The 144,179-nt window shown below is 38.8% G+C and overlaps 1 protein-coding gene and 2 pseudogenes across 2 annotated transcripts; all 3 read right to left on the bottom strand.

The window, feature by feature from the left end:
• Positions 1-39,822: 39,822 nt before the first annotated feature.
• Positions 39,823-87,345, bottom strand: LOC126356234 (uncharacterized). Of its 2 annotated transcripts, XM_050007090.1 has the most exons (5): positions 87,217-87,338; positions 72,282-72,384; positions 70,054-70,311; positions 50,788-50,831; positions 39,823-40,017 (listed from the first exon to the last, which is right to left on the bottom strand). In XM_050007090.1, the coding sequence occupies exons 1-5, from the start codon at positions 87,317-87,319 to the stop codon at positions 39,989-39,991; spliced, it is 537 nt and encodes a 178-aa protein (XP_049863047.1). In that variant the 5' UTR covers positions 87,320-87,338; the 3' UTR covers positions 39,823-39,988. The 2 variants fall into 2 exon arrangements, with proteins under 2 accessions (XP_049863047.1, XP_049863140.1); XM_050007183.1 differs by lacking the exon at positions 50,788-50,831 and having other exon boundaries at positions 87,217-87,345.
• A 3,370-nt stretch (positions 87,346-90,715) lies between these two features.
• Positions 90,716-90,833, bottom strand: LOC126289310 (5S ribosomal RNA; annotated as a pseudogene).
• Positions 90,834-141,566: 50,733 nt separating this feature from the next.
• On the bottom strand, positions 141,567-141,684 carry LOC126290439 (5S ribosomal RNA; annotated as a pseudogene).
• Between the last annotated feature and the right edge of the window lie 2,495 nt (positions 141,685-144,179).

Consider the following 144,179-nt stretch of genomic DNA (forward strand, 5'->3'; position numbering starts at 1 on the left):
CAAGGTCACACACACAGATATTTCCTCTCTCTTGTTCGTTTTCTGTTTGCTATTCTGGTAATGAATACATGAGAGCTGACTAGGCTCTCTAGAGTTGACAAGTCTACCGCCTGTGGTGGCCATTCGCATAACGAAGACTCTGTAGCCAGCAGCACCTGAGTAGTGGGACAAAACGGGCATGAGCACAGTTTGGTGGTGCAGGTTGCCTACATTCAGGGGAAGTATGCATTCAGGGGAGAAGCTGTGGTTCTCTTTTGATTGGCATGTCCTTAACCTATTGTTCTGCTAAGAGGATTATGAACCCTGGTAATATTGCTTCATTTTCATTGACAGGTCCTTAACCTATTGTTCCCCCAACCCTCCACCTTCTCCTCCCAATCCCTCAGGAAACCACCAATCTTCCCCCTACCTTCGCTGATATGGGTATACTTTCAGGACTGAGTTATTTGAATAGCCCCTTTTAACTCTATTAATTTAATTGACTATGTAATTAAATTGATAAATTAATTAACCCCTCCACCTCTGATAAACCCCCAATCCTCCCCTCCCCTATCTGGAAATTGGCAGGAAAAGAACTCAGTCCATGCTGTAGAGGAAGGATTTCATGACAGGAAATTCAGTTATGTAGCAGAATGTATATTGCTTATTTATTAAAAAAATCAGTTTGTATGGGTTGGATCTCTCTTGCCCATCATTCTCTGTTGTTTGGGATGATGCAGGCCTTGTAAATTACACCGAAAAGAAGTAATTGAATCGGTCGTTTTTTATTACACTGACCGTGCAAGGAATACTGTCATGAAGCAATCATCACATAAAATTACACCTTTCGATCGCAAAGCACGGATCATCCATAATCCCACACCCAGTGCTGGCTCACACCACCCATGAAGACTGCCTGTAGTCGGGGTGGACTGGGGGCCCTGCAAAGTGACGTGTCTACCAGTGGCCGCACCACGTGCAGGTGTCCAAAAGGTGTCCGCTTGGGCCCTACAACTGAGAGACCAGATGTCACACTAATCCCTGAACAATAGCAATTCAGAAATTGCTGTCGAAACAATGCTCTCTCTCTCTCTTTCTCATCCTGTTGCGTTCCACTGCTGGGTCTACACATACCGTCAGTCACAGTCAGACTGACCCACAAACAAAGCAGCATTTATCCAGTAAAACCCTGTGGGATTCCGACACACACAATAACTCCCTCCAGGCCATATGCCTGTCTGAGAATGGTTCTAGAAATACAGCTGAAGTCAATAAATACTTAAATTCTGGTCATATATGGTGATGCAGGGGATACAAGGCGAATGAGATAGTTCACCACTCCCAGTCGCAGTCAGTCTGTGGAAGAAGAAGAACTATGAGGCATCACCAGAAGACAAGATCCTCATCTGCCTCTCAGTCACAGAAGAAACATAAAATTAAGTACTCATTACATGTTGTTGCCACTATTACTGCATGTAGCGGTTCCTCCTCCTCTTATGTGTCAAGTTCCCTTTCTTTGTTCAACTCTATTTCATTGTTTGTGGATTCTTATTGTTTCTCCTTCTTCTTTGTTCAGTGACCTCTGGGATGTCTCGACCAGCAGCAGCCACAATCGTCTCACTGGGACTTGCAGCGAACTCTGGCCTGACAGGATCACCACCAGTAGTGGCCCAGCAAGTCCCTGACTCTCAGAACAACTGTGCTGGGGACCCTCCACACAGTGTGGATCAGTGTTGGTGTCCAACATATGCACCGCCGGCTGCTGTGGCCGAGCAGTTCTAGGCGCTTCAGTCTATAACCGCGCGACTGCTACAGCCGCAGGTTCGAATCCTGCCTCAGTCATGGATGTGTGTGACGTCCTTAGGTTAGTTAGGTTTACATAGTTCTAAGTTCTAGGCAACTAATGACCTCAGATGTTAAGTCCCGTAGTGCTCAGAGCCATTTGAACCATCTGACCATATGCACTACCCCAAAACATCTTATGTTACTGCAAGGACAAAGTGTTGATGTGGTGGATGTGAAGCTGCTGATTCCTCCCAGTGCTCTAATGTTTTTCACTTCAACTTACAATTTGACAGCTAGTGGTTCAAAGCGCTTAAGTATTGGCATAGAAGCATCAGTGGACAGTGACTGTTGTGTTGTGTTAGAGATTGAAAATGCATCGAGAAGTACTAATGTTCAGTTTACGTATCTGGAATGGGATGAACTGTATCGTGCAGAACATTACATCAACCAACAGATGACCTCTGAGTATTCGATCTCTGGACATTTACCGTGCAGTTCCGACGCTTTCTGTAACATCATTGTATGATGGCATGACACTCATGGTAAGATCTGGAGACCAACCTATTTATCTACAATGCTGCACCATTACAAACTTGTTCGATCTACGGATGGTGCTATCCCTTGTGCCAGAAAAACTGGACTATGGGCTGCTGTGTGTTCAAACTGTGTACAGAGACATCGTCAGCTGTCACTGTACATAGTGTGTGCATGCAGATGGTATAGAACACTGCATAACTGCAGCATCAAAAGAAGAAGCTAAATAACCACCCAGCAGTTTGAAATAAATACATGCAGAATTCACTGCATACAAAAAACAGTTATTGGGGAAATACAGCAAAAAATCAATAAGTAGTTTTTGTTGTTGATGATGTAAGGTCAGCCTATGTATCATTGCTGAAATGTAAATAAAATAGATGTAATCGCATATCTTTGTTGTTTTTCTTATTTAACTACCCCATCATTATATTATGCAAGATGTAGCCATTGTAGCTCATTCAGTAAGATGATTGCGCTATAGTGGCTACATATACCATTGTAGCTCACCAGTAAGATGATTGCGCTATAGTTGCTACATATATTATTATTATTATTATTATTATTATTATTATTATTATTATTATTATTATTATTATTACACGCTTCATTTTTCTATAAAATCCCATTGCACACCAAAACCTGACATATCGATATCGTTTCCAGGTGGGTGATGCATCAAGACTTTGTTGTTGGTGACTAGTCCTCTGAAGATGCAAAAGAAGACCTGAAGGAGAAGCAGAATGGAATACTCCTTCCTGATAATATACGAATAACAATTGTAAGTCAGTCCAATTGTGGCAAGACAAATGTCCTCATGACGCTGCTAACAAACGTAGACTCAGTCCGAACTGTTTGTGTATTCTCAAAAACACTGTTTCATTCCATGTATCAGTTATTACAGGGGATGCTGCTTGGTGTAAAAGGCGTTACATACATGAAATTCAGTGAAAGCAGCGATATTCCTCCACATGAAAATATAAAGCCAACACTGTGTTCATATTTGACGACGTTGTTTTGGAAAACCATGACGAAATTCGAAAATATATCTCTGTCGGTCGTCATATGGGTGCTGATGTATTTTATCTATGTTGTTGTTGTCTTCAGTCCTGAGACTGGTTTGATGCAGCTCTCCATGCTACTCTATCCTGTGCAAGCTGCTTCATCTCCCAGTACCTACTGCAACCTACATCCTTCTGAATCTGCTTAGTGTACTCATCTCTCGGTCTCCCTCTACGATTTTTACCCTCCACGCTGCCCTCCAATGCTAAATTTGTGATCCCTTGATGCCTCAAAACATGTCCTACCAACCGATCCCTTCTTCTAGTCAAGTTGTGCCACAAACTTCTCTTCTCCCCAATCCTATTCAATACCTCCTCATTAGTTACGTGATCTATCCACCTTATCTTCAGTATTCTTCTGTAGCACCACATTTCGAAAGCTTCTATTCTCTTCTTGTCCAAACTAGTTATCGTCCATGTTTCACTTCCATACATGGCTACACTCCAAACAAATACTTTCAGAAACGACTTCCTGATACATAAGTCTATATTCGATGTTAACAAATTTCTCTTCTTCAGAAACGCTTTCCTTGCCATTGCCAGTCTACATTTTATATCCTCTCTACTTCGACCATCATCAGTTATTTTACTTCCTAAATAGCAAAACTCCTTTACTACTTTAAGTGTCTCATTTCCTAATCTAATTCCCTCAGCATCACCCGATTTAATTTGACTACATTCCATTATCCTCGTTTTGCTTTTGTTAATGTTCATCTTATATCCTCCTTTCAAGACACTGTCCATTCCGTTCAACTGCTCTTCCAAGTCCTTTGCCGTCTCTGACAGAATTACAATGTCATCGGCGAACCTCAAAGTTTTTACTTCGTCTCCATGAATTTTAATACCTACTCCAAATTTTTCTTTTGTTTCCTTTACTGCTTGCTCAATATACAGATTGAATAACATTGGGGAGAGGCTACAACCCTGTCTCACTCCTTTCCCAACCACTGCTTCCCTTTCATGCCCCTCGACTCTTATTACTGCCATCTGGTTTCTGTACAAATTATAAATAGCCTTTCGCTCCCTGTATTTTACCCCTGCCACCTTTAGAATTTGAAGGAGAGTATTCCAGTCAACATTGTCAAAAGCTTTCTCTAAGTCTACAAATGCTAGAAACGTAGGTTTGCCTTTTCTTAATCTTTCTTCTAAGATAAGTCGTAAGGTCAGTATTGCCTCACGTGTTCCAACATTTCGACGGAATCCAAACTGATCCTCCCCGAGGTCCGCATCTACCAGTTTTTCCATTCGTCTGTAAAGAATTCGCGTTAGTATTTTGCAGCCGTGGCTTATTAAACTGATAGTTCGGTAATTTTCACATCTGTCAGCACCTGCTTTCTTTGGGATTGGAATTATTATATTCTTCTTGAAGTCTGAGGGTATTTCGCCTGTCTCATACATCTTGCTCACCAGCTGGTAGAGTTTTGTCATGACTGGCTCTCCCAAGGCCGTCAGTAGTTCTAATGGAATGTTGTCTACTCCGGGGGCCTTGTTTCGACTCAGGTCTTTCAGTGCTCTGTCAAACTCTTCACGCAGTATCGTATCTCCCATTTCGTCTTCATCTACATCCTCTTCTATTTCCATAATATTGTCCTCAAGTACATCGCCCTTGTATAAACCTTCTATATACTCCTTCCACCTTTCTGCCTTCCCTTCTTTGCTTAGAACTGGGCTGCCATCTGAGCTCTTGATATTCATACACGTGGTTCTCTTCTCTCCAAAGGTCTCTTTAATTTTCCTGTAGGCAGTATCTATCTTACCCCTAGTGAGATAAGCTTCTACATCCTTACATTTGTCCTCTAGCCATCCCTGTTTAGCCATTTTGCACTTCCCGTCGATCTCATTTTTGAGACGTTTGTATTCCTTTTTGCCTGCTTCATTTACTGCATTTTTATATTTTCTCCTTTCATCAATTAAATTCAATATTTCTTCTGTTACCCAAGGATTTCTAGCAGCCCTCGTCTTTGTACCTACTTTATCCTCTGCTGCCTTCACTACTACATCCCTCAGAGCTACCCATTCTTCTTCTACTGTATTTCTTTCCCCTATTCCTGTCAATTGTTCCCTTATGCTCTCCCTGAAACTCTGTGCAACCTCTGGTTCTTTCAGTTTATCCAGGTCCCATCTCCTTAATTTCCCACCTTTTTGCAGATTCTTCAGTTTTAATCTACAGGTCATAACCAATAGATTGTGGTCAGAGTCCACATCTGCCCCTGGAAATGTCTTACAACTTAAAACCTGGTTCCTAAATCTCTGTCTTACCATTATATAATCTATCTGATACCTTTTAGTATCTCCAGGGTTCTTCCACGTATACAACCTTCTTTCATGATTCTTAAACCAAGTGTTAGTTATGATTAAGTTGTGCTCTGTGCAAAATTCTACTAGGCGGCTTCCTCTTTCATTTCTTAGCCCCAATCCATATTCACCTACTATGTTTCCTTCTCTCCCTTTTCCTACACTCGAATTACAGTCACCCATTACTATTAAATTTTCGTCTCCCTTCACTATCTGAATAATTTCTTTTATTTCATCGTACATTTCTTCAATTTCTTCATCATCTGCAGAGCTAGTTGGCATATAAACTTGTACTACTGTAGTAGGTGTGGGCTTCGTATCTATCTTGGCCACAATAATGCGTTCACTATGCTGTTTGTAGTAGCTTACCCGCATTCCTATTTTCCTATTCATTATTAAACCTACTCCTGCATTACCCCTATTTGATTTTGTGTTTATAACCCTGTATTCACCTGACCAGAAGTCTTGTTCCTCCTGCCACCGAACTTCACTAATTCCCACTATATCTAACTCTAACCTATCCATTTCCCTTTTTAAATTTTCTAACCTACCTGCCCGATTAAGGGATCTGACATTCCACGCTCCGATCCGTAGAACGCCAGTTTTCTTTCTCCTGATAACGACATCCTCCTGAGTAGTCCCCGCCCGGAGATCCGAATGGGGGACTATTTCACCTCCGGAATATTTTACCCAAGAGGATGTCATCATCATTTAATCATACAGTAAAGCTGCATGTCCTCGGGAAAAATTACGGCTGTAGTTTCCCGTTGCTTTCAGCCGTTCGCAGTACCAGCACAGCAAGGCCGTTTTGGTTAATGTTGCAAGGCCAGATCAGTCAATCATCCAGACTGTTGCCCCTGCAACTACTGAAAAGGCTGCTGCCCCTCTTCAGGAACCACATGTTTGTCTGGCCTCTCAACAGATACCCCTCCGTTGTGGTTGCACCTACGGTACGGCCATCTGTATCGCTGAGGCACGCAAGCCTCCCCACCAACGGCAAGGTCCATGGTTATCTAAGTCAAACATATTCCAGAATCCCGAAAGAGTTGGTTAGGGATAATGCAAACCTCATTATAGCCTTCAAACAAGACAAGCTGAATTTAAAACACAGTTAGTAACCACATGTAGGAACTGACATGTCGTTCAATGGTTTTGTAAAGACATATGCCGATAGCTGAAAGCATTCACAGTATGGGTTTTTCATTATTCAAAATGCAAATGGCTCTGAGCACTATGGGATTTAACATCTGAGGTCATCAGTCCCCTAGAATTTAGAACTACTTAAACCTAACTAACCTAAGGACATCACACACATCCACGCCTGAGGCACGATTCGAATCTGCGACCGTAGCAGCAGCGCGGTTCCGGACTGAAGCGCCTAGAACCGCTCGGCCACAGAGGCCAGCCTTTCTCATTGTTGATAAAACTAGAAAACTGAATGGTGGTAGGTACAGACGGAACTTCGAAGAGTTTCTGTATATATAGCCCGGTAAGAGAGGTGAGTACAATAGAACAGTATACGCTGCACCATTGACAAATTCGAGCGCATGTCTAGCTTTCAACCAGAGAGAATGGGTGTACGTAGATAGAACGTTCGTTTGTACATGGATGTGAAAATTGAGCTATCGTGAACAGAGCTGAAAGTACGCTCAGGGAGCTAGAAACGTATTACCAGACTCTTCTGAGAATGATCAACGCATTAAATGAGGTAGTTAATGAAATCGATAAAAAAAGTAACCTACTTACCTGAAAACGTCGAAGCTATTGAGGGAAAAATAGATGTAGAGGCCCTTGTTGGTGAGAAGGTGGAGCAGTCACATAATAAGAGGAATAAGAGCGGATGTATAAAGCCTTACGCTGCAGAGGTGTCTGATTAGTATACACCGAGATGTCAACGAAGCAGAAAGCCATTGAGGCGGAGAAAGCCGTTCGAGAGAAATTACGGTTGCTAAGGTTAGAGACCTTTAAGCTGGTTTTTGAATCTCTCAGGCAGCACTCAGCAAAACAAAAGCACACGATAACGATGATGTGCCATTAACGAATTCATTATCCGTCATGCCCCTGGCTAGATAGATAGGACATTCGGCGTCAGCAGAGGAAGACCGTACATGCTGGGTACATAGCCTATAAATTTAACTGATGACACAATACAGATTGGTGACAGGCGGTTTGAGAGCATGCCTGGCTTACTGAATCTTATTTTCCTAAGATCCACGAAAAAAACCATAAATTATTCAGTTAATGATGGGGAAATGTACCGTGAAATGCTGCATTTGACTGACATACATAAGATCGCAAAAAGTCAGAGCAACAAGACATATAAAACCATTATAAAACCAATACTTGATGGTGGGAACAACACCAACAAGGTGCAGCAGCTGCGATGGTACTGACATGAGCGTAAAGCAGTGAACAATTTGATCCCGCAGTGTGCATATTATGACGACCTGACGAGCTAATAGATCGACTACATCTGCTGATGGCATTACCTGCTGCAGATAATACAGCTCATTCGAATGAGGTTGTTTCAGTAATCTCTGACGCTAGAGAGAGATGTATCATAAAAAAAAGTCAGTAGTTCGAGAATTGCACGAACCAGCATGCAAAACATACCCTCATAGACCTGTTATGATTAAAGGTTTGGATGACTTATGGTAGGCTGACCTTGTAGATATGAGGGAATATTCACATGAGAATAATGGATTCAAATATATTTTAAAGGTCATTGATACATACTCTAAATTTGCCTGGACATTACCTGTTAAAATAAAAATGGGGAGAAATGTCGCAGATGTGTTTGAACGTTTGCTGCAGACAGGAACGAATCGATGCCCGGACAACTTCCAAAACGATCACGATGGAGAGTTTGACAATAGGTATTCCGAGACCGTGATGCAGCGGTATGAAATACATCACTACTCAACATTCATGCACCAGAAGCGAGTATCGTGGAACGTCTAAACAAAACAATAAAAAGTCAAATGTGGATGCCTTTTAATCTTCACATCTCTTACAAATGGATAAATATCGTCCCAGAAATAATTTCTCATTATAATCGAGCCAAACATAGCTCAATAAAACTGAGACTAATCGACGCTCGTGATAATGGGCTCATGGATACGGTGTACTGTCACATTAAAATGCTGGATCTACATAAACAGAAGTTTAATGTAGGTGGTTTGGTACGTATCTCAAAAGACAAGACGGAAATTGACAAAGCATGTCTATCAAACTGGTCAAAAGTGATAGTTACAGTTTCCAAGGTGCAGAGAACTGATCCCAGATCATAGTAAAGATGAAGAAATTGCGCGTTGGTTCCACACCGAGAAAACGTAGGAAAGCTCTGAACCGTTTGTGTTTCTCATAGAGCGTGTCATAAGTCCTGTAGCACAAACCAGCGGGATTGGTGCTGATGATTTGTTATATAACAGAGTGCATAGAGCACAACCGCCACAGTAGTGTAACATGCATGATAGGAGACGCATTAGGGGACGTGGTGGTATTATAGACAAACTAGCAGTGGAATTACACATTCCGTGACGTAACTACTGTGGACCTGGAACAAAGCTTCAAAAACGCTTGGCACTAGGTAATAAGGGGATCAATCAGTTCGACAAAGCGTGTATGGAACACGGCATTGCATACGCTGCAAATAAAGATCTCCCAAGTTGTCACGTTGCAGACAGGATTTTAGCTGATAAGACTAAGGCGATACGCAGAAGAAAGGATATTCGTACAAGCCATCGCGTTGCAGCATTTATAGTTGATAAAACCATGCGTGATAAAATTAAGTTGAGCTTAGGGGCGTTGAATTTCAAGCGAGCTATGAATGCTAGACGTCGTGTACTGAATAAGAAGAAGAAGACGAAGATGAAAAAGAACGGGTGTTTGATGAACTATATCCTGACAGCGATGTATGCAGCTAAAAGTGCCCTGAAGCAGATGTGTGTTGGAATAAGAAGAGGATCCGTTAAAGCACCTCGAGTTCTACCATCACCCAAGACATCAGGTGGTTTTCTTCAATTCCTCATCCCAGCCAGTTCAGCTCTCTCAGTGGCTGATGGTACTGCGGATATTACTGGAACAGTCAAGAACGTGCAAAACTCCCAAGAACAACTAGAAGCAGCAAGAAAGTATAACCGCATGACGGAAGCAGCAGCCATCGGAAAAGGACGATACCTGAAAGCAAAGAGGGAAGGACTTTGTCTATTCATAAATAAATAAAAAGCCCATTAACAGTCCTACCAGACCGACTGCTCACAAACACGGATCTTCTTAAGCTTTTTAGAAAAAAACTCAACATTCCAAGATTCTGTGGTGTGTTTATGTGGAATACATTACCGAAGACAATGCGGAAAACTGGTGAATGTTGCTGGAGGCCCCAGCACCCACTAGGTGTCATATGTTATGAAAAATGCAAATACCGTCTACTATTTGGACTCATTTGATGACATCCCACCGTCAGAAGAATTACACTCGCAAAAGACGTGTGTTCTACAATTTTCGGAGCTATCAGGACTTTAATACACACCTCTGCAGACATCTATGCATCTTGTTCCTCTTGACATTTACAAAGAAGAAGAAGAAGAAGAATATATAAGCTACAGCTTTAAACATTCCTTCATCAGTTGAGGTTCAGATGCAGTGTCGTACACTTTGACTTTGAAAGAACCATCACCTGTTTTACTTCCCACCAATTGATTTGAGCATTGATGAATATAGTATTGTATTGATTGGACTGGAGACGTACAACAGCATCCTAAATACCACTGAGGCTAACAACAAATTGCATCTGGATATTAATGGTGAAAAAGACATTGTGGAAATAAAACCTGGTGCATACGATATTGATGATTTAAACGAAGTCTTAAAACAGTCTGCAGAAGGTATTGAGCTACGTTCAAACATCAGTACACTTAAATCTGAAGTAAGGACTGTGAATACAACGATTGACTTTAACAAGAAAGGTTCAGTAGGACGCCTTCTGGTTTGTACAAAAGGACAGGTTTTGAAGAAGGATCCTAGTAAATTTTACAAGTCAGATCAGACTGTGGACATACTGCCTGTCAGCACAACCCGAGTCGAATGTAACTTTGCGACGAACTCCTATCTCAACGACAGTCTGATTAAAACTACACTCCTGGAAATGGAAAAAAGAACACATTGACACCGGTGTGTCAGACCCACCATCCTTGCTCCGGACACTGCGAGAGGGCTGTACAAGCAATGATCACACGCACGGCACAGCGGACACACCAGGAACCGCGGTGTTGGCCGTCGAATGGCGTTAGCTGCGCAGCATTTGTGCACCGCCGCCGTCAGTGTCAGCCAGTTTGCCGTGGCATACGGAGCTCCATCGCAGTCTTTAACACTGGTAGCATGCCGCGACAGCGTGGACGTGAACCGTATGTGCAGTTGACGGACTTTGAGCGAGGGCGTATAGTGGGCATGCGGGAGGCCGGGTGGACGTACCGCCGAATTGCTCAACACGTGGGGCGTGAGGTCTCCACAGTACATCGATGTTGTCGCCAGTGGTCGGCGGAAGGTGCACGTGCCCGTCGACCTGGGACCGCACCGCAGCGACGCACGGATGCACGCCAAGACCGTAGGATCCTACGCAGTGCCGTAGGGGACCGCACCGCCACTTCCCAGCAAATTAGAGACACTGTTGCTCCTGGGGTATCGGCGAGGACCATTCGCAACCGTCTCCATGAAGCTGGGCTAGGGTCCCGCACATCGTTAGGCTGTCTTCCGCTCACGCCCCAACATCGTGCAGCCCGCCTCCAGTGGTGTCGCGACAGGCGTGAATGGAGGGACGAATGGAGACGTGTCGTCTTCAGCGATGAGAGTCGCTTCTGCCTTGGTGCCAATGATGGTCGTATGCGTGTTTGGCGCCGTGCAGGTGAGCGCCACAATCAGGACTGCATACGACCGAGGCACACAGGGCCAACACCCGGCATCATGGTGTGGGGAGCGATCTCCTACACTGGCCGTACACATCTGGTGATCGTCGAGTGGACACTGAATAGTGCACGGTACATCCAAACCGTCATCGAACCCATCGTTCTACCATTCCTAGACCGGCAAGGGAACTTGCTGTTCCAACAGGACAATGCACGTCCGCATGTATCCCGCGCCACCCAACGTGCTCTAGAAAGTGTAAGTCAACTACCCTGGCCAGCAAGATCTCCGGATCTGTCCCCCATTGAGCATGTTTGGGACTGGATGAAGCGTCGTCTCACGCGGTCTGCACGTCCAGCACGAACGCTGGTCCAACTGAGGCGCCAGGTGGAAATGGCATGGCAAGCCGTTCCACAGGACTACATTCAGCATCTCTACGATCGTCTCCATGGGAGAATGGCAGCCTGCTTTGCTGCAAAAGGTGGATATACACTGTACTAGTGCCGACATTGTGCATGCTCTGTTGCCTGTGTCTATGTGCCTGTGGTTCTGTCAGTGTGATCATGTGATGTATCTGACTCCAGGAATGTGTCAATAAAGTTTCCCCTTCCTGGGACAATGAATTCACGGTGTTCTTATTTCAATTTTCAGGAGTGTATTTACAGGTTCTTCTCCTCAGTTGCTACAGGATATAAGATTGTTGAGACTCTCACCAATGCAATATACCTTCCAGTGGCAGTTCAGACTTCGGACTATTTGGATTTGCATATTGTGGACCAAAATAATCAACTTTTTGACTTCCATGGTGAGGAAATCATTGTATGATTACATCTAAGGTGGGATGGGCGCGCAGTATAAAATCAGTGTACATAGTCCACAGCAGGTCACTTCGCTACCAAACCGCAAAGTGATGACATGTGCGAACTACAAGTTTCTTAACTCAGCTTGAAATCCTGCAATGATGTCCTCACTCAATATAATCATCCAAAAGACTATGATGAGCGAATTACTTGCCAAGAATACTTCTCGCATAAACCTTGTGCTTCAACCACAATTTAACAAAAGGGATGAAATTAGGATTGCCATACAGCGCAAAGACGCTTCCATGAAAGAGTTTCATATATTTGGAGGTATCGTTGAAGAAAACCGATGACAGCACTACAGTGGGATCCAGGCTTACGCGTAACGATTTAGCATTCCTGGTTCAAGAGATACGCTATGAACTCAGTGGGTGTGTCATCGATCGTACACGAAATCTCGGCATAACCTCAACCATTAAAACATACGCCTCTGCATCGCCAATGTACTTGAATGTTTAGAAAATGCGGGATGGTTCATAGACGATTCAGCGGATAGAACAGTTGCATACCTCTAAAAATGCTTATGGGCTACTTTCAGGATTTGAAGTAGATTTTTGCCGATTTATAAATCTACGCTAAAAACTAATGTGGAGATACTTTTTTACTACAACTAAATTCCACAGTCCAGGCAGAATTTATAGTAATTCTGATGTACTGTGCACACTTAGAATCTAATTTCCACAGCCCTAATAGCAGCTTCTTTTACAATAATAAAATTCTGATGGATTGTGAGCTATATAGATATACATGTACAATTAAAAACTAATCTGATTTGGATGGCTAGCAGCAGGTGAAAAAACTTAAAAACCATTCTATTTACAAGGAAAACAACCAATTATTTAAAAAAATCTATTTAATTGGACAGATAATAAATCTATTCACCAAGTGGCAGCAGTACACGCACATAAAAGACTGTTGTGATTGGTAAGCTTTCGGAGCCAGTGGCTCCTTCTTCAGGCAGAAGAGTTGATGTTGAAGGAAGAAGCGTGAAGGACTGGAGAGGCCTAGGGAAAGGGATACGTTTTGGGAAAGTCTCCCAGAACTGCGGGTAGGGGAAGACTTACTGTACGGGATGAGAAGCATTCTATTTACAAGACGCACATGGTGTATAGATATATATTTACAGGGTACTCATACATTATGTATGAATAAATAAATATGGAAGTGTGTTTTTTCTGTTTATGGTTTTTTTAATGAACAAAAATATATTTTTAACGCTTTTTAACTTTTTTCACTCATGTGGCCTTGAAATATGTCTGCTTGTGTCTGTATATGTATGGATGGATATGTGTGTGTGTGTGTGTGTGTGTGTGTGTGTGTGTGTGTGTGTGTGTGTGTGTGTGCGAGTATATACCTATCCTTTTTTCCCCCTAAGGTAAGTCTTTCCGCTCCCAGGAGTGGAATGGCTCCTTACCCTCTCCCTTAAAACCCACATCCTTTCATCTTTCCTTCTCCTTCCCTCTTTTCTGACGAAGCAACCGCCGGTTGCGAAAGCTCGTAATTTTGTGTGTGTGTTTGTGTGTTATTTTATTATGCCTATCTACCGGCGCTTTCCCGCTTGGTAAGTCTTGGAATCTTTGTTTTTAATTTAATTTTACCAGTTATCATCAGAATGGGAAGAAATTACATGTGGTGTCCCACAAAGATCCATCTCAGGGCCATTGCTTTTTCTTGTGTACATTAATGATCTCTCATCAGTTATACTGCCAGAAGCAGAGTTCATTTTGATTGGAGATGACACAAGTATTGCAATAAATAGTATGTCGAATGTGGTTCTAGGAAGATCTGCTATTACATTTTCATGGATATTAATAAATTGTTTAAAGCCAACTCACTCAGATTAAACTTCAAAAAGACTTACTATATGCAATTCAGAACCTGTAAGAGGTTCCCACCCAGCATATGCATAAAGTATGAAGAAGAGCAGATAGAAGAGGTTGACAGTCTTAAATTCCTGGGATTACAACTCGATGATAAATTCAGTTGGGAGGGGCACACCACAGAACTGCAGAAACACCTTAACAAATCTGTATTTGCAATTCAAGTGTTAGCAGACATAGGCGATATAAAAATGAAAAAGCTTGCACACTTTGCCTACTTTCATTCCATAATGTCATATGGTATAATATTTTGGGGTAACTCTTCAAGTCAAACAAAAGTTTTCAGAGTCCAAAAGCATGAAATACATATTATTTGTGGAGTAAATTCACAGATGTCCTGTAGAAACCTCTTCAAAGAACTGGGTATACTAACTACTGCCTCTCAGTATATTTACTCCTTAATGATATTTGTCCTAAATATTGTATCTCTTTTTCCAACAAACAGCTCAGTTCACACATACAATACCAGGAACAAAAATGTTCTGCACAAGGACTTAAAATTACTTACTTTAGTTCAAAAATGGATCCACTACTCAGGAACACTCATTTTCAATAATTTGCCAGCAAACATAAAAAATTGAGTTACAAATAAAGATCAGTTTAAAAGGAGCCTGAAAGATTTACTAGTGGCCAACTCCTTCCACACCACTGTGAATTTCTTAATAAAAACAAATAATGTATTGTATATTCTCATACTATTACTTTGAATAGAATGAACAGTGTCTTGAAAGGAGGACATAAGATGAACATCAACAAAAGCAAAACGAGGATAATAGAATGTACTCGAATTAAGTCGGGTGATGCTGAGGAAATTAGATTAGGAAATGAGACACTTAAAGTAGTAAAGGAGTTTTGCTATTTGGGGAGCAAAATAACTGATGATGGTCAAAGTAGAGAGGATATAAAATGTAGACTGGCAATGGCAAGGAAAGCTTTTCTGAAGAAGAGAAATTTGTTATCATTGAGTATGGATTTAAGTGTCAGGAAGTCATTTCTGAAAGTATTTGTATGGAGTGTAGCCATGTATGGAAGTGAAACATGGACGATAAGTAGTTTGGACAAGAAGAGAATAGAAGCTTTCAAAATGTGGTGCTACAGAAGAATGCTGAAGATTAGATGGGTAGATCACATAACTAATGAGGAGGTATTGAATAGAATTGGGGAGAATAGGAGTTTGTGACACAACTTGACAAAAAGAAGGGGCCGGTTGGTAGGACATGTTTCGAGGCATCAAGGGATCAGAAATTTAGCATTGGAGGGCAGTGTGGAGGGTAAAATACGTAGAGGGAGACCAAGAGATAATAAATACACTAAGCAGATTCAGAAGGATGTAGGTTACAGTAAGTACTGGGAGATGAAGAAGCTTGCACAGGATAGAGTAGCATGGAGAGCTGCATCAAACCAGTCTCAGGACTGAATATCACAACAACAAGATTTCAGCTTTAAAAAAAGATGTATTATATACTCATACTGTTAATACTATTAGAATTGTTATTTCCGGTTAAAAAAAAAAAAAAAAAAATTGTGTTCCCGGACCTCCTCAACACAGATCTACGGAACAAAAAACTAATCTAATCTAATCTAAACATCATATCATGGCTGTGTTCAAAACCAACTTTTCCGGAGCTTTCTGTAAAAGTACAATGTCTCCGACTCATCTCACAGGTTTCCTGTTAAGAAGCTGAACTTCAAGATAAGATATCATCTTGAGCTTAGAATCTTTCATCCATCTCGTTATAAAGTCTTTTTGCAGATTTTCTGTTTGCCTTGATTTCATTTGATCATTTAGAGCATGGAGGATTGGTAGGTATTGCTGTCAGCCTTTCACTACTTAAGGAATAGCTTGTCTTCAATTCTTTTTGACTCATAGTGTGCAATTGTTGTGAGTTGATGGCGGCTACTGTTTCCACCTGAGAAGTTCTAAGTGGTCCCTAGTCTATTAGACATATTCTTAAAACCTTTCTCAAGCAGTGTTTTGTGGTTCCTGTAGCATGCTCCCACCAGGCTTCCCATTGAGTTGCTTATGGTATAATGAACTTCCATGATGTTCTTGTTAATCTTTATGTCTTCAAAGAAATGAGAGAACTCTTTCAGTTACATATTGTTGTTGTTGTTGTTGTTGTTGTTGTTGTTGTAGTCTGAGACTGAGACTGAGTCTGAGACTGAGTCTGAGACTGGTTTGAAGCAGCTCTCCATGCTACTCTATCCTGTGCAAGTTTCTTCATCTCCCAGTAACTATTGCGACCTACATACTTCTGAATCTGCTTAGTGTATTCATCTCTAGGTCTCCCTCTACGATTTTTACCCTCCACACTGCCCTCCAATACTAAACTTGTGATCCCTTGATTCCTCAGAACGTGTTCTACCAACCGATCCATTCTTCTAGTCAAGTTGCGCCACAAACTCATCTTCTCCCAAATTCTATTCAATATCTCCTCATTAGTTATGTGATCTACCCATCTAATCTTCAGCATTCTTCTATAGTACCACAATTCGAAAGCTTCTATTCTCTTCCTGTCCAAACTATTTATCGTCCACGTTTCACTTCCATACAAATATTTTCAGAAACGACTTCCTGACACTTAAATCATTACTTGATGTTAACAAATTTCTCTTCTTCAAGAACACTTTCCTTGCCATATCCTCTCTACTTTGACCATTATCAGTTATTTTGCTCCCCAAATAGCGAAACTCCTTTACTACTTTAAGTGTCTCATTTCCTAATCTAATTCCCTCAGCGTCAGACAACTTAATTACACTACATTCCATTATCCTAGTTGTGCTTCTGTTGATGTTCATCTTATATGCACCTTTCAAGACTGTCCATTCCATTCAACTGCTCTTCCAAGTCCTTTAGTGTCTCTGACATAATTACAATGTCGTCAGTGAATCTCAAAGTTTTTATTTCTTCTCTATGGATTTTAATACCTACTATGAATTTTTCTTTTGTTTCCTTTACTGCTTGCTCAATATACAGATTGAATAACATCAGGGATAGGCTACAACCCTGTCTCACTCCCTTCCCAACCACTGCTTCCCTTTCATGACCCTCGACTCTTATAAATGCCATCTGGTTTCTGTACAAATTGTAAATAGCTTTTCGCTCCCTGTATTTTACCCCTGCCACCTTCAGAATTTGAAAGAGAGTATTCCAGTCAACATTTTCAAAAGCTTTCTCTAAGTCTACAAATCCTAGAAATGTAGGTTTGCCTGTCCTTAATCTACTTTCTAAGATAAGTTGTAGGCCCAGAATTACCTCACTTGTTCCAACATTTCTACGGAATCCAATCTGATCTTCCCTGAGGTTGGCTTCTACCAGTTTTTCCATTCGTCTGTAAAGAAATCGTGTTAGTATTTTGCAGACGTGGCTTATGAAACTGATCGTTTGGTAATTTTCACATCTATCAACACCTCCTTTCTTTGGAATTGGAATTATTGTATTCTTCTTGAAGTCTGAGAGTATTTCACCTGTCTCATACATCTTTCTCACCAGATGGTAGAGTTCTGTAAGGACTGGCTCTCCCAAGGCTTTCAGCAGTTCTAATGGAATGTTGTCTACGCTCGGGGCCTTGTTTCAACTCAGGTCTTTCAGTACTCTGTCAAACTCTTCACACAGCATCATATCTCCCATCTCATCTTCATCTACATCCTCTTCCATTTCCATAAGATTGTCCTCAAGTACATCGCTCTTCTATACAAATGGTTCTCTTTTCACCAAAGGACTCTTTAATTTTTCTGTAGGCAGTATCAATCTTACCCCTCATGAGATAAGCCTCTACATCCTTACATTTGTCCTCTAGCCATTCCTGCTTAGCCATTTTACACTTCCTGTCAATCACATGTTTGAGATATTTGCATTCCTTTTTGCCTGCATTTTTGTATTTTCTCCTTTCATCAATTAAATTCAATATTTCTTCTGTTGCCCAAGGATTTCTACTAGCCCTCATCTTTTTACCTAATTGATCCTCTGCTGCCTTCACTACTTCATCCCTCAAAGCTAGTTCAATATTATTAGCATGAAATGTTTTTACATTATCAGAACAAATAAAATTTCATTTATTCTGTTAAAAACAAAGATATCCCAGCAATTTATATTGCTTCATATCCAAACATGGAATCACTTCATATTAGTACATTTTTGACAAAAAATCCAGTTAATTTGTTGAAATATCTCAGAAGTCTTTAACCGAGTAAGGCACTTAAAAACTGAAATGGCAGAAGTGTCACCTTTGTGATAGGGAATACTCTGTTTATGAGTGCTGACCAGCCAAACTAATATGTTTATAGTCTCAGAGCTTCTGCTGTACAGTACAGCTCCATAAGCTCTTTCTGATGCATCACAAAATACCTGAACATATGAAGCTTCTGGTGTTTAACTGTACAGTTTTAACCATCTGTCAACAAATGAGTGAGTCACAAAGTAAGAATTTTCCATCTGTAGACAGAATCTCAACCCATTGTATGCCTTTACACAATGTATCCTGAGGAAGACTCATTCCTGTGATAGATAATGATGAAAATATCCCTTGAGAGTTGTATAAACTTGCTGTCATATGCATTAACTGGCATTTTGTAGTAAGTTCATCACATAGTTTCTCAGTTATGAGATAGTGATTGAAAAAGATTGAATATGATTCCATGTCCCAATTTATGCCCTGAGATGATAGTATGTTCTGCGAGTGACTGTCCTTCCCTTTTCCATGTGCTTTTATTATATTAGAATTCATAGTTTGCCAAAGTACATTTCTTTCTTCTTAATATGAAACCAGAAGGACATCATTCAGTTTCTGTCTCTGATGTTGAAAGACAGTTGTAAGAAAGCTCAAGTGCCATCTCTGACATTGTTTCAGGAACATCCTGAAGTGAAATAAAATTGACAATATTTCAGGCAATAGTTTATGACCTGTATCCAGGGTCATTATGTGGCACTGAATCATTTTAATATGATGAAATGTCAAATAAAGTTACCCATTTCATAACTCCCAGTCTTTGCTTGCTGCCACTTGTGAGGAAGATAGAAAGTAGCAATTGTAGCTTCCTACATACTGATTATTTTTAAATTGTTCATTCTGAATGTAAAGCAAAATTTGAGATTGATACATCTCATGAAATTGAAAGTTAATAAATTTTCTTTGTCAATGTATGAACTATTTTCCTGCAGTGCGATGATTTGAGGAAATCATCACATCTCTCTTTCTTTGTACTGAAACCTCTCTTCCTCCACCTTCCATTTGGAATGTATCATGGAATTCTTGCTAAATAGTGGCATGTTTTGACAAGGGCAGTTACTCTGGTTGATGTTTTATTACCATTATTTCTAAGTCGCAGAAGGGATGCATGTCCTTGTATTGCCACAGGTGTACATGGTTCACAGTAATGTGCCAATTCAAAATACATTCAGATCTGGAATTACAGTATCAGCAAGATGTATTAGTGGTCATTTTTTATTATCTTCCAGTATTGATCTCCATCTATAAGAATCTCTAAAAGGAATCTCTACAAGGCATTGCTCTTGGAAGCAGAATGATGTAGGTTTTGGTTATCAATTCTTGTGGAACGGTTGGAGTTGGTGAGTACCTGTACATGTTCCCACTTTCAAAGCACAGCATAAGTGAGCAAATCTCTGATTTATGGACATGGTTACCCATATATTGTAATAGCTAATGGTTGGTGGGTGATGTTTCATAATTCCAAACTGTTAACTAGTTCCATGCTTATGAAGCTGCATTGACTTCCAGTATTGAGTAAATGGCCCTGCCAGTGCTCTGATCCAAAGAGTGGCAAAGACTGGTCTGCTTGTGTCTGTGTATGTGCGGATGGATATGTGTGTGTGTGCGAGTGTACACCTGTCCTTTTTCCCCCTAAGGGAAGTCTTTCCGCTCCCAGGACTGGAATGACTCCTTACCCTCTCCCTTAAAACCCACATCCTTTCGTCTTTCCCTCTCCTTCCCTCTTTCCTGAAGAAGCAACCATCGGTTGCAAAAGCTAGTAATTCTGTGTGTGTGTTCGTGTGTTTTGTTCATCGTTTTATATATATATATATATATATATTGTTATATAAATAAAATAGAAAGAAACTTCCACATGGGAAAAATATATTAAAAACAAAGATTCCAAGACTTACCAAGCGGGAAAGCGCCGGCAGACAGGCACATTAACAAAACACACAAACACACACACAGAATTACTAGCTTTCGCAACTGATGGTTGCTTCTTCAGGAAGGAGAGGGAAAGACGAAAGGATGTGGGTTTTAAGGGAGAGGGTAAGGAGTCATTCCAATCCCGGGAGCGGAAAGACTTCCCTTAGGGGAAAAAAAGGACAGGTGTACACTCGCACACACATACACACACATATCCATCCGCACATACACAGACACAAGCAGACCAATATTGTTATATATATATATTTGTACGGATGGACATGTGTGTGTGTGTGTGAGTGTATACCTATCCTTTTTTCCCCCTAAGGTAAGTCTTTCCGCTCCCGGGATTGGAATGACTCCTTACCCTCTCCCTTAAAACCCACAACCTTTCATCTTTCCCTCTCCTTTCCTCTTTCCTGACGAAGCAACTGCCGGTTGCGAAAGCTCGAATTTTGTGTGTATGTTTGTGTGTCTATCAACCTGCCAGCACTTTTGTTTGGTAAGTCACATCATCTTTGTTTTTATAGATGAGGGAAACATTCGACGTGGGAAAAATATATCTAAAAACAAAGATGATGTGACTTACCAAACAAAAGCGCTAGGAGGTCGATAGACACACAAGCAAACGCAAACATACACACAAAATTCAAGCTTTCACAACCAATGGTTGCTTCTTCAGGAAATAGGGAAGGAGAGGGAAAGACAAAAGGATGTGGGTTTTAAGGGAGAGGGTAAGGAGACATTCCAATTCGCACATGTGCGGATAAATATGTGTGTGTGTGCGAGTGTATACCTGTCCTTTTTCCCCTTAAGGTAAGTCTTTCCACTCATGGCATTTCCCCAGGGTTCTGTGTTAGACCCTCTGTTGTTCTCGGTGTATATAAACGATTTGCAAACCATCTGACAGTTGCAGAAATGGTGATGTTCACCGATGACAGTAGCATTTTTATAAAAGGGTACACCAAGGATACACTACAGAAGAGTGTATCTAGGACAATAAATGAGACAGGAAAATGGTTTAGCGATAATGCTTTCATCATAAATAGGATAAAACGATGTTGTTGAATTTCTTAATTTTATAAGTAAAGCTAGAAGAAGAGTAAAAGCTGAGTTAGGAAACTATGTTATTGCACAGGTTCCATACCCAAAATTCCTAGGTATGTGGGTGGATGAGCACTTGAAATGGGAAAAGCATCTAGAAGTATTGAGTAAAAAACTAAGTAAATATTGCTATGTGCTAAGAATGCTTCAGGAATGTTGCAACACTGAATCATTGCTGTGTGCCTATTATCCTTATATGAACTGTTTGCTTAGATATGGTGTGATGTTCTGGGGAAATACAGGTATGGCAAAACAACCTTTCAAAATTCAAAAAAGGGCTATTAGAATAATGAAAGGGGTTCCCTGTGGACTGTCATGCAGGGAAATATTTATAGAACTTAAAATAATGAATCTTCCTAGCTTATACATCTATGAATGTGTCTGCTTTCTGAAAACTCACCAGGAATTTTCAGCGTTAAATAATCAGGTTCATAACCACGAAACAAGGAACAGAGAGTATTTTTACAGAGACACCCACAAACGAGCACTCTACCAAAAATATGTAAACTACCAGCCCAAAATACATTTTAGTGCATTACCTTCTACAATAAAGAAAATTAAAGAATTTCATAAATTTGAGATATATCTTAAACAGTTTTTACTAATACATAGTTTTTATAACATTGAACAATATTTGAGTATGGAAAAGTAATAATATTTATATATACTCATATGAAATATTCATTTTTATTATCCAAGTTTTTGTAACAAATTAAATATAAAAAATTATATTGTAATTGACTACATCCATACAATGTATGTTGTTATGGACGAATAAAGAGATTGAATTGAATTGAACTGAGCACCACCAAATGTGAAAGATAAATGAGTGGTTTGGCAATATGCTACATTTTCATACAAGAAAGAATCATATTCTGGAACTGGGACTGAAGTGAGTGATGAGGGTGCTAAAGTGAACTGTACTTGATAAGTATTATCAACCCAACACAACTAATAAAATGTGACTACTTTCAGGTACCAGAGCTTCAGTAATTTGTGTAACAGTGCTCATATCCATACTGTCCAGTAGCTTTAACATATGATATGGTCTCTCTGCAAATAATATCCATGATGAAACTTGAAAATTACTTTGTCATTGATGAAATATACTACACTTGTATATTTACTGTATCATTCTCAGAATAAAGTTCAGCATTCCCTGTCCATACCTTCAAAACGCAGTGTTTTTTTTGTTCCTCGTGTTACTTAATGTCTACTCTAGAGATATTCATGGACTTTACTTCGTTCTGATATCATATTAACATTTTCTCATGAAGAAATTGTTGACTGAAAGTACCCCCCGTGCAAGTAAAACATTGGCCCTCTTTTTTGTGGTACAACTGATGTGATGTTTTTTGTTTAATAACTTACTTAATTGATGGTATAAATCTCTAACAATACAGTTAAAATGTATTTGAAATTTTCTCTCTGCCACTATCCTTTGTTTCCTTCTACATATAAAAAGACAAGCTGAAACTGGCCAAAAGAACTCCAGTCTACAGTACACTATTATTTATTTTCTGTATTATTTCATACATTTTCAGATTTACTCAGGTACAACAGTTAGTAAACATTACCACATGCATTTCAAATGCACCAAATCTGTATATTTTTCATTAGCGTAGATTTGTGAGACTTTAGACAGCACACGTACAAACACAGGTAACCAATGCTTTTCTCTGATACACTCTCAGTCCCTTGGACTATTTCTCTCAGAAAAGCCCATCAGCAACTCCACCTTCATCAGGCTAGTTTAATGGCAGAAATTCCAAGCAAAGTGACTGAAAAAGAGAGTGGTATGTTGTCTTAGAATGAAATATCAGAGAGGTTATTTGAGTGAGACCCATAAGTGTGAACCACTACCCCAAAAAGCAAATGTACATCAGATGTGTTCTACTTCAGAAACAATTTGTAACAGGAGATATGTCCATATGAATGTTCTTGCTTCAAATCGGTGTTCATATTATATCCCTGAAAATTGATCAAAACTGCTGGGTCACCCAGTGTGTTGACTCTGTTTCAACTTGTTATCCATACGCAGAATGTTTCATTTAGTGTATCAACATTGATGTCTGCTTCTGGCACTAAAAGGTAATTTTTTCTAGTTTTTAATCATTTAACATGATGTTTTGTGAGATTAAGACTTAAACTGTTAGTGGTGAACCACTTGAAGGCAAGTTCAGTTATCACCTGGTAAGACAGAGTCTGGATGCACCATTATTGCTCTTGTATAATCAGCAAACCTGACAGTTTGTAACTGCCCTCTAAATTCACTGGAAGATCATTTATGTAGGTTAAGGACAAGAGTGGTCCCAATACTAATGTTTTAGGAAGCACAAACGTTATTTTCAACTTTTCTTAAGTTATTTTTACAATAGTGACAAGGTTTGTTTTCTCTCATAAAGATAAGACTAGATCCCTACAAGAGAGATGTCAATAACGCCATAACACTTAAGCATTCCAAGTGAAATTTTGTAGTCATACAATTAAATGCTTTGGCAATCCTTTAGATGTGGACCATCCACAACAACAGTGAAACTGAGAGCCAATTAATAAGGTCCATTTAGTGAAATGAATCATGTCCATATCATCAGCTACATTCTCAAACACTTGAAAGGACAGGAACCACTGAAGCAATCTATAATTATAGGTGGTTTGCCAATCTCCAGTTTTGTAGGGAGATGTTAGTACAGCTTGTTTAACTCTGTTATGATATACATCTTGACTCACTGATTGATTAGAAGGATAACTTAAGAATGCAATGTTACCTAATAGTTTTTTCTGTTGAGTATCTGCTCTTTCAACTGCATCCCACAGGAGCAAATCAGTTGTGTCATAACCTGACAGTGTTTGCACCTTAGGTAACTGGGCTACACATGGCTCTTTTTAAAAAGAAAAAACTTGATGTAATCATGGGGTTGAGCCACGCACCTCTGCCTTCATTGCGCAGCAGCTATCTCATTGCAAATAATAACCTAAATCTATATCTGCATCTACATGCTTACTCTGCAATTCACATGCCTTTGTTGCAGTGATTGCATTCCCAACTCGCTTATCATATCAGTGACACTCTCACCCCTATTGTGGGATAATACAAAATAAGCTGACCTTCTTTGCACTTTTTTGGTGTCCTCCCACACCACACAGCAATATTCCAGCAGGGGACAGACAAGTGTAATGTAGGCTGACTATTTAGTGGGTTTGTCGGATCTTCTAAGTGTTCTGCCAACAAAGCGCAGTCTTTGTTTCACCTTACCCACAATATTATCTGTGTGATATTTCCTATTTAAGTTGCTCGTAGTTGTAATTCCTAGGTATTTAGTCAAACTGACAGCCCTTAGGTTTCTGCTATTTATCATATACCCAAAATTTATCGAATTTCTTTTAGTACCCATGTGGATTACCTCACACTTTTCTTGGTTTAGTACCAATTGCCACTTTTCGCACCACATAGAAATTCTCTTTAGGTCATTTTGTAATTGGAATTGATCATCTCATGATTTTACTAGATGGTAAATTACAGCATCATCTGCAAACAATCTCAGATTATCACCTAGATCATTTATGTAAATCAGGAACAGCAGAGGGCCTATGACACTACCTTGTGAAATGCCAGATATCACTTCTGTTCTACTCAATTATTTACCATACGTCACTACAAACTGTGACCTCTCTGAGAAGAAATCACGAATCCAGACACACAACTGAGACGATACTCCACATGCACGCAATTTGGTTAAGAGTCACTTGTGAGGAACAGTATCAAAAGCCTTCTGGAAATATAGGAATATGAAATGGACCTGAGATCCCTTGTTGCCTCGTTACTTTATGGGAATAAAGAGCTAGCCATGGTGAAAAAGAAAGATATTTTCTGGACCTGTGTTAGTTATGTATCAATAAGTCATTTTGTTCAAGGTGGTTCATAATGTTCGAGTACAATATATGCTCCAAAATCCTACTGCAAATTGAGATCAGTGATATGGGTCTGTAATTCAATGGGCTACTCCTATTTCCTTTCTCGAATATTGGTGTGACCTGTGCTACTTTCCAGTCTTTAGGAACAGACCTTTCGTCAAGTGAGTAGTTGTATATGATTGCTAAGAAAGGTGCTATTGTGTCTGCATACTCTGACAGGAACCTGATTGGTATACCATCTGGACCAGAAGACTTGTCTTTCTTAAGTGATTTTAGTTGTTTCACAACCCCTATGATATCTACTTTTATGTCACTCAAGCTAACAGCTGTTCTGGTTTCAAATTCTGTAATATTTACTTTATCTTCTTTCGTGAAGGAATTACAGGAAACTGCTGTTTATTTATTTATTTATTTGTCCATATAAATCTCTCTTTCACTACATATATTATACACAGGATATTGGACAGAAAACCTTTTTAGCTATTGGTTTTTCAAATGTCAGACATACATTTTATAAATTTTTATGACAAATTGGATCTATACAGTTAATAATTACAAATTTTTTAAATACTGTATATTTATAAATTATTTCTACAATTAAATATACAAATTAGATTTTTTCTTGCATAAGATACTGTGAGATTGAATGGTAGCAGTTTTTTAGGAGGTAGGATGTTACAGACTTTTTAAAACTTTGTAGTTCAGTAAGAGATTTTATATCTCTTGGTAATCTGTTGTAAAGTTTTCTTCCTGCATGATATACACCTTTTTGGCATAATGTGGTGTTACAATGATTAACATGTATGTCACTGTCCTACCTGGTACTGTAATCACGGACAGTTTTGTTTTGAGGAAAAAGGTTTTCTTTTCTCAGTATGCTTTTTTTGACATGTGTGACTACTTCCAGTATATAAATGCAGGGAAGGGGGAGGATCTTTAGATCTTTAAAGGAAGGTTTGCATGATTTTCTGCTTCTCACTTGTTTCATTATTCTTATAATTGCCTTTTGTTTCCTGAAATCTTTTATGGCCTGACATACATTTCCTGTGGAACACCATGACTTAGTCCACATGGTTCTGAAAGGTGTAACTGGAGTTCATTTCCTTCCATGTACTTAATTTCAGCTACCTGAGAGCAATATTCCAAATATGATTTAATCCATTGATTTGGAACACCTCTTACACTATACCATTTGATCTTCCTCAGGAGTATAGAATAATCACATCATAAACTTTTGTTAGGTCCAAGAATAAACCTGAGATGTTTCTGTGGTTGCCCACTGCATTTAAGACATGGTTTATCAGATTGAAAGTGGCAGTTTCAATTGATCTCTGTGGTCTGAAGCCATGTGGACATGCAGAAATAATATTATTCTTGTCAAAGAATGTAGTTAGTTTTGAAAGGAACACTTTTTCAATAATTTTTGAAAACCCTGACAATAGAGACACAGATCTAAAGTTACCCATATACTGATGATCACCATTTTTATATAGGGGTATTACTTTTGCCATTTTCAGTTGCTGAGGGAAGACACCACATGATAAGGATGAATTGCATATGTCCAATAGACGTGAAAGTATTTGTCTTGCTGTTATTTTTATAATATAATCTGGAATATCACCAATACCAGTTGAATACGTACTCTTCAGTGAATTAATTGTATTTAGGAGCGCTGTTGGGCTTACTGGACTGGGGAACATGGATATATTATTTATTTCAATAGATGAAAGTTCTTTCCATGTTATATTAGGTGGATTTCCAAATTTTTCCTTCACTAATATTCCAGCAACACTTGCATAGTAAGAATTGAAACTGTTTGCAACTGCCCTAGGGTCAGTGGCATTCTTGCCATCATGTGATATCACAATATTTTTGTGAGTTGTCTTCTTCCCTGTAAGATTCTGCACAGATTTCCACATGAACTTAGTTTTATTGGATGATTTCATACTATATTTGTCGTTTTCCTTAATTTTTTCCTCCTTTATGACACGTTTCAAAACTAGCTTGTATTTTTTGAAATAATTAATAAATTCTGCACTGCTGTTTGTTTTTGACTGCAGAAAAAGTTCCCACTTCCTTTTACAGGATACTCTGATGCCTGGTGTAATCCAGTTTTTGAATCTATCTGTGCTTTTGGAAATCACTTTCCTTTGTGGAAAAGCTATGTCAAAATTATGCTTCAAAATGTTCAAAAAATGATCCATCTTTTCGTTAGTATTAGAGGTATCATATACTTCTCTCCAAGATTGTTCACTGACAAGGTACTGTAAGTATTTAATATTTTTCCCACTATAAATCCTTTTATGGATAACATTTTCTGTACTGGTCGAAATGTAATTTATAGGTATGGTCAGTAATTGCGGAAGGTGGTCACTATAGCCGGTATCAAAGTTTTCTAATGTACTCTTGTCCATGTTTACACATACCTGATCAAGGAGAGTGACATTAGTTTTAGTTTTATGTGTTGGAGAGCTAACAGTAAGACAAAGACTGTAGGCTTTTATAATATTTAAAAACATTTTCCTGTGAGGGCTATGGCTCAGAAAGTCAATATTAAAATCACCACATAGTAGCACTGTTTTCCTAGTTGTCTTAAGTTTGCCTAAAGCAAGGTCCATTTTTTTTGAAAAAAAAAACTTATATTGCTAACAGGAGATCTATACACACATAAAATAATAGTGTTTTCAGACATTAATTCAACAGCTGAGATTTCAAAGTCTCTTTCACAACCAAGTTTACAAACAGATGCTATACTCTTATAATCTACATTTTCTTTTGCATATATACAAGTTCCCCCATGTTTTGATTCCATTCTACAAAAGCTGTTTGCAAGGTTAAAATGTAATATATTTAAGTACTGAAAATACTCATTTTGTAACCAATGCTCACAAAAACATAACACTGAAACATCTTTCCATTCACTATTGAGGAGTATATTTATTTCATCAACTTTGTTTGTTAATGACTGTACATTCTGGTGTACAATCTTCAGTCTATATTTGAAATTTAATTCTGCATCACATTTTTTTGTGATACAGTCTACTCCCTTAAAAAAATGTCTTTCACCCTTTTTATAAGACATCACATCTTTCTTTATGAGCAATTTGTCCAAAGTACTTTGGACTCCTTCTGTATTAGGCCTATTGTGACTCCAATTTGCTAGACGACAGATTTCTTCAACCAAAAATTGTTTCCAACTGTGATTTAAATGTAGGTCATGGCTGGTGTGCATGGACCTGTCTAACATGCTTACATTTATTAAGTTCACATACATAACTTCCCCCCCCCCTCCCCCCCCCCCCCCATGAACCATGGACCTTGCCGTTGGTGGGGAGGCTTGCGTGCCTCAGCGATACAGATGGCCATACTGTAGGTGCAACCACAACGGAGGAGTATCTGTTGAGAGGCCAGACAAACATGTGGTTCCTGAAGAGGGGCAGCAGCCTTTTCAGTAGTAGCAGAGGAAAGAGTCTGGATGATTGACTGATCTGGCCTTGTAACATTAACCAAAACGGCCTTTCTGTGCTGGTACTGCGAACGGCTGAAAGCAAGGGGAAACTACAGCCGTAATTTTCCCGAGGGCATGCAGCTTTACTGTATGATTAAATGATGATGTCCTCTTGGGTAAAATATTCTGGAGGTAAAATAGTTCCCCCATTCGGATCTCTGGGCGGGGACTACTCAAGAGGACGTCGTTATCAGGAGAAAGAAAACTGGCATTCTACAGGTCGGAGCGTGGAATGTCAGATCCCTTAATCGGGCAGGTAGGTTAGAAAATTTAAAAAGGGAAATGGATAGCTTAAAGTTAGATATAATGGGAACTAGTGAAGTTCAATGGCAGGAGGAATAAGACTTTTGGTCAAGTGAATACAAAGTTATAAATACAAAATCAAATAGGGGTAATCCAGGAGAAGGTTTAATAATGAATAAAAAAATAGGAGTGCAGGTAAGCTACTACAAACAGCATAGTGAACACATTATTGTGGCCAAGATAAACACAAAGCCCACTACTACAGTAGTACAAGTTTATATGCCAACTATCTCCGCAGATGATGAAGAAATTGATGAAATGTATGATGAGATAAAAGAAATCATTCAGCTAGAGAAGGGGGACGAAAATTTAATAGTCATGGGTGACTGGAATTTGTCAGTAGGAAAAGGGAGAGACGGAAACATAGTAGGTGATTATGGATTGGGGGGAAGAAATGAAAGGGGAAGCCGTCTGGTAGAATTTTGCACAGAGCCTAACTTAATCATAACTAATACTTGGTTCAAGAATCATAAAAGAAGGATGAATACATGGAAGAATCCTGGAGATACTAAAAGGTATCAGATAGATTACATAATGGTAAGACAGAGATTTAGGAATCAAGTTTTAAATTGTAAGACATTTCCAGGGCCAGGTGTGGACTCTGACCACAATCTGTTGGTTATGAACTGTAGATTAAAACTGAAGAAACTACAAAAAGGTGCTAAATTAAGGAGATGGGACCTGGATAGACTGAAAGAACCAGAGGTTGTAGAGAGTTTCAGGGAGAGCATAAGGGAACAATTGACAGGAATGGGAGAAAGAAATACAGTAGAAGAAGAATGGGTAGCTTTGAGGGATGAAGTAGTGAAGGCAGCAGATGATCAAGTAGGTAAAAAGATGAGGGCTAGTAGAAATCCTTGGGTAACAGAAGAAATATTGAATTTAATTGATGAAAGGAGAAAATATAAAAATGCAGTAAATGATGCAGGCAAAAACGAATAGAGACGTCTCAAAAATGAGATTGACAGGAAGTGCAAAATGGCTAAGCAGGAATGGCTAGGGGACAAATGTAAGGATGTAAAGGCTAATCTCACTAGGGATAAGATAGATACTGCCTACAGGAAAATTAAAGAGACCTTTGGAGAGAAGAGAACCACTTGTATGAATATCAAGAGCTCAGATGGAAACCCAGTTCTAAGCAAGGAAGGGAAAGAAGAAATGTGGAAGGAGTATATAGAGGCTCTGTACAAGGGCGATGTACTTGAGGACAATATTATGGAAATGGAAGAGGATGTAGATGAAGACAAAATGGGTGATAAGATACTGCGTGAAGAGTTTGACTTGGCACTGAGAGACCTGAGTCGAAACAAGGCCCCGGGAATAGACAACATTCCATTAGAACTACTGACGGCCTAGGGGGAAATACCTACGTGAATTCTTTACAGACGAATGGAAAAACTGGTAGAAGCGGACCTCGGGGAAGATCAGATTGAATTCCGTAGAAATGTTGGAACATGTGAGGCAATACTAACCTTACAACTTATCTTAGAAGAAAGAATAAGAAAAGGCAAATCTACGTTTCTAACATTTGTAGACTTAGAGAAAGCTTTTGAAAATATTGACTGGAATACTCTCTTTCAAATTCTGAAGGTGGCAGGGGTAAAATACAGGGAGCGAAAACCTATTTACAATTTGTACAGAAACCAGATGGCATTTATAAGAGTCGAGGGTCATGAAAGGAAAGCAGTGGTTGGGAAGGGAGTGAGACAGGGTTGTATCCTATCCCTGATGTTATTCAATCTGTATATTGAGCAAGCAGTAAAGGAAACAAAAGAAAAATTCATAGTAGTTATTAAAATCCATGGAGAAGAAATAAAAGCTTTGAGGTTCGCCGATGACATTGTAATTCTGTCAGAGACAGCAAAGGACTTGGAAGAGCAGTTGAACGGAATGGATAGTGTCTTGAAAGGAGGATATAAGATGAACATCAACAAAAGCAAAATGAGGATAATGAGATGTGGTGTAATTAAGATGTCTGATGCTGAGGGAATTAGATTAGGAAATGAGACACTTAAAGCAGTAAAGGTGTTTTGCTATTTAGGGAGTAAAGTAACTGATGATGGTCGAAATAGAGAGGATATAAAATGTAGACTGGCAATGGCAAGGAAATTGTTTCTGAAGAAGAGAAATTTGTTAACATCAAGTATAGATTTAAGTGTCAGGAAATTGTTTCTGAAAGTATTTGTATGGAGTGTAGCCATGTATGGAAGTGAAACATGGATGATAACTAGTTTGGACAAGAAAAGAATAGTAGCGTTTGAAATGTGGTGCTACAGAAGAATCCTGAAGATTAGATGGGTAGATCACATAACTAATGAGGAGGTATTGAATAGAATTGGGGAGAATAGGAGTTTGTGGCACAACTTGACAAAAAGAAGGGGCCGGTTGGTAGGACATGTTTTGAGGCATCAAGGGATCAGAAATTTAGCATTGGAGGGCAGTGTGGTGGGTAAAAATCGTAGAGGAAGACCAAGAGATGAATACACTAAGCAGATTCAGAAGGATGTAGGTTACAGTAAGTACTGGGAGATGAAGAAGCTTGCACAGGACAGAGTAGTATGGAGAGCTGCATCAAACTAGTCTCAGGAATGAAGACCACAACAACAGAAACTTTTTGCATACAGCATCTATCTCTTTGTTTAATCTTTCTATTGATTTATTTACACATGACCAAGGAGGAAGGTTGTATCTGTGTGGTTGATTTACAGCAGCTACATTTGTGTTGCCTAGTTTGGGTAGCACACTTTCAAGAACAGTGACAAGTTCACTACCTTTATCTCTGTCAACATCATTCACACCTGCACAAATTAGGACACAGTCTTTTGGGTTAAGGTTTTCACGTGATTTTACCACTGTTTTTGACATTTTTGCAATGCCTGCTGCTGGTTTGACAAAGGCTTGGATACTTACGTTAGTTTGTGTATCTGCTACCTTTTCTGCTATCTGAGGTCCATAATTATCAGCAAAAATCAACACTTTTTGTTCTTTTTTGACACCTGAGGCCAGTTGACTGATTTTTTAAATCACATTTCTTTGTTTAGGATACAACATGATCGAAAAATTTACAGTGCACGGCTGTTGTTGTTTGTAATTATTATCTGGACTCATATGTTCCTGATTGACATTGTTTGTGGAATCACATTTGTCATTATAACTATTTGATGCACTTACTTTATTATTTCCAGGTTTTGTACTGGTTTCCACAGTAGTTCTTCCTTTGATTACATCACTCATAGCTGACATTTCTTCCAGGTTCAGACGATGCTCTGTATCTTTGAATTTGAGCCTTATCTGGTCTACATTTACATAATTAGCTTGGAAGGCATGGAGACTCCCTCTTAGGAAGGCACCAAGCTACTTTTTATCTGCTGTTGTAAATAAATATATTTTGCATTTATTTTTAGTGGTTTTGGTTGATATGGTTTTGAGCCTCACTACAATGACCCTGTGTTCACTAATCCCTGTGTCCATCATAATGCTTCTCTATTAGATCAGGATTATTTGTTGCTAAGAGGTCAAGTGTGTTTTCACAACCATTTACAATTTGTGGAGGTCGATGAACTAATTGCTCAAAGTAATTCTCAGCCAAAGCATTTAATACAATTTTGGAAGTTGTTTCCTGTCTACCAAAGGCTTTGAACATGTATTTTTGCCAACAAATTGAGGGTAGATTGAAGTCACCACCAATTATAATTGTATGAGTGGGGTACTTATTTGTAATGACATTCAAGTTTTCTTTGAACAGTTCAGCTATTATATAATCTGAATCAGGGGGTCAGTAGAGGGAGCCAATTATTATTTTGGAATGGCTGTTGAATATAACTTCTACTCATAGTAATTCACAGGAACTATCTGGTTCAGCTTCACTACAAGATAAACTACTACCAACAGACAAAACACACCACCACTTGCTTTATTTATTCTATCCTTTTGTGAACACAGTTTGCACCTCTGTAAAAATTTTGGCACAATTTATCTCCAGCTTTAGCCAGGTTTCTGTTCCTATATCGATCTCAACTTCAGTGCTTTCTATCAGTGCTTGAAGCTCTGATACTTTTCCAACACAGCTACAACAATTTACAACAACAATGTCGACTGCTGCTGGGTAGATTCTCATTGTTTCTTTGCCCTGTACCCTTTGAGACTGGAGCCCTTTTTGATCTTTCCTGAGACTGTCTAACCCAAAAAATCGCGCAGTCCAAGCCACATAGCCCCTGCTACCCATGTAGCCACCTCCTTTGTGTAGTACACACCTGACCTATTTAGCAGAACCCAAAACCCCACCACCCTATGGCGCAAGTCAAGAAATCTGCAGCCTGCATGGTCACAGAACCATCTGAGCCTTTGATTCAAACCCTCCACTTGGCTCTGTACTGAAGGTCTGCAATCTGTCCTATCAACAGTGCTGCAGATGGTGAGTTCTGCCCTCATCTTGCTAGCAACACTGGCAGTCTTCACCAACTCAGATAGCCGCTGGAAACCAGAGAGAATCTCTTCTGATCCATAGCAACACATGTCATTAGTATTGACATTGGAGCTCCCTATGACAAGCAATCCCACCCTGCGCTTGTCCAGCCTCTCAGGAAGACTGGCCACTGCTGCAACAGGCGAGGCCACCTTTGCTGGCTCAGAATTACTTTCAGCAGCAGGCAGTACCTCAACCCTGTTACAGACGCATAAGGGTACAGCCTTGGAGCCAGCACCAACTTTCACCTTCCGCCCAGGGATTCTCGATCCTGCCACAGTTCGCCAATCACCGTCAGGGAAGTGTCGACCGGCAGGGACATCCAAATCCGAGGGTGCAGTGGCATCAGAGATCCCAGGCAACTTTACAGGTTTCAGAGGCACCAAAGTGCTGACCTCAGGTTTCCCAATGTCACTGTGGCCCAGGGCAACAGCCTGAAGCCTGTCGACCATGGCCAACACAGCTTCCAGCTGTTTACAGATGGTGGCCAGTTCCCCCTGAATCCGTACACAACAGACTTAAGTAATTACAGGGAGGTAGGACATTAAGAAGATGCTAGCTGGATAAATTTAAAGACCTAGTAGTTTGTCAAAGTTCTGGGAGATATGGCAACAATGAAATGAAATAGGAGAAACAAATAGGATAGAAGATGAAAGAGTAGCTCTGAAAGATAACATAGTGAAGGCAACAGGTAAAAGGCAAGGTATAGCAGAAATACTTGGTTAACACAGGATGTATTGCTTTTAATTGGTGAAAGGAGGAAATATAAAAATACAGCAAGTAAAGCAGGCAAAAGGGAATATTGATGTCTAAAAAGTGAGATTGATAAAAGTGCAAAAACGCTAAGTAAATAGGGCCAGAGTGCAAATATAAGGCTGTGGAAGCATGCATAACTATAGGAAAGATAGATTCTACCTATAGGATACTTAAACTGTCATTTGGAGAAAAAAGAGGTACATGTATTAATATTGAAAGCTCAGATAGCAAGCCAGTACTAAGCAAAGAAACTAAGGCTGAAAAATTGAAATTGTATATACAAGGGCTATGCAAGAGAAATTAACTTTCAGGCAACACTGTCATTAGAGAAAAGGAAGTAATGAAGATGAAATGGGAGATATGATATTGTGAGTGGAATTTGACAGAGCACTGAAAATGTCCAGAGCCAGCCCCGACAAAACTATTCCTTCTCGTGTACAAGATATGTGACATGAGTCACATAAAATACTCTCAGACTTTAAGAAGAATGTAATAATTTCAATTCCCTAAAAGTCAGACAGTGACAGTTGTGAATAATAAGTCATAGCAAAGGACTGGCTCCAATTATTTTCAGAAGAATGGAAAAACTGGTAGAAACTGATCTCAAGCAAGATCAGTTTGGGACCCAGAAAAATGTGGAAACACACACACACGGCGAAAGTGTCTCTATAACATATCTTAGAAGATAGTTTTAAGAAAGGCAAATCTGTATTTATTGCAGTTGTAGATTTAGAGAAAGCTTTTGACAGTATTGATTGTAATACACACTCCAAAATTCTGAGAGTATCAGGGATAAAATAGTGGGAGCAAAGGTTAATTACAACCCGTATGTAAACCAGACTGCAGTTACAAGAAGCATAGGTCATGAGAGGAACTAGTAGTTGAGAAGGGTTGTAGTGTATCCCTCATTTTATTCAATTTTGTACACTGAGGAAGCAGTAAAGAAAACGAAAGAGAAATTTGGAAAGGGAATTAAAGTACAGTGAGAAGAAAAATAACTTTGAGGTTTGCCAATGACATTCTGAGTCTGCCAGAGATAGTAAAAGACTTGGAAGGGGGATGAGTTTTGCTGTTTGAGCAAAAAAATAACTGATGATAGCTGAAGTAGAGGGGATATAAAATGAAGGCCACATATAGCGACAAAATAATTTTTAAGAGAGAGGAATTTGCTGTCACATAATACAAATTTAAGTGCAAGGAAGTCTTCTCTGAAAGTATTTGAAATGTGGACAATAAGCAGTTCATGCAGAAAGAAAATAGAAGCCTTTGAAATGTGATTTTACAGGAGAATGCTGAAGACCATATAGGGAGTTTGAAAAACTAATGATGGGACTGGGGGAAAAAATGACCAAATGTGAGTGATAGATAAGATCTTGAGGGCTAAGGAAATGTTAATATGGTAATGGAAGGAAGAGGGAGTGTGTGTGTGCGTGTGTGTGTGTGTGTGTGTGTGTGTGTGTGTGTGTGTGTGTGTGTTTGTCAGGGAGAGGGAGGGGGATTAATTTTAGAGGGAGGCCAAGGCTTCATTATAGTAAGGAGGCTTGTAACTGATGTAGTTTGCAATAATTATGCAGAATGAAGAGGCTTGCACAGGATAAAGTGGCACAGAGAACTGCATCACACCTGACTTGACTGAAGACCACAATGACAACAACTTAACTAATTACCAGTTGTGTAAAAACAATTAAATGGAAAGACATGGTAGGTAACTGATCCTATTCCATGTGTGGGGATGGAACACATGTAAAGCAGTTGTCCTTTAAACTGCAGTTTTGTCATTTCTCCCGTAGATTTACATTATAGTTTTCCATGTTTTAGCAGTCACCTTTGCCATTTACTTCTTTTAAACATCCTAAATTAAATCACAAATGTTGATGGCAATTAACTCTATGGCCTACATTTCCACTGACATTGGTACTAGCTGTTATTCTTTAATCTTCACCAGCAGAATTTATGATCTGTCCACTTTCCCTCACTAATCCCATCTTGATATGACCAACACATCTCACCTCCTTCAGACTTTCCATTTCCTTCAATACATACAGACTTTTAGCATTCCATCAACATCAGTCATGCTTCTCTTTATATCACACACACACACACACACACACAAAGTTCCTAATGCAGTAGTTTTCGGTGCCCTTAAAATCCCCATCGTACAGATCATTAGCCATATTTGTGTGAAAATTTCAGGTAAATGTATGTCATAAAGTACATATGACATCCTGTAATCCATTACTTATCCAGCTATTATTATATAACACTATTGACATACTTCAAAATTCCCTCGTGAAATAGGGTTAGCTACACATATATATTTCTTAAAACACAAATAAAATCAGAAACATTCTTATTACACCACCATATGAAATAATTTTCCTTAGAAGCAAAAAATTAGCTATGTTATACAACAAACCACATAGATCAATTGATTAAGTAATTCTTTCATATTTTTGTAGGACTGGCCATTTCTCGCTTTCATTTTTTCCTAATTCATGCAAAGATTGTGAATACATCTTTCTGAATTCTACACATGGGAAAGATAATAGTACCCCAGATATCACATATGAACCAGACGGCTATGGCAAGCAACCATCATCAGGAAACTGCCGCCGTACATCAACAGTGCTATACACTCACTTGTGCAACTATGACTAGGTAATGCTCCGTTTGGTGAAATCTGTGGCAACCCTGCCCAAGCACAACGTGGAAAGAAATAAGAGTTTGCCACTTTTATGAACATTGTCCTCTGTTGCTCTATGTATGCTTGGATTGATTACAATACTAGTGTCATTTGCAAAAAGAACTTATTCTGCTTTTTCTGTATTAGACAGAAAATCATATACATATATGAGGAACAATGATGGACTTAATACTAAGGTTTGGGGAACCTCATATGTGATTTCGCCCCAGTCAGAAAAATCTTCCCTGATTACATTGGTTGAATTACTAAATACAACTTTGTGCATTTTTTTGGTTGGCTATATCATCAATTCCATAAAACCTCAGTTTAACTAAGAAAATTCTCATTGGTGATACCATCAATTCCATAAAATCTCAGTGTATCTAGGAGAATGCCATAATTCACACAATCTAATGCCTTACACAGACTGCAAAAAATATCAATCTGTGCTATTTTGTTATTCAATACTACTAAAACTTGGTGAATGAATGTGTAAATGGCATTCTCAGTTGAGTAACCCTTCCAGAATCCTTTGATTTACTGATGATATTATTGTTGCTCAGAAGGGAACTATTCTAGAATATATCAAACTCTCAAAAATTTTGGAAAATGATGTGAGCAGTGAAACAGTTTGATAGTTATTGACATCTCTTCTATCACCTTTTTTGTAGAGCTCTTTAACTGTGGACTTTAACTGTGACAAATTTCAGTCTCTCTGGAAAAATGCCTTGCATTAGTGATGCATTCCATTCTTAAGATAAGACAGGGAAATAAGTCATAAGTGCTCTTTTGGAAACATCATCAAATCAAGACGAGTTTTTATTTTTGAGAAAGTAGGTAATTTTCTTGATTTCAGAAGGAGAAGTTCATGCGATATTCATATGACTGAATTTTATTAGAGTTGCTTTTTCAGCACACTGCTACATTTTTCTCATGAACTGTTTGTATCTACATTTTCTATTATATTTAAGAAATGATTATTACACATATTTTCTACCTATGACTCATCATTTATAGCCCTTCAATTTGACTCAATAGTCACATTATCCTGTTCTCTTGCAGGTTGTCCTCTATCTCGTTTCACTATGTTCTCTGTAGCCATATTGTACAAAGTTTATGTGATGGTACTATTCAATCATGATGTACACTGGATTCAAAACTTCTGTTGATGTTCTCAGCATGGGTTGTGTATGCTGTGCGAGTAACAACCTGGTGTGCCACAAAGACTGAAGGGAGCTATGGGGCTCGCTGTCATGAAGTAATAGTGGTGCCACATGATAGGTCCATCAAGTGCTAAGCCACTGCCAAGTTAGGCCATCCAACTGTCTTGTCATCAATGGACTGTTTTGGGCTGGTACCAGTCAGATTCAGTTTGTGCAGAGGAAGACATTGTATGTATAACAACAGAGTTCCTGTGTGTCTTAGGGCCCCATGTTCTTATTTGGAGGTTGATCTGTCTGTGAAGACAGTTATTTTGTTGCCAATCAGTGACCTAGAATTTCTACAGATTTAGTTTAATTTACCATAAGCTGGGACCCATACAATTTAAGTAACTGTGTTTAATTTGCTTCTTGTCAGTTGGCATAAGATTTATCCAAATGCGTGATATTCAGTGTTGGGCAGCAGACAGCAGATTGTCATAAATTGTTTATGGCACTGTTGGACACCAGGAATAAGGCTAATGTTAGTTATCATGTATTCCAGCAAACTTCCCTTTGATGATTAATAATTGTGGCATGAAACTGTTTTTTAGGTTTTGTGGTATTTTGTGCTGGGGGTACTAGAGGGTATGCATGAGTGCATGATACCTGATTGTTTTAAGTAAATGATTTGAGTTTATTTTTATGGTAGTTTCAAGACTGATAATTCCTTTTAAAGTAAATTCATTGTATTGTGAATGGGAACTGGGTACATCCCTTGAGGATGGTCTTGTCAATTGGATTTTTGTGTGTAAATAAATGCTTTTTTTTTTTAATTTGTGCATGCATCCCAACCCAGCATCACCACTCCAAATCCTAGCTCCACTACATTTTATTTCTGCTGTGGGGATATTTCATAGAATTACATGCAGATTAAATAAATGAAACTGATGAAAAGTAATGCTTATAAACTTTTCTCACAAGTTATTATTTGAATGCTGACTATGCTTCAATAAAAAGTTTGTGATAAACAGCTTGATTTGTGCAGTTGCATAGTTTACACACTTTTTTTTTCACTCCTTGGCATGTGTCTAACTTCGTTCTGCAGCTCATTTGATACTGATTTTGGGGGGTAAAAAAATATTTATTAACCTATCTTCGTGTTCAGGATTGGTTTCATTGCAGTTTTAACACTAGAAAGTTTTTGAACTCTTCTCAGATTCTTTGAATTTAATCATTATTGACTCTCTCTAAACAAAAATTTGACAAATTATAAGCAAACAGTGGTTAACTTCTACAAGTGGCTTGCTCAGCCCATGTGAGGTGACTTCTGCTAATTGGCAACAAATCTGGGTAGCAACGTTTCACTGGAGAAAACAAAAGCTTTACCAATTTTGCAACATGTGTAGGTCAATGAGTATTGTAGCACTGTGACATCTGATGTCTGCTGCCAAAGCTATTTATGATGTTGCCAATTTTGATTTAAGAACAGGCAATCTGAGTATTACATGATATTGGATAATGCCAGAGCATAATTTTCTTTATTGTGAATTGTTAATATAGAAAATAAATTACACATATAATTATTCTGCTAACAACAATGTAATTTAACTGGAAGATGAATTATGTAAGTAGTAATATTAGCACTTGGAATTAAGTATTTCACAAATCTTCAAAGATTCAGCATCTCTGCCCCTTACTTTCCAAACCTGTGAACAATAACAGTAAATTTCATATGGTTAATACTTAAATATATTATCAAAAAAGTAGCTACCTCTGCATTTGAGCAGAATTTTTTATCAGCAAGTGATATCTTTAAGCATGACAATCAAAAGTAATCACAGGAAGCATAGATTGTATGTTATAACAATATGGATATGGTATCAGTAGATTCAATAAAACTTTCTAGTTCATCTTTACAAACTGTTCACACAATATTTCGATGGATAACATCTGTAGACACCCTATAAATTTCATAGACAAGTAATCTAATACACATATTACAGGTTATCTTCAACGTAGGCTTACAACCAAATTTGCCACCATACCATTATCAATATAACATAAATTTTTGAAACAGACAAAATGCGTATTACATGTAAAAAAGTCTCTGAGTGCCACCATCATAGAAATAGCCATGTTTATTTTAATTACAAATGAAACAACGAAAATTGTGAATGTGCAATTTTGTTAAATTATTAATTAAATTGTCTTTTTTTGGAACTTCATGTCTCATCCAGAAACTTAGGAAACAGAGAAACTGAAATGCTTCCTAATTTTTGTCAGTTCTATCCCAAAGAGAAAATAGCCACATTTGAAATATAAAAATTGCTTCATAATTTTGAACACAAAAACATTGTTCATTCTCAAAACTGCTCACACCAAAATTACTTTTTTGATTTGTAAATTCTGCAAGGGAACATAATACAGATGTAACCTATTTGTAGAAAACACAAAACTGCAAAACTTCTATTTGGCCAAAATAGTGGAAAACATGCCCAATTCGAATTAAGTATACCAATTTCAGTGCAATATAAACATCATATTATCATATTCCCATAAATAATCTTCAATGGTTACTGTAAGTGTTATTCTCAACCTGTGTGTTTCACATTTTTCTGGTTTTTTAAAATAACATTAACCTGCCTCAAAAGTGTATAAACTAAAACCAGAGCAACAACTCCAACCTGAACCTGGAGGTTTTAGTAGTTTTTGACATATCAATGCAGACGACACATTGGTTGTCAGGGATGCACAAAAGTGGATGTGTGTTAACATTGGTTGTCATCACCAATATGTGTGAATACTGTATACAGTTGTGAAACTGTATCAGAATCTACAATTAAACTGTCTGGTGGAAAGTGACATCATGTCCAAGACTATTTATTTAAAGGCAAATGTCAACTTTAACCTACTATCAGAACCTATAATTACAAGCTTACACAAGAAGAAGCAGCAGCCTGGGAGACTACCATCAAAACTTCATCATCAGAAAGCTAAGTACAGTTAATCCAGCTATGCCTTCTCCACTTCGTCTAAATTTAGGTACTTTAGTATAGAAGACAAGTACTAGAATTGTATCATACCCCAAAGATATTAGGACAGGTGGCTGAAATGATGTTAGAATGTGACAGTAATTCATAATACAATTCTATATAAATCCATTGGCCCATGGTCTAACTCTGACTTTTCTTCTTTGTCAAAAACAAATCAAGTTTAGTTCAGTTTCTTGTCGTAATGGTGTAGTATTATCGAGTGATCACTTTTTCTTTTTCTATGTCAATAAATATGATGTTTTCTCATTCCAGAAAAATGGTCACTATAACTTTTCCTACCAACAGAATGATCTCAGCTTTCTTTGAAGCAGAGACACCATAACCACCCCATTGTCAGATTGTTTCCTGGTTTCTAGAGTACAATGATGAATCCAGCTCTCATCAGTGGTGATACAATGAGGCAAAAAGTCATTCCAATCTCTCTTTAACCATTCAAAAGACACCTTAGCAGATGAAAATGACACTAGTCTGTGTTTCACCATCAGCTGTCAGAGCAGCCATTGAGCTGACCATTTTTTTCATCATCGCCTTTTGATGTAAGCTATTATACACAATCCCCATTGTGTTTACTACCTTCTGCACTTTTACTTGACAATCAGTGAGGATCATGTTGTGGACTGTTTCCATGATTTGTTCCTCTAATGACAACTGCTGATCATCCTGCACAGTCCTCACCAGAAACACATATTCAACAATGCTTAAATTTTTTTGAACATCCTCCATGGATAAATAGCAAACCATAAAACTATAATAAAATTATTTCAATAAATGCAGTTACTAATCACATGTAAGTTATCTATTTCATTAAGAAACCCATTTCAATCTCTTATAGGATCATTATCAGACCATTTTGCTCTGTTAAACAGAGTAATCCACTTGCTAAGAGGGCAAAGGACTTAAATACGGATGACATTATATGAAAGTGTGGTTGATATACCCTGGGTGATAGTATGAGATGGTGGCATGGAACAAGCTGCTCTGAAGAGATGTGAAGAACACTGCTGAATAAGACTCACTTGCTAGTAGTACAATAGTGAAAGCTCCACCCACCACTTCTGGCATAATGTTTCTAACAGCCATTGGTTGTGAGACATGACTATATTCTGCAGAACCCATTAACAACAATATAATTGCTGCAATTTGTATGAAAATGCTTTGAGGCAAAGTGGCCATTTGGATACACTTTACTAGTGTTCAAATTTCTTGACAACACTTTTCATTATTTTCAAAAATGCCTTACATGTTTTGGATTCTTTCATTTTCAAAGGATATAAAGTACAACACAAAACAACATTAGCCTTTGATGGAATGTTGAATGACATAAGACATTATTTCAAAAAAAAAAAAATAAAAAATGTGGTCAAGACATCTGAAAGTTATTAAAAACAATTATTAGGAGTCTTGTCATATGATCAACAGCTATGGATGTTTTAAATATTATGTAAAAGATGTAGATTATAAAAATTCCAAATAAATTATTACCCAATGGAACTGGCACATATAAATATAAGCTGCCCTCTACAGGGACTTATGGTAGACAAAAGCATAGGAAAGATTGTTTGTTGAATGCCAACTGGTAACCAAGGATATGAAATATGACTCAGTATGTTCTAACATCAGTCAAAGATCTTGCAGAACTCAATTGGAAGGAAGGACGTCAACTGGTGATCAAGGAAACAATATAGGAATCAATTAGTTCTGCCATCAGTCATAGATGTTGTGGAGTTACCTGTTGCTACATTTTGATGTGTACCTATTACACATATATACACATACAAATAACTGCCTATTATATCCTTAAGGTTGAGTAGATGTAATGTTATTGTTTAAAAGCCAAGCCACTATATCACGTAAGGTAGAAGCATACCTATAAAATGTTACAATCCTGCATACAAATTACAAAAGTACAACAAACTTTGTACGCAAGACTATAACATTTTATGCTTCTATTTTACTGCACACAATGGCTTGGCTTTTCGATGATAACATTACATCTACTCAACCCTAATGATATAACAAGCAGCTAATTGTGTGTGTACATACACATAATAGGTACATGTCAAAATGACAGTATCATTGATTTCAATATTGTTTTCTTTGTTACTGGTTGGTGTCCTTCCTTCCAACTGGGTTTTGCAATGTCTTTGATAGACAGAAGAACATATTGAAGCATATTTCATTTCCTTGGTTACCAGTTGTCATTCTACCAACCATCTTTGCTATGTTCACATCTACCATAAGTCCCTGTAGAGGGCAGCTTACATTTAAATGAGTCAGTGTCACTGGATAAAGTTTTCTTTTGCACCTTTTTAAATTGTACAACTTGTACATAATATTTAAAATGCCCATAGCTGTTTATTCTATGAGCAAACCTCTAATCAATATAAATTTTTGTAAATAGATTCTGCAGAATGTAGCCATGTCTCATAACCACTGGCTATTAGTGATGTTATGTCAGAGGTGGTACATGGAGCTTTCACTGTTAAACTAGAAGCAACTGATCTTTATTCAGCAGTGTTCTTCATGCCTCTCCTGAGCAGCTACTCCATGCTACCGTCTGCCTGTCACCAAGGGTAGATCAGCTATATTTTTATATTACATCATTCTTATGATTGTTTTCAAGTCCTTTGACCCCAAAGAAAGTGGATTACTCTTTTTAACAGAAGAAAATGAGCTGATGATTTCCTATAAGAGATCAAAATTGGTCTCTGACTGAAATAAATAACTTACATGCAATCAGGACTGCTTTTATTGAAACAATTTTATTAATGCTTAAATTCACTGAAACAAAATCTGTCTGTTGCCATTTATGATAAAACACCACCATTAACAGCCTCTAATTTCACATATAAGTGATTCATATTATCCCATTCAAAAGCACAACCCAAGTCACTGACTGATACTTGTAACTCTGATTTTTGGGTGCGTAAGCGATAGTTAGTTAGTTGTTAAGTTGTTAGAGAGTCGGACCTTGAAAAGGTCAAGTCTTGGATATAATGTAGGAAAGACGCATATTGTAGTCAAGTTACAAAATGTGAACTTTAACAGTGACTGTCAGGAAGATGTTTTCAAGTATGTTTTGTATTGTGAAGTGATGTTTTGTGTTTAGATGATATTGCAATAAAAGTAATTAAAAGGAAATGTAACTTAAATTTGGAGTGCTGATTATTTTTTTACATTACCATTGTGCTAACTTTGGAAGGTTTAATCTTGAAGAATGTTTTGTGAAGTGCTTCTACAAAACTTTTGAATATAGGAGGATAAAGCCTAGGCCTCTTTGCATCCGAGCTTGGAATCATAACCACCTAGATTTTCAACGATTGAGCCATGATAATACGAGACCAGCGTGGGAAACACGAAAATATGAGTGCCTAGTTTATTAATTATTACATGAAATGAAATGAAATGTCGTGTGACGAGGTAGACCGTTCGCCTGGTGCAAGTCTTTTGATTTGACGCCACTTCGGCGACTTGCGCATCGATGGGGGATGAAATGATGATGATTAGGACAACACAACACCCATTCCCTGAGTGGAGAAAATCTCCGACCCACCCGGGAATCGAACCCGGGCCCTTAGGATTGACAGTCTGTCGCACTGACCACTCAGCTACTGGGGCGGACATTACATGAAATGACATTATTAACTGTGCTCTAATGACACCTGCCACATAATATGACTGTTGTTGCTGAAAATGCAGTATTTAGCAGCGTGAGCAACACCACAGTCATTATTAAATGCTGACCTCTGTTTTGGTAGGGTTGTTAGAACCTGATGTGGGTACCCAGCACACTGCCAATGAACACCACCCCTGCTAGCTGCAGGACTAAAGCTATGCCTAGTTCTGATGTCAGTGGGAGCTGTATTGGTACCTCCCAGCTGAGGGTCCATTGCTGGCTGATATCTATTGACTTCAGAGCACCTACCCACAAGTCCATGGCTCGTACTTGGGACTGACTTGCTGATAGTTCTTTGCCTGTATTACATGTGTGCACTCTGCTACTGCATCCTTGCATCTATGGGCCATTGTTGCTGTGCCCTGTGCTTGGGTCATTGGTTCACCTTCTTGCTCTTATGCTTCCTGCATTGAGTCACAAGTCTACACTATACTGTGGGACTGAATTGCTACAGAGCTCACTGTAGCTGTGTGTTGACCACCTGCATGAGCCTGGCATGGCACTGCACTCATCAAGATGCTAACAACGTAACTTTTACACTGGTGCCACCTGCCTAGCATCGTGATTCTGTGTACTGGCTGTCTCCCAAAGCATAAGAACACACCACTGTCCAGGACCAGCTTGCATAAAGAGGTGGAGAGTGCAGCAACAAAAGGTTTTGACTGCTTTACTTTATATAGTAAATAGATGACTTTATGACAGCCATCTATCTGGCTCTTCATACCTGTTGGCCCAAAAAACATCCTGCATTATCATTGTGGTGAGCTCATTGACACGAAAGCCATCCAAACACCTGCGACACAGTAATTTGGAAGGGTGAGACCACAGCTGAATGTGTTAGCAATGTGACAGATTGGCGTAGGCACTACACTGGTGAGTTTGAGCAGTACACAATGTCAATGAGAAGTGTATTGAGAGAGAGGTGACAGAACAGACAAAGTGGAAACTGTTGGGTAGAAAGTTTGGGTGCAGGGAGAATGAAGATAGGGTCCTGGGGGTAAGGGTGGAGATGAGTGTGGGGCAGGGGAATTACAGAATTGAGGGATGTTTTGCAAGGGTAGCTAACTCTGCAATACTCAGAGAAGCTGGTATGGGGAGAATGACCCAGAGGGCTATGATGGTTGTGAAGCAGCCATTCAAATCAAGTATGCTTTTCTCAGGAATTAGTTTTATCACTGTGTCAAAAATTCTGTAAAACAGAGCAAGCTGGAACCTACCGTCTCATCTTATTAAACCCCTGTTACTAAGCTTTTTACTTATTTTTCATTTTTTTATTCAATTATCTACAAAATACTTGTATAATATGTACTCAGATTTATCAAAACTTTGATTACACTTTGCCTCACTTAAAATCATTATTCTGACTTTGCTGCTCAATGTACTTATTTCGTTAGTATAATTAATTTCCTTAAAAACCATGTTAATTAAAAGTTATTAACAACTGCAAACTTCACTACAGTACAAGATAGGGATCTTTGACAGAGTTAATTAGTCAGTTTAGGTATGTTAATCATGAGAAAGACTAGCATTCAGGTAACTGTAATCAAAGCCTTAACACACCTAAATTACTTTTGGTAGTTATATCATTATGCCTGCCAGATTCCACTTTTTACCAATATAATTTTATTGATCTATATCTTCTGAATCAGATTATGCTTTTCATTAATTAATTAAGTCATTCAAAAGAATTTGCATAAATTTTTGATGATTATAAATCTAAAAATGGCACCTGTACTTGTAAATGGGATATTCCCAATGCAGGTGAATAAAATGTTTTCAAGAATATTTAGCATTTTTCCAAATTACTACACGTTTTTTAAACCAAGTGACTCATAACTTACAACTCGTCTGAATTGGGAGAATGTGAACTAGCCACTTTTCAAAACATTGTTTACTTTCAAAAATCACAAAATGCTCTGACATCAGTCTTTATAAAAATAACTCCCACCCAAAAATAGTCGGTCAAGGCTTGGAAATCACAAGGAAACATCTAGGCAAAAGAGCAGGAACTCATGCACAGTTAGTGCTACGAAAAAGTCTGCGCCTAATATATTAGCAACATTTTGGACAGTCTCAACAACAACGTGTCCAGTTGCCATCCACGGTAATCTATCATCAGCAAAAATGCATCCAGTGCACCCATGTGACTCTATGAGTTACTGTCTACAGTTTAGAAACAGTGTTAAGTGTTCTGATTTTTACTTTGGGCAAATGTACAAATAATTTGGAATTCTGATTATGTACTGTGTTGTAGGAAACATTTGCCTATTTGTGTCACTTATTAAGAAATGAGGTGTATTTATTGATTATCTGAAATGAAGCCACTACTGCCATAGTTATTCTCCGTCAAATTAGACTGGTACCAGGTAATGTGAAGTGTCTGACACTTCCAGATGACTAATTAGTACAGTCAAGATGCCAACAGGTAGACGTTAAATTTTGTGAGTACTGGAGCAGATCATAGTATTGGATACCTTGGTAATAGGTGTGGGTAATGCCCCATTATTTGAAGAATTGCCTAGTCCACCTTATTGCAGTATTTCCCATAATATCTATACAGCAGTCTGACAAACTTTATCTCATGATTTCTTTTTATGTTGATGACCAACACTCATACAACATTTTTTTTTTAAAAAACACACCACCATCTGACAGTTTTATTGTTTATTTATGCACAACCCAAAACAAAACAAAAATGGCATACAGCAAGACCATGTAAAACTTCAAAAGATGTAAAATGTCTTAAACAATGAATGTAAATTAGTGCATAATTATGAAACATGTACTTACATTTTATGTCTTTAACATATATTGCAGGACTCTTAAACATGCTGACAAGTTCAAAATTGACCATAAATTAAGAAAAATATTGGCTCCCCACAAAATGCCAGATGTAAAAGCACTATCTTGTAACAAATCAGTAAATAATCGTAGGAGCATGTCATATGTAGTAAAAACAGACTTACATTGGTAAATAAAAGATAGCACAGGTCCTTAAAACTTGATGATCGTAAAATCAAAGAGTATGAGTAATAGAATAACCAAATACTACAATGACAAAGTGTCATAGATATATGACTGTTAATGTTAAACATCTTCACACTATCTATGATAATGGGAGAATGACCAGAAGTCTTCTGGTCTCTCTCCCATTCTCTCATATCCTGCTCTCTGCCTTGCCAGCACTACTATACTAACCTAATCTATTGAAGACATTTTATATCTTTTGAAATTTTACACGGTCTATTTGCAATTTTTGGTTTTGGCAAATACTTGAAAATTGCATTAAAGGCCAAAACCTAGGTTGTACTTAAATAAACAATAAAACTCACATGGCAGTGTATTCCTTTAAAAATTTATCCAGTGAAACTCAGAGCTGAAGAAGATTTTGCAGGAAAGTGATCCCAGAAGTGCTCTTGACCATAGTTTAGAGGTGAACATTAATTGGGTGGACATGTGGTTGGTGGTTAAGTCCTCAAGATGTATAAAAGTTGCTGAAGAATTTGTACAAGGCATGCCTACTTTCATATGTGGCCCTGCCTCTGATGACATAGAATAAGCCTGTGATGGAACTAAAGTAGGATGTGGTGGGTGGGTGAACTGGTTGGGTCTTGCACTTGGGTCTTCCACGGAGATCTGACTCATGTCAAGGGGATGGAATTTGGTATGGCATAACAATGTCCCTTTTGAGTGGGTTATATCCTTGTGAAAGATGCTTCGGAAGAAACAAAAATTAAAGAGAATAAAGCAAATGAGCAGCAGAAAACTGCACTACAATGAAAATTCAAGGAAGGAAAGGACCTATAATGAAAGGAAACATTGTTTTGACACTATAAGCTTGATGCATCAAAAACACACCTTTCAACATCAGTCAGCAGAAACAGTAACATTCACAATGACATTGAAAAATTGTCTGTTAGCAACAGCAATAACAGAGCCAGCAACAGAAGTTCAAAGAATGTGCTTTTCTTTAATCTCTATCTCTCTTACATTTCTGATAAGAGCAAAATCAGTTATTGAAATAGTATTGATATATTAATTACTGTTGCAAAAGTTTTTGACCATGGTACTGAAAACCTAGTAACGAACTGTTTTTATTTTCGGTATGTGAGGAAACAAGTTTGTGAAGTGAGACACACAGAAATAAGGCACAATTTCAACATTAGTTACTGGCAAGTATTAATATTACACTGGGATGGAAAGCTGTTCCCAGCACTCACATATGCTGTAAGAGTTGACAGACCAGCAATAACAGTGATTTATCAAGGCAAGTACACTATGTGATCAAAAGTATCTGGACACCTGGCTGAAAATGACTTACAAGTTCATGGCACCCTCCATTGGCTTCCACTCTCCCAGGTATATGTTCAATGAGGTGCTGGAAGGTTTCTTGGGGAATGGCAGCCCATTCTTCATGGAGTACTGCACTGAGGAGAGGTATCAATGTTGCTCGGTGAGGCCTGGCACATTGTCGGCGTTCCAAAACATCCCAAAGGTGTGCTGTAGGATTCAAGTCAGGAGACTGTGCAGGCTAGTCCATTACAGGGATGTTATTGTTGTGTAACCACACTGCCACAGGCTGTGCATTATGAACAGGTGCTTGATTGTGTTGAAAGATGCAATCACCATCCCCGAATTGCTATTCAACAGTGGGAAGTAGGAAGGTGCTTAAAACATCATGTGCTGTGATAGTGCTATGCAAAATGACAAGTGGTGCAAGACCCCTCCATGAAAACCATGACCACATCATAATACCACCACCTCCGAATTTTACTGTTTGCACTACATACAGTGGCAGATGACGTTTACCAGGCATTCGCCATATCCACACCCTGCCATTGGATTTCCACATTGTGTACCGTGATTTGTCATTCCACACAACACTTTTCCACTGTTCAGTCATACAATGTTTAGGCTCTTTACACCAAGTGAGGTGTCATTTGGCATTTACCGGCATGATGTGTGGCTTATGAGCAGCCACATGACAATCAAATCCAAGTTTTCTCACCTCCTGCCTAACTGTCATAGTACTTGCAGTGGATCCTGATTCCATTTGGAATTACTGTGTGACTGTCTGGATAGATGTCTGCCTATTACACATTACGACCCTCTTAAACAGTTGGCAGTCTCTGTCAGTCAACATTCAAGGTCGGCCTGTATGCTTTTGTGCTGTACATGTCCCTTTGTGTTTCCACATCACTACCACATTGAAAACAATGGACCTAGGGATGTTTAGGAGTATGGAAATCTCACACACAGACGTGTGACACAAGTGACATTCAACCACCTGACCACATTCAAAGTCTGTTAGTTCTGCAGAGTGCCCCATTCTGCTCTCTGATGATGTCTAATGACTACAGATATGGATCATCGGGCAGTAGGTGGCAGCAGAATGCACCTAATATGAAAATATATGTTTTTGAGGGTGTCCAGATACTTTTGATCATGTGGTGTAACAGTTTCTGGGAGTCTCTAAATTTTCAAAAACTTCAGAATAATTTCTCAAACAGTTGAGAAGTGGGTTATAACTGACAAAATTCAGGCACTTTGCTGCAGTATGACAGAAAAAACATAGTACAGCTAAAAATGTTCAGTTATGATTTGTTTTACCTCCTTTGCCATAACAATGTTTTTGGGTTAGTTTTGAAAAGCTATTTTAGCACACTGATGGCTCCATCTCTTTGTCCAGAAATGGCATTATCTAAAAGATATAAAGATACCGAGATAAAACTTTATAAGAGACTTACATAATTGGTGGTAATAAAGTACCTGATGATTTCTTGACCACCACCTGTCCATACAGAAACAGCAGTCAGTTAGGTGCAAAGGCAGTTTACACTTTAAAGATCAGTTCCTGTTGCCTCATAAAGAGTACAATTTAAAAATAATTTTATTTTCTTGCTTGGATGTACACAGTGGCACACCTATGGTAACTGGTGCCCAGGGCAGACTTCAAATCCATCCTCCCTCTTTGATCCCCACACCCTCAGGAACTCCATTTCCCCACTCTTGCCCCTGCTGGCATCACCCAATGATGGAGCTTTAACTGTTTATTCATTTATTGAGGTGAACATTGGTTTACAATTAAGTAAAGGGTTCAATTTTTAATAACTATTTTTTGTATAATACAATTCAAAACTTGTATCAACAAAAAGCCCAGAACAACAATACTTGCAATTATAATGCAGTTCCATTTTCATTTTTTCCTTGCTGATTAATGGAAAGCTACAAAAAACAAATACTAATATCAAAATAAATCCTTCACACTTTAGTTTTGTTGGTTCACTTAGCATAACAATAGTGAGTCTATCTAGCAGCTGACAACAAGAAGCAAGCAATTCTGTGCGAGGAGTGAAAGCTGTTACAGACTCTTAATCAACACAGTTGAGTCCTAATTTGCTAATAATTTTCTTTCATACATTTCCACCACATTGAAATTTTAGTGCTCTCCCATTCATGCTTTTCTTTTTCTACTTCACTTTCTTCCTTCTCCTTCTTTGCACTCTCTCTTTCCTTTTTCTTTTGCCTTTCTTTCCTGACTCAAAACTGGTGACTCTTTCCTCCTCCTCCCTCCCCCCCCCCCCCCCCCTCTGCCATCTCCTAGTTATCCCACTGACTGTATGTAACAAACTGGTTTTTGTTATCAGAAGCAATTCAGGGATATTCTCATGATTTCCTGTTCATATGTCAAGTAATACATATCAGAATATTCCTTTTACATGTTTCATATTTGAGGATTTGCAGCTGTTTTCTCATTTTAACATTACAATGACAACTGTCAGTTCAAACACTTCACCAAAGAAACCTTAAAATCAGTAGACTGGACATGAAATAAGCAGAAAGACATCCCTGGTTCTTAGCTCTTGAAATTAACTTCATGCTTATTTGATGATTATGTTTAAGCAAATATGTTTCAGGGTATGCCTCAAGTAAACAAATGTGAAGAAGAGTAACAAGAAAAAAATCAGCTAAGGAGTTACATTAGGTACTGGCAAAAAAGTAATTTTTCTTCCTTTACAAAGACTGCTTTCTCATTTTATATAACTTCTAATATGAAACAGTTCCTCAGGAGATTTTCTACTGACTTCTGCAAGTAAGACCTCTCACTGTGGAATGATGAGACTTGTTACAAATGTGGAAATGAAAAATGTCCATCAATTGTAATGAATGACTCTGAGGAAACATGTATCAAATCTGTTCAAGATTACAGCAACATTCTCACAAAAGATGAATCTGAAAAAGAGTTTGTTTTACAGATTGTTGCTGCTAATCATAAAAATTACCCAACTCCTACCAACTCTTGCTCTACAATAAAGTGATGTTTAATGTCTGTTCATTCACAACATGTTTTCATTATATAGAAGATGATGATGATGATGAGTCCCATACTCCGTTTACCGAGCGTAGGGGAGCGACGCGGGAGACCCGCGCCGCAATACTAGGCTAGGTCCTAGTGGAGGTGGTTTGCCATTGCCTTCCTCCGACCGTAATGGGGATGATTGATGATGATGATGAAGACGACACAAACACCTAGTCATCACGAGGCAGGTGAAAAATCCCTGACCCCGCCGGGAATCGAACCAGGGACCCTGTGCTCGGGAAGCGAGAACGCTACCGCGAGACCACGAGCTGCGGACATATAGAAGATATAAATAAATAAATGTCTGTTTAGTTTATAGAACAAGTGTGCTTTATTAACAAAATCCAAATTTTCCACATTTTTCAGGAATTTTTGAAATACTTTTGGGAAATTTGATTCATAATGTTTTTAAACAAGTTATGGAGTGGCCTTAACATGTCCACACCAATTTCTCTTAGAATAACAGAGAAAATGGAGTGTGTGGAGAAGAGTGATATGTTCCTGAATGGAATTAATCTTTGCACATCCTTGGTTCGAACTTAAAAACCTTTGGGGTCACCTATCAGTTGTCCAGGTGAGTGGTAGGACACAGACTGCTTTATTATTAATAATATTATTATCATCATCATCACAGTTGTTATTGAGATATGATTAGGAGGTGAAAGCAGGAAAATTTCTCCTTTCAGAAAACTGCAACAGGTTCCTCTACCTAAAGAGTATGTCCAGCAGTTTAAAAAATTCTGAAACAATCATTCACAAGATAGATTCTAACACATGAAATGACCATAGGTAAAAGTAATGTGAGGCATTTCACTAACTTAACAGTCCCTCATCAAAACATGCAATCAATGGAAATTAAAAGGTAATAGTTTGAAGTTGAGCTCCAATCTCTGGAGTTCATGGTAGTTTATGTCACTGAGCACCATTTTTAGACACAGAAATCCAGCAAGTAATATTCTTGTCGTATGAATAGACAGGCTCTTTCTGTAGGAATACTTCAAAGATGAGAAAAGGAACACAGTTCAAATCATGACATGGCGTTAGTACAGTAAGTGAAGACAATAACTCGAAATATCCACGTCTGAATTAACAGGCCTGATATTATCATGAAATTAATAATTTTGATTATGCATCATCATATCAGTGGTAGTGTGGACACTTTTTAAATAAATTGACATACATACTAAATAAAGTTTCAAGTACAAATGTCAACATAATTTTGTGTGATATCATTAACATAAAAACAGATATCATAAATGAAACTAGTGGCACTGTCATAAACATTATTCAGAGCTTTGGCATGCCCCTATTGGTCAATACTGCAACAATAATTTCTACAATAACTACACCAGTAACTAACCATGTGACCACAGATATGGACAGGGAGAAGTGTGATGCATCTGTAAAAGATCTTGGACTATGAGACTTTTTCTGCCAAATAACAACAGTAAAATTAGGTGTGAATAAAATTGCAAGCCTACAAAAGATCTTTATCAGAAATCAAAACATAAAATTTCTCTACAGAATTAATAAACAAAAGATGGGATGAATTTTATAGAAACACCAATGTAAATGCCACTAAATTCTCAACATTATTTATACCGAACACTGGAAAAACATTTCTGATGGTACCACGTTAGTGTTAATGTCTTGCAAAAGCCATTTGGTAACAGAAAGTATTAAGAAGTCCTCACAAACCCTTAGTTAGTTTAGTTATTTATATTACTTGTTCCATGGATCATGAACACGATTCTTTCGTAATGATGTGGAACGTGTCAAAGTACAAAAGATTCATTTATCCCAAATAATCTTTGTTAGTCTTATATACGGTACAATTGTTAATACTTACTGTATTTCTTTAGCCTATGTCTAAAAATTCATCTATGGAGTAGAAGGAGTTGTCATTCAGGAATTCCCTTAACTTACTTTTGAATGCCGATTGGTTGTCTGTCAGACTTTTGATATTGTTTGGCAAGTGACCAAAAATCTTTGTGGCAGTATAATTCACCCCCTTTTGTGCCAATGTCAAATTCAATGAACGGTAGTGAAGGTCACCCTGTCTCCTAGTATTGTAGCTGTGGACTGTGCTATTAATTCTGAAGTGATCTGGGTTACTAACAACAAATTTCATTAGGCTGTATATATATTGTGAAGCTACTGGCAATATCCCTAATTCTTTAAATAATTGTCTACAAGATGATCTTGGATGAGCCCCAGACATTATTCTGATAACACGTTTTTGTGCAATAAATACGTTCTTTCTTAGTGATGAATTGCCCCAAAAGATGATTCCGTAAGAAAGCAACGAATGAAAATATGCATGGTAAGCTAACTTACTGATATGCTTGTCTCCAAAATTTGCAATGACACTAATAGCATAGGTAGCTGAGCTCAATCGTTTCAGTAGATTGTCAATGTGTGTCTCCCAGTTTAAATTCTGATCAATACAGACACCCAGAAATTTTGAACAATCTGCTTTAGCTAAAGATTTTCCCACACACTCTATATTTATTTCCGGTGTTATGCCTTTCCCTGTACTGAAATGTATGTACAGTGTTTTTTCAAAGTTCAATGAAAGTCCATTTGCGGAAAACCACCTAATAACTCTTTGAAAAACATTATTTGCATTTTCCTCAGCTGATTCTTGCTTTTTAGGCTTGATTACAATACTTGTGTCATCTGCAAAGAGAACCAAGTTTGCATCTTCATGAATATAATTAGGCAAGTCATTAACATATATTAAAAACAATAAAGGCCCCAAGACAGAACCCTGTGGTACCCCATTCTTGATACATCCCCAGTCTGAATAATCTGATGCCCTTTGTGTACTATGTGGGTTTACTGTTTCAACCTTCTGCATTCTACCAGTTAAATATGAAGTGAACCATCTGTGTACTGAACCATTCATTCCATAGTACTTCAGCTTATCTAAGAGGATTTCATGATCCACACAATCAAAAGCCTTAGAGAGATCACAGAAAATCCCAATTGGTGATGTTCTACTATCCAGAGCATTTAAAATTTGATCAGTGAAAGCATGTATAGCACTATCTGTTGAAACACCTTTCTGAAAACTGAACTGACATTTTGTTAAAACGTTATTCCCACTGATGTGTAAAGTTACTCTTGAGTACATTACTTTTTCAAACACTTTTGAGAAGGATGTCAGAAGTGAAATAGGACGATAATTGTTGACGTCTGTCTTGTCACCTTTTTTATACAAGGGTTTAACTATGGCATATTTCAATCTGTCAGGAAATATTCCCTGATTCAATGAGCTATTACATATGTGGCTAAGAACTCGACTTATCAGGTGTGGACAAGATTTTAGTATTCTATTGGAGATACCATCAGTTCCATGTGAGTTTTTATTCTTAAGTGAATTTATTATTTTCTTAATTTCAGATGGTGAGGTGGGTAGGATTTCAATTTCATTTGTTTGTACCGCGAATGCCTCTTTCATATAGAGTTCTGCCCTATCTGGTGAGCAGCTAGTGCCTATATTTTCCACTACATTTATAAAATGATTATTAAAAATATTTTCAACCTGTTATTTTTCATTTATAAGCTTTTCATTGTGCTTAACAGTAATACTGTTGTCCTGTGACCTTGGTTGCCCTGTTCCCCTTTTAACGATATTCCATATTGTTTTAACTTTGTCATCAGAGGTGCTAATCTCAGACTTGATACACATACTTCTGGATTTTTCTATAACTTTCCTTAGTATATTACAATATTTCTTATAATGGTTGAGCTTTTCTTCATCTCGACTTATTCTAGTGTCTTGGTATAGTTCCCATTTCCGGCTACAAGAAATTTTAATCCCTTTAGTCAGCCATGGTTTTTTATCAAGTTTATTTGAATTATGATTCACTAATTTCTTAGGAAAATTGCTTTCAAATATACCCACAAGTTTATCATGGAATAAGTTAAATTTAACATTTGCATCAGGTTCCCGATAAACATCCTCCCAGTCTAGCCGTTTCAAGCTTTCCTTAAATTGTTGAATTGTTATATGGTTAATTGGGCGTATTATTTTGTTTGTTTTTTTCACATTACTGTATGGAGCAAAGTCATGAATTGAAAGTAGCTGTGCATCGTGATCAGAAAGCCCGTTCTTAATAGGATAGGTGCTTACTTCTTTTAATTTATCTTGGTCTATGAAAATGTTATCTATCAGGGTGCTACTTTCTTGTACAATACGAGTAGGAAAATCAATGACTGATGTCAGATTGTAAGAGCAAAGTAATAGTTCAAGGTCGTTCTTCTTGCTTGAGTGTTTAAGAAAATCTACATTAAAATCTCCACAAATGATAATGTGTTTTCCTTTTTCTGACAGATAACGCAGCAAGAGATCTAGGTTTTTAAGAAACATTTGAAAATTTCCAAGTGGGGACCTATACACAGTCACAATTATGAATTTACTACTGTCCAATTCAAGCTCACAAGCGCAAACTTCAATGTGCTGTTTTACACAGAATTTTACGGTTTCTATGTTTTTAAAACCATGTTCCCTCTTAACATAAATGGCAGCTCCTCCTTTCTCCATATTGTCTCTACAAAAATAAGTTGCTAGTTTATACCCATTAATATTTACATTTTCTATTTGCGTAGTTATATGATGTTCAGACAGGCACAGTACATCAACTTCTGTTGTATTTTTAATATTCTCAAAACAAATTATCAGTTCGTCTATTTTGTTCCTTAATCCCCTGATATTTTGGTGAAATATATTAACACAACTGTTTCCTCTACCTTTATTCGAACCATTCATTTTTTTTACCTTTAAGAGCTACCTGTTCTGTGAAAAAGAGTCATAATGAGACAAAGTTCTTAAATTACTATCATAATACAAATAGATTCACAGGAAGGTGCTGATTGCTGCAAAAATACAATATAGAGAATAAAAGCAAAGTGGTCTGCTAGGTCATAAAAAAAGAAAGAGGGAGCAACAGAAAAACTTTTAATAACATCTATATCTACATATATACATATACTACACTGCAAGTCATCGTATGTTGTGAGACAGAGGTTCCTTTGTACCACAACTTTTCCTTTCCTTTACTGTTCCACTCACAAATAGAGTGAGGTGAAAATGATTATTTGTATGCCTCCATGTGACCCCTAACTTTCGAAGTACTGTAGAGAAGCTACAACAAATTTTTCTAAAACAAACATAACATCATTAAATAAACACGTAACTAAGTACAAAGATGTTACTACCAACCAGATAGCATGAAGTCAGTAAAACTGTACAAATACTAAAAAACAACAAGCCAGTGAACTTAGATGAACTACTAACATTTGTACAGAAACAAAAATTTTTAGATGTTTCAAAGGCTTCTGATGTTGCTGACCATAAGATTGTTCTAAGTAACTAGAAACATAAGCAATAAGAGGGGTAGCTGATGACTGGTTCTGATCACACCTAGCAGATAGGGTACAAAGAGTAGAGATAACACATACATCAAACATGCCTAAATTCGTAGTAAAGCATTTATCACAACCAAAACATCGATATAGAACTTCCTCAGGGTGTCATATTAGGACCAATGCTGTTGTTTATGTACATCAATGACTTTACAAGTAGTGTTAGTTACTGGGAAAAATTCTCCTTGCTGGTGAGAGTAATATTATAGTCATTGCAAAAAAAAAGAGAACCTCTTGCAGAGGAAACAAATGAAACTACACTACTGGCCATTAAAATTGCAACACCAAGAAGAAGTGCAGATGACAAATGGGTATTCATTGGACAAATATATTATACTAGAACTGACATTTGATTACATTTTCACGCAATTTGGGAGCATAGATCCTGAGAAATCAGTACCCGAACAACAACCTCTGGTCATAATAACGGCCTTGACACACCTGGGCATTGAGCCAAACAGATCTTGGACGGCGTGTACAGGTACAGCTGCACATGCAGCTCCAACACGATGCCACAGTTTGCCAAGAGTAGTGACTGGCGTATTGTGACGAGCCAGTTGCTAGGCCACCATTGACCAGACATTTTCAGTTGGTGAGAGATTAGATTAGATTAGTGTTTTGTTCAACAGATCCGTGCTGAGGAGCTCCTCGTGGATGTGGAACATGTCAATATTATTATTATTATTTTTTTATTATTATTACTATTATTATTTTAAAGCTGAAATAACAATACTATTAGTATGAATATGTACAATACATCATTTGTTTCTATTAAAAAAATTGTCAATGGAGTAGAAGGAGTTGGCCACTAGTAAGTCTTTCAGGCTCCTTTCAAAACTGATCTTTATTTGTAACTAAATTTTTTGTGTTTGCTGTCAAATTATTTAAGATGAGTGTTCCTGAGTAGTGGACCCCTTTTTGAACTAAAGTAAGTGCTTCTAAGTCCTTGTGCAGATCATTTTTGTTCCCGGTATTGTATGTATGAACTGAGCTGTTTGTTGGAAAAAGACGGATATTATTTAGGACAAATTTCATAATGGAGTAAATATACTGAGAGGCAGTAGTTGGTATACCCAGTTCTTTGAAGAGGTTTCTACAGGACATCTGTGAATTTACTCCACAAATAATACGTATTTCATGCTTTTGGACTCTGAAAACTTTTGTTTTACTTGAAGAGTTACCCCAAAATATTATACCATATGACAGTATGGAATGAAAGTAGTCAAAGTATGCAAGCTTTTTCTCTTTTATTTCGCCTATGCCTGCTAACACTTGAATTGCAAATACAGATTTGTTAAGGCGTTCCTGCAGTTCTGTGGTGTGCTCCTCCCAACTGAATTTATTATCAAGTTGTAATCCCAGGAATTTAAGACTGTCAACCTCTTCTATCTGCTCTTCTTCATACTTTATGCACATGCTGGGTGGAAACCTCTTACAGGTTCTGAATTGCTTATAGTGAGTCTTTTCGAAGTTTAATGTCAGTGAGTTGGCTTTAAACTATTTATTAATATCCATGAAAATATCATTAGCAGATCTTCCTAGAACTACACTCGACATACTATTTATTGCAATACTTGTGTCATCTGCAAACAAAATGAACTCTGGTTCTGGCAGTGTAACTGACGAGAGATCATTAATGTATACAAGAAAAAGCAATGACCCTAAGATGGATCCTTGTGGGATACCACAAGTAATTTCTTCCCATTCTAGTGATGACTGATGACTTGATTCACTAGTCCCTTGCACTGACACCTTTTGTTTCGTGTCAGCGAGGTATGACTTGAACCATTTTGCAGTACTGCCTGTGACACCATAGAATTCTAATTTATTTAAAAGGATGTTGTGGTTCACACACTCAAATGCCTTTGGCAAATCACAGAAAATACCTGCTGCTTGTAATTTGTTATTTAATAAATTAAGTACATTTTCACTGTAGGTTTAAATAGCCTTCTTGATATCAGAACCCTTCAGAAATCCACACTGTGTTCTTGATAATATGTTATTTGTGGTCAGATGGTTGAGAAGTTGCCTGTACATTAGTTTTTCTAAAATTTTTGAGAATGCTGGCTAAAGTGAAATCAGTCTGTAGTTTGATGGTATCTCTTTATCCCCTTTCTTGAATAGAGGCTTAACATCTGCAAATTTTGTTGTTGTTGTGGTCTTCAGTCCTGAGACTGGTTTGATGCAGCTCTCCATACAGTAAAGCTGCATGCCCTCAGGAAAAATTACGGCCGTAGTTTCCCCTTGCTTTCAGCCGTTCGCAGTACCAGCACAGCAAGGCCGTTTTGGTTATTGTTACAAGGCCAGATCAGTCAATCATCCAGACTGTTGCCCTTGCAACTACTGAAAACGCTGCTGCCCCTCTTCAGGAACCACACGTTTGTCTGGCCTCTCAACAGATACTCCTCCGTTGTGGTTGCACCTACGGTATGGCTATCTGTATCACTGAGACATGCAAGCCTCCCCACCAATGTTAGTGTCTGGAAATGTGCCAGTTATAATTGACAGGTTACACAAGTAACTTAGAATTGTACTAAACTCACAAGAACATGCCTTAAATAAGTTTGCTGATATTTCATCGTAACCACTAGAATGCTTTGTTTTTACAGATTTTATTATGGAAGTTATTTATTTTGGTGAAGTGAGTGACGTATTCATGTACCTGAAGCTAATTGTGAAGGATACTTTCAGATATTCAAGGGCATTATTTACTGATCCTGACAATGCTATTCTATCAGCAACGAATATAAAGTACTTGTTAAATAGATTTGCCACACTATGCCCATCAGTTACTAATGTGTCATCTACCCTTAATGCATTTGCTCCTGTTCCTTTCTGATTCTACCAGTCTTCTCTTTCATTATACCCCATATTGATTTTATTTTGTTCCCTGACATTGCTATCCTCTTCTTGTAGTGCATTTGTTTAGATGTCTGAATTACTTTTTTAATATTTTACAGTATTCCTTGTATTTAACTAAATCATCAGCATTGGAGCTATTCATGCTCAACAGATACATTTTCCTTTTTGTCTTATGGGAAATCTTTATTCCTTGTGTAATCCATGGTTTCATTATAGACTTCTGTTTAATATGAGTAACTTTTAGAAGAAAACAGTTTTCAAACATGGTACTGACATTGTTCATGAATGTGTTATATTTTTCATTCATGTCATTAGCACTATAAACATCTTTCCAGTTCATATCTTTGAGCAGTTTTCTTAAACACTCAATTTTTGGTTGATTGACTACTCTCCTGTACTCAGATTTAGCAGTCTTGATAATCTGCTTTGTATTTACATCTAAAACAAGGAGCTGCATGTCATGATCTGATAGTCCATTTATTACAGGTTTTATGATATGATTTTGTTCCTTTGATTTGTCTATAAAAATGTTATCAATGGCTGTCCTTGGGGATTTAGTGATCCTAGTTGGAAAGTTTACAGAGTGAGTAAGATTGAAACACAACTGCAGTAAATGTTTACTGGAAGATTGTATTAGAAAATCTGTATTAAAGTCACCAGCAATCAAAATTTCTGTGTTTCTTCCTGTTAAATAACCCGAAAGAGCTTCTAAATGATTTATGGATAGATCATAATTTCCTACAGGTGCTCGGTAAATAGTTACTATTATATACAATCTGTTATGGAACTCTACTTCTGTTGCGCATGCTTCTTGATGCTCCTCTAAACAGAATTTATTAATATCAATGTTCTTGAATTTATGGCAGTTTTTAATAAATGTGGCAACTCCTCTTCCATCCATATCTACTCTGCAGAAGTAGAAATCTAGCTAAAATCCTGAAATGTCTAACATATCTATACCAGTGGTCACTTGATGTTCATGGAGCAGATTATGTCAGTTTGGTTAGACGAATTCATTTCATCAATACAAATAAGTAGTTCATCACCTTTATTTCTGAGTCCCGGAATGTTCTGGTGTAATAAAGATAACAGACACTGCATACTAATGGGATTATAACTGCTTTGGCGAAGATGAACTGGCAGTTTCTGATTACTTTCTGTTAAACTTTGTTTAAATGGAGGCTGTATGCTCAAATATGACTCCTGTTCATCTTTTTTCTCAAACTGTGTGTGTCTGACAATCTCTCTTAAAACTCGTTTTCTTTCCCTCTTCCCTATCCTAAAAAAGGCATCCCTCTGACACCTGTGACCACTGATATTTTACCACAGTGTCCCCCCTTAAGTTTTCTGCCATCAACCCAGACAGTTTTCCCTTCCCTTTCCTATTGAGGTGAAGGCCATGCCTAATGTAGTCCCACCTATCGATAGCATCCGCAGGAATCAAACCAATATGGGACCCTATATCTGTCCTAAGCAACCACTCCAACACCAAGTTCACCCTCCCGACGGAAGAGTTCAAATGAAGCTGATCATGGCGTCTCAACACAGACACAAATCCCACATTCATATGCTTCATTGCTGATGCTATCTTCACCAGGTCACTCTCTATGGAATATTCAGAGTCTCTGTCAATGCTATTTCCTGGACCACCCACTATAACCACGGCATCCTCCTTTGTGAAATCCTTGCATAAAGAACCTACATCCTCTGTAACCTGCCCCAGATCTGCACTAAGCTTGAAAAAGTTTGTGACTTGGTACCCTGGACCTAGATTTTCCTGCAGTAGTTGGCAATGACCTCTACCATGGGAGCTACCTAACAACAGAACTTTCTTTCTCTTTACAAATTTCCCTACCTTTTTCAAGTTCTTGAAAGCTTGTTGTGCCCTTTCTACAGCTTCAGCTACATGAGGCTCATCCGATTCTGACTGAGGCAATAGGTCAAATCTATTTTCAAGATTTATGAAAAAGCTGTCAGATGCTCTCCTTTGCCTGTTCCCCCTATTACCTGTTGCCACTTCCCACCTCTGTTCACCCTACTCCCTCTTTAACCTGTCTAGATCCTCCCTTGCAGCTCGAAGAGCTGCAATTTTCCATTCATGTTCCAGTATTTTCCTACCTCTACTGCAGATCCTTCAATACCACTGGTGAGCCTCATTTATGTCCCCATTTTCCGCACCACTACATTCGCTCCAATGAAAGAAACTACAGCACCCATCACACCACACCCCGGAGCTAATGATCCTACGGCATGTCACACACTTCTCACTCATGGTAAAAACAGAAATCATATAAACTGATTTAAGTATTGACTAAAACGTAAAAAAGGGCCCTGGAAACTATTCACTCAGATATAAATAAAATGAAAGAGTACTGAATAAAAAAAAACTGGTGATTACATGTAAGTTCAAGTCACTGTTTACTTACGATACTTGTGCATGAAATTAAGCCTAAAATCCATGCTACAGGTGCGAGAAGGAAAATAAACTTCTTACCCTGTTTAATCTCCTTTAACACTTCACTAACACTTCCACGAATGTAACAACACTTATATTATATTTATACCAACTGGAAACATTTACCTATAAGTTTAATTCACTGCTTACTTATGATTCGCGCATGTGAAACTAGGCCTAGGATTCGAGCTACAGGCGCGAGAAGAAAAATACACTTCTTATCCCACTTAATCTTATTTTATACTTCACTAACACTTCCACTAATTTAACAACACTTAGATTATAGCTGTAACAACTGTAAACGTTTAGAAACAGCTTAATAACAACGCTTTTTGTAATTATTTATTGCAGCAAATACTTGAAGAGTCCACGTTAGCACAGTGTTGCCAACTGGAAAATGTGCTGGCCAGGGCAGCAGTCAAACATTTTCTGTATCTGGAAAGGCCCATACATGACCTGTAACATGCAGTCATGCATTATCCTGCTGAACTGTAGGGTGTTGCGACCATCATGATGCTGTAAACAGAAACTGGATTCATCCGAAAAAATGACGTTTTGCCATTCATGCACCCAGGTTCGTCATTGAGTACACCATCGCAGGCGCTCCTGTCTGTGATGCAGCATCAAGGGTAACCGCAGCCATGGTCTCCAAACTGATAGTTCATGCTGCTGCAAATATCGTCGAACTGTTCATGCAGATGGTTTTTGTCTTGCAAACGTCCCCATCTGTTGACTCAGGGGTCAAGATATGGCTGCACGATTTGTTATAGCCATGCAGATAAGATTCCTGCCATCTCGACTGCTGTTGATACGAGGCCATTGGGATCCAGCACGGCATTCCGTATTACCCTCCTGAACCCACCGATTCCATATTCTGCTAACATTCATTGGATCTCGACCAACGCAAGCAGCAATGTTGTGATACGATAATCTGCAATCACGATAGGCTACAATCCGACCTTTAACAAAGCCGGAAATGTGAGGGTACGCATTTCTCCTCCTTACATGAGGCATCACAACAAAGTTCCACCAGGCAACATCGGTCAACTGCTGTTTGTGTATGAGAAATTGGTTGAAAACTTTGCTCATGTCAGCACATTGCACGTGTTGCCACTGGCGCCAACCTTGTGTGAATGCTCTGAAAAGCTATAAGCATCTTCTTCCTGTCAGTTAAATTTCGTGTCTGTAGCTCGTCATCTTTGTGGTGTAACAATTTTAATGGCCAGTAGTGTATAAGAGAAGTTTACAATTGGTCAATAGGCAATAACTATTTAACATAAAGAAAACTGATGCCAGTCATTTCAATTCAAAGAGGGGAAATGAGATTGTTAATTTAAATGTAGATGGTACCTCTACTGACTGTGTAAGAAATGTAAAACTTATAGACATGAAAATTGACTCTCAGTTTAAGTGGTATGAACACACAAAGATACTTGCAAATAAAATGTCATTACCTTACGATGTTCTCATACATTTTTCAAAAAGTGTTGCTATTAAATGTTTCTAGAATGATTGTGACTGGTAGAAATAAAAGTACAATGTATACTGAACATGTCTATTTAACTCATCAGTATGGTCTTATACAACAAAAATTGCCCCATAGCTGCCAAATCAAGTGACCACTGCATTGCTCTCAGAGCCTCTACCTGGACCCCTTGCCTGATGTCTCATCTGCTATCAACCTGAGGGTGCATTCACTCCCCAAATACAATGTAAAATATATCACTGACCATTTCCTGAACTATATTGTTATATGTCAGTGGAGGGTGTGTCTCATACTATCACAAGCATATTATGCCCTTAAATAGTGTATCCAGTTCGTAACTGAGTGTCTACCAGTTACATGCTATTCATATATACACTCAGTTCTTAGTAACAATATTCTTCTTTTGGGAATAAATTGTCAACATATTTTTACACAGCAGAAAAGTGCCATAAGAATAATAATGAAAAATAATAATTGAGCGCACTCTAAAGATCTGTTCAAAACAGTAGGGATATTTTAATTGTGCCCTGTGAGTATATTTACTGATCAATTGCATACATCAAAAATAACATTGATAAGTACTGTGCAGACAGCTCTGTCAATGATCTTTGTACAGTATGTAGACTGAACTTATATTTAACAAGAAAGTAAACATAAAACTAAAAATGACATTTTCTTCCAAGGAATAAAACTTTACAATAAATTGCTGAAAGATTATAAAGAAACTACTGAAACAAAGTTATTTGAAAATGCAATAAAAATTACCTGTTAAGAACATATGCTATACACTGAAGGATTACTCAGATAACACAGAGTAGGGGTTTGGGAAAAATGTAACACAAATAACTAATAATACATCCACTTTACACTATCACACTGTGTTTTCCTCTTTTTTTCTTTTCTGGAAAAAATACTTCAATAACTGTGAAATGGATAATATTAAAATCTCATCCTTTTTCCGAGTTCAACATCTCATTCATTATAGAGAGTTACTGGCTCAGTTTTTCAGGTTAGCAAATGGGAATTTGCAATATAAAAACAGTGTGTGTAGTGCTATCAAACAGAGTGCATGCAGTGACTGAGAATGAGAAATGAATTAATGGTATAGCATCAGGCTTTATGTTATCAAATAACTATTTCAGACAGAGTGGACTTATATTCAAAAGGGTGGAGGTACTAATCTTCATCCAGCCATCCCAATTTAGGTTTTTAATTATTTCCCAAAATTACTTAACGCAAATGCCAGGATAGTTCCTACTATAACTGACTACCTGTCCCATCCTTGTCACACCAGCCCTGCATGTACCTGAGAGTTGGTACATATGAATGATTTTACTTCCTTTTTTCATAAATTTTAATACCAAGATATGTCCAGTATCCTTGTAAAAGATGTCCATGGATTAATAAAACTACTTCCATTACTACTACTAACACTACTACTACTGCTACTTCTGCACAAAGAGGCAGTACTGTCATGACTCTAAGTAGAACTCAAACATTTAGCTCAGGACAGGAGCATGTAGAGGAATAATACATTCAGAAGAATGTTTGACTAATCACTGAACAGATATGTACCTATTAGGAGAGTTCACGGTATGAGGAACCCTCCATGGTCTACAGTCCTTGTAAAAAGACTTCTAAATAAATTTAACCCCCAAACACTGTAACTTGAAATCTGTTATGAATGATAAATTATGTATATACCATCAAAATATCACGAGCCTTAGAGATGAAATGGAGCTTTTGGCCCTCAACATAAATGAAAATTACTCCAGAGCCCAAGACCATTTATTGTATTTCACATGCTGATACCTCAATTGGAGGGTTATGTCCTAGCTGATAGTTACTCTAGAGCTAATAGAGAGAAAGGTGGTGCTGCAATATATGTCAAAATGGATATACCTCATAGATCACTTAACTTGAGTCTGCATTGTGAAGATTTTCATTTTGAAGCCTGTGGATCTGAAATTTTTGCTGATAATAGGTCAGTTATAGTGGTGACAATATATAGGGGTCCTGCAGGGAAATTTTTTGTGTTCTTAAGACAGCTTGAATCAGTTTTGTAAAAAATATATTCAAAGGTTAAGCCATTAGTCCTTCTGGGTGACTTTAATGTAAACTTCCCTACAGACAACATCAATAGAAGAGAACTAGAACATTTGTTACAAACCTTTAATCTAACTCCAGTAATTGACAACTTCTTTATTCATAAGGTTAGTAGTAGCCACAGTACTGTAAGTCATATTCTAAATGGTCTTGTGATGAAACAAGCTGGGATATTTTTACTTCCCCTCTTGTTTTTCCATCTGCTTCCTTAAATTTTTTTTTTCAGTTTTGACTGATTACCATTGACATACATGAGTATAATCTGCATTTTCATAAAAGTGAAAGGTTGGCCCTCAGTTTTAAAAAATGTATCACCAGATATAATATTGTGCTTAGTTTTATGTGTGTAATTGATTTTCTAATTTATTTTGACTATTACTAGTTAGTATCTTTCACTATACAGGGAAATCAATAAGTATACTGTTGATGTATAAACAAATATAAATTCTGTACTAGTTATAAACATTTGAAGGAACAACTATTAGTACTCTTAAAGGGTCTATTTGGCTCTATTCGAAAACATGTTAGCAAAGATAGCTCTTCATTAGTTCCAAAGTAATTAACAGTTTTGTTCAAAGTATTGTTTACATACTTATGTTTGTTAATGTCATGATTTAAACAAACAATTTGACCAAACTCTTGTACTTGAAGAAATTGTTAAAAGGAATGAATTTTTCAATGTATTTGGTTAATTTAATTAGTTAAATTTTAATTGTAACTTCAGTAAGGTTAGCTTTGAACAATTTGTAGTTTCAGTACCAATTATTATGATATAAATAAGGAGTCAATTTTTGGTCATGAGCCAGTCAGTCCATGGCCAAGTTACAGACGAAAAACCTGTGTTGATTAGAACAACAATGCTTCAACTTAACTGTGAAATAAGTGTTACACAATTAGGCCATGTCTTGAAACAATGTCGGTGTCTGCTCCACATGTACCTTTCTATTCTTCAAGAACAGCAAACTTTGTGGTTAGGCCTTTAATGCTCGTAGGTGTTCAATAGTAAACTACTGTAGCAGTATGTGGAGGTTTGCCTGAAAACTATTAATGAGGCTTATATATATAATTGTGTACTATTGGGGGGGGGGGGGGGGGGCAGTACATCGACACTGAGGACAAGAAACAAAGAAGGTGATCATTACAGTCTGATTGACCAGGATGGGCAGTTGGTTACTTTTAATAACATACGTTTGAGTATTAAATGTAAACCAGTTTTTAGGTCTTTCAGAACAACAAATGTGGAGACATTAGAAAATTGCAATAATCTCTTGCAGCAGATTGACTGGAGCCCAGTATATAAAAAAAGAAATGTTAATATTAAATTCATCCTCTTCATAGATGAATTCATGTCCCTTTTTGAAGCAGTAATTAAAAAAATTCATGTAAGACAGAAAGAGAGTTATATACATCACAAAGATGTTCTGATGAGCCTACTGTAAAAGAATGTTATAGATCATATTGTAAAATACTGAAAAGAGTTAGAAAGTGCTCTAAAACATTACACACTATATCTGAAATAGACAACTCAAACAATAAAATGAAGACCATCTGGAGTACTATCAAAAGGGATCTTAGTTCAGATTCCTGTCAGGTCTGTCAACTGATGATGCTATATTTTCATTTACCAATAATTTTTTATAAGCACTGAACAATAGATTAGCTTCAGTTAGTATATTCTGTGATTTATACTGAGGTCTTCAGTTGTGTGAACCATGAAATCCTCCTTTAAAAAACTGTCTATGAAGCTTTAAGTGGCACAGTGGGAATGTGACTTTGATCATACCTAACTGATAGAAAGCAGGGGGTATTGCTTAAGGATATGGGCTACTTTATTATTACATTGTTGTATGTCTGTTTTACTTTAGGAAGTGCCTAAGCTTGTAATTGTTAACATATTTAGTTCCTTTGGACATATTGCAATTTGTGACTATTGGCATATGTAAGTAAGCTGTGTTCTCATGTCTAATTATGACTCATTCCAATCCATACAATTCTCTTGTATACTGGATCTACAGACCATGAATGATTAAATAAATAAATGTAAATATAAATAATTACTAAACTACTCCATGACAAATGTAAAAAAAGACATAAAATACTGATGAAGACCTGGTGAATGAAATTCATTTGATTGTTCTAAAGGGCAACACAAGCCTTCAGCTACTACCACAGTTGAATTTTATGAAAAGGCTTCTCAAAAACCGGAAGATTTTTGGTGTTATTTAAATGTTGTCACTGGCACCAAAGTTTGTGTCCAGATACTCAAGGGCAATGAAGAAACCAAAAATAAAAATAGTAAAGTAAAAACATAAATGTCAAACTTTGTTCTCAAATGTTTCTTTACAGGTGATTCAGGACCGTAGTCCCACTTAAACTCTTACTATAATTGAGAGTGATACAGATATTAGTACCAGGGATATTGAGAAGCAGATGAAATTACTAAAATAGAACATTCCCCCAGTGCCATGTGGAATCTGTGAGATGCTTTACAGAATTTGCAGCTCATTCAGCTCCTCTCTAAACCACAAAACACTATACATCTTTGAACAAAAATCTGTGCCCAGTGTTTGGAGAAAGTGCAGGTCATACTCTTTTGCAAGAAGGGTAGTACAAGAACTCCATAAAACAGCTGCCTCATATCACTGACATTGTCTGCTGCAGAATCTTAGAACAAAGCTTGAGTTCAAATGTAACAATGTATCTTGAACAGAATGACCTCCTCCAAGTCAAGCATTCCAGAAACATTGCTTATGGGAACCCAACTCTCGCTATTCTGTTATGAGGTGGAAAGTTCAGGAGGTCTACACAAGATAGTTCTTATAAGGCAACTGGTGATGTTGAAAGTATACAAAATGCCAGCACAAATTATCACATGTTTTGTGACCCACAATAAAGTATCACAGAAGTGCTGAGAAATGTGAGCTGACAGATGCTTGAAAACAGATGTTGGCTGCTGCATGATAACTTACTTACAAAGTTTCAAAGGCAAGTGCCAAGTGACAATCCAAACATATGCTACTGCCTCTCTCCTCGTACACCACAAAGAAAGGTTAGACAAATTACAAAGTGAACAGAGGCATCATTCTTCTCACAGTCCACAGACAGCAGGAAGAGAAGAAAATTCAATCTATGGTATGATGTGAATTGCCCTCTACGTGGCACTTCACAGTGGTTTTGCCTAATTTTGACATAGATTTAGATGTTTCTTGTCATCACAGAGAATCTGTGTAACTTAAATCACAAAGGTATTATAAATGAATAGTTTAACCTTAATGTATTTAAATGGAATCAGTCTGTTATAAATAATTACTTACCCGTGAGCTACTGACTGGGCACCAGAATAACTTTTTCCGGAGCCTGAACTGTATGCCTCACTAGATGACTGACTGTGTGTACTGGCAGGTGCAGGTGCTGGATAAATCGGATAATTATAGTTGTAGCCATATGGTTGATTGTTGTAGCTATAAGGTAGAGGGGCGTGGCCATAATATTGACGAGGTGGCGGAGGTGGTGGATAACCATACCCATAACCATTTCCATGTCCTGGGTGACGGCCAATCTCAAGCCCAGTACTGGAATGAAACAAGACCTCTGGTACATCTCCAGTCAGCGTTCACACAACTCAGAAGAACAAACAATAGCCAACTCCAAAGAAAATATATCTAATAATAATAATAATAATAATAATAATAATAATAATAATATAGTGAAACAGGGAGTTTTGCATTTGAAGAAATGTAAACATCAAACTGGAAGCATGAATTACAAAACGCCTTTAGTCATAACTGTTTGCATTTTATTAAGTACATGATGCAGTTTGGGCCCTGTGGGTTCATCATCAGGTGTAATTTGCCTTAATACATGTGGGTGTTTCTTTTCTTTCTTTTTTTAAAAAAATAAAATAAAGCATGTATTAAGACAAATTACACCTGATGATGAACCCACAGGGTCTGAAATGCATTGTGTACTTAATAAAAATAAAATACAAAAAGTTGTGACTGAATGGGTTTTTAAATTCATACTTCCAGTGTATTGAGTACAGTCACATTTTAAACTGCAAAACATGTATAAAATAAACATCAGAATTTGAAATCAATTATACTGAAAGCTTTGGGAAGACTAAACCCAAATAAAATGTAATAATAGGAATTAGTCCCTAAAATGTCATGAGGCTAAGTAATATATGAAGGACTTATTTCAATAGTGGTGCAAGTCCATTACCTCCACTTTTCTGTCTATAATGCTGCTGAAATTAATGAGCCAAACAAACAGAAAGAAAGGTTCAGCTCTAGCAAGAAGCCATATGCTTGAATATTTCTGGTATCTCAACTGCAGATTTTTCAGCGCTCATTTAACCTTAGGACTCTGTATCTCAATATGAACAAAAATCAACTTGTACCGCTATTGAATTAAGCCCTTCATATGACACATCTATCAACAGCCATGTTGTGTACATCATAAATGACAAATAATTGAGTTACTGCAATAGACAAGTGTTAGAAACAGTGACGATAGTGAGAGGAAAAAGAAAACTTGAAATCAGGGCAGTGAACATAAGTCAAGGTACGCTGTAATTAGTAGAAGGCACATGAAGGTTAATGCTCAATTATGGATGCCAGTAATGGAAAAGTGAGGTGATGTGAGAGGAGATCATATAAAGAAGAAGTTGGAGTAATGGGTAGACAATATGATTCAACCAGAGATAAGAGTATGGAGGGTATGACTATGGAAGGAATGTGGTAATTATGGAATGAACAAGTCAGAAGGCAAAAACATAAAATGGTAAAGTCACATATGTATTTACTATTTCTAAATTTTACTACTTTCCTTCCATGTTCCGTTTTCATTGTCCCTGCTACTATCTGATTTTATCCCTTTATATCTCCCACATTAAAGTTACATATTTTCTGCTACATTTTAGCTGTGATCAATGGGTTATTATATTTCTGTATCCTTGCAGTTTATCTAGTTCAGCTGTCTACTACACCTAGTTTAGGTAGAGAGTCATACCTGGTGGCCATGGTGGCCAAGCAATTCTATGGGCTTCAGTCTGAAACCGCACTACTGCTATGGTCGCAGGTTGAAATCCTGCCTCAAACATGGATGTGTTGATGTCCTTAGGTTAGTTATGTTTAACTAGTTCTAAGTTCTAGAGGACTGATGACCTCAGATGTTAAGTCCCATAGTGCTCAGAGCCATTTGAACCATTTTTTGGTCATATCCACATGACATCAAATTTTATGAAGGAGAAGTGTCTTCCTTGTTTTAAAATTGTTGGGAGTTTACAATCTATAAATTATATTGTTATATATCATAGCAATCTTTAGACAAGTTGCCATAATATCAGTAAAGAAAATATGGTACTGTATCTTGTCTGTTTGTCTTCCTGAACAATTTTTCCCATGTATACTTTTGATTTCACTGATAATATAAATGTGTCAGATGAGCTACTATAGAAGAAACCAATTAATTTGTAAGTTATCTTAGAAATTTGCAACATTCAAAAATAGATTATCAGTTAAACCAGGTTAGCTTAACTTACCCTAAGTTAAACTGATGACTGAGACCAGCTCCAAATTTTAAAAATCTTTTTGCTCGTTGTAAAACAGGGCCATGTCCTGCACTTGCAGCAGCAGTGTTTTTGTCTGTAAATTCATAAAATAAAAATGCTCTAAACTGAGTCATAAGCTATGATACTGTAATAGGACAAAGGAATATACAGAAAGAATTTTAGCTATTTGTAACATTTAGATGGTGTTTATGCCTAGACAATAATGATCCAAACTGTAAACTATGCTAAGCTTTCAGCTTGAAGTACTACCACTCAATGCCCTGTAAGATTTAGAAAGTATATTTTCAAAAACTAATAACTGAATAGTAGAGACTTCAGGGAGCTCACAAGGGAAACTCCCCTTTGCAGCCCCCCTCAGATTTAGAGGTAAGATAGCACAGTAGATAAAGTGTACTGAACTGTGATAAAAGAAGCAAAATCGAAACAGTTAATGGTCCAAACTCAAGAAGTGCAAAGCTGAGGAAAAGTAAACATGTATGATGTCATGGTTATGTGGTCATGGTGTTGGACTGCAAAGGGAGAGATCCTTATTCATAACTTCCTCATATCCATTTATTTATTTATTTATTCATAAAATTATGATGTGTTGCCCAGTGACAGATGTGTCTGCTAACTGAATTCAGATTTGTGTTGTGTCATGGTTTAACATCTGTTTGCAACAACAAGGTGTAAGGAAAGGACAGCCACATGTATGAACTTTCTATTAGTTCTACATAGGTACCACACGTTATAACTCTTGTGTTCTGCTTTGGAATTTTTGATTCTTGAATTCCTTTGTTCTAACATAGTTCACTCCATATATATATTTTTTATGTGAAAGGTCTATGTAGCACATTGCCTGCTCTCACTATTCATCACATTTACTTGTGACAGTAAGATATTCTTACTGCACAACTCATATTCTATAACCAGCATATAGTATCATAACTGCCAAGACAACGCAAGGAGAAAAGACACATCAATGGAAGCTTAATAATTTTGTGAAAAAAAAATAGTAGACTGCAAGTGAGATTTTAATACACATTACCGATTGCCCACTTTGCACTCTCATTGTTCCTATTTTGCTCTTTTTTCATGCTTCCTGTTCTCATACTTGAGCTGTCTTCTCAGTTTTTGACAGGCTATCCACTCTGCCATTTTAACACTAAATCCGAGGGGGAAGGGGGGTGGTGCGATGGGGAGTTTCCCTTGTCAGTGTTTGAATAATTACATGAAAGAACGTTTTAATGCTTACATGAAATAAAATTTGTTCTTTAGTGATTTTTTGATAGTAAAATGATTTTTAAAAAGTAAATAAGTATTTAAAAATCAAATACAAGTAAGGTGGCAAGGTATTTTACAAAAACAAACAACACAATTCAGTGTTGTTTATATGTTAGGAATATATTGTTTATAAAATAGAAAGAAACTTCCACATGGGGAAAATATATTAAAACAAAGATTCCAAGACTTACCAAGAGGGAAAGCGCCAGTAGAAAGGCACAATAAAATATCACACAAACACACACACACACACAAAATTTCTAGCTTTCACGACTGACGGTTGCTTCTTCAGGAAAGAGGAAAGGAGAGGGAAAGACGAAAGGATGTGGGTTTTAAGGGAGAGGGTAAGGAGTCATTCCAATCCCAGGAGTGGAAAGACTTACCCTAGGGGGAAAAAAGGACAGGTGTACACTCGCACACACACATCTATCCATCCGCACATACACAGACTCAAGCAGACATTTGTAAAGGCAAAGAGTTCGGGCAGAGATGTCAGTCGAGTCGGAAGTACAGAGGCAAAGAAGTTGTTGAAAGACAGGTGAGGTATGAGTGGCGTCAACTTGAAATTAGCAGAGGTTGAGGGCTGGCGGATATCAAGAAGAGAGGATATACTGAAGGGCAAGTCCCCATCTCCGGAGTTCGGATGGGTTGGTGTTGGTGGGAAGTATCCAGATAACCCGGATGGTGTAACACTGTGCCAAGATGTGCTGGCCGTGCACCGAGGCATATTTAGCCACAGGGTGATCCTCATTACCAGCAAATATTGTCTGCCTGTGTCCATTCATGCGAATGGACAGTTTGTTGCTGGTCATTCCCACATAGAAAGCGTCACAGTGTAGGCAGGTCAGTTGGTAAATGACGTGGGTGCTTTCACACGTGGCTCTGCCTTTGATCGTGTACACCTTCCGGGTTACAGGACTGGAGTAGGTGGTGGTGGGAGGGTGCATAGGACAGGTTTCACACCGGGGGCAGTTACGAGAGTAGGAGCCAGAGGGTAAGGAAGGTGGTTTGGGGATTTCATAGGGATGAACCAAGAGATTACGAAGGTTAGGTGGATGGCGGAAAGACACTCTTGGTGGAGTGGGGAGGATTTCATGAAGGATGGATCTCATTTCGGGGCAGGATTTTAGGAAGTCGTATCCCTGCTGGAGAGAGACATTCAGAGTCTGATCCAGTCCCGGGAAGTATCCTGTCTCAAGTGGGGCACTTTTGGGGTTCTTCTGTGAGAGGTTCTGGGTTTGAGGGGATGAAGAAGTGGCTCTGGTTATTTGCTTCTGTACCAGGTTGGGAGGGTAGTTGCGGGATGCAAAAGCTGTTTTCAGGTTGTTGGTGTAATGGTTCAGGGATTCAGGACTGGAGCAGATTCGTTTGCCATGAAGGCCTAGGCTGTAGGGAAGGGACCGTTTGATATGGAATGGGTGGCAGCTGTCATAATGGAGGTACTGTTGCTTGTTGGTGGGTTTGATGTGGACGGATGTGTGGAGCTGGCCATTGGACAGATGGAGGTCAACGTCAAGGAAAGTGGCATGGGATTTGGAGTAGGACCAGGTGAATCTGATGGAACCAGATTGTTTAGCATCATACAAGAAACTTCAGCACGGTTCAAAATCACACACAATAGAGCTGTTTATTGTGTGACACCATAGCATATGATGTATTACACATTCATTGCAGCTTACATAAATGTGTTTTGATTTTTGTTTAAAAATGAAACTTTTCATTGTAAAATGTAAATACTTTATAATATATGCCACCTATAAAAGTACAGTGTGTATAAAATTGATTATAATATGTTGTTATCCAAGACACATATTGACAATGGCTCGTCAGATATAGCTAGTATGACTCAGTTGCGCTGACCAGATAATGATTTTGCTATCAGAACCAATCACTGAATAAATTAAGGTCATACTGCCTTTTGGCTATGACCATGTATTCTCTTTCCAGATCACACATGTATGCCCAACAATGACTGAACAAAGTATCTTACCTTTCACTTATTGTAATTTATCTTAGATTTACACATTTAAATATGGTATTCATCAGAGAGCTGACAGCTGAAATTGTAATGTTGTCACCCTGTTTTGTATGCATCTTGAGTCTCAAAGCCTTCACTCTTCACCAACCTTCATCCTCTGATGATCAGGTGATTTAAACAATCAGTTATAATAACATTATAAAACAATTTTAGTTTATTTACATTTATTGTTTCTATGTTATGATGATCAGCTTCAAGTAAAGTATTAAAATAGATCTCAGACACAGATTGGTAAGCTGCACAAACAATGAGTTGTTTCACAAAAATTCTCAAGTATCAAACAAACATCTTGACTGTTCAGACACCACTGAATGACATAGTTTCTCAGTGACCTAATTCTCATCACAGACAGACTAATAACACAATTACTTTATTGACAAACACAAACAAACTGTTTTAGCTGACTGAATACTTGCCCCCAACTGATTACGGACTTGTATGTGAACCCTATATATAAATAATATTATAGAAATAAAATAGAAAGAAACTTCCACATGGGAAAAATATATCAAAAACAAAGATTCCAAGACTTACCAAGCGGGAAAGCGCCGGCAGACAGGCACATGAACAAACACACAAACACACACACAGAATTACTAGCTTTCGCAACCGATGGTTGCTGTGTGTGTGTTTGTGTGTTTTGTTCATGTGCCTGTCTGCCGGCGCTTTCCCGCTTGGTAAGTCTTGGAATCTTTATAATATTATAGAAACTACGAAATTTTAAAATTTAATGCCATGCATTATTAATAACAATATAAATATCATAAGAGGTATAGAATATAACTTCACATTAGTCACAGATTTTATTGTGGTTAGTGGGTGTCTGAATGTTCTTAAATTAATATGAATAATGTTTCCATTTTGTAAGAGGAGATGTTTGATGTGTAGATACCTGGATCAACAAAAGCTCAAAAAGAATTTTATGGTTTGAATATTCCATGTAGCTAAAATGTTATTTTAGGATAGCTATACAATTTTGGAAACAGATAAAGTGGGACTATAAAATTCTGACATTGAAATTTCAAAAGAATTACATTGTAGGATTCAAATATTCTTGGATATGATACTTTCTAAGCTACATAGTTTTTGTAAACAGTAATAAGTTATTTGACATAATAGAAGTACATTAAAATATGTTATGCCACTCTAGAAACAAACAGTTATCAGTGGGATTCAAATTTGGAGAGCACATAGTTTTTGTGAATTATACATTCAGAATTGTTCTTTAAATAAATTGTTTCTACATGAACTATTTGTTCTGTTGTTCCCAGCTGGCTGTAAAATATTGTTTTGAAAAATAAAATTTATCAGTACACAGTGTGTTTAAGAGTTTAGCAGTTTTATGTAGTATTCAGTTTTATGCATTCAAATTACACGCATTACATGTAGGACAGGAAACAAAAATGAAGAACTATATTTACAGAGTGGAACTGCAACAAATAGAAATAGAGCCATTCCACATTGTTACATCTCAAAACATATATTGCAGAAAAAGCAACAATCAGATTACATTAAATACTGAACTTGTTATCCTGCTCCAGCTCACTGTGTACATATTGTGTTGACCCAAATCCTGAAGTTCTTCATTGTGGTGTACACCATGGGGAATATTTCACATTTTTTAACATATGTTTTTGTTATATGGAAGCTTAATTTTTGCATAAAGTGCTTTATATGACAAAAAATATCTTGATGTCTACTATTGTTGGCTCCAAAGATGCCATCCACTTAATTAATTTAATAGTTAAGGAATACTTACAGAATACTTAATTAGTTTAATACTTAAGGAATGGCTTCAGTGGTTTCTGATTCACTGAAATTGTTATTTATGTTAATACTGCCTGAAATGTAATGAATGGCAATTTACACGTTTTGGGTGAATAAATACAGGTTGTAATTATGCTCTTGTTCATACCAGATGATTGTTTCATCAAGACTGAGAGCAGGAAATTCTACTAATCTATTTATTTTCTTCAGGCTTTTATAAAATGGAGATCACTTCATGGATGGTAGCATTTCTATTCTGATTCCAAAGAGTTGTTTTAGTTCGAGATGCATGTTACTAGCTAAATTACTTCATAACTATCAGTATTGATGTTATCATTAAAAAAACTATGGAAAGACAAAATCAAACATTCCCACCTTCCCCATTCAATCTGAGTGGCCAACAACACTTAATAGTAAACAGTTTTCAGTAGACATCCACCAAATTTACTCTCACCAATCTCTAGCTATTCAGTGAGAATCACTATATAGTTTGTGGCATCATATGGGCTACACATCATGTACCAAGCCTCATCATTCAAGAAATCCTCCTTCAACTGCTCCACAAACCAGTAATAAGATTGTTTCAGACACAAATCATTATTGTGAACCAGCTCTTGTGATCACAGACTTCTTGCTAATAGCATGAATTGGATTTTACAGTTTCTCGATTGAGCACTCAGTCAAAAATTGTGTACCAAAGCTGCAAGGGAAGTCCACTGCAATAGATCAGAACATCTAGCAAAGAGTTCTTGCAATATATTTAACGAGAAAAAATATCATAGTTTGCTCAAAAATGATATGCATGAATAATGTTACAAAATAGCAGTAGGAAGTGTCCTCTACCATGGACTTAAGTACTTTGCTCAGTATAGTATTAGACAGCATTGCAGAAGGTAGATACTGCACTTCTTCAATTCTGTGAACTGATTTCTCTTCATTGTTGACACTGTAGTACCAATACAATAAGGAACAATGGATGGTATGAAATGTAATGAGCACATGAGGTTGGTAGCAGGGAAGATGAATAGTTGACTTTTGTGCATTGGAGAATTTTAGGGAAGTGTAGCTCATCTATAAACATTTGCACCATCCATTCTTGAGTACTGCTCAAGTGTTGGGATAATCCACCAAACTGAACAGAACTAATAAATACAACAAGGAATTATTTGTCTAATTGGCTTTTGTTGATTAGATGTGGGGGCCCAACTGACACAAGAAATGAACCAGTAGCCAATGAAGTGGTTTCCAGCCGGGCTGCACCAAAAATGGTTAGGTCAATTTTATATTTTGGAAAGATACTTTTCCCAGATACCAAACTAGTACTTCTTATTGTAACACAATGACTGGCAAATACTGTTTGGACTTTCAGGGCAGCTGGATGAAAAATTCCATTGTAAAATAAAAACAGCTCATTCATCAGCATAACACAGCTGCCCACAATGTTGATTTAACAATCAGCAAACTGCTGCATTCCAAGTATGACATTTTATAATGAATACATTATATCAGATGAACTCTTCATTCCAAAGGTGCATATTGAGGAGATCCTTAAGGATATGGACTATGTAATTTTTTCTTACATTGTGTGATTAACAAAAAATAACAATAATAATAACAGTGATAATATTAATAATACTAATTGTAATACATACAGTGTGACTTCCCCTTGTATTCTGTCTGGTATATATGTACTTTTTTATTATGATATTTTGCTGCATTTCCTATGCCTGTACATAGCACATTGTTGTTGTTGTGGTCTTCAGTCCTGAGACTGGTTTGATACAGCTCTCCGTGCTACTCTATCCTGTGCAAGCCTCTTCATCTCCCAGTACCTACTGCAGCTTACATCCTTCTGAATCTGCTTAGTGTATTCATCTCTTTGTCTCCCTGCACATAATGAGATAAAACATGCAGGGTGCAATTGTATTTTCACTTATGTCCAACCACAGCACAACACAGTTTATATCACTTACATTTCAATGACACATAGACTGCATGGCTCACTGTCAATTCTACAGCAGTTCATACCAATATGTAGGTACAAAGGTGAGCCCCAAATAGTGTATCATAAACTTGTAACATACTCTGCATGCTGCAACATGGAGCATAGAAGAGACTGCTATGTATTAGTAGTAGTCATTCTCGTTCCTGTTACTATCTCAAATGGGGCAAAGAATACATGATGGTATATATGCCTCTGTGTGAGCCCTAATTTCTCTTATCTTGTCTTCACAGTCCTTACATGTAGTGTGCATTTGTACTTTGGCAACAGAAGAATCATTCTGCGGTCAGCCACAAACAGTGCTTCTCTAAATTTTCTCAATAGTGTTTCACAAAAAAACTATGGTCTTCCCTGCAGGGGTTTCCATCTGAATTCAAAGAGCATTTCTGTAATACTTGAGTGCTGAACAAACACACTGATAACTGACCTTGTAGCATGCCTCTGAATTGCTTCATTGTCTTCCATCAGTTCAACTTCCAAGCAGTATTCAAGAATTGATTGGACAAATGTTCCATACACAGTCTCCTTTATAGATGAGTTACAGTTTCCTAGAATTCTCGCAGTGAACCAAAGTCAACTATTCACATCTCCTACTACTGACCTCATGTGCTCATTTCATTCCATACCACTTTGCAATGTTACAGTTAGTTATTTACTTGACATGATTGAGTCAAGAAGCACACTACTAATACTGTACTTAAATGTTACAGGATTTTTTCCCCTTCTCATCTGCTTTAACGTACACTTTTCCACATTTAGAAGAAGCTGTCATTCATTCCACCAGACAGTAATTCTGAATCCTCCTACAGTCATTCAATGAGGGCACTTTCCCATGCACTGCAGTGTCAGCAGCAAACAGTTGCAGTGTGGTGCTCACCCTTCTCATCAGATCATTGTTCTATACAGAGAATGAAAGTGATCTTCTCACACTTTCCTGGGGCATTCCTGGTGACATCTTTGCCTCTGATGAACATTTGACATTCAGGACAATGTACTAAATTCTATTACCCCTCAAATATTCCTATGCTGTATGCTTAGACCTTCGTTAACAGTCTGCATTAGGTCTTGTCAAGTACTTTCTGGAAATTGAAGAATATGTTACCCTTCGTCCATTTGTTTACTGGACATCATCTAAGAAAAGACAAGCTGAGTTCCACATCAGTGATGCTTTCTAAATAAGTGCTGATTTGTGGTCAGAAGCTTTTCTGTCTCAAGGAAATTTATTGTGTTTGAACATAGAAAATATTCCAGAAATCTGCAGCAAACCAATGTTAATGATCCAGAATGAGATTTTCACTCTGCAGTGGAGTGTGCACTGATACGAAGCTACCTGGCAGATTAAAACTGTGTGCCCGACCAAGACTCGAATTCGGGACCTTTGCCTTTCGCGGGCTAGTGCTCTACCATCTGAGCTACCGAACCATGACTCACGCCCGGTCCTCACAGCTTTATTTCTGCCAGTATCTCGTCTCCTACCTTCCAGACTTTACAGAAGCACTTGCCCGCGAAAGCAGAAGTCTCGAATTCGAGTCTCAATCGGGCACACAGTTTTAATCAGCCAGGAAGTTTCAATGTTAATGATATTGGCCTGAAATTTTGTGGGTCTGTTCTTTTACCCTTCTTGTATACGAGAGTCACCTGAGGTTTTCCCCCAGTCGCTGCAAAAAAAAAAAAAAATAAAAATAAAATAAAATAAAATAAAATAAAATAAATAAAAATAAAAAAACCTGTGAGAGATTGGCAATAAATAATGGGTGTAGCAAAAGTGTTGGACAAACTTTCCGGAAAGGTTATTCACTTATAGAAGAATAAAATGTATTATATGGACATCAGTCGAGAAACACTTTATTTTCATGTTACAGCTCATTTTCTGCTTCTCTTTATAATTGCATTAGTAATGGAAACACACACAAACAGATCACGCTAGTATTAATGGAACGTTTTCTTGCTTGGTGACCCCGGTATTTCTGAGCTGCGGACTGGTAAACACTGCCAGTCTTCTGTCACTGTAAGCTTTGGGCATGCTCAGCAACCATCATGTGTCGCAATGGTCGAATGTTGTGTATTACAGTGATTGGAGATCTTTGCTTGATCACCTGGATCGCAAGGATGGTAAAAGCCTCTGCTAATAAACCTCAATCTCAAGCTTTTCTGCATGCCAATGAGATGCATGGCTATTGAGGTAGAACAGTTGTTATTGGGCAACCTCTGGGGAAACTGCCGCACCTCAGTTGTATAAGGCTTACTTAAGCAAGTAGAGCTCGTTCTGAGTGCAAGCTTATATCCCTAGTTGCTAAAGGGACCGAGATGGAACTCTCGAAATTTGCTGTTCCTCCTCTTCCTCCCAGCGTAATATCAAGTCTGCCAAGAGGGATCGTGTAGCCAGTCCTCCATACTCAGGAATGTTTCGGAGTTCTAGTGTATGTAGTAACATGCTGCTAGTCAGAATGTGTTTTTACTAGTTAAAAGGAAACAGGGCACCTTCGAAAAAGTCTCACCTTCTTACATTCTAAAGGGATTAGAGAGGATTGTAGATACATTAAAATCCGTTAATCATTTGCAAAATGGGACACTGTTGGTCGAAACCTCAAGTTCCAAACGAGCGAAAAACCTTCAGAAAGCCAAAAGCCCTGGGGAATGTACCAGTGAGACTGACCTCCATACGAATTTGAACTACTACAAAGATGTGGCGTGGAGGAATCTGGTGGACATTCTCAAAGACGAAACTAAAGGTGAATTGGCCCAACAAGGCATTATTGAAGTCCAAAATATAATGACAAGGGTGAAAAGCGATCTGGTTAAGTCCAACTCGTTTGTACATCCTTTTAACAGCACGAAACGTCCACAGAATATGAGGGCAGGTTTCATTCACCTAAGGGTGCTGTGTGGTGCAGACACCAATCAAATGCATTGTTTCAAACGCCAGAGTTTTTGGGCATGCTTCTGTGGGGTTTAAGGCAGAAGCCACTAGTGGCAAATGTGTTATGACTGCTCACAAAAGAGTCACTTGTTCATCTCTCCTGAAGTGTATGAATTTCTCTGGGGATTACCCTGTCATGAGTAGGGACTGCAGTCTTGAAGAGCCGTAGATACAAGAATGTAAAACTACCAAGTACATTTCATACGATAGGGCTGAAGAGATGTATAAGGCCATTCTACCCTCAATATTCGCTACCTCTTTTGCTTCTGTTCAAAAGACAGATTCTACTACACAAATGGAGGTTGTTAGTATCAGCATTAGCACCAGCGGTTGTCGATGCACTCATGCTGCTGCAGTTACTTCAAAACCCATACCTTCTCCCAGAACATAAGAAAAGGCTGTGGTTGCCGACTTTGCGGTGCTCAATGTCTCTCCAGAGGTTCAGTCTGGTGCACCACACAGCACTTCCACTAGCAGCGTAGGGGCTCCAAAGCCTCCACAAGCAAAAATTAAAAAAAATAAAAAACCATGTCAAAGGTAGAGAATCAACTGCTGACGGAGACAGGAAGCAAGCTGTCTGTTGGGTTCGATATCTCTCTTTCTCTCTCTCTCTCTCTCTCTCTCTCTCTCTCTCTCTCTCTCTCTCTCTCTCTCTCCTTGACTCTCCACTGGAAAGAGAATGTGAAAGTGCTACCACCATGATAAGTGACTCCCATATTACAGTGAAACATTAATGGGTTCAGGACACATGTGAAGGAACATGAGCACCACCTTTGCTTGTTTGCAGGAAAGGCATTTTAAAGCTTCTGACACCCCTGTATTATGGGGTTACACATTCCATCACAAGGTTGACGTGCCTAGAGAAAGGGCCAGGGAGAGATCACTGTGTTTGTCAGTAACGCACACCACTCCTCTGCTCTCCCTCTGGCTACTGACCTGCAAGCAGTTGCAGTTGACATTCATCTGTGTCAGAGGATCACTGTTTGCTCACTGTACTTACCTCAACAAGATGTGATAGACACTGAAGCTCTCACAGATCTTATAGAACAACTCCCCTGACCATTTCACCTGCCGGGAGACCTCACTGCCCGTCAGTTATTGTGGGGTTCGACCTCTACTTGCACTCAGGGTTGGGTTTTGGAGACATATCATAAGCTGTGCACCCTCAACATGGGCACTTCCACTCCTTTCAGTGCTGCTACTGGGTCATCCTCAGTTGACGACCTCTCTTTCTGCTCTCCAGCCATTGCAGGAAGTCATTGATGACCACCATTCCAGTGATCATTTTAATCGTTACCGCCGTATTTTTAATTTACCTAAATATCATACCTGTATGTGCAACACCATTCTCCATTTTAAACACTTTGCGGTTTTTGGACCTCAATTTTGACTCCAGACTGTCTTGGTTATCAATGACGTGAAGGCAAGGCCCAGATAGCATTGAACTTTTTGAAGTGTCAGCAGCAGTTTGCATTAAAATGCCGTGAGACGACGCTGCCATTTGGATGCACTTTTAATAACTTTTCTTATGCCTTGTCTTCCAACAACCTTACGCATTTTGACTTTCCGTCTTTTTCAAAGGAAATGCTATGTAAGTTATGTAAAACTATTCATAGATACATTGCACTATATCAACATTCTCAATTGCGAGACAAGTGCAAAAGTTTTGCACTTGCCTCACGGTTGAGAATGGTGTAGGAGAGGTTAGCCACAAGAAGCTTTTTAGAGGTTGGAGAGAAATACGGAAACATGAACTACACAACGCAATACCATGTCCCTGTCGGCATTCAAACCAACTTCCAGTCCATCTCAGAATTGATAAAAACCGGTTCTGCATTCGAGGAACTCTTGTGTCTGGTGATATTACAGAAACAAATTTCAAGCATTCCTGCAAGCAGTTCTTTCAAGTGCTTGAAGCTTAATCTGCCTGGCAAGGTTAGATCCAGGCAGTTAATGTACGACATTTTTCTTACGTTTTCCGATAATTTTATGACAATGACAAGCATTTCGCAGACCTCTTACCAGTCATTGCAGATGCGTGACGTATTTTTCCAAGTGCGTTTCTCCTGACTGCTATGTTATTCACCAACCTATATCATATTTTTAAATTAATAAAGTAAGCAGTGTCTTAGAGAACCTTCCGATGACCATCCTTAAGAGGTACACACGACAATTACCCTTGCATAAGCCTATTACGACAGTTTTGTGTTATAAAGCCTACTTGAAAAATTGAATCTGAGATATGATATGCACAAAGCCGGACTGAAAATACAAACAAAGCACACTCAGGCGACGTGGCTGGTTCATGAAGCTCTGGAGACCGTTGTCAAATCGTCAATGCTTCACTTCACACGTTCGGTATGTGTTGGCAACAATGAGAATATTTTGAGGGCCATCAATATTGCTCGTTAATATTTGTAATACTGACAGTATATCAATACGCGGCCTCAGATGGTCAATATATTGACAGTCTGACAATATTATTCAACATGTGAGGGCCCCTTTAAGCTAGTGCCGGTACTCGTCTTTCAAATACCCTGAACGCTTTGGACCAACTTTAAACACAATTAATTAGATATTATGTGGGAAGATGCAAATGATGAAGGCACTTACCGACGATCAAAACCGTAATGTGAGGAGGTGCAAGACGATGGACAATTTCTGATGTGTGTAGAAACTTGTTTTAAGAAAAGGTGACGTTGTGGACCTGCGCAACTAAACAGACGGTACCAAAGAATAGCCCAATAACTTCACAGATTGTTTAATTACCTATATGTTTCCAGCACATCTTATCTAAATACAGTCTCTAGTCATATTGCTGCCGGACACAGAACAAGTAAATAAGTGGCCATTACTTTTCCGGCTTACAAGACTGTATTCACTCTCTCCGATGCAGTCTCGCCTGTGTTTTGATTGTTGCTTCGGCTCTGGACTGTGATGATGCATCTGCTCAACACCCACATGCGTAAGCGACAAAACTATGTGGAGTGAATGTCTTGGGGGCGCTATTAGCGTATGAAATGCGGGAAGAATGATTGCCTCAATGCCCCTGTGCACACTGTCAGTTATACGGCTTAATCTTGTCGTTGTGGCCCCTACCGGAGCGATACGTGGGAGGACTGTAGTAGTCTATATTCCCAAATTATTGACTCGACACTGATTGTAGAAACTTTGAGCATCCTTTCACGGGACAGCTGACGTCTCTCTTCAAGCAGCACGGCTTCTTCAGCGTTTCCATGGCGCTCTCCGGTGAATCAGACAAACCTGCGACCATTCGCGTTGTGCCCTTCTTTTATACGTTCAATTTCAGTGTTAAAATTTGGTACGGGTTCCACGCACTTGACTACTTTTCTGTGATGCATCCCACGAGATTTTCGTAAGCTATCTTCTTTGTAGACTATCCGCAGTTTATCAAATGCAGATATATTCGTCATTAGGGAGTGCCCATTATCATTAGGGTATACAAAACTGTCCAGCTTCAATCTGCAGACTACTTCTCTTCAGTACATACAGAGAAACGATCTTCAGACAGAAGCTGAACGCTTTTGTCCGCATTTTCCCCGTAACCTACCAATGAACCAGTGACTCCATCAGCTTTATGTGCGGGTGAGTACATGTGACCGTTCCATGTCATGTCATGTGCTGCATCCAGGAATTGATATGAGTTGACTGATTTCAGTTATGATTCACTGATATTACTTTTTTGGGTTTTGTGAAGTGAATAATTTTACATTACATGACGTGTATATCGAGTTGCCAATCTTTGCACCGCTTTGAAATCTTGTCAGTATCTGACAAAATATTTGTGCAGTTTTTTTTCCCCCCTTGCATAAGACAGCAAGGTGCTAATTATCCGAATTGTGCATTATCCGTGCGTAGTCCGTCGATTCATAAAAAAATGAAAAACATAACCTTACGTATTCTGTTCTAATTAGAACGAATATTTACATTAAATTTACTATTAAAATAAAAGATTTTGGTTGTGACAACGTAGATGACGAAAACATCCGCGAGTGATTAAATATCGATCTGACTGTGGACCTGGATTCGAGCAGGTGAACGAGATGTAGTGAACGTTGCGTGCTCGGCGCAGGAAGACACTGAAGATGGTGCGATCAAAGAGCCCATTATCACTCACACTGATTCACTTAATGCTTTGATCTGTTGTTCGGGTATGTAGGACAAAATTTGTTTCACTGTACTGAGGTTTTACTATCGGGAAAATGAAAACTGTCGCCAGAAAAAAAAATTAAATGAAAAACGAAAACTTAAAGTAACTGGAAGGTAGTGATACGAAATGCAGTGAAATTTATCGTAGTTTTGTATATAAGTTGTCCCTTCGCAGCGAATAACGCGTAAGCTTTCAAACGTGACAACCAGTACTTTTTCAAAATACTGTTAATAGCCGTTTCCGTTCAAAATAATGTTGCTTTGGATATCTGTGTTTTGGGTTATCTGTGCAGTCTCGGGTCTGCATTACCCCAGATAAATGGAACCTTGCTAAATTTAATTATAGACCAGTGCATCATGTGTAAAATGTTTGAAATTGCTGTTAATACTGTCTACCAGGCCATTTCGACCATACAACATGAAAAAGATGGGCCCCAGCACATTCGCTTTGGGCTTTCCTAAAGTATGTGAAGACGACCCTCCAACCAAGAGAACATGCTGCTTCCTCCTACCAATAACCCTCAGTCTGGTCTCGCATTTTCTGTCATCCCATGCGATCATACTTTATTTAATAAGCGTTGCTGTGGTACGGTACCGAGTTAAATGCTTTTCGGAAGTCGAAGAAATGCTCGAATAGCTTACAGCGTAATATGCTACCTTGCGGGACAAGGGCCTTTGCTATATGATAAGAAACAGTGTTTTTTAACGTGTTAATTACAGATAATAGAGTGCGGCTATACTCAACCTGATTCCCGCAGCAGGTGTTCGGCGGACGCCTCTGCTGCAAGGGCAACGGACAACAGCAACAGCAGCGCCAGTCGCGGGACCGATGTCATCCTTGCTGCCATTGTGACGGTCAGTCACATCTGCGTAGGAATCATCCACTGTGCAACGCTTATGTACCCCTGCTCATCCGGCCGGCTTGCGCAAACTGCGGCGAGGAAGGGAAGAGAGAGAGAGAGAGAGTGGCGGGGGTATTCCGTAAACGGGTGTATGCAGTGGCGTTCAGATTCTTCTGTTAAGGAAAGTCAAATACGCGGCCAGTTCGAGTGCATTTTAGCCCAGAAGCAATATATGTCGCTCCCTTCCCCCTTCCCCAGTCCCTGCCCTCAGACAGAAGTTGCCTTTTCTTGGACTTCTGCAAATATCTTTGAAAATACACTACTGGCCATTAAATTGCTACAGACGCGAAATTTAACCGACAGGAATAAGATGCTGTGATACGTAAATGATTAGTTTTGAGGGCATTAACGCAAGGTTGGCGCTGATGGCGACACCTACAACGTGCTGACATGAGGAAAGTTTCCAACCGAATTCTCATACACAAACAGCAGTTGGCCGGCGTTGCCTGGTGAAACGTTGTTGTGATGTCTCGTGTAAGAAGGAGAAATGCGTACCATCACGATTCCGACTTTGATAAAGGTTGGATTGTAGCCTATCGCGATTGCGGTTTAATGTATCGCGACATTGGTGCTCACGTTGGTCGAGATCCAATGACTGTTAGAAGAATATGGAATCGGTGGGTTCTGGAAGGTAATACGGAACGCCGAGCTGGATCCCAACGGCCTCTTATCTCTAGCAGTCGAGATGACGCATCTTATCCGCATGGCTGTGACGTATCGTGCAGCCACGTCTCGATCCCTGACAACAACCATTTGCACAAACAGTCCGACGACGTTTGCAGCAGAATGGATTATCAGCTAGGAGACCATGGCTTCGGTTACCCTTGACGCTGCACCACAGACAGGAGCGCCTGCGACGATGTACTCAACGACGAACCCGGGTGCACGAATGGCAAAACGTCATTTTTCCGGATGATTCCAGGTTCTGTTTACAGCATCACGATGGTAGGATCCGTGTTCGGCGACATCGCGGTGAACGCACATTGGAAGCATGTATTCGTCATCGCCATACTGGCGTATCACCCGGCGTGATGGTATGGGGTGCCATTGGTTACACGTCTCGGTGACCTCTTGTTCACATTGACGGCACTTTGAACAGTGGACGTTACATTTCAGATGTGTTACGACCTGTGGCCCTACCCTTCATTCGATCCCTGCGGAACCCTACAATTCAGCAGGATAATGAGCGACCGCATGTTGCAGGTCCTGTATGGGCCTTTCTGGATACACAAAATGTTCGACTGCTGCCCTGGCCAGCACATTCTCCAGATCTCTCACCAACTGAAAGCGTCTGGTCATTGGTGGCCGAGCAACTGGCTCGTCACAATACGCTAGTCACTACTCTTGATGAACTGTGGTATCGTGTTGAAGCTGCAAGTACGTGAACACGCCATCCAAGCTCTGTTTCACTCAATGCCCACGTGTATCAAGGCCATTATTACGGCCAGAGGTGGTTGTTCTGGGTGCTGGTTTCTCAGGATCTATGAACGCAAATTGCGTGAAAATGTAATCACATGTCAGTTCTAGTATAATATATTTGTCCAATGAATACCTGTTTATCATCTGCATTTCTTCTTGGTGTAGCAATTTTAATGGCCAGTAGTGTAATTTAATTCTAGTGATCTTTGATGTTCGTTGTCTTTTGTGTTAAGGTAAGTTCGACGTAAACATTCCTCTGTAACAGAAATAAATTTTTAATTTTTATTCCGGTGCTAAATATTAAGAGAAGAAAGAATTCCCTTTCGCCTAAAGTAGTTTCTCGAACTTTTTAGTGAAAAACTTTTTTTTTTACAGAAATTCCGGGAGAGTTTGGAGCACTGGATGAGACGGAGTGGTGGCGTATTTCACAAAGAAACAGAACTAATACGCTTGGAAGAACACAGCTGTGCCATATTGTACGTGTGCACCCCTATTCTTAATCGTAAAAGCATTAGCTTAGGAAGCTACCATTATCTGTGCTTGAATACAGGACAAATTTTGAAATTTCAAGGTGGAAAAAATTTACTCTCTATGACTGGAACCTTCTCATAGTCTACGGGTTCAACACAGAGCCACAGGTAATAAAAAAGCTACAAATTCTGATATCCAGTTGGTATACTACAGGACAATGCGGCAAACTGGAGAGACGAGACTAATTTTGATTCTACCGTCCAGTTTGAGGATGGTTTTGAATTGAGGTCCACATTCGTCTAGTCGTATATTGTCTCTGGGCTTCACTTGAGCCAGCCGACCAAAAGAGTAGCTTTCAAAATAAATTTTGTTCAGTTTCGGCTATGTCAGTCGACAACAGCAGCAAATAGCGTCGACATAAATAACAAAGTCTCTAATTTCGCTGAGAGACATTATAACCTATACGATGAACGTGCTCCCCTAAAAACAGTAGGAGTAAGAAGAAAACCTGCGTCATAGCTCACAGATCATCTCAAACACCTCATGAGTGTCAGAGACGCAGCACACAGGAAATAAAAGCGGCACCCGACATCTGATAATTACACCACATATAAACAGCTACGCAACCGAGTAAGTCAATCCATCAGGAATGCAAAACTCAGGCATGCCCACTCGCTAATTGAGAACTTTTCAGACCTGGCATAATGTGGAAGAATCCACGAGGTCTAGGAATAGGCAAACCCAACTCTGCTGCTTCCTCTACTGTCCCTAAACGAATATTTCGTAAAGCCGACATCTATACTTGACCAACACAAAAGGGCACCAACTACCGTTTCCATTAACGCATCAGTGGTTGGTGGACGAGAGAAATTTTCTCTGCAGACAATACGCCATAACATGGCCAGGAAGTCAATTGCGCGAATTCGTTCTGCAGCTGCAGGACACGATAGTATTACCGTGCAAACGATCGGTTTTCTCGCCGATCCACTGCTGCCCATAATAACTGATATTTTTAACAGTTCTTTTACCTCTTGCGTCCTATCAGACTGAAAGCAGAGATTCATAAAACCATTACCAAAGAAGGACTCTGCTAAAGAACCTTTCGACTACAGACCCATTTGCAATCTACCAGCACTATCCAAGATTTAACATTTTACATGAATACCAGTCTGGTTTCTGCCAAACTTGGAGCACGATGACTTCACTCATAAAAGCAACTGATGATTTAAAATAAAACTAAACTAAAACTAAACTTCGCCCGAACAGGTCCTGAGGGCCCAACGGTACCAACCAGCCGCCATGTCCTCCTCAGACAACTGGCGTCATTAGATATAGATATGGAGGGGCATGTGGTCAGCACACCGCTCTGCCGGACGTTTACGAGACCGGAGCCGTTACTTCTCAATCAAGTAGCTCCTCAGTTTGCCTCACAAGGGCTGAGTGCACCCCGCTTGCCAACAGCGCTCGGCAGACCGGATGGTCACCCATCCAAGTGCTAGCCCAGCCCGATAGTGCTTAATTTCGGTGATCTGACGGGAACCGGTGTTATCACCGCGGCAAGGCCGTTGGCGATTTAAAACAAGCTATGGAGAAACAGTAGGTGACTATTATGTGCTTTTTAAATTTTAGCAAAGCCTTCGACACTGTGGACTTTCACACTTTACTTGCAAAGCTCAAAAGCCTTAAGGTTTCTTCAAGTGCTGTAGAATGGTTCCACTCATACATTATGTCGGGCGAGGAGCGTGTAATACTTAGAAAAAACGGTGACAGTGGAGGAATGTAGTAACAGAAATCCCTCAAGGATCAGTATTAGGCCTGCTACTATTCTCATTATAAGTTAATGATGTCTCAACTGTTCTCTGCCACTATAAATATCATTTACATACTGATGACGCCAGCTATATCTAAGTGCAAATCCAACAAATTTGTGAGCAGACATCTAGCATGTAAATATTGATTTACTTACGTTGTCAGACTGGGTGCAAGAATTAGGTTTGGAACTTAACACATCTAAAACACAGCAGTCTTAGATGTTCATAAATGACTCATTACAATAAATTCATAGAATCTTAAACCGCACAGAAATAACCTTTCCTTCTTCTGGAAAGGACCTGGAAATAATTCTGGACCATCACCTAGACTGGACTGAGAACACAACTGCGGTCTGTAAGAGGTGCCAGCGTCACTTCTCTCACTACAGAAATACAAAGAAGTGTTTTCTTTCGAGCTTAAAAAGAAGCTCGTAGAGTCACTTGTACTCCATGTACACGACTATGGTGATACTATTCTCCAAGGACTTTCGTACGAAAGCTCATGTAGATTGGAATTGGCGATGAATGCTTGTGCACGATACATTTGTGGCATTAACGTTTAGGGTCATATCACTCCTACCTACATGGCAATAAGCACAGAAACAATCAGACGCTATGCTTACTCTATCGTCTTCTCAATCACTGTGCTCCCTCTTATTTGTCGTCAACTTTTACACTACTATCTGAACAGTACAGCAGAAACGCCTGCCCTCAACACAATAAAATCCTCTGAGTAGTAACCGTATTCTCTAAATCATTCTCCATATCAGGAACCGGAATCTGGAAAAATCTTCCACAAAATATCAGGGAAACCAAATCCCTCCCAAGCTTCAAAAGACAGCTAATGGCCCACCTTCTATCCTAAAAGCATTCTATCCCATACTCAGACCCGCGGCTTAGTCTCGCAAATTCTCTGTGCCCCACAATCCCCCCCCCCCCCCTCCCCCTCTTGTCTTCAGAGTTGTCTGTTTGTATTTTTTGTTTCGTATCTGAGTGAAAGCGCAGAAAAATCCATGGTCTGCTGAATGTAATGAACAGTATAATGAGTACAGAGTATAGATTGACGAAGGCAATAAGAAGCAGTAGAAATGAGAACAGCAAGAAACTTAATATCAGGATCGATGGTCACGAAGTAGATTAAGTTAAGAAATTCTGCTACCTAGGCAGTAAAATAACGAGTGACGGATGGTGCAAGTAGGACATCAAACGCAGACTATCAATGGTAAAAAGGGCATTCCTGGCCAAAACAAGTGTACTAATATCGGCCTTAATTTGAGGAAGACATTTCTGAGAACGTACGTCTGGAGTACGGTATTGTATGGTAGTGAAACATGCACTGCGGGAAAACCGGAAGAGAAGACAATCGAAGCATTTGAGATGTTGTGCTACAGACGAATGTTGAAAATTAGGTGATATGATAAGGTATGGAATGAAGAGGTTCTGCACAGAATCGGAGGGATAGGAATATGTGGAAAACACTGATAAGAATAAGGGACAGGATGATAGGACATCTGTTAAGACATGATGGAATGACTTTCATGGTGCTAGAGGGAACTGTAGAGGGCAAAAACTGTAGAGGAAGACAGAGAGCCGGCCGGGATGTCCGAGCGGTTCTAGGCGCTACAGTCTGGAGCAGAGCGACCGCTACGGTCGCAGGTTCGAATCCTGCCTCGGACATGGATGTGTGTGATGTCCTTTGGTTAGTTAGGTTTAATTAGTTCTAAGTTCTAGGCGACTGATGACCTCAGAAGTTAAGTCGCATAGTGCTCAGAGCCAATTTTTCAACGGGTTAGAAGAATAATCTATGGCGTAGTTTCCACGTTGAATAAAGAAACTGATGGCAATGTCGACCCATCGTAGTTCGTTGCGAACATTCCAGAATGCTCAGACATAGGTGTTAATGACGTAACTGATTGGTTGCGAGATGAAACGACTCTGGCTGTAGTACGATCTCTGATGTCGAAATTATCGTCGTTTATTCGTGTGCAGGCAACGAGGACACTGATGCCAGATTAGCTGACAAGTTTAGCAGTCAATCTGGACTTCATGCTACATACAGAGCTGGGAAAAAATGGTTTACCGGAACGCCTGGCGTAAGAACTGATGCTTGTGAAACTTCTCAATAGTTATGCCGCTCATAAAATACGAAATGATCTGGCTCAAAAGAAACATGATTATTGCAGTGTACTAAACCCACTGTGCTTTTCAGTATCTGCTCATACATGTAATTTACGTGGAAGTAATGTTTTTACTCGTAAATATATATAGTGCGTGTGTTTATAGCATTTAACACATGGCAATCTAAGCGTTATCTGAATTTCCGAATTTTCGGTAGTTGAGATCATCTACAGTCCCACCTATTCCGAATAAAATAGGGTCTATCGTACTTTGATTCTGACTATAAACAAATGCGACAAAAAGCTGCTGCCACACTGGCCAGAACTTGATGAAGTAAACAGAACAGCATTTCGCAAATGTAGTACCCTACTTTCAATGAGAATCGTAATTTCAGTATGTTTAAACCGTTTATGGACTATAAAATCCCTATGTTTGAGAAGATTGGATGAAACTGCGTGACCAATAAGCATTTAAACAAGCGTAAAAGACTTCCTTGCTAAGACCGCTAAAGGGAGAAAGAAAGAATCAAATACTGTAATTTCTACAGAACGTAGTTATGCTGCACTGAAAGGTGAAAAGTTTTGATTTTACCGTTGACCGTTTAGGGAAGCGATTGTCAAACATTTGCCAGTTGTTTACCGGACTGTTACCTACAGCTTTGAGATATTTGGCAACTGGAGCAGATTTCGAACTTTGTATCCTGCATTAGTCCTCGTAGATTGCCCACAATACTCCGCAACGCGATACGCGGATCGTCACAACTGCTTCAAAAGTGAGGTTAAATTTGACAAACAAGGTTACTATGTTTGGCGCTTGTTTGACGAGCCCGTGGATAGCAATAAAGAATTTCACAAATAAGGTAGGTAGTGCAGCTGTATAGAATCGTCGAATTCAGCTACAGATTTCCTGATCGTTGAAAACAAAAGAACCCATTCGTTATAAGTACTCACAAAATTTAGGCGATAACCTGTTCAAAACAGGATTTTCATGGCAGTAAGGTACTCTAGTTTTTCCATCATGATGGTACACGTTCAGAACAATTACTTTAAACATCCATGTAAACAAAACTACTCAGCATACCAAGCTGACGCCTCCCTTACAATACCAGGTATTGCGCGACTTGCACCGACAATACAAACTAATATTTTATTGAGGTGAGTGACTCACTCCGAAAACTTTCCGCAAAAGAAAAAAATGTATGTGTTGAGGAGGGCGGGAACTGACGGCTTATGTATTCTTATCAAAACTACTCTACTACTCAGACTAATTAGATCTGCTCTTACCTCTGAATCCAATAGACAAGAAAAGAAAATTGTTCGAGGTACAAGCCGTTGTACTGGACTGAATATGAGGGAGCACTGAAAAGTAAGGCCTCAGAATTTTGTGTGTGAAAACTCTTCAAGATTTTTAAGCGAAACAAACTTTATTAACATTCTCGATCTTTATTCACCAAGACTATGTCTTGATTTCTAGACATAGTCACCCTGGCCACGAACGCAGTTCTCCCAACGAGAGACCAGCTTGTTGATATCGTCACTGGAGCATGTTTGACATCGCTGACAGAGCCATGACCTCACCTCTGCTTGCATCGCTTCATCACAACCAAAGTTAAGTCCTCGAAGTTGTGCTTTAAGTTTTGGAAACAGGTGAAAATCGGATGAGGCCAAGCAGTGACTATACGGGGGATGATCAATTACGGTAAATCCAGGCCGTCGGATTGTTGCAGATCTTATAGCTGTTGTGTATGGTTTGGCATTGTCGTGCTCAAAGAGGGGGTGCTCCATGTGTAGACAAATTCTCGAATTCGTGTTTTAAGTTGTCTTAGTGACTGACAGTACCTTGCAGAGCTTATCGCGGAGTCTTTAGATGCGAATCCCATATCCATCACACCTTTAACATATCAGAACACTTAGCATGACTGCCTGCTGATGGCACGGTCTTGAACTTTGTCGGCGTCGGTGAGCCTCTGTCAGACGCGTTGATGTTAGCAACACCGTTTCCTTCATGAACAACCCAACGTGGCACCATTACTAATGTCGATACAATGATCACAGTGCGCAGCTTTCATTCTAATACGTACTTCAGTTGGAGGCACCTCTTCTGCAATTAGAAACTCGATAACAGTAAGCTTTACACACAGCCATGTTAGACGCTACAATTCGGAAACTTCTAGGGGTAGAGGGTTGCAACCTGCGTCAGCAAAGCGGAAAAGGCGACCGACAGATACTCATCACATACAATACTTCAACCGATATTGAGAAAACAATAAAAAGTTTTGGAGCCATTACTTTTCAGTACGTCCTCTTAATCACACAGTAAATGTATTTCAATTACAGTGAAGTGTGTCGCTTCAAGGAATTCAGTTGCACTGATGTATGAAGTGTAGGGCATGTAACCTCAAAGAATAACGTATATTTTTAGCGTATTCTTAAATGCCACGTAACGCGTGCAGCCATCAAGGTCTCCAGGAAGCAACCACCCACATTCCCTCTGCGGATGTGGCTTCCCACTTCCTTTCCTTTATTCTCAGTAACTCCGTAACTCATGAGGTCAGAAGAGGATATAAAACCTATGCCGGTAATAGCAAGAAAGGTGTTCTTGGAAAAGAGGATTTTTTGACATTCAATACACCATGAGTGACAAAACTCATGGCATATCTCCTAACGTCGTGCCGCATTACGTTTTGTCCGGCGTAGTGCCATGGACTAAACAAATCATTGGAAGTCCACTGCATAAATGTTGACACATATTGCCTTAGTAGACGACCATAATTACGAAAGTGTTACCGGCACAGGACTTTGTGCACGAACTGACCTCTCGACTGTGTCCCATAAATGTTTGATGGGATTCATGTCGGGCGATCTGGGTGGCAAAACAATTCACTCGAAATGTCCAGAATGTTCGTCAAACCAATAGCAAACAATTGTGGCTCGATGACATGGCGCTTTGTCATCTATAAAAATTCCATCGTTGTTTGGATACATGAATTCCATGAATGGCTGAGGATGGTCTCCAAGTCAATGAACGGTTCAGCTGGACCAGAGGACATAGAACATTCCAAGTCAACACTGTCCACACTATTATGGAACCATCACCGGTTTCCACAGTGCCCACAACGTGGGTCGATGGCTTCGTGGGGTTTGCGCCCTACCCGAACGTTGCCGTCAAGTCTTACCAACTCATATCGGGGTTCAACTGACAAGGCCGCGGTTTTACAATTGTCTAGGATCCAACCGATTTGGTCAGAAGCCTAGGAGATGCGCTGCAATGTCGTGCTGTTAAGCAAAGGCATTCGCGTCGGTCGTCTACTGCCGTAGCCCATTAACGCGAGGTTTCGTCGCACTGTCCTAACTGATACGTTCGTCGTACGTCTCACATTGATTTCTGTAGGTTATCTCAGGCAGTGTTACTTGTGTGCCAGCAATGGCAACTCTACGCAAACGCAGCTGCTCTCGGTCGTTACTAAAGACCATCGGCCACTGTGTTGTACGTGGCGAGAGGTGATGCATGAAATGGGGCGTTCTCGGCACGCTATAGAAACTGTTGATCGCGCATTATTGAATTCCCTAACGATTCAGAAATAGAATGTCCCATGCGTTCAGATCCAACTATCATCCCGCTATGCGGCCACAATCACGTCGGAAACCTTTCCACATGCATCACCGAAGTACAAATGAAGCTCCTCCATTGCGCTGCCACTTTACACCTTGTGTACGCGCGACTACCATTATCTGTACATATGCATATCGCTCTCCCATAAATTTTGTCACCTCAGTATAAATTCAAGTGTCAGATAATATTTTATAAAATTATTTGTATCCTTTTAAGGAAATGAAACTTGGACGGCAAACAGCACAGACCATCAGAATAGAATCTTTTCGCATCTGTGCAACAGGAAATTGCTGAAGGTTAGTTGCATAGATCGGGTAACTAAAGAAGTGCTAATTTAACTGCAATATCGGAGTCGTTGATAGGACACATCACAAGGTATCAAACAATAGAGAGAAATGTGTAAAATGGTGGGGAGGGGAGGGATGAAACAGGAGAGGGAGATCAAGGCTTGAATGCAGTAAGCCGACTCAAAGGGCTATAGAATGCAGTGGTTACACAGATAAGAGAAGACTTACACGAAATACTCTGGTGTGGAGACCTGCATAGAACAAGTCTTCAGGCTAATGTCTAGCACAGCTGTTTCCAGACAACCTCCTACACAAACCAGTACTCTTATGATATTTTCGTTGAACGTAATACTTCTAATCCAACCCTACTAAATTGTTTGTTAGGGTTGAAGAGCATAATTTCTCTGAATACGGACGAAGCTGAAAAGGGTTACGTCGTGAACACATTGAGTAAATGCTAAAAAACTGATACTTCAATATTTCCTTGCCTAACGTCAAAGAAAAACGGTTATTACAGACGAAGATTGGTGTGACTACATGATGGCTGTTTGGTATGTCTAAATTTACTGGAATGTTTCGGTTGGAGATTGCAACGCTGGTGCCTCGGACGTGCAGTTTACCACCATATTTTTTACGTTGAGAAAGATCGAATCGTTGGAACGAAGAAGATGGGAGCATCATAGCAACAGATCGCTTAGACAGCTGCCTGTAGTGCAGCTACTGAAGCATGTTTGGTGACGAAATGGACTCAAGGCAACGTTCCTGAACGTCTGAAAGTCTAGCAATTGACTCGTTTTAAGACCCTTGTGTACTGGGAGGTGTTTACGCCTACGAATACCATCGTATCCTTTCAGTCGTGTCAGTTTTCTTTCTTTTTTTTTACGCGTTTTCAAAGTTTTACACTTGAGCAGCGCAGCAACCAGATTGGGCACTGAGCTGGCCAAGATAAAGTACGTCTTGCTAAGTGCGCTACTTCCTTTGCGGAGTCGGTATTTAAAACTCAAACATAGCCTGTATAAAGTTCGGTTTAAATTAGCTTAATGTCCAAAGTTGAGCCGTTTTTGCTAAAAATAATGTCTGGACTTAGCCGCCCCAGCACTTCACTCTGAGCAGCCATAGAAGAAAGCCTTGAAGTCACAATAATCTCCTACAAAAAGCACGTAAAAAATCTGGAAGCCACTTACGCTATAGATCTCTATGGCGTCTCTAAGTATGTTAAAAACGTATTCTTAAGTTAAATTATGGCCAGCATATGTCAATGTTTCATTTTAGAAGGTGTAATTTTATCCGTCCGGGCAACAACTTCAAACATATTACGTCATACCTTGACAATGGACTCACTGAAATCACTTCAGTTGACTACCAAGATACTTGTCTCGGCGTTGAATCTTTACAAAGCTACGTGTCGCATTTCGTTTGCTACATTTCCGCAAGGTGGTAAGGCAGGAAGGGGAGGGGTGGCAAGAGGGAGCAATTGCCCGCTCCTGGGATCTGGGCCAACATTTTAGTTATTTTAATTCTGTACAGAATCCTCTCCAATTTCTAATAATTTCTTCCTCAGATTCCATCAAACTGCAGATTTAACATTGCCTACCGCGACGAGAAATACTGGAACTTTACTACATATTTTGGATTTTCTCACATGTCATTTTGTTCACGGATAGGAAATCATGACGATTCCTTGTGTGGCTGCAGTTTAGGGACTGACCAGTAGTCAAGATGAGTACGAACCGTTACAGAGACGTGCCGAAGTAATTTCATAGGAATAGTTACTCTATCCATCCCACTGCCTGTCATTACTCTTACTACTCGTACATGCAACAGTCTGAATGTGTGTTTAGAAACAGAAATCTAGCTTAGCCGCTGCCTGCTTGCTTTCGATAAGTCTGCACAATGTCGTCAAGACGCGAGGTAAGTGGAAATTTTGATTAGGACCAGATGATTGTTTTACTTCAGTCGCGCATTTAATATGAAGACAAGTTGCATTCAGATCAGTTATAGTTCAATTCAATTAGATTCTGTTTAGTCAAAGGTTAGCATACGAGTTTTAAGTTGGCTAATAGTTTGTGGGGACATAGTTTTGGTAATACGAAGATGTTTGTAGATTGAGAGGTATATTTGGGCTAAATTTCTTGTAGAAACAAATATAGTGGGTAGGTTGCAAGTGTTATAGATGACATCAGTGTCATATAAGCCTCTTGAAAGTTTACTCCCAGTTTCTCCATTTCGAGGGGCATTAATGTGCACTGTTTGTTGACATCCAACAGGTTTTTCTCAGTCATTCAGACTTCTTTCCCTATTTCAGATTTTCAGTTTTTTGTTTCAACTTAATCTTATGGGAGTATGACCTTTTTTGTAAATATCCCCTTATTTGTTTCATATTAGCTGAGAAACCCAGCGTTGGTCGAGTCAGAATATATGTCGTGGGAGAAGTCATTCCAGATATGAGACGCATTCAGCCGTAGTTCTCATTAAGGAGAAAGCTATTATCCTAAGGTAGTTTGGTCGCGATGCGTGGCAGTGGGTGAGTGTGGGGGCAAAAATCTGCGAAATATGGAGCAAGAAATACTCTTAAGTACAGCTAAGTAATATATGGCTTAAGAACTTTACCTTATATGTGAAAATTATTTTATTGTTCCATTCACGGTGTAACCTAGTGGTGATAGAGTCCTAAACGTGTTTCATCCATACCGTGGTGGGTGGAAGCGAGTAATTGTGGTTGGCACTGATGCATGCATTTTCGTAAGTGCCACTTCTCTTCCCTCGTCTGTTTCGTCCCTTCGAGCTATTTTCCTCGTTGCGAATTCACATAAGAGAGTATGAACTCAGTTTTAAACTTCGGCATTTTGTCTGGAAACTAAATGATGTAATGAGTAATATTAAATCGTCCACAGTAACTGATAGAGGTATGATGAGGATTACACTCACGAAAGAACGATGCAAAAGAGGATTAAGCTAAGTGATTGACGAAAACGCGCTAAATTATGAAAAGAATCATACTCACGAAGAATGATCGAAATATTTATCCGATATCATTTGTGTGTATCGTTCGATTATTCATTTGTTAGTTGCAAGCATTTATATCTTTGAGTCTATCTGGATTTTTTCTTTGTGTCTCTGTTGATCGTCACTGTAGTGTGGCTGAAGAAAACGCGCTGAGAGATTAAAAACTGGTCTGGATGATATTACACGTCGTTATTAAAGTGAGAATAACGAAACCTCGCAAGTATCGTATTATCTCCAACGAATGAAACAATATACACTTTTTCACATGTGGGTAGCAATGGGTGATCTTGGAGAAAAGTCTATCAGTACGTAAACACTCAGGCCTTTTATATATGGATATAGATTCTTTGGATGTCATAGATTTACTAATATATGTAATTTCAGATCGATGAATCAAAAAGGTGGCATCTGTATTCAAATTAATAAAATAGAATAATGTGCCTAGCCTATACTTCTGAAATATGCAAACCATTTAGGTACCAAAGTAATGAAACTAAAAATACGAAGTAGAAAACTATCAATGTTTCGAGCTTCGATAAGTTATTGTCAGTTTTAGTTCTTTGTGCATGATACCTTTCAAACTCACCTCGTCAGTTACATAAAAAAACTGGTAAGTTTTGAATCTTGGCCGCTCTTGCAAAAATTTCTGCGGACTGTAGGATCTCAAAGGTAGATGAGAAGGTGCTATAACAAAAAGCAATTACAACCCTTTCTCTTTTACTTCTGATTAATAATTTATGGGGAATAAGTCAAACATGGTAGGTATTCAAAACCAACTAAAATCAATGTACAGTTGCTGACATAAACATTTTTTAAGATACAAATTTCGTTTTACTTTCATTCTGAGAAAGTTTATACCAATACTAATATATTTACTACAACGGGACATGTCACTTCTTGTGTGCAATATTTTTTTGTCATAATTAGACAGGGAATCAACAGCATATGTTTTCAATTACTTTTTAAGGAGGGAACGCTTACCAGAGGGTTGGAAAACATCACATGTAGCCAACACACATAAAAAGGATGACAGGAAAAATACTCAAACTGTAGAGGAGTAAGTGTAACAAATTCAGTCTTTGGATGATATGGGCAAATCATAGAGCTATGAATCGAAGCACATATTATGGGCGAAGAAGAACAGAATGGATTCTGTGCCGGAATATCATGCAGAGACAATATATTTTCCCTGAAACAGCTCATGGAAACAGGATTGGCCAGCTATTTAGAGACCGATATGGTTGTGCTTGATCCTAAAAAAGCCTATGATAGCATTCCCCTCTGTAAATTGTGTACTACAATGTTGGAGAACAGTGTGGGTCGTTTTTATGTTCAAGCTGTTAGAGCTTTATATAATGACACAACATACAAAATTCAAATAGGTCCGAATATATCTGGAGATATTCCAGTGATCAAAAGGTTACGATAAAGACAGCGACAAAATACGCTATAGCAGCTACAATTTTAAAACACATTTAAATTACGACATATGGAAACGTTCCTGTCGTAGTATGAATGTGTCTATAAATGATGACATGCTATTCATTTTGTATTTTCTGATGACCAAGTCAGTTTCGCAAAGGATGATGATGACATGAACTACATAGTTAGAACGTTGCACAGGGAATATCAGAAACGGGACTTAACCATTACTTTAGAGAAAATAGTGTGGAGGAGTGGATCCAGGCATAACGTAAGATTTTGAGATAGTAAAGTCTGTGTGTTATTATTAACAAAGATGGCCCAGGAAAAGCTAAAATAAGAACAGCAATGTCCAAGACAGACAAGCAGTCAAACAATTAAATGTAGTGTTATGGAGTACACATATTAGATCAGAAATGAAGATTAGGATATCCAATACTACAGTAGAAAATATAGCAACGTTTGGACCAGAAACACGGAAAATGAAATGAATTAAGAGAAACTTATCGTCAGCGGCGTGGAATTTTGGAGATTGCTGTGGGTTGATTCTACGGGATAGAATTAAAAATGATGACATACGTATGTAGTGGAGACAATCGAAGCAAAACGTATGAGATGGTATGGAAATGTATGCCGTTTGGGTGAGGACAGGTAGCCTAAGAAGATGATGGAATAGATTTCAACTAACAGAAGAAAAAGAAGAGGACAACCGTAAACAACAAGGGAAGAAGCAGTCGGAAGAGCTATTTCAGAGAGGAATTTTCTGGCTGAAAAATGGGAAGAGGCTGGGTTGCGAGAAACAGCTCTCGGAAGCAGTTCAAATGAAAATGAGGCAGATGGCAAAAAATACGTAAGTAAAATGTTTATTATATCAAAAGTAATCGCTATAACCACTGTGAGAGAAGACTATCAGTGACTTGATGGAAAAATGTTTGCAGTTGGTTATGGAACTGTGGCTGTACCTAGGCGTGCATCACTTCGAAGCAAATCGACGGCCACGAATCCCTTTGTGGAGGGCTCCAAAAGTACGGAAACCGCATAGGAGAGATCGGGACTGTATGGGGATGTGTACAGGCTTCGCAGTGTAACTTCTGCAGCGTCGTCGAAACAACCTTGGTAACGTTTGGGTAAAAAAAGCGTTTTATTATCAGTTATGTTTAATTTTTATTAACGTTATAAAATTAAGAAATAATTATTAATATTATAAAATTTTATTAAGATTATAAAATTTCTTAAATTCGTAGGAAACTAGTTTTTTTGGTGGGGGAGGGGGGAGGGGGGATTGCTTCGGTAGCTGTGTCAGGGTCGTAGGATCTCTTTGGTACCGGTACTGTTCTGCTGTGTTGCGCCCGTTTGTTGTAGGTGGTGTAAAACGTCATCAAATAAGAAGGTGGACACCACGGACAAAAAGATACACTTCATAGGAAGAATAAAAGAGAATAGTTGGAAAACGCTGCCGAATTTGTTGGCCCGGAGAGGTCTCTGACTCAGTTTGCACACCGAATAAAGAAACTTGTGGCAAAAGTCGCACTATTGTAGTTCGTTGCAGAAGTTCTAGAATGGTCAGACATAGGTGAGAATGACATAAATGACTTGTTGCGAAATGACAATGACTCTGACTACAGTAGCATTTCTGATGAAATTATCGCCGTTTGGTGATCTACAAACAATGACGATATTGATGCCAGATTAGCTGACGAAGTTTGGCTCAATCTCGACAGTGTGATGCTTACAGAGCTGGATAATATAATGATTTATAGGAACGCCTGGTAGACAAACGTTGGCCGAAGTACTGCTGATGAAAGCCTGAATATCGTGCTGCACATAAGCAACGTAATAATCTGTTTCAAAAGACACGTACGGATTGTCTGAGTGTCGAAACCTCATCGTGTTTATTTCAATATTTGTTCAAAATTCACGTGAAAATGATGTATAAATTGTATGTTTACCTGTAAATAAAAATATAAGCGTGTGTTTGTAGCATTTAACTCATGCCAGTCTGTTAACCGAATTTTCGTAAATTCGTATGACCTAAGTCAAATAAACGAGGTTCCACTGTTCTTTAAATCTGACTGTAGATAACTGCTCCCAGACTGGACAGCACTTAGCGGCGTAAATAGATTCCATTTTACCAATCTAGCGACCCTACATTCAGTGAGAATAGTTATTTAAATACATTTAAGTCATCTATAGACTGTAAACTGCCTATGTTTTAGAAGACTGGATAAAAACTTCACGGCCAATAGTCATTTAAACAGTTGCAAACAAAGGTTCCACCGACAGAGAAAGGAAGAAGGAAAAAAATAGTTTAATTTCTGTTGAATATAGTTATACTACAGTGCAAGGTAAAAGTTTTCGATTTGACACTGAAAGTTTGACCGTTTTCGAATTGAATTAGTTTGTCAAACAACAGCCAGTTGCTTGCCGGACTATTAACTATAACTTCGAGATGTTAACCAACTGGAGTAGAAGTTTGTATCGTGCATTTCACCTTGTACATTGGCCACTAATGTCAAAAATACTTCGCGACACGATACGCAGAGCGTGACAGCTGCTTCATAAGTTGACAAACTTGGTTAGTATGTCTGCGTTCTTGTTTCACATACCCATGGACAGCAAACAGCGAATTTGAAAAGTAAGTTCAATAACCTACAGTAGCCCTAGAGAATCGATGAATTCAGCTACAGATTTCTTGATTATTGAAAACAAAGCACTTACTCTTTATAAATATTCACCAACTTTAGATGAATTTCTGACGATGATAACCCATTAAAAACAGCAAACTCCGTGACAACGGGTTGTTGCAGTTTTCCTTTAGGCTGACACATGCTCATAACGATTACATCACACACCCATATAAACAAAACTATTACGTTTACCAAGCTGACACCTCACTTATGGTACAGAATGTTGCGCAACTTGTAGCGACATAACAAAATAATATTCTGTTTATATTAATGATTCACTCAGAAAAGTTTTCTCAAAAGAAAGTTCATTTGCAAGATGTAAAGCTGACATAACAAAGTGAACCATTATAGAGGCCCATCTTAAAAAGTCTTTATTTAGTAAGGCTGAAACTTATGGTTTATCGACTCTTGCCAAAACTAACCTACTGCTCTGCCTAATTAACCTGCCCTTCGCACTGAATCCAATAGACAGGAACAGAAAACTATTCAAAGCACAAACATTTTCCGCTACACTAATTAGTAACACAGTAAACATATTTCATTAACGGTGAACTGTGTCGCTTTACGGAACTCACTTGCACTAAGATAAGCAGTTTCAGGCATTTAACCTTATAGAAAACCGTTGATATTTTATTAGCGTTTTCTTGATCGTCACGTAACGCATGCAGCTTCAAGGGGTCCAGGAAGGAATCTCCTAAATCGGCACTGCGGATGTGGGATCCCACTTCCTGTAAAGTCCATAGCTCAGGACGCCAGGAGAGGATGTAAAATGTAGCGTGGCAATAGAAAGAAAATCTTCCTTGAAAAAGAGGAATCTTTCAAGAGTGAATATCAATTTAAGTGATAGACAATATCTTCTGAAAGTATTTCTTGACCTCATACGGAAATGAAAGGTGGGCAATAAACAGTACAGGCCATCAGAACAGGATTTTCTGATACCTGGTGCAACAGAAGATTGCTATAGATTAGGTGCTTAGATTGATTAACTAATGAGAAGCTGATATAACTAAAAGATAGGGCAGGTTGACGAGACACGTCACAAGGAATGAGATAGTCACGAATTTGGTAATGGAGGGAAGTGTGTAAAAGAGACAAGAGAACAGTGGAGGAGGGGGCGGGTGTAAAATAAGACAGAGAGGCGAAGGCTTGAATCCGCCGTACGCCGACTCAAATAGGTATAAAGTGCAGTCTTTATGAAGATATGGTAAGACTTAGACAAAATAGCGTGATGTGGAGAACTGCATCCAACCAGTCTCCGGGCTAATGACTATAACAACAACAAAATCCAAACGATCTTCAATATAAACTGGATCTTTTATTATATTTTCAGTGAACGTAATATTTTTAATCCAATCAAAAGAAACTGGTTTTTATGGTTACTGCGCATAATTTAACTGAATTTGTGTGAGATAGGCTGACGAAAATGGGAAAAGTTACCGAACCCAAAAAACTGAAAATTCAGTATTTCCGTACCTATGGGATATTTTGATTAAAATGTCACCGTAAAGCGAGGCTATTTTCAGTAAGGAGAAAAAGCATTCCTTCAGATAAAGAATGGTGTGAGTACATATCGGCATTGATCTCATCACAGATGACTTGCACGTGAACCTTATTGCCGTATTTCGGACGTTGAGAAAGGTTGCATCACTGGTGTGAGGGACACGGGAGCATCACAGAGACACATTGCATAAACAGTTGACTGTAGTCCAGTCACTGAAGAATGATTGGTGAGTAGATGGACACAACACAACAGTGTGGCAAGAAGAGCAGCTACAGATCCTCCCAGAAGGACTACAACACGAGAAGATTGTAGGATTGTTCCGGTGGATAGACGGATGATATCTGTCCACAAAGTACAGCCAGAGTGTCAGCATGCGCCTATGCGAACAGATATCTTGAACCTGGGTGGAGACCTTGAGTTGCATATGTCGTTTACCGCTAGAACCTTACCACAGACAGCAGACGTGGATGGTGCAGAGCGAGAGTCGACGAGGACATTGAGTGGTAATCTTTGGTGTTGAGAGATGAGTCTCGCTTCTGTTTGTAACAGTCAGATCGACGTGAATGTGTTCGTAGACGAGCTGGTGAAAGCTCACAGCAAGCAGCGATTCTCGAAAACCGTACCTCTCCAGCTGCTGGTGTGGGGAGCTATTGTATATGGTGACATTCAAGTTCACACCACAATCGCCTTGAGTAATGTGCGGAACTTTCACTGGCCTTCCTGGTGAGTTGATCTGACGCACGTAGAGTATGTCTGTAACGACGTATGCTTTCATACCAATCTGCAGCCAGCTGTCTTCATGAACTGACTCAGCATGTGTTTCAGGCACAGCAGGAAATTCCCTAAAATGCCATTCGAAGGCCACAACGAATGCAAGACTGTGTCCGTGTCCATGGGAGCTACACGTCATACTAAAGCTGATGACGGGGATCAGTTATGAATGGAATAAAAATCTAATCATTCAATATGCGTTATGTGATGAACGTCTCTACAATGAAGGACTGCTTTTTCATGAAGTAACACTTTTCATTTCCACCATAGTAATTAAACCTGAACTTTATTTTCTGATTTTATTGTGTGGAATAAACACTCAAAGTTTTTAAATGCGCGAGGGCATGCTGAAAAGTAGTGCCCCCGAATTTTTCCATGTGTTCTCAACATCGGTTGAGGCATTACACGTGATGCCTATTAATCGGTACTTTACCACTTCGCTGACGCAAGTTGCAACCCTCTGGCGCTAGAGGGCTCCGAATTGCAGCGAGTGACAGTTTCACCTAAAATGTTTGTTTTTTTTCCTTAAGAAAACCTGTAACTACGCCTACTACTATGTTGGGTAATATCCATTAAGAAGGAGCACAAGATTCTTTCCTTATTGCTATTAAATGACCCAGTAGATAGCATAGCTACTCTATTAGGCAGTCATATTTCCTTTTGTTCTTGAAATGTAGAAGGTCAACATAAACAAACTGTCGTATTCTAGGAACAGTAACCTAAAACCCTTAAAGAGACATAACTAATAGACGGTAAGACATCGTGGCTGACACTGGCTGATGAACAGAACTTCATATTTATCCATATTAAACACGAGTTCCCTATACTGCTACAGTCCCGCCAAGGACACACCCCAAGTTTCCGTCGAAAGCCTTAGAAAGAAGGAAAGAAAAGAAGAAATGTGGCAATGAGGAACTGAAGGAGTAATTTAAACTAATACAAATCATCTTGCCTAGTATTGGAGAACCAGCTTAGCACATGTATGTAGTGAAAGAACAAACATAATATAGAGTTACGAGGCTCCTCCTATTGTAGTTGATTTTTGACTTGTGTTTAGGGGCGATCAAAAAGTTTGCACTGGAAGGCCGTATAGCGCATAATCAGTACTACAATCAGGCAAATTCACCGTAAGCATTGAGGCAGTCAACCTACCGACTCAATAGTATAAAGATACCTAGTGTGTCGTGCGGCGTGAAGAATTTCGAAGCTGTCTGCTGCACATCCTCGTCCAGTAGGAATCGTCGATCCTTAAAGGTCGTTTTCTAAGGGACGGAAGGGGTGATAATCGCATGGGGAGAACTCAGAACCATTGAGAGGGTGCTCGAGTGCCTCCCACTTGAGACGGCGTTAACTTCGACGTTACTGCATTTGCGATACGGGGACGTACATTACCATGAAGCAGCAGCACAACCTGTCACTGCAGCTTTCGTCGCCTGCAACAACGCGCTCAAGGAACGTGGTGGCCTCAACACTGAAACTCTTCAGGTGCTTCAAACAGCCGTGAATGAAGCTCACCTCTCAGATCGACTGGTGTCTTGTGACGAATCGCGACCAGCGCTGATGTCTACCGGTGTGTTTGTCCTTCAGCAGCAAAGAAAAGAATAAAAAGCACGTTGGTCCTGTTTGGACGCATTTGTTAATAACGTCGCCATAGGTCACGTTTTCCTATCTGCGGCACACGCGTCGGACAGACACGTAAGAAGCACTGATCCCTTGCCTACATGTCGCTGCTTATATACCCGCATCGGAGTAGCGCTTCATAGCGTACACGCTGCAGCAACGCCCCCAAATCACACGACAGGGTGGTTATTAGCTTCCTTGCATAAGTAAACAGAGAGACATAATCCAATTAAATTAAGTAATAAAATAGAGTCAGTAGAGAAAAATAATTAAGAAAAGCCGCCCGGTGTGGCCCAGCGGTTCTAGGAGCTTCAGTCTGGAACCGCGCGACAGCTACGGTCGCAGGTTCGAATCCTGCCTCGGGCATGGATGTGTGTGCTGTCCTTAGGTTAGTTGGGTTTCAGTAGTTCTAAGTTCTAGGGGACTGATGACCTCAGATGTTAACTCCCATAGTGCTCAGAGCAATTTGAACTAATTAAGAAAATAAGGAATTAAAATAACAAGGAATAGTAAATTAACATACTCAAATTTAAATTACAATACAGACTGCTACGAAATATATGAAGACCTCAATACTGGGAATCATTTTGATGATTTGTCAGAATTAACATGTTAAAGAAACTTAACATACATATGTAACTATCTTCATTCCGATAGGGTGTGCAGCTGCGATGATTTTTAAATGACTTCGTGATGCTTTCAGCTCATATTCTCATTATTTGATGTACGAGTGTACAATATTAGCAATTTTGTGGTTGGTGTCGCACAGTGGCGCTAGTAGTGCCACCATGAGAATGCAGATCAGGTTTGCTTTAAATACGAGTACACACTGTGACGGCTGTGAGCGTTAGTAACTTTTGAGACAGTACGTGGTGAGTTGAAGTTAGTCAAGAATGCGTTTAAGGCGACAAAGACGCCGTTATTAGCACCTCACTGAGCTTGGACGTGTTCATCTAACAGTGCTTCCATTTGACATACTCAGATGTCCTAAGGCCGAAAATCATATAAAAGTACATCAACCAAAGATAATGTCTGCGAAGGCATCACGAAATCATTTTTTAAATCTGTAACAATTACTTATCCTCTGGTCCAAATGAATCGATCGCTGACTAGAATTGATTATGTTCAGCTACTTGGATACCATCTGCAGTCATTCATGGACTTCACGTTTCCAAACAATGATGAAACTTTTACGAATGGCCACGCGTCATGTCACAATTGGTTTGAAAAACATTCTGGACAGTTCGAGGAATGGTTTTGCCACCCAGATCCTCCAATGTGAATCCAACTGAAGCTTTGTTGGACATTATAAACAGGTCAGTTCGTGCACAAAATCCTGCACCGGCAACACTTTCGCAATAATGAATGGCTATGGAGGTAGTATGGCTCAGTATCTCTGTATGGGACTTCCAGAAACTTGTTGAGTCCATACAACGTCAAGCTGCTGTTGTACGATAGAAAAAAGAAGGTCCAACACTATATTAGGAGGTCTCCCATTACTTGGATCACCTCAGGGCATTACGCTTATATCGACTACTTAGTTAGTTTCCATAATTTTCTCAGTCCATAATCGGAGTCTTTGGCTCTCCTTTATTCTGGTTTCCAATCGTTTCCAAAATATGATAGACATAAAACTTTTATATAATTATTTTCTGTACTTTAAGTGTTTCTCTATTTATCTTCAATGGTATTTGATTATTTCTTTTCACAATGATGCATAGTTGGATTGCATAAATAACAATGTCACAAATTCTTCTTATTTTTGCTAAATGTATTTTGTATAGCCTTTTTCAGTCTTTAAGAAATTCGTTATATGTGCTTCATATGGACTTTACACTTAAAAGTCCTGGAATTACGATAAATTACAGTTTAGACCAAGTTCTGTGAAAGGCAAGGGTCCATGTTTGAATACTGGTTTGACACTCATTTTTAGCCATCACATTTTAGCCAGTCGTTTTCTGACGTGTTGTAAAGTCAAAATGCTCCCCAGAATATAATCCTATTCAACATATATGGAATTTGCTTTGTAACCATGCTGCAGTTTGGCCAACAGGTCCCCAAGAGTCTTCCACAACGCAGTGCCACTCATTATGTGGAATGACATAGGATCTGTCAGGGACGATGCATCAATCTTAATGAACCCTGACATGCAGTGTACAGCAGTGTCTCAGTAGGTTTTTGTCAGATGAATACGTTTATTGATTACCTTTTCTTTCTCCAGTTTCAGTGCTTAAGCTCTTCAATAATAGAAACTGATTTCAGTGTTCACGCCATATGATCAGTTAGAGCATACTGCATGTGACAATTTTGAAAGAATTTGTTAGGAAAATTGTTTTTGTGTGATTTCTATAACAAAGAGTTTCTCCAATACAAGTGAAAATAATTTTGATCAAAAAGGTGTAATGACTAGATCTGGATGTCAACTACAAACGCCAACTTCAAACTTAAATTTTCCAGATCAGAATCATGGCAATATACCCAGCTGCTCTTCATGACTATTTCAAGGTATCCCATAGACAGGACAGTCAATTAATTTAATTAAACAGCTTTCTCAGCTACTAGACAGTAAATTATCAGAACAAAATAAGTAAATGTAAGATAATTTAAAAAATGTTTGTAAAAATATGGACCAAAAATTTAAGAGAATAGATATAATGTCTGAAAAATCAAGTAATAGGCTAAAATCAGTAATGGAGGATATTGGTGAAGTATATGCAAAATTAAATTCTAGCAATCAGCGAGTAGATTATGTAGAATTAGATGTCAATTGCTGAAAGAGATTCTCAGATGTTGAATCAAAACTGGTTACATCGAGTGGATGTAGATGAGGACGCATAAAAGATACTGAAAATATTGTCATAGACAAGTTAAGTAGGAGAAAATATGAATTCAAAAAATGCAAAAGTATATCGAAAATGTGACAAATTATATTTACGAAAAATTAAAATTTGATTCAGTGCATTTTATGAAACAAATGTTTCCATTAACAAAAAAGTTGATACTGTTGCTCCAAATCTTCAAACAGTCAGGTCCAATGTAGACAATGTGGGAACAAATATATTTAGTAATGCATATAGTAGTGGCAGCATGATTGTAAATAATTGTAACAATATTAAGTTGAATTTTTCCCAGGATATTTTAAAACGCATCCTGTGGTTTTTTACACCAGTGCAAGGACAGCTTCGAATCTGGTATGCCAGAACTGCTTAAAATTAATGTAGCAAAACAGTTTCTGGATGGAGAAGCTTTAACCTGGGACAACCACCATGTTAACCCAGGAATGACGTATGCCGATTTTAAAATATTATTTCTGAACAAATTTTGATCAGAAAGTAAACAGGCTAGAATTAAGACAGAATTTCTAAATCGTTAAAGATAATTCGAAGGCAGTATGATCACACAGGAATTTTGTGAGAGACTGTTTAAGACATTAGCGCAACTTGACAATCCGTTAAACAAGCTCATACAAACTGATGCACTGAAACAGGGCTTGCCTGTGTTCAGTGGGGTCTGGTCTATGGGCCAGACAGTTTGGTGGAAGAATTTCTTAACATTTTGACAAACTGGATATTGTCTGAGAAGTTAATGACAGATCAAATAAAAGGAGAGAATCAGTTCCAAGGTAGGGGCTCATCTCACCATGACAACAATGGAAATAGGCATAATAATAATAATAGAGGAAATAAGTTGTGGTAATCACCAAACACAATCAGAACAGGAATAATGACAATATTAATAATAATCACAGAAATAATCAAAGTAATAATAGTGAGAATAGAAATGGTAATAGATCAAATGAGAATAGGAATAATAGTCAGGAAAACAGATAACCACTTTACTGGGGCCTGTCAGTGTGAAGTGAGAAGAACTGCTAGAAACCAGGCAAGGAGTACATAAGGCAGATGTGATTAAGATTACAGATACCACATCACACGCAGTACTGATTACCAGGTAAACACAGTTAATTTTCAGAGTGAATCTTGGGATTCATGCTACAAGAGATAAACAAAGTTGGTAAAAAAGGTAGAAAACCAGTTTCAACTTTGTGGTGATGAGCTAATTAGTCTTTTTGATGATCAGTGAGTGTTTAGTAATTAGTAATGATGCAGTATGTGACGATTTTGATTATATGGTTCAACCAAGTTGTTGTATGATGATTTAGTGTCATGCTTATCTGAGGTACACAAGCAGTAGTTTGTAATCTTGTACCTAAGGAGAATGATGATTCGAAATTGATTCTGTTTGAATATCTGCTGGCACAAACACAATTGATAATGATGATCATTTGGTTTTAGAGAGTTTTCATGTGCAAGCAGGTGTTCATATTGATGCTGGTGATACTATTGATTATTTTGCTGATGATTTTAGTAGATGTGATGATATTGTTGATGTTGATGCTGATGCGTTGCTCTGTGATGAATAGATGATTTGGATGATGAAGTAAGTAGTAAGATTATAGGATTTGATGATGATGCATTGGTGTTAGTGGAGATGGTACATGGTAATCAACTAATCCCAACTGATGTTAGAGAGATCTTGACCAGCAGTTGTAATAAAGATGAACAAACTAGGCAGATTAGCAGCAAGATCATTGGAATTTTGAACAGATCAAATGATGTTGAAGTTAATTGCAATGCAGTTTGTGATGCAGATTTTAATTTTAATACTAATGCTAATTTAAACAACAACAAACACCTTGCGAATTCTGGATACAGATAGTCAGATTCTTTCACTTAGTCAACACACACACACACACACACACACACACACACACACACACACACACACACACACACACACACACACACATGTGTGTGTGAGAGAGGTTTGTCAGTTTCAGAGGAGTTGTGAGATGCCACTGAGTGCATTACAACCTACAGCAGGTAGTAAACTACAGTTGAACTCTGATTTAAATTTTATGGAGCTAGAAGATGATTTACTAGCACAAGATGAAAATATTGATACGCATGATATACTTGGTAACCCATACATTGAGATTTCAGTTGTACTTGGAAAGGAATTTGTTTAATAGACCCTGGTATTCTTCTTTGTGGCATTTCTGCTATGTCAGGAGAGAAGTTGAAGAAAACAGAATATTATGTGGTGTCACCGCCAGACACCACACTTGCTAGGTGGTAGCCTTTAAATCGGGAGCAGTTCATTAGTATACATTGGACTGCGTGTCGCCACTATCAGTGATTGCAAAATGAGTGCCGCCACACGGCAGGTCTGGTCTAGAGAGACTCCCTAGCACTCGCCCCAGTTGTACAGCCGACATTGCTAGCGATGGTTCACTGACTACATACGCTCTCATTTGCAGAGACGACAGTTTAGCATAGCCTTCGGCTACATTTGCTATGACCTAGCAAGGCGCCATATTCAGTTACTACGAATGTATTCTTAACAGATAATATTGTGAAACATGTACCATCAAGAGCGACGTTCATCATTAATGGATTAAATTTAAGTATCAAACTAATTACGTTCGCTTTCTGAATTCTAATTCCTTGGCATGTTCCAGACCTCATGTCAGTATAGTCCTTCCCTCCTCACACCAGCCTGCGTGAGCTAAAACGCGTGCATTTCGACCTCCAATCGTAACATGATGTTGGCTCTTCTGCCCACACAACATATTATATACAACTTCCTATCATTGGTGTTAGAATTGAAGAAGCCACAGGAAAATTTACTAAACTGATTAGTACAGAAGCTCTTATTTTATTCACAGTTGGTAATTTCACGTTTGAACATGGTTGTATACTAGCAGCTCCTCTGAACGAACACATTTTGTTAGGGATGGACTGGACAGTTAAAACCAATGTCAGTTTTGACTGGGAAAATATGACACTACATTTTGTAGAACCAAAATCTGGAATTTGTAGAGAAACTAATCTACACATGAGATTTAATGAAGATTATAACAATCAATTAAGAGGCGTTTAAGTTTTTGGTGACATGAATTCAATTGAGGAGAATGAAAAGATTCATGATAACTAACTAGTTAGTGACAACATTTCACAATTAGTTTCAGATAAAATAAACACAGTATAATGGTTCAAATGGCACTATGGGACTTAACATCTGAGGCATCAGTCCCCTAGACTTAGAACTACTTAAACTTAACTAACCTAAGGACATTACCCGCATCCATGCCTGAGGCAGGGTTCGAACCTGCGGCCGTAGCAGCAGCGCAGTTCCAGACTGAAGCGCCTAGAACCGCTCGGCCACATCGGCTGGTTAAACACAGCAGACAGTTTGAGCAGTACAGAAGGAGATGAGTTTTTGTGGAATTACCATGAGATCTTTTGTGAGAAGCCAGGTAAAGCGAAAGACTATATGTGTAGATTGAAACTGAGACATGATTATTTTTCATCAAATCCCATTGTGTTCCAATTTGCAAAAGAAAAACAGAAGAAAGAAAATTACAGAAATTGTAGAAATGGAGGGTAGCAGAGAACAACAAAAGAAAATATATGTAACAACCCACTGGTTGTCGCTTCCAACAAATATGGAGGTGTAAGATTAGTCCTTGACTCTCAATACTGAAATTAATTATTCGGAAGAGATACAGATCATCATGAATCTGGAGAACATCTTCTGAACAAATTCGATGACACAATGTATTTTAATAGCCTTCATCTGACATCATGTTTTCACTAAATTACTTTAGAATCCAACTCCAGGCAATAAGCAGCATTACTGTACAACAATTTTCAGTACTGTGTTGTAACTTTTGGCTTAAATATATCTGTTGCAGAATTCATACGCGCTTTGGACTTTATGTTAGGTATTAATACATTTTCGAAATTGATCTCTAATGTAGATGACATTGTGGTCACTAGTAAAACAGGAAAAACACAAAGAAATGTTTAGGGATGTTGCAGAAAAGTTTATACATGGAGGCATGACTTTAAAATTAGAAAAGCGTAAATTCGGTGTGAAAGAGTTACATTTTCATGGTCACATGATTAGTGTAGATGGTATTCTGCCTGATAAAAACAAACTTTTGGCGATTGCAGAATTTTCAGAACCAAAGATATTGAAAGAACTTCGATCACTCTAAAGTTTATGTAATTTTTGTAAGAAGTACATCAGAACACAAATATTTAATGCATCATGCCTTAATGAGTTGCTAAAGAAAAATAGTATCTGCAAATGGACTAAGGAGTGTCAGGAAGTGTTTGATGAAATTAAGAAACAGCTATGCAATAGTGAAATACTAAACGGAACCGATTTGTCATTGTCATTTTGTTTACTGACTGATGGCAGTGATTATAGCTTAGGTTACACTTGTTTCGAGGGAGAAAAATTAATGGAAAGACTGAAGACGATTCAATTAATTTTGATAGCAGGGATTTGCAAAAATATTAGAAAGACTACATTGTTACTGGAAAGGAACTATTGGGGGTTTTAAGAAATTCAAGAATTACTCTGTAGTACACTAAGTAATAGTTTATACCGACCACAAAGCTTTACATTTTATATGAGAGTGCAAATTGCACCACAGCAGACTTACCAGGTGGGTGGTTTAGTTGCAACAGTTTGATTATACCATCCAGTACATAAAAGTAGAACAAAATGTCATAGTGGATGCTTTATCTAGATTACCAGTGGTGGGTGACCATGAAATGAGCTCATTCAGAACAACAGATTTTTCAGAATAATATATATTCAGGGAATTAAGGGAGAAAGAGAAACTGTAAAAATCTGTGAATAGTTCAGACGAAAACAGAACCAGGAGATGATGAGTGTAAATAGGTTATTTAGGAAAGAAAGATCGTGACAAAGTAAAATCATATTACCGGGCTAATAAAGGAATTTTATTTTGAAGACACAATTTTGATTCAGATAGCTAGAAGATCTGTTAACCTGAACAGCACATTGATACTTTGAATAAATATATACACCAAAGTTTCGGACATTATGGTAAAATGTTATGTATTCAAAAGATTCAGGACAATTGTTACCTCAACAACATCGCTAGGAGTATTAGAAAATGTTTAGCAACATGAGAGAAATGCCAGAGAGTGAAGATTACTAATCCAAAACACAAAGGTTCCATTGTGTTCTGCCCACTCGTCTAATATAGGTTGCCTAGGAAGTTGTTTTCTCGGATCGCTAAACAGTAATTCAAGCAAATCATATTAAGGGTTTTTATTACAGTTAGTTAAATTGAGAATACTTAACTTTGAGTATTCACAAAGCTGTGTCACAAGCGAATGTCAACATGGAAATAATCAATGTCCTTCAGTGTATACAATTTCATTGCAAGCAAAACAAAACAATTCATAAGTTACTGCTGTAGCGTTTGTATGACGGCTTATCTTCCACTCCAGCCATGGCTGGGCGGCGCTGCGCTTATATTCTCTTCGTGTAGAGGCCACTCCTGGCGTGGTGTCGTCCTGGAGAGGGGTTTGTAAGCTACTATTGGCTGATATTGCCTCACAGCCCTCTCTGCTCTTCAATGCTTGATTGTCATGCCAGCGCCAGTCGTTACGTTGGAACAGGTTTTATGCAGAATAGTTTTCCAAAAGGTAAGTCACAATTAAGGATACAGGGTACTTATAAATGGTGGAAAAATCGGATTTTCTCTATCTTTATTAAATTCTACAGTCTTTCCTGATTACATTGATATACACATTATAGGGTTACAAATGAAAAATCATCAATATATATCAAGTTTTAAAGTTACAGTCGTGTATGCCGCCACCCCCCTTAATTTCTGTTACAGAAATCAGTATTATTTCGAAAAGAACTGTGAACTTCTTGTTTCCTACGATTATACGTATGATACACTGGATATGTTAGTAACAGTGCGGGTTTCTAGTGTTTGTAAATGATTATCTTCGCTAGTATTAACTTTTGTTTTGAAGAAGCAGTTTGTACACATGTTACAAAATGTTTGTTGCCCAACTGCTACATATATTTGTGGAAGTACATATCCTATAGTGCAACAAATACGAACTATGCCACACGTCAAGAAATACAATAAAAGTAAATTCCTTGGTAGCCAGTTCACAAACAAAGCAAGCCACACTGTTGAAAATAACCTATGTATCAGTTCTTCAGGGAAGATACTCCCACATGGCACCCCTCCTGGTGATTCAAATTTTTGTGTTAACAAAGACGCTGTTTGTAGTGCATTTGGTGTTGTTAATGTGGGCATCTTATCTTCTTTGACAAACGAAGTAGCGAAACGTAAACAATGTGATGCTGTAGGCTGTCTGGAATAACTGAACAAAAAAGTAGCAGGAAGGGTTTAGTGTCAATTAGTTGTTCTGTGTAAATCCTGCAATAAATATACCTCGAAAATGACTTCAAACATTGTGAATAATTCATATTATGTGAATTTGAAATTAGTGTGTGCAATGCATGCAATAGGAAAAGAAAAAAATGGCTACTCAAACGTTTCGTAGTTTGATGGACCTTCCTCCTCCTCCCATTAAGTTCAGCAAGTACATAAAAATAGTTTTATGTGCCTTGACGATTGTGTTTAAAGCATCTATGAAATGTGCAATAGAAGAAACTGTAAATTTTAGTTGAACTAGGGACATTGCTGTTGCACTTGATGGGATATGGCAACATCGAGGACATCGCTCCTTGAATGGTTTTGTAAATGCTACTTGCCTGGAGAATGGAAAAGTTGTTGATGTTGAGTGCTTATCTACGTACTGCCACATCTGCCATGGTAACACTGAAGAACATATTGAACATCAGTGTTCTAAGAATTATGATGGTTACAGTGAAGGTATGGAGTGTGATGGAGTTCTACAAATATTTCACAGGTCGAAGCCCATTAATAACATTAGATATGCGAAGCACCTAGGCGATAGGGACTCTAAAGCTTTCAATAAAATTAATGAGTTCAATGTTCATGGTGATACCTTGGTAACAAAACTGGAGTGTTGTGGACATGTGCAAAATAGGATGGGTGCTAGGTTGAGTAAGCTATGAAGAGAAATGAAAGGAAAGTAGCTATGATGGAAAATCTCTGTCTGACTGAGGTAGATTGACAGAAACTGAAACAGACCTTCTTCAGAGTTATTGTGGACTGGCCATTAGATGGACTGCACCTCTGAATGATGTTACAGCAATGAGGAAAGCTGTGTGGGCCACCTACTTTCATAAGTTGTATACAGATGACCACCCTGTTCATGGACTTTGCTCTAATGGAGCAGATTCTTGTTGTCGTTACCAAAAATGAAAAGAAAGTGGTCAAATATACCATAATTAGAATTCTCTTCCTGAGCCTGTTATGAATGAAATATATTCATGGGGGCATTCAGAGCTTCAGACATTGCATATGGGAAAGATTACCCAAGAATGTTTTTGTAGGACTATCTACATTAGAAGTTTGTGTACTAGATGCAGTGGTACGTTTCAGTGATGGAGTGATAGGAAGGTTTGTAAGTCCTGAGAAATTTAGGCATAAAATGTGACTCTAATATGGAAGATCAATTGATTGTATGTGATAGACAATGGGTGCATGAAGCTGAATGATCCGCTCTTCTAGTTAGCAAAGAAGCAAGAAGTTCTAAAAGGAATGCCAAGAGGAAACTTGAAGAATGCTGCAGGATGAAGACTATGCTTCAGGAATGTTCTGAGGCACAGTTTAATTGGACTCATATCTTCATTTGCAACTTCCAGCAAGTTATTTATTCAGAAATCAGGTATAAATATTTCCTAAAGTTTATAAACTGTTGTTCTAATTTTTTCTGTAACTTGCAATAGTCCATATTTATGTAGTAGAACCAAGCTTTATTGTAGAATGAACTAAATTACAGAAAAAATAACATTTTTATTAAGGAAAAAAGTTTAAAAATTAAAATGTAAGATGTGATATTTTTTATCCTTGTAATATACATAATAGGTGGAATTAAATACGTCTAGTACTGCAGCCATCATGTCATGAATATCTAGTAAAAATTTGGTCTCCTTCAAATGGATAACATTGGATTAAATGGTACCTCAAATTGAGGAAGCATTTTGGAACAAAAATGCATCAGTTCCTTTGTAATTTTTTTAATAACTGTAAGCAGGTTCAAAAATATTCAACATACTTCTAACTTGTTCAGAAAGTGTGCTGCATTATCCGATTTAACAAAAAAATCTGTAAAACATATAATTTATAAACAGTGCCTGAAAGAAGTAGATGTTGGTTTTTACATCCTATTGAGCCACAAAAGTACCCCGTATCCTTAAGAACCATAAACATATTTGGACAACTAACCTGCACTAAAGAGGGATATACCTATTAAATTTATTCTGCAGATTTATTTTCAAAACTTGTGAAACTGTATCCTATGAAAAAAGTTACGAGGAAAGAGATAACACACCATCTCACAAATTATTATTTTCAGAAAGTAGGTAGGTCATACACTATCTTGCCTGATAACAAAAGCTAGTTTACATCAAGTGTATAGAATGAGTTTGTTAGTGATAAAAATATAAAACACATTCTTTTATCAGTTTATTTAACATCTGGTAATCCAGCTGAAAGATATATGAGAGAGTCTGACAGACTTTGTAGAACATATTGTGCAAAAGATCATACTAATTGGTACTGATACATTAGTCAGTGTGAAGAGGTATTAAATAGCCTACACCACACTACACAGGTTTTACCCCATATGAGGTACATTTCAACAAAAAGCCAGTGAATATACTTTTCGAATTAATTAGTTATTAAACATGTATAGAATTATGCAGTTGAGAGAGAAGTGATTGTTAAGAATGATGTGAAGCTGTGTCATAGTAAAAGAAAACAAAAACATCATAGAAACCGAAAGTTATTCAATAAAAGGTATGAGATCTTGTCGTAACTAAAAGATATGAAAAATATAAAGCCATCACGAAAGAGACAAAGAGATTTCTGACATTTGTGTTGGACCATTCGAGATCATGGAGATTCCACATCCAAATGTGTACAGGCTGATATAACCTAAATCATGCAAATTATTTCAACTATGAAGTATCACTCAATGGAAGCCTTATTATCAATTAAGACAAACCCTCAGGGGAGTACACACACTTTGTGTACCATGCATGTGGCATACACAAGGTTCTCCAGCCAATTGAACATTTGCTTTGCAGGAACACTACCAATGCCAATTTTTTGTTCACTCTTTACTTACACACCTATCAATTAACGTCAATTTGAACCTGCATCGATTTACTTAACATATTTCATCACATATATCTATCTGATTTAAATTTTTTATACAGTTGACATTTATCTAAATTTTATCAGTTACTTGTGAGACTTTTGCAAACTGAGTGCCTTTCCTGTACTGTTATCATAGGATTTTCTGTATCAGACCTTTAGGGGGTACACACTCTTTGAGTATCATGCAAGTGGCGAATGCAAGGTAGCCTAACTAATGCAGTATTTATTTCACAAAACTACTACCAATGCCACATTCTTGAACGCCTCTCTTTGCACATACATCTACCTGAGTGAATTTTGGGAAGAAATACTTGGTAATTTTCTGCATTTTATCAGTTTGGTTATGAATAATTTACTAATTGAATGCTAATTGCAACTTACTTTGATTTGATAAAACATTTATTCTATGCACACATATGTTAAAATGAGTTGAGTGAGATGCTGATTATGTTTGAATATACTGCTTTTGCAGTCTAATGCTTTACGATGATATGATTTTCTAGACAAACACTGCTGCAATTAAACTATGCTTATGTATATTCTGTACTTATCTGCAATGAAGAAACATTTTGCTATGAGACCATGGCTCACAGCTCTAAGAAGATACTTCTGCAGCTGTGGTCGTTATACAGGGTGGTCCATTGACAGTGACCGGGCCAAATATCTCGCGAAATAAGCATCAAACGAAAAAACTACAAAGAACAAAACTCACTTATCTTGAAGGGGGAAACCAGGTGGCGCTATGTTTGGCCCACTAGATGGCGCTGTCATAGGTCAAACGGATATCAACTGCGTTTTTTTTAAATAGGAACCCCCATTTTTATTACATATTCGTGTAATAAGTAAAGAAATATGAATGTTACACACATTGCTTGCATATTTTCCTTACGTGTATTGAATGCCATTCTACAACAGTGATATGCACATTTATACACATTTTTGAGATTTTCTGATCCTACAATTATTTTTCTGAAACATATAGGATATTGATGATAGAAACTGAAGTAGAAAGAAGAAGGAGGTGAAATAGTTTGATTCTGTGGAGTATTGTTAATGTAATACTACAACATGTTTATTTCAGCTTGTTGAATATAGAGTTAGTCGAGAGAAGTTTATATTTTGCTTACATACAGAGAGATGTTTGAGTGGCTCACGCCAGATCACTCATATTTTCGGAAAAGATTTGATGGTGATGATGTTTTTCCGTATTACATAGTGACATATTTATGCTTTAATATGTATGTTTCTATAAACAGATATACTATGATGACAATATACAGTGATGATTTATTGCTTATTGTCTTACATGGATCATAATGATATGAGCTATGCAACAGTCAAATTGATGATTATCGATGCTTCAGTTGAACTTGATTAAATGAAATTGATTTGTGTGAAGGAGATACTGTAAGGAGGAAAGAGATAATTATACTCTAATGCTAGATATCAATGACTGATTTTACACTGATAAAATAATTAAGATACTTTATTGATTTGGTAGATACGAGTTACAGAGAGTTTTTTTTATTAAAGAAGAGGTTGTATAAAGACGAGGACTCTTGAGTATTTGCTGCACTAAATAATTATAAAAAGCGTTGTTATTAAGATATTTTTAAACGTCTACAGGTGTTATAAATATAATATAATTGTTGTTGAATTAGTGGAAGTGTTAGTGAAGTACAAAATAAGATTAAATGGTGTAAGAAGCGTATTTTTCTCCTCGCGCCTGTAGCACGAATCCTAGGCCTAATTTCACGCGCGCGAATTGTAAGTAAGCAGTGAATTAAGTTTATAGGTACACGTTTCCAGTTGGTATAAATATATTATAAGTGTTGTTACATTAGTGGAAGTGTTGGTGAAATGTTAAATAAGATTAAACGGGATAAGAAGTTTATTTTCCTTCTCGTGCCTATAGCACAGACTTTAGGCTTAATTTCGCGCGCGCGTATCATAAGTAAACAGTGACTTAAACTTATATGTAATCACCAGTGTTTTTTATTCATTACGCTTTTAAATTGTTTATATCTGCCTGAATAGTTTCTAGGGTCCTTTGTTCACGTATTAGCCAGTACTTAAATCAGTTTATACGATTTCTGTTTTTGCCATGAGTGAGAAGTGTGTGACATGCCGTAGGATCGTTAGTCCTGGGGTATGGTGTGATGGGTGTTGTAGTTTCTTTCATTGAGGCGAATGTAGTGGCATGGGAAATGGGGACATAAATGAGGCTCACCAGCGGTATTGTAGAATCTGCAGTAGAGATAGGAAAATATTGGAACAGGAAGGGAAAATTGCAGCTCTTCAAGCTGACCTAGAGAAGGCAAGGGAGGATATGGACAGATTAAAGAGGGAGAAGGGTGAAGAGAGGTGGGAAGTGGCAACAGGTAATAGGGGGAACAGGCATAGGAGAGCATCAGACAGCTTTGTGATAAATCTTGAAAATAGATTTGACCTGTTGCCTCAGTCAGAATCGGATGAGCCTCATATAGCTGAAGCTGTAGAAAGGGCACAACAAGCTTTCAAGGACTTGAAAAAGGTAGGGAAATTTGTAAAGAGAAAGAAAGTTCTGTTGCTAGATAGTTCCCATGGTAGAGGTGTTGGCCAACTACTGCAGGAAAATCTAGGTCCAGAGTACCAGGTCACAAACTTTTTCAAGCCTAGTGCAGATATGGGTCAGGTAACAGAGGATATAGGTTCTCTATGCAAGGATTTCACAAAGGAGGATGCCGTGGTTCTAGTGGGTGGTCCAGGAAACAGTATTGACAGAGACTCTGAATATTCCATAGAGAGTGTGACCTGGTGAAGATATCATCATCAATGAAGCAGATGAATGTGGGATTTGTGTCTGTGTTGAGACGCCATGATCGGCCTCATTTGAACGCTTCTGTAGGGAGGGTGAACTTGGAGTTGGAGTAACTGCGTAGGACGGATATAGGGTCCCATATTGGTTTGATTCCTGTGGATGCTATTGATAGGTGGGACTACACTAGGCATGGCCTTCACCTCAATACGAAAGGGAAGGGAAAACTGTCTGGCTTGATTGCAGAAAACTTAAGGGGGGACACTCTCACAAGTGGTAAAATACCAGTGGTCACAGGTGTCAGGGGATGACTTTTTTAGGATAGGGAAGGGGGATAGAAAACGAGTTTTAAGAGAGATTGGCAGACAGACTCAGTTTGAGAAAATTGATGAAAAGAAGTCAGATTTTACCATACAGCCTCCATTTAAAGAATGTTTAACAGAAAGTAATCACAAACTGCCAGTTCATCTTCACCAAAGCAATTATAATCGCATTAGTATGCAGCATCAGTTATCTTTATTACACCAGAACATTCGGGTCTCAGAAATAAAGTTGATGAACTGTTCATTTGTATCGATGAAATGAATTCATCTAACGAAATTGACATAATCTGCCTCTCTGAACATCAAGTGACCACTGGTATAGATATGTTAGACATTTCAGGATTTAAGCTAGCTTCCTACTTCTGTAGAGTAGATATGGAGGGAGGAGGAGTTGCCACATTTATTAAAAACTGCCATAAATTCAAGAACATTAACATTAATAAATTCTGTTTAGGGCAGCATCTAGAAGCATGTGCAACAGAAGTAGAGTTCTATAACAGATCCTATATAATAGTAACTATTTACCGAGCACCTGCAGGAAATCATAATCTATTCATAAATCATCTAGAAGCTTTTTTGGGTTATTTAACAGGAAGAAACAAAGAAATTTTGATTGCTGGTGACTTAATACAGATTTTCTAATACAATCTTCCAGTAAACATTTACTGCAGTTAGTAATGTTGCTTTCAATCTAACTCACACTGTAAACTTTCCAACTAGGATCACTAAATCCTCAAGGACAGCCATTGATAACATTTTATAGACAAATCAAAGGAACAAAATCATATCATAAAACCTGTAATAAATGGACTATCAGATCATGACATGCAGCTCCTTGTTTTAGATGTAAATTCTAAGCAGATTATCAAGACTGCTAAATCTGAGTACAGGAGAGTATTCAAACAACCAAAAATTGAGTGTTTTAGAAAACTACTCAAAGATATGAACTGGAAAGATGTTTATAGTGCTCATGACATGAATGAAAAATATAACACATTCATGAACAATGTCAGTACCATGTTTGAAAACTGTTTTCCTCTAAAAGTTACTCAAATTAAACAGAAGTCTATAATAAAACCATGGATCACCCAAGGAATAAAGATTTCCAGTAAGACAAAAAGGAAAATGTATCTGTCGACCAAGAATAGCTCCAATGCTGATTATTTAGCTAAATACAAGGAATACTGTGAAATATTAAAAAAAGTAATTCAGGCATCTAAACAAATACACTACAAGAAGAAGATACCAATGTCAGGGAACAAAATAAAAACAATATGGGATGTAGTGAAAGAGGAGACTGGTAGAACCAGAAAGGAACAGGAGCAAATAGCACTAAGGATAGATGACACATTAGTAACCGATGGGCATAGTGTGGCAAATCTATTTAACAAGTACTTTATATCCGTTACTGATAGAATGGGATTGTCAGGATCAGTAAATAATGCCCTTGAATATCTGAAACTAGCCTTTACAAATAGCTTTAGGGACATGAATATGTCACTCACATCATCAAAAGAAATAACTTCCATAATAAAATCTTTAAAACCAAAGCATTCTAGTGGTTACGATGAAATATCAACAAAGTTAGTTAAGGCATGTTCTTGTGAGTTTAGTACAATTCTATGTTACTTGTGTACATTTCCTGACTGGCTGAAATATGCTGATGTTAAGCCTCTATTCAAGAAAGGGGATAAAGAGATGCCATCAAACTACAGACCGAATTCACTTTTGCCAGCATTCTCAAAAATTTTAGAAAAAGTAAGCTACAGGCAGCTTCTCAACAATCTGACCACAAATAACATATTATCAAGAATACAGTTTGGATTTCTGAAGGGTTCTGATATCGAAAAGGCTATTTACACCTACAGTGAAAATGTACTTAATTCATTAAATAACAAGTTACAAGCAGCAGGTATTTTCTGTGATTTGCCAAAGGCATTCGATTGTGTAAACCACAACATCCTTTTAAATAAATTAGAATTCTATGGTGTCACAGGCAGTGCTGCAAAATGGTTCAAGCCATACCTCGCTAACAGGAAACAAAGGGTGTCAGTGCAAAGGACTAGTGAATTAAGACATCAGTCATCATCAGAATAGGAAGAAATTACATGTGTGTCCCACAAGGACCCATCTTAGGGCCATTACTTTTTCTTGTGTACATTAATGATCTCTCATCAGTTACACTGCCAGAAGCAGAGTTCGTTTTGTTTTCAGATGACATGAGTATTGCAACAAATAGTATGTCGAGTGTAGTTCTAGAAAGATCTGCTAATGATATTTTCATTGATATTAACAAATGGTTTAAAGCCAACTCACTGACATTAAACTTCGAAAAGACTCACTATATGCAATTCAGAACCTGTAAGAGCTTTCCACCCAGCATATGCATAAAGTATGAAGAATAGCAGATAGAAGAGGTTGACAGTCTTAAATTCCTGGGATTACAACTTGATAATAAATTCAGTTGGGAGGAGCACACCACAGAACTGCAGAAACGCATTAACAAATTTGTATTTGCAATTAGAGTGTTAGCAGACATAGGCGACATAAAAGTGAAAAAGCTTGCATACTTTGCCTACTTTCATTCCATAATGTCATATGGTATGATATTTTGGGGTAACTCTTCAAGTCAAACAAAAGTTTTCAGAGTCCAAAAGCGTGTAATACGTATTACTTGTGGAGTAAACTCACGGATGTCTTGTAGAAACCTCTTCAAAGAAGTGGGTATACTAACTACTGCCTCTCAGTATATTTATTCCTTAATGAAATTTGTCCTAAATAATATATCTCTTTTTCCAACAAACAGCTCAGTTCGTACATACAATACCAGGAACAAAAATGATCTGCACATGGACTTAAAAGCACTTACTTTAGTTCAAAAAGGGGTCCACTACTCAGGAACACTAATCTTCAATAATTTGCCAGCAAACATAAAAAATTTAGTTACAAATAGAGATCAGTTTAAAAGGAGCCTGAAAGACTTACTAGTGGCCAACTCCTTCTACTCCAGTGACGAATTTTTTAATAGAAACAAATGATGTGTTGTATATATTTATACTATTAGTATTGTTATTTCAGCTTAAAAATAAAAATTAAAAATTAAAAAAAAGGTGACATGTTCCACATCCATGAGGATCTCCTCAACATGGATCTATGGAACGAAAACTAATCTAATCTAATCTAACAATCAGTTTTGCATGTGCAGCACTACAGCAGAAGAGTTCAGAAGTATTTGCAGCAAGAGCTACACCTCAAGAATGCAGCTCTACAGGTCATGTAAATATCACTACCGTTTTTCGTAACAACATGCCATCTCTAAATTAATGGACAGGTCCTTTTTTAAGTTCAGTCAATGTCTTGAGATAGCCGCATTTCAGCAGATGCAGGCCCAATTTTTAAATTCTTGCAGTTCACGTCGTTATTGTGGAAATGAAACTTGCTATAACTTTTGTCGTAAACTTTTAACTTTTATAAGTCTGCAAATATTTTATTTATCAGTAGTCCATATTATGCACATCCCACACCATGCTGCCTTCTTTGGTATCAGCAGTTCCATTTGTGGTGGAAAATAGCTTATGCTGCAGATCACCTGTGTAACCAAGTGGTCAGCATATCTCACTGCCATTCCTGGTACTCAAGGTCTTATCCTCAATGAAAGGATTGAAAATGCGTGCACTCAGCCTTAGAAATCAAACTGAGGACCCACCTGAGTGAGAGACAGCTGCTCTAAGCTCTAGGTGTCTAACAACAGCTGGGAGAGTGGTGAATGGAGCCCACAGATTCCCAGATACATGCTAACAACACCATTGGCATAGGTTCGAGAATGTCCTGCCTAGGCAACATCTTCTGGGCTAGAACATGGAGTTGGCATAAGCTCATATTAAATCTGCTGTTTCAGAAATGCCTTAGATATTACCACTAAGTGAACAATACACTTGCTTACAGTAAGTCATATAGGATATGAGATTGCATCGATGCATTCTCTTACCCTAGGAGTGCAAAACTGAAGCTAAAGATTCAAGAATCCACAATGATTAATGGAAATGGAATACAAGAACAACTGAAATCCGTTTTGTTGTTGAAGTGGTCTTCAGTCTGAAGACTCGTTTGATGCAGCTCTCCATGCCTCTATATGTTGTGCAAGCCTCTCGATTTTCGAATAAGTACTGCAACCTATGTCCTTCTGAACCTGCTTACTGCATTCATCTCTTGCTCTCCATCTGCAACTTTTACCCCCTTCCCCCTCACCCCACACACACTTCCTTCCAATACTGGATTGGTATTACCTTTATGTTTCAGAATGTGTCCTATCAACTAATCCCTTCTTCTAACCATGTTCTGCCACAAACTTCTTTTCTCCCCAGTTGTAAACTACTCATTAGTTATATGATCTACTCATCTATTTCTTAGCATTATTCTGTAGCACTTCATTTCCAAAACTTCTATTGTCTTCTTGCCTGAAGTGTTTTTTTGTCCACATTTCACTTCTATGCATTGTGGCATTCCAAATAAATACTTTCATAAAAGACCTCCTCACACTTAAATCTATATTCTTTGTTAACAAACTTCTCCCCTTCAGAAACGATTTTCTGGCCATTCGCTCTACTTTGGTCATCATCAGTTATTTTGCTGCCCAAGCAGAAACACTCATCAATTATTTTAAGTGTCTCATTTCCTTATCTAATTCCCTCAGCACACCTGATTCAATTCGACTACCTTTCCATTATCCTTGTTTTGCCTTTTGTATATCAATCTTATATACTCCTTTCGAGGCCCCCCCATTCTGTTCAACCACTATTCTAAGTCTTTTGCTGCCTCTCAGATAATTACAATATCATTAGCAAACTTCAACATTTCTATTTCATCTTGATGGAACTTCAATACCTACTCAAAATTTTTCTTTCATTTTCTTTACTGCTTACTCAGTGTACAGATTGAATAACCTCAGCGATAGGCTACTATCCCGTCTCATCTATTTCTCAGCCACAGCTTTCCTTTCATGTCACTCAACTCCTATAAATGACATCTGGTTTTTGTACGAGTTGTGTAAAGTCTTTTGCTCCATGTATTTTACTCCTGATAACTCCAAAAGCACAAAGAGAGGATTCCAGTGAACATTTTCAAAAGCTTTCTCTATGTCTACAAATGCTATGAACGCAGGTTTGCCTTTCCTTAACTAACGTTCTAAGAGATGTTGTAAAGTCCGTGTTACCTTTCATGTCCCTACGTATCTCTGGAATCCAAACCAATCTTCCCTGAGATCAGCTTCTACCAATTTTTCAGTAAAGTATTCATTTCAGTATTTTGCAGTCATGAATTATTTAACTGATAGTTTGGCAACAGCTTTCTTTCGAAATGGAATTGTTACATTCTTCTTGAAGTCAGAGGGTATTTCGGCTGTCTCATACATCTTGCACATCAGACAGAAGACTTTTGTCATGGCTGGTTCTCCCAAGGCTATCAGTAGATCTGATGGAATGTTGTTAACTCCTGGAGCGTTGTTTTGGCTTGGGTCTTTCAGTTCTCTGTCAGATTCTAATCGCAGTATCATATCTCCCATCTCATCTTCCATTTCTATAAAATTTCTGTCACATACACCTCCCTTTTATAGACCCTCTATATACTCCTTCCAGCTTTCAGCTTTCCCCTCTTTGGTTAGAACAGGTTTTCTATCTGCGCCTTTGATATTCATACAGCTGCTTCTCTTTTGTCCAAAGGTTTCTTTCATTTTCCTGTAGGTGGTGTGTATCTTTCTCCCAGTGATATATGCTTCTAATTCCTCACATTTGCGGGAATTACAGGCGGCTGGGATAGATTAGAATGATATGCAGACACACAGGTGAAGAATTACAAACTCTATTGTCGCGAACATAAATCGAACGTATGTAAGAAGCACTCGCGCGGTATGCACTGGCCAAGAGACAAGGGGGAACTAGCGATCAAAGATCATGCACGTAAGCTACAGATAAACCACATCCGGAGTTGCTGTTATTGGTAAGCTGGCTGGGGTCGATTGGCAGTTTATGTCACCACACATTTATCCTGTACCCATTCCTACTTAGCCTTGTTGCACTTTGTCAGTCTCAGTTTTTAGTTATTTTTATTTACTTTGACCTGCTTCATTTACTGGATTTTTATATTTTTTCCTTGTGTATTAAATATATAGACTATCTATTCCTTGGATATTCTGTTTTGAAAACTTTCACACGATTACTTTGACCAGTAGGAAAAATTCCAAATTTGTCGATGGTGTACGTCCAGGAATGGGTTATCGATATAAATAAACGTAACTTTCTATGACACTTAGGCTGATTGTTAGAGGTAAAGCGGAATAGATGAAAAATTTGAAAGGGTTGATAAGAGCAAACAGATGTATGTCAAACTGTTACAGGATAACAAAAATGTCTTCAGCGACAAATTTTGGCATTTCAATGAACAGCACATAGCTCATAGAGGTACTAGTAACAATACAGATACAGATATTTGCGACAGAAGAAAATCTCAACACCAAAAAATAATTACTGTAGAGCAAATACGTAAGTGATAAACATGATAAGATCACAAGTTAATGTAAGTGTGACGTAAGCCATTGCAAATGTGAAATACTGGACGTTAATAATCAGTGTAACAGCCAGAAAGTTGAATGCAAGTGTGCAAACGTGCTTGTGTTGTGTTGTACTGGTACCAGAAGTCAGTTTGTGGAACGGAGTTTCATGCCTGTTGCACTTGATCAGACAGTACAGAGATGGTCAATACTGTTTATCGATGACGCTGGAGCTGTCGTCTGACGACGTCCCATATGTGTTCTATTGGAGACAGATTTGGTGATCGAGCAGGCCAAGTTACTACAGTATGTTGAGTTACTACAGCAGCATGTGGACGAGTGTTATGCTTCTGAGGTACATCTCCTGGAATGCTGTTCGTTAATGGCTGTGCAACAGACCGAATCACCAAACTAATGTATAGATTTATAATCAGGTTGTGTGGGATAACCACGAGAGTGCTTCTGTTGTCATACCAAATTGAACCTCAGACGATAACTCCAGGTACAGATCCAGTGTGTCTAGCATGCACACATGTTGGTTGCAGGCCCTCTATTAGCCTCGTTCCAACATATGGCTATTACTGGCACCCAGACAGAACCAGATTTCATCAGGAAAAAAAACAACAAAATAATGTTCAAATGGCTCTGAGCACTATGGGACTTAACTGCTGAGGTCATCAGTCCCCTAGAACTTAGATCTACTTAAACCAAACTAACCTAAGGACAGCACACACATCCATGCCCGAGGCAGGACTCGAACCTGCGACCGTAACGGTCGCTCGGTTCCAGACTGTAGCGCCTAGAACCGCTCGGCCACCCGGCCGGCAAAAAACAACAGACCCCCACCATGACCTGAAATGAATTCTCGCAAGACACCACTGAAGTCGCATATGGCGGTGGTTTGGGGACTGTGGAACACATCTACAGGGCTTCTGGCATGAAGCTGTTCTTAAAGTACCACTATGTAACAGTTCGTTGTGTCACTGTGGTCTCCCCTCTGAGGTAGCGCCACGTGGTCGTCAGGAGCCAGGTCTTCTTTCAACCGCATATTCCTGTGAGCACCACTATCATCAATCATGTACACTAGCAATTTGCCTGCAAAATCTCTCTCCAGTATCGTACAAAGAACATTCAATTTCTCTTAGACCTTTCTCACTACTTCTTTCAAACGAAGTGGGGTGTCGATAATGGAGACCTTATCGCCTTAAAGGCATTCTTGACTAACATCAACTTATCACGTACAGTCAAACATAACTAATGCTCACGACCGTTACGGAGTGTATGTAAAACAAACCTGATTTGGATACTCGTAGTGGCGCTGGTTCAAATGGTTCTAATGGCTCTAAGAACTATGGTACTTAACATCTGAGGTCACTTAGAACTACTTAAACCTAACTAACCTAAGGACATCACACACATCCATGCCCGAGGCAGAATTCGAACCTGCGACCGTTGCAGCAGCGTGGTTCCGGACTGAAGCGCTTAAGTGGCGCTGGTAGGGCACTCTTGTGCGACTGGTGCAGAATTGGAACAGACATCATCTCTCAGCTGTTGATAGATGCCTACCAAAATTCGTTTATGTAGTACAACTTCTTCTTGATGTTGCGTTCCTTTTTCCGTGAGTGTACTACTGGTATGATTCAAACGAGACCAGCGACTGTTACCATTACCGGGGATGACATGCCAATATTATAGGCTGACAATGGTGCCAAGACATGGCAAGTGTTTGAAAACATTGCGAAATCAATGAAATTTGCGAAGATGGATAAAAGTATAGCGGTCAACGAGAGTTTACAGTGTTGTAGCATACACCATATTCCAAATCCGAAACCACCTACGAGGCCTAAATGGGAAAAACCTGTTGAACGCAAAAGAAAGATAGTTGAAAGGAATATACTGAAGATCTCTACAAAGCCAGACAGAAGCTGAGAAGAAAATTAGTGTTAAGAGGGTACACGATCTTAATGCCGTCAGAATTTAACATACAAACATAAGACGTGAGCTCCGATAAGTCATCTGGGGACGACGACGTGCAGGGACAAAAAAGTTATTTGACCTGGTACCTAAAATGCAAGAAACCAGAGACGATCCATCGGATTTGCTACGAAGTATCGCCATTCCACTGCTGAGAAAGCAATGTAAAAAGGTCGTCTGGAATTGATGAGTCACGGTATTTGCTGATAAATTCCGATGAGAGGATAGCAGTACATCCATGAAACACACGAGGCGATGCACCGCGTTTGCCGCGATGGCTCAGCTCAGACAGGAGGTGGAGTTTTTCTCGTGTGGGATATGTTTATGTGGAATGAAATTTGACCTTTATACGTCGCCCATCGTCTCTTGCCGCCGAACGATACAGGAATCTACTGATCGAGAACGTGCATCCGTTTTTTCACCTTCAGTCCAAAAGGCAACCAGTATGTTCAGTACGGCACTGCTCCACCCCATTGCTCTAGAACGATAACAGAATGGTTTGAGAAACACTCCAGGAACATGGAGATGCGGGTGTGGCACCTAGGGAAGGTGCCTCTCATCACAGTCCCATTCCTCACATTTGTGGCGCTATCGAGAGAGATTAGCGCGCCAATCTGTCTCTGACCGATCTCCGTGTGGATCAAATGGCTCTCCAACGCTTTCGTTGTCCCTCTTTTAACAGCAGTTGGAGGTGAGAAGTATTCCTTATGACTGGAAAAAAACACAGACTACTCCCGTTCTTAAGAAGTTCATCGAACAGACGCACAACTGCATCTCTGACGTTGGTCAACTATAAAATTTTGGAACAAGTTTTATGGCCCCATATTGTGAAATTTATGAAGACCGAAAAACTTCTATGTAGGAATGAACATGGGTTCCGAAAACAACAATCGTGTGAAAACCAGCTCGCTCTGTTCGTCCATGACACCAAGAACGTGGCAGATACCGGCACCCAAATGCCTTCACTTACCTAAGGTATTCGGTACAGTTCCGCACTGCCGCGTAGACAGCAAAATACGAGCGTATCGAATATCAGACCAACTATGTGATTGGGAATACAGGATATCATTCGGAACGGAGAGAAGTCTTCAGCCGTAAAAGTGATTTCGGACGTATCTCAAGGGTGTGCTGTAGGTCCCATACTTTCCACAATATGCACATGTAAATGACGCAGAAGACAAGATCGGAACTTCAATGAGGCTTTTCGTGGATGATCCTGTTATATAAAGAGAAGTCGTAACTCCAGGAAATTGCAGCGAAACGTAGAAGCTCCTACAGAGGATCGACATTCTGCACGTGTTATGCCAGTTGAACCTCAATATAGATAAATGTAACGTGCCGTGTATACGTAGCAGACAGAACGGTTATTGTATGATTACACGACTCCTTGATTACGACTGGAAGCAGTTTCTTGCATAAAATATTTACGAGTATGGATACGGAGCGATTTAAAGAGAACGGCCACATAAAGCTGACTGCATAAACTGTTCTAACCATTCTAGAAGTGAATTTGGAATGGTTCGTTTCCCAGAAGATTCGGAGAGGAGAAAAAAATGGACTGTAAACTGTCGTCGCGAAAACTGGGGACCTGGACGGAGCGCACGGTTATGTATTATTTATTATGACCTGAAGCAATATTCAATAGTAAAAATCGTATGTGATACTCGAACGTAGGTTTTTGTTTAGCTGTTTTATAAGTACTACCTCTTAACAGATATTATGCCTGTAGGGAGTTAGCAGCCCCAAAATATCATTACACAGCAAAACATTCGAGCACGTACAGTATTTAGAGTGCAATATCACACGCGCAAACAAAGTTGACACTTGGCACGGTGGCTGATGGTAGCGACCGTAAACACATTTCCCATTTACAGGAGCTCCCGTCAGCCACTGCGCCGAGTGTCAACTTCGTTTGCGCGAGTAATATGTGTTCTTATAGTATACTCACAGTCATTAATCAAATACAAGCCATGCTCGCTTAAAACTTTTCTTTAGATGACCGTTTTCGGCAGAATTAGGACTAAACTATCGTCATCGGATCTGTAGCACAATAGTAATCGTAACACTTCACAGCTAACTGCTATTTTTTAAGTTTAGAAAGCTATGCTTTTCCACTGTAGGCATTTCGCAACAGGAACATACACTACTGGTCATTAAAATTGCTACACCAAGAAGAAATGCAGATGGAAAAAGAGTCTTCCTTGGACAGATATATTATACTAGAACTAACATGTGATTACATTTTCACGCAATTTGGGTGCATAGATCCTGAGAAATCAGTACCCAGAACAACCACCTCTGACCGTAATAACGGCATTGATACGCCTGGGCATTGAGTCAAACAGAGCTTGGATGGCGTGTACAGGTACAGCTGCCCATGCAGCTTCAACACGATACCAAAGTTCATCGAAAGTAGTGGTTGCGTATTGTGACGAGCCAGTTGCTCGGCCACCATTGACCAGACGTTTTCAGTTGGTGAGAGATCTGGAGAATGTGCTGGCCAGGGCAGCAGCCGAACATTTTCTGTATCCAGAAAGGCCCGTACAGGACCTGCAACATGCGGTTGTGCATTATCCTGCTGAAATGTAGGGTTTCGCAGGGATAGAATGAAGGGTAGAGCCACGGGTCGTAACACATCTGAAATGTAACGTCCAATGTTGAAAGTGCCGTCAATGCGAACAAGAGGTGACTGACCCGTGTAACCAATGGCACCCCATACCATCACGCCGGGTGATACGCCAGTATAGCGATGACGAATACATGCTTCCAATGTGCGCTCACCGCGATGTCGTCAAACACGGATGCGACCATATTGATCCTGTAAACAGAACCTGGATTCATCCGAAAAATGACGTTTTGTCATTCGTGCACCCAGGTTCGTCGTTGAGTACACCATCGCAGGCGCTCCTGTCTGAAATGCAGCGTCAAGGCTAACCGCAACCATGGTCTCCGAGCTGATTGTCCATGCTGCAGCAAACGTCGTCGAACAGTTCGTGCAAATGGTTGTTGTCTTGAAAACGTCCCCAGCTGTTGATCAGGGATCGAGACTTGGATGCACGATCCGTTACAGCCATGCGGATAAGATGCCTGTCATCTCGACTGCTAGTAATACGAGGCCGTTGGGATCCAGCACGGCGTTCCGTATTACCCTCCTGAATCCATCGATTCCATTTTCTGCTAACAGTCATTGGATCTCGACCAACGCGAGCAGCAACGTCGCGATACGATAAACTTCAATCGCGATAGGCTACAATCCGACCTTTATCAAAGTCGGAAACGTGATGGTACGCATTTCCCCTCCTTACATTAGGCATCGCAACAACGTTTCACCATGCAACGCCGGTCAACTGTATGTTTGTGTATGAGAAATCGGTTGGATACTTTCATCATGTCAGCACGTTGTAGGTGTCGCCACCGGCGCCAACCATGTGTGAATGCTCTGAAAAGGTAATAATTTGCATATCACAGCATCATCTGCCTCTCGGTTAAATTTCGCGTCTGTAGCATGTCATTTTTGTGGTGTAGCAATTTTAATGGCCAGTAGTGTATAATGAAAAACATTAAGCCCTTGGGTTGATAGAGTCTACGTCACGTCAAAAGCTATACTCATTTTAATTCAGCCGAAACCGGTCGTCTAAGTAAAAGTTTTAAGCGATCTCGGATCGTATTTCAATAATGTCATCGACATCAAATCGCCCCCCAGAAGTCACAACGACGAACTTTGATACTGACAGTGCCTCTGCAGTAATGTTTGTTGCTGTGTCCTGGAAGTTTAACGAAGCAAGCCTTCATTTGATTAGAAGTGCCGTGTTTGTTTATTGCTCAGTTATGCAAGGAGCCTGGTACATGATTTAATAAACGTCATTATCGAATAATTAATTTGAATTCCGCAAAAAAATTAAACATAAACATAGCACGCGATCCTATCACGGGAATATATTGTACGCGCAAACAAAGTTGTCACTCGTCGCAGCGACTGGAAAGACATTTCCGATTTACAGCCGCTCCCATCAGCTACCGCACCGAGTGTCAACTTTGTTTGCGCATTTAATACAAGTTTCTTGCACCTTTATCCTTCGTTCGGACAGCAAAGGAAAGCAGCAATAAGCAAATAAAACGCGAGATTTTTGTGTCCAATCCACATATCGATGTAAACATGAGCGGAATGAAAGCTCAAAATAGCACGATCTAAGGATCTATGCAGGACACTTCTAAAATATTTCAGAAAACTTGAACAAAACAGTTCGCATAAGCTATGTTCTGTGTTTAGCATTCGTTGGGAAAGAGACTGGCAGAAGCACCAGCCTGTGGAGGAATCATATCAAATATTGGAATGATAGATGAGCCAACCGAGAACCAATATCGCTATAGATTGTAACAAAGAGACAATATGGATAATTTGTCCAGGAAAACTATTAAATGAAGACTTTTCCCTGTGAAGTTTTTTTCTATGTCTGTTCCTACCTGCGCAGAGGAGGTAAGCAATTATTACTCTCTCTTTTATTTCCCTTTGATACAAAAGAAAATAAAAAATTAACATGGCGTTGCGCGTCAAGTTAATATAACATAGTACACCGTCTTTAACTCTTAAGGAAACATTTTTAATCAAATCACAAACCATAATGACGGTACAAAATATTCAATTTCAGACAGTCAAGCTTTCAAGTTCGTTCAAGAGATGTATGTTATAAGAAACAGGAACACAGGCCCAAAAACTTGAAATTATCGTAGCTCTACATTACATACATTAAGTATAAAATAAATAAAATATGTAATGCAATCTGAAAACGACATCATAATCAGTCCATTGTCTTTGAAAAAGATATATGCAGCCAGTTACACAATCAATTCCCTTTTTTTTAAATGTAAATTTGATATGATCGGCTGCATATATATCATAGTACTCCTTGAACGATATCCATTTTTCCATATTCCCGTTCTGCATACGTAGCAAGTGGATGTTTTGAATGTTTATTTTTGTGGCAGTAACACTGGCCTTAAATTTTAAATATTATTCCTGATGATCTAGTGCGAATTCTGACTCACCGTGGTATGCACTAAGTGGTTTATCGAACCAGTTTCGTTTTACATTTTTAAAGATATTCAACTGTCGTACGTGACGACGCACATACTTCCTCATACTTAGACACTTTTATTCTTTTCGGAAGTTTTCTTTCCGTGGTGTTGCTGACCTTTCTGAAAATGCCGTTTACGACAGTGCATTAGGAAAATCCTCTTGTGGCGCCAAATAGTATCTTTGTATGATGATGATGATGGGCGTAACACGCTGCACAATTTGACCCATCTGAAACATTTTTGTGCGGTCGATTGCTCAGATTAAAGAAAACGGAGAGTCTGAATTTAAGAGGAAGTCACACGATCGACCTGCTTATAATACTAAAGCATATTAGAGGCCTCACTAAAGCCCAGTTCTTCACCAATTCGGTTGGCAGAAACATATTTCCGATTCTGTCTAATTTGAGACAGTTTAATTTTCTAATTCAATTCTTTATTTTACTTCAATAATAACAAAATATCACCTGAAGTTGCTAACTTCCTTCATGTTGATACCATTTCGCAATGAAACTCCATCATTAGCATATGTTTGTGTAGCGACGATTTTGGCAAAACCGCGAGCACATTTTATTCTTTTTGCCACAATAATCTGCCAACAGACGGTGCTTAAAATCGAAAAAACCATGCGCTGTCGCTTACTGGGAAGCGTTAAATTTCTGTTGCTCATCCAAAACGAACTGTTACTCATGAAGCTGCTATATTTGGCACAGTTTACCTCTTGTTTCACTTCCTTTTAAATGTTTTTATTTAGGTGTTACCTGAACTTTGGTATATAAGGTACTGAAACGAAAAGAAATAATAAGGAAATTGTCATTGCTACATAACTTTTTCTAGTCATCAACCCATTTTTTCCAAGATAAATTGTGTAGGTCTAACCGTTTGTTTATTGGACAGACAAGGTTTACAAAGTTTCTTTCGTGCTCACTGATAGATTCCGCACAATTAATTGCGTAACTGTCTGTTTTAGCCACATAATCCGCAGAATCCATCCAGTAGAGGACACTCCTAACCATAGTTTCCTTAAAGTTAGATGTAGTAGGAATTAGGGAAGTCCAGCAGCAGGAAGAACAAAACTTGGTCAGGTCAATGTGGCTTTATCAACAGAAAGTCATATAGGGGTCACCCAGATATAGATCTTCTAAAGAGTAAAAAACATGGTTTTGGGTAAGCTACTACGAGCTGCAGCCAAGATAGATGCAAAGCCAACATCCACCACAATGGTACAAGTTTATATGCTGAGCAGCCCCACAGATGATAAAGACATTGAAAGAATATTTATGAGATGAAAGAAATTATTGATACAGCTAAGGGAGGCGATAATGTGACTGTGTTGGAGGAGTGGAATTCGATAATAGGAAAAGGCAGAAAATGAAAAACTGTGGAAAACATGGACTGGAACTCAGGAATTGAAAGGACCTCGTGATATTATTTTGCATACAATACAATTTAATCGTTCTCAATACTTAATTTAATAACCATACAAGGAGCTTGTGTACGTGGATGAAGCCTGCAAACACTGCAAATTTTTGGATAGGCTACAAAATTATATGACAGAAACTTCGAAACCAGATTTTAAACTGCAAAATATTTCTGGGGGCAAATATGGACTTTGATCATAACCCTTTCAAACCCGATACGCACAATTGTGTGGGTGCGGTTTATTTGCGTTGCAGCATCATATCATTCCGCTATGCAATTAAGTCCCAAATCACACGAGTGTCCAGGAATCGCTGTTTCGTATACAACTCGATTTATATCGATATCTCGTTACAGATTCGAGATATTGTGTCTTAATCTTCGGTAATTTTCAAGATGGCGGGTCGGAAGCGTGTCTGTAGAGGTAAATGTTTATTGTGCTTTATTTATTGCGTTTTGACATTTGGAAAAATGTGTTTGATATTCCGAAAGGTGTACAGAAGTAAATAAAAATATGTCCGCCACAATTATTTGAATACTTTCATAGCTAAAATGACTGTAACATCCTCATGCACAATTGTGCGTGTTGGGACTATTTTACCGGCATATGGTCGTTTTCGTTCGATGTTTGTGGTTACGATTCGGAACAGATTACGGAGTAGATAAGTCATTTTACTATTTTATTTACGAATTATTTTCACAGTTCGTTTGTTTGTCTCGTTTTAGGGCTTACTGATGAGGAAATTCTAGCTGCATTAGATGACTCTGAAGTGGAAGTCTTCAGTAGTGATGACGAATTGGTAGATACAACTTGGACTCATCCAACAATCAAACCTAGACTTGGAGAAAGCTCTGAATCTTCTGACGAGGAGTAAAATTGTAACAATGCTTCTGCAACAATACTACCAGTTGCTCCAGAAGTTCAGGACAATTTTCCCAGTCAACACAGTAGAAAGAATTCTAAAAAAAATAAAATGGAAAGACATTGTCGTTTGTCCACTTGGAGAAAAAGACCATTCACCTCCAAAATTTTTGCCCACTCAGAGAGTGAGGTAGGACAGGAAACTAAACTCCAATGAGCCATTTCAGCGAGTACTATCCAGAAGATTTTTTTCAGTTAGCGTCTGACAGCACTAACAGTTACTACTTTTCGAAGAAAGGGAAGCTGAAGCATACAAATCCTCAAGAGATAAGAAAGGTGTATGGTATGCATGTACTTATGGGATGCATTAGATAACCTCATACACGTATGTACTGGCAGAAGTCATTGTGTATGCAAACTACTGCAGATTGTAGCCTAGAGACAGGTTCTTCACTCTCAGAACAGCATTGCATGTTGTTGACACTAACAACATTCCACGTGAATCAGAAACTAATAAATTGTGGAAAGTACAACCTGCAATTAATGTTGTACACAGTGCTTGTTTGAGACTTCCACGCCCCTCTGAAAATGATTATTCAATTGATGATCAAATGGTACAATTTACTGGACGCTGCACATTGTCTCAGTATGTTCCAAACAAACCGCGCCCTTTGGAAATTAAAAACTGTTTTGTCAACGACGAAAGATTTAGTACTTGACTTTGAATTTTATCAAGGTAAATCAACTCCTCTGCCGGATGTTGGCCTTGGTCTTGGGCCATCTGTAATACTTCGCCTTGCTCAAACATTATCTCAAGGTGCAAGACTATATTTTGACAGATATTTTACAGCTTTGCCATTATTGCAACAGTTACTTGACGTAGGGCTGGAAGGAACAGGAACCATAATGAAAAACAGAGTGAAACCAGTTCACCTGACAAAAGAAAAAAGACTGAAGAGAGGAGATATGGAGGAATTCTGCAGAGATGATGATAAAATAGTCATTGTCCAGTGGAAAGATTCAAAAGCTGTGACCCTTGCCTCTACTTGTACAAAATGTGAACCTGTAAGCAATGTTGAGAGATGGAGTAAACCAGAAAAGAAGTACATCTTAGTGCCATGTCCTGCAGTTGTAGTGAAGTACAACCTGTGTATGGGAGATGTGGACCTCTGGGATCAAATAATGGAGACCTACAGGACTTTTTGAAGACAAAACAGTGGACTTTAAAAGTTTTGATTCATTTAATTGATTTGGCTGCGTCAATTCCTGGTTACAATACAAAGTTGAATGCGAAGGCAATAAAGTACAAAAGAAAAACAATTTAGATCTTGGATTCCGACAAGTGATTGGGGAAGCGCTAATTTCTTCTTTTTCAGGACAGGAACATGAAAGTGAATCCGATGAAGAGCCACCAAATAAAATCTACAAACCAGTAAACACACCATGTGATGAGAAGTGGCTAGACGGATATCATCACTGGCCAACTGTTGATGATTTGCCTTCAGCTCGTTGCTGCAGCCAAAAAATTGCAAGAAGAGGATGGCAACAAGATGTCTGAAGTGTAATATTTATTTGTGTTTGTCAAAAGACAGTAATTGCTTTCGTAAATATCACTGCAAGAAATGACATAAATATGTAAGATAATCCTGACCCACACAATCGTGTGGGTTCAAAATTTGTATAAAAATTAAAAAATTAAATTTTCTAAGCAATTGATCTACGATTCTATATTTTTTTAGTTACAAAAATGCTTTTATTTCAAAATTTTCATTTCAAGTTTGGGTGGGGGTCTGAAATTTACTGGTTACCTGCAGGAGATAATATCTGGAAAAAATTGGAAAGGTAGGTAATTAATGAGATGGTACATTGTAGATAACACCTATGAAAAATAAGCCAACATGACACACAGCGTATTCGAAGGAGAACGGATTCTCTATTGTACATGAAATATTGTTCTCACCTGTATCAGTTCATTCTGGGTAATTAAGATCTGAGGTACATCTAAAGTGTGATGACATAAATAGACTTCTCCCCAGCAAACGTATACCAAATACAAAATACGTGGCTTCTAAAAATGGGCAAATCCCAGAACTAGTCAAATCTCCGTCCCAACAGGGCTTGGAAGGCCCAACGGTGCTGACCGGACGCCGTATCATCCTCATCTCACATACATCACTGGATCCGGATATGGAGAGGTATGTGGTCAGCACACCACTCTCCCAGCCGTATGTCAGTTTACGAGACCGGAGCCGCTACTTCTCAATCAAGTAGCTCCTCAGTTTTCCTCGCAAGGGCTGAGTGCACCCCACTTGCCATCAGCGCTCGGTAGACTGGATGGTCACCCATCCAAGTGCTAGCCCAGCCCAACAGCGCTTAACTTCGGTGATCTGATGGGAACCGGTGTTACCACTGCAGCAAGGCCTTTGGCCAGAACTAGTCAGGTAATAAGTAATTAGCAGCATCTGTGTAAACAGTTAAAAATGTTTTTTCTTCAAGGCTGTGCAACCGTGCATGACTAAGGGAAAGATAGATACCACGTAGAGCAAAATTTAATATGGTCTTTGGTGAAAAGAGACGCACCTGTATGATTTTACTAAGAGAACTTTGAGGAAATGTAGCTCATCAATAAAGGAGATGGCTTCTAGAACACCAGTGTGACCCATTCTTCAGCAATGTTCGGTGTTTTGGATCTCTACTAAGTCGAATTAATGGAAGACATCGAAGCAGTTCAGAGGTGTTCTATAGATTTGTTATTGGTAGGTTCGATCAGCACCTAAGTATTATGGAGATGCTTCGTTAACTCAAATGGGAAACCCTGGAGGGGAGACAAGGCTCGTTTTGGGACCCTTGTACCTCTAGATGTGTCCCAGGCAGCAATGCGATTCGATTCTTTGCTTCTTTTCTGGGATAACGTAAGTATAGAGTCAGTAGCAGGGTAAGGAGAGTGTCACCCCACTCTGCATTTTTGCCAAATTTATTCAAGATGGGGGATCCAAGATGGCGGCCATAGATGCGGCAATGTCACAGTGATTTCATGGTGGGAAATTCAAATTTTGGCGGAAAAATAGGTCAGCTGGGCTACCTCCACAAACCTAACTCCACACCGCTCCCCCTCGTCCCATCCTTCCCCTTCCCCCATCTGCACCAAGCGAGTGGAGCAGTGCCTAGCACACTGGACTCGCATTTGGGAGGACGACGGTTCAGTCCCGCGCCCGGCCACCCTGATTTAGGTTTTCCGAGATTTCCCTAAATCGCTCCAGGCAAATGCTGGGATGGTTCCTTTGAAAGGGCACGGCCGACTTCCTTCCCCATCCTTCCCTAATCCGATGAGACTGATAACCTCGCTGTCTGGTCTCCTCCCCCAAACAACCCAACCCAACCATCCCCCATCTGCGAATCGGCGGGAAAAGGACTCAGTCTGCACTGGGCTGCCATATAGTGTGGATGCTTTGTTTATTTAAACAGGTTGAGTTTTCATAGGCAGTAGCTCCATACAGAGTGTTCACCTTGAGGTCCGGAGTCCAACTAACATAATTCACAACGCCACCACCACAGGGTGCTGCCGTTGCTCCCCTTCTCCCCCCTGTAATGTAATTAAAGATGGTGGTCTCGGAAAAGTGGCGGGAAATGGACCCAGTTTGTGTTTAGCAGCTGGCCTGGGAAGACAGATGCAATTATTTACTGTGTTCAATGGATGAGATGTATATGATGGAGAACGTGAAATTTAACTGGTATATTAGTTGCAATCATGCAGCTGAGGACTGTGTTGGTAGCCATCTGCATGATGTTGTGAAAGGAATGATATTTGACGAACACAAATATGCTTCATCAAGTAATGAAGATGCAGTAGATGGGACTAAGGTAGACTTAACAACTCTGATAAATGCATGTACTGTAACTGTAGATCACCCAATAAAAGTCCAGTCAGTTTTCCAATGCCCAACAGGCAAGACATTCACTCTGGTGCGCCCACTCCCTGCCCTCAGAGGCCACATGCCGGCTCATGACACTGACACACAGTAGCTACAGGTGCAGCCCCATATTTCCTCTCGCACTGGAAGTGCCTGCAGCCTTCCTCCTTCCCATACCCAGTGCACACATATCCTTTTTCATTGAATACGAACTGCTTTGAAAGTTATTACATTTGGTGCTTAAACAAGATGTGGATTACTTCCACATACATAACTTGAAGATGTCACAGGAACTAAATGTACTACTGCACAAAGAGAGTGAGAGAACTTTGCAGATGACAAGAATATTTAAACAATTGTCAATGTAGATACATGTTTTATTCCGAGGTATACCACCACCACACCTGAACACGGACTTTAAAAAAGATGGCCGCACATTTGTAAAACCACCCCTGAGACACTTCTAGTGCTTTTGTGGGACAAACCCTTGTCTTTGCGCACGAGCTGCTACAAGAGTTACTGGATACAGTTGAATATGTTACAATGAAATGAACACCCTTAGATGCTTACAGGGGTTGACATACGTCAACGGGGACAGGTGAAAATGTGTGTCCCGACATAGACACGAAGCCGGGATCTCCTGCTTACATGGCAGACGCTCTATCCATCTGAGCCACCGAGGACACAGAGGATAGCGCGACTGCAGGGATTTATCTCTGGCACGCTTCCCTCGAATGTAGTGCGGGACAATACGTTGAGAATGTGGGTTTCGCGGGAGGCGTGCCCGAGATAAATCCCTGCAGTCGTGCTATCCTCTGTGTCCTTTGTGGCTGAGATGGATAGAGAATCTGCCATGTAAGCAGCAGATCCCGGGTTCGAGTCCCGGTCGGGAACACATTTTCATCTGTCCCCGTTGACGTATGTCAACGCCTGTAGGCAGCTAAGGGTGTTCATTTCATTGTAATTTCATTCTAACAAACTGCATGGTCACCGATGGTATCTGTTCTTTCGG

This window comes from Schistocerca gregaria, chromosome 1 (genome assembly GCF_023897955.1).
Source record: "Schistocerca gregaria isolate iqSchGreg1 chromosome 1, iqSchGreg1.2, whole genome shotgun sequence".
Classification (NCBI taxonomy): Eukaryota; Metazoa; Arthropoda; class Insecta; order Orthoptera; family Acrididae; genus Schistocerca; species Schistocerca gregaria.

What these genes read in the sequence shown, in the direction of transcription:
- LOC126356234 (XM_050007090.1), bottom strand. Translation starts at nt 87,319, where the DNA reads ATGGCAGCAAGGATGACATCGGTCCCGCGACTGGCGCTGCTGTTGCTG. An exon ending in GCCCAGTCAGTAGCTCACGG is followed by an intron (nt 50,832 to 70,053) that starts GTAAGTAATTAT and finishes CTGTATGGACAG; the next exon opens with GTGGTGGTCAAGAAATCATC. An exon ending in ACTTTATTACCACCAATTAT is followed by an intron (nt 40,018 to 50,787) that starts GTAAGTCTCTTA and finishes TATTGTTCACAG; the next exon opens with GTTTGGAAAGTAAGGGGCAG.